General features: G+C 42.1%; 4 protein-coding genes across 12 annotated transcripts; all 4 read right to left on the bottom strand.

Moving 5' to 3' along the window:
- Positions 1–5,482: 5,482 nt before the first annotated feature.
- On the bottom strand, positions 5,483–53,535 carry LOC115777088 (homeobox protein Hox-B3a). Of its 9 annotated transcripts, XM_030724916.1 has the most exons (5): positions 53,421–53,535; positions 29,317–29,383; positions 21,769–22,478; positions 17,174–18,042; positions 6,910–6,970 (listed from the first exon to the last, which is right to left on the bottom strand). In XM_030724916.1, exons 3-4 carry the CDS (start codon positions 22,355–22,357, stop codon positions 17,177–17,179), a joined length of 1,455 nt encoding a protein of 484 aa, XP_030580776.1. In that variant the 5' UTR covers positions 22,358–22,478; positions 29,317–29,383; positions 53,421–53,535; the 3' UTR covers positions 6,910–6,970; positions 17,174–17,176. The 9 variants fall into 9 exon arrangements, with proteins under 9 accessions (XP_030580777.1, XP_030580776.1, XP_030580768.1 ...); XM_030724908.1 differs by lacking the exon at positions 6,910–6,970 and having other exon boundaries at positions 14,122–18,042; XM_030724913.1 differs by lacking the exons at positions 6,910–6,970; positions 53,421–53,535 and adding an exon at positions 44,388–44,449 and having other exon boundaries at positions 14,122–18,042.
- Positions 53,536–57,754: 4,219 nt separating this feature from the next.
- hoxb4a (homeobox B4a) lies at positions 57,755–60,659 on the bottom strand. Its single transcript, XM_030724920.1, has 2 exons — positions 59,818–60,659; positions 57,755–58,502 (listed from the first exon to the last, which is right to left on the bottom strand). Exons 1-2 carry the CDS (start codon positions 60,278–60,280, stop codon positions 58,198–58,200), a joined length of 768 nt encoding a protein of 255 aa, XP_030580780.1. The 5' UTR covers positions 60,281–60,659; the 3' UTR covers positions 57,755–58,197.
- Positions 60,660–78,963: 18,304 nt separating this feature from the next.
- hoxb5a (homeobox B5a) lies at positions 78,964–81,573 on the bottom strand. The gene is made up of 2 exons (XM_030724918.1): positions 80,735–81,573; positions 78,964–79,411 (listed from the first exon to the last, which is right to left on the bottom strand). The coding sequence occupies exons 1-2, from the start codon at positions 81,414–81,416 to the stop codon at positions 79,164–79,166; spliced, it is 930 nt and encodes a 309-aa protein (XP_030580778.1). The 5' UTR covers positions 81,417–81,573; the 3' UTR covers positions 78,964–79,163.
- Positions 81,574–85,019: 3,446 nt separating this feature from the next.
- On the bottom strand, positions 85,020–88,577 carry LOC115777092 (homeobox protein Hox-B6a-like). The gene is made up of 2 exons (XM_030724919.1): positions 88,007–88,577; positions 85,020–86,304 (listed from the first exon to the last, which is right to left on the bottom strand). Exons 1-2 carry the CDS (start codon positions 88,575–88,577, stop codon positions 86,021–86,023), a joined length of 855 nt encoding a protein of 284 aa, XP_030580779.1. The 3' UTR covers positions 85,020–86,020.
- Positions 88,578–102,854: the final 14,277 nt, after the last annotated feature.

Consider the following 102,854-nt stretch of genomic DNA (forward strand, 5'->3'; position numbering starts at 1 on the left):
CCTTATACACACATGCAGACACTCAGAAGGTAAGATATGTCTCCCAGCACAGAGATGTACTCTGCTGTAATCGCTTTGTCTACAAGACACACTTAGATGAATGGTTGTAGAAGAAAGAGAGATTGTGTGTAACAGTAACTGTACATCATACAGTCTCATGTTTAATACACTTCCTATATGTTAATTAATTTAGCCTTTCAGTTTGAATATTTTTAAACAACAGTTTGGATTTTCCTTGTTCTTAAAGCAACACTCACCTATAGAAAACTTATAGAGCACTTCTTGTAAAAGCAAATATGTTTGGTACAATAGTGCCTTCGGATTATCATTCCGATTGTGAAAGCTGCCAGGAGTAAACTGTAAAGTGATTCCTTCCTAATGAGACACTTTATACTGACTGTGCATCTCTGAAACTAGTGTGGAGTTAAACATTAGTGAATCTCCACAAACAGGAGAGACACACACGCAAGAGTTTCACACAAATCACTGATTATAAACTTTTCATGGTATCGGTACTGAATAATCAGATCCCTTACAATAAGAGAAGAGGAGAGAAGATGAGTCAGTGGAGACTCTTAAACAGGAGAATTCTGCAACAAAGACATCAGTAGAAATAGAACCTCAGTAGAAAAGATACATTTTTAAATCCCCATTTTTAAAATTGGATTTGACACAGTACTTGAAATAAAAGTTAATTTAGATAAATCTTCACAATAATTGCTCAAATAAGCGTCTGGAGGCGTTACCAAGATGCCTGACAAGTCTCATCTTTATAATAACAAACTCCCCCTAGGCAGTCTGCTAATACACTAGCATTAAAGTATCATTTTATGTTGAACGAACTCAACCATGTTCATTAAACACATCAGTTCAAGTTAAACTCCTCAAATTAGAACCACTGATTTGAATTAACCTAAAGTGGCCTTAAAATAATAACTAGAATTTAAGCTGAGTAACTTAAGTTCAGATCATTAAGAAAGATTAGTTGGTTCCAACATAACCTACGTTGTTGCCAGTTTGGCATCCCAGCAACAGTGGAAGGCAACAGCACAAGAAATGTTGCACCAAAATGGCTGTAACTTTACATATCATTCCATAGCACAATGACTGCCAAGTGTTATGTGCCCATTTACACCATTATTGACATATGTGTGTTTTCTGCATGGTCCACACATGGATATTCTGACAGATACTAAATGCTGAACATTAGCAAGCAGCTACTTAGCTAATCATAGCATAGTTTAATCAGACATCCATCCACACTGGAGGAAGGGTGCGAAAAACACGTCATAGCAACTACACCCATCAAAAGCTCTTAAAACTGCTCTTACAAAAAGCAAACCAACAAAAAGCAAAAAAACTCTGCGCGCCACATGCACACCAAGCTAGTACTTACTGTTGGGCCATTTTAACTGAGTGACTGTTATTTTCAAATGGCAAAGAATGGCTTGGTGTTCATGCCTCCCAAGTACTGTCTTTATGGCATAGTGTGATAGATTTTAATGGTAAAACAAGAAATTAACTCTTTTGTCCTCTGCCAAGAAAGGCATAACATCAGACCTGTGCCCAGTCTTTCTGCTAATGTCAGTGTCGCTTGAACACTTCTGGAAACACACATATAAAGAGCAAAGACAAGGATCTTCTTGGGAATATTCTTTTAACCCTCTGAGGTCTAAGTCATCACAGATGTTAACCCTAACCGCAACCTAACTATACTTTGGAGAAAGTCAAAACTGATTTTTTTTTTTTCTTTTGGAAACAGTGTCAATAGATTTCAATGTATTTTTAAATAATTAGTTTTCTTTGTTCACTGATTACCAAGACGAGGGAGAACAATTTAATAAAAAAATAATAATCATATACATAAAAAAATAATATTCTGATTGCCTAGGGTTTGATTTAGGGTCACGGTTAGGGATGCAGTCATCACAGATGACAATGCTTCAAGACTTCAGAGGTTTGAGTGATTGGTTAATCAACAGATTTTGACGTGAGCTATAAATTAAACAGTGTATATCCTGAGTATTCTTAGCAGTATATGCATTGGTAATAAATTGGTTTCTTTAAAAACACCCTTACTTTCCTTGCTAGGGAATTTATTTCATGGTGCCTTAAATCAGTAATGTTCCTCAAGGCTCTATTCTGGAGCCACAGGTGTTTCTCACTGTGTGCTGCTGCAGGGCATAGGTATAGAATAGTGTTTGGGTATTAGGAGTGACACCTGAAGCAGGAAGTGTAGACGTTCTGCTGTGGGAAATTTCTGGGCATCAAGAACATAATTTTACAACAGTCTAGTGACTTTTTATATGTCGATATATACCATTTCAGCATATCAACTTAATTTTATTTAATTTTATTTATATTAAGGAAAAAACAAAACAGACTGAGTGACAGATGAACATACACTAGGATAGAATGCAGTGAGGCTCTCAGGCATGCTTTATTTCTGATCAAATATTATTGGTGCAGAGTGCCACGTCAGATTATAGATTTGACTTTCTGTCCTGTACTGAGCTGTGGTGAAGCTTCACAACAACAAGGTTCCTGGTTCAAATGCACTTGAGTGTTCAGTACGATCAGATGAGCCCTACATGCTGTTAATGTCAGTCCATCAATTTGTCCTGGTTAAAAACATGAAAGCTGTTTACACCTCTGTGAGGCTCTAACACTGTCCTGATGATGCTAACAGAATATAATCTTTAATTCCTCAACTGACACTTTTTCTTTTAATTGAAAAATTACAAATTTTGATAATATATATATATTTTTCCTGTATTTCAGCATTAGTATTTTTCATGTGTTGAGCTTTAGCTAATATATCATTACTTCACTCTTGCACATCATATTTGCAAAATTATTTCAATATGTGACTTTGCTCTTTGGGGTAACTGACTAAAAGACTGTGAAGAGTAAAAACACATTTGCTGCTCAGCAGGATGCCATTCAACAGAGTTTCAAGACCAATCTGGATAACTGTTAACCAGTTTATAAATTTATATCCAACAGCAGAACATTTTAATGCCACTGTCAGTGTTTCCACCCAACATCATGCTGTTTGTGGTACCTGCTGGTTCCTGTGGGAATTACATCTATACAGTTCACAACTTGTGCTCACATGAATAGGCTTCAGTTGATTTTCTCCCTGTTTGTTTTAGCATTACTAAAACAGGTCGAGGCAATGTTTTCTGTTTGCTGACAGTTACACAGTTACAAGCCCAAAAAAGAAAAATTAACAGAGAAACACTGGCAGCATGGTTACGTAGATTTTACAATAGCCTTACAGTAATATTTATAATTATTTACTGTAAGTAGACAATACAGGAACATACTGTATTTTTAGTACACCGTTTATATGGTATTTTACAAGATCCATTTCTATTATTTCTATGGTGAATTACCTGATTGAATGATTTTTTAAAATTTATTATAGAATTGATGGAATAGAATTCAGCAGATCTTTGAATTATTAGACATTCACTTGTTGTATATTATGTGCAAAGTAATGTAATGTTTAAATAAACCACAACTGGAGAAGTGAATGTTATGTAATTAAATGTAAGTAAGTATTTTAAAAAAAACTTCCCCAAACAATTAAAAAAAACAAAAAAAAAACATCAGAGTTCACCAACAGGAGTTTAGCCGAGTGCTTAAACTACTGAAGTTTTAGTTGTCATGTTTCTCTTAAGATCAACATCTGGCTTCTTAAACTATTTTTACTTGAAACTCCTCTGAAAATGTCCTGGATTTTGTTCAGCTGCAGAGACTTTATTTCAACTAAGAGTCGAGACCCTTTTAAAGTGTCACACCTGTGTTTTCTGTTAATAAGCTAGTTCAGAATAGATGTGCATCATGTAATAAACCATAATATCATCAGTTATTACACAAATGCACAGAAATAATCATACATAATCTTGGTTATTGAGTGTAAACAGCATTTAGCCCTGTGTTGATCTGCTGTGTCCTGATATAATCTCACTCTTCTAACACACGATGCAGTGCAGTCTAAACTCACATACAAGCATTAACATGAGCAGCTTGGCCCAAACTGTTTATTGTTCTCAACAAATCAATAAACAGATACATAAATAAATGAAAAAAATAATGAACCAACTCAGTTTGGACTTGGTGTTGAACATAAGATAAATATAATTTAGACTTTTAAATTACTCAGGCAACTTATACACTTTAATTTTATCAATTATTTTTACTGTGCAGGAGAATGCGCATTTTTAAAAATATTTTTTCTTTATTTTTAGCTTGTGCAGATTATGACTTTAAGCCTATAACAATTTGAGAATGTATATACTGTTTGACTTAAACACTGATATACTGTTTCCTTGACTCACGTCATCATTAAGTGTTATTTTGTTTCTGTTATTATCCTGCACTGTATTTATTTTTGCCCTATAAGGTGGAGCATTCAGCCATAATCCTGTTATGACCTAAAACATAAAACATAAACTTTCTTGAGTCATTTTTGCTTGCTGTCCTCCTCACACACACACACACACACACACACACACACACACACACACACACACACACACACACACACACACACGCACACACACACACACACACACACACCCTGCCTGTCACACTGAGCTGATCATTCTGTAATGGCTGCCACTGCTCATTGTTCACATCCTGCTTTGTCTTCAGCGCCATTTTGACTCCGCGGGAGGAGGAGCAGCTTCACAATCACACACACTAATGGAAGAAAGCTAACTCATGGTTAGCTTCACAGACACATTTTAATAAAGGGACACCAAGCAGGGATTAACGTTCATGTTTACACACTACCAGCAGCAGGTGAGCCGTGCTACTCTTTCAGTCGCTGTCAGTAAAAAGGCTACATTGTCTTTAGCACTGCAGTTGTAGCTACACTGTAATAGCTGCTGCTGCTGCTGCTGGTGGAGGGCCACACTGTGCTATCCCTTAGCTTATACTGATCGGGCTAGCCCACTGAGCTAACAGGTGATGAAGGAAAGCAGCTCTGGAAAATGCCATTTTGCCCCATGTGTCAAGGTTATCTCTGTGTAAACACAGTAACTGGACTATACATATGTAGCCTTATAGGCGGGAAAACTAAACAAGCATTTTAGCAATTTTAACAGGTCAATTATTTATTATAGTCTAATAAAAAAAAACTATGGAAGCTGGAATTCATTTGAAAAGCGCGTTCAGTCCAACTGCTCTGAAGGTGCTTAGCATGTGTAAAGTTTGCCTGTAATAAACACAGCAAGTAGGCTGTATATAAAAAAAAATTTAAAAGAATGAGTTGTAATAAATAAAATCAAATTAAAATTCTCACTGTAAAATTTTTTTATAGGTTATTTGTATAAAAATGTTCTAGCCTGTTTAGTTATGTCAGATACATCTTTCATGCATGTTGTATGTATTACTTATACACACATAATTGTGCTAATTTATAAATTCACATGCTACGAAAAAACAAACAAACAAAAAACATGGGGCACAATGTAAATGTTTGTTTTTATTATTATTATTCCACTATGAAAATATATGTACAATAAATAATTTGGATTTTCACTATTAAAGAATCTCAATAAATAAAGTAGTGTTTAAACCTCCGGTCATCAGCAGGGCTTCGCTCTCTCTGCCTTGTGTCGCTCAAAGAGAGAATTCATTCATTTATTTTCCCATTTGGATTTTGTCACAGCAGTCAGATATCTGCGCCGACAGACTCCGCGAACAGTTCCTGAGAAGCTTTTAAGGATCCATGAAGCTGCACCAGAATGGAAGAGAGGGAACAATCCACACACTCACGAAGACTGATTAAAAAAAAAACTCCAAAATGAGAAAGTCAGTACGAAAAATAAATCCACATAATTTAAAATTAGGGGGAAAAAAATCCTTTCGGTGTTTCAAATAAAGTTGAAAATGAATTTCTTTTAAACTACAACCGCCTCAAAAACAGCAAGAAGAAAATTATATTTTAAAAAACGAACATAATTTTAATTGAGAAAATTTTCAGGAATGTTGCCGAAAAGCTTTTTTTATTTTAAATTTTAAACGAGTCCTTTCCGAGTGCTGGCTCTTCTGCTGGATTGTTTATCCACACAGGCCCGAACGTCCACTCCTCCACTCGCTTTAGTTTTGCCCTACTTTTAGTTTATTTTGTGGCCTCAGAAGTTGAGGTGCTGCAGGTCTATGGTGCACAGTGTGCTTGTGAACAGGTCGAAGTCCTCTTCTGAGAAATCCACGGGGCTTTCCAGGGTGCTCTGCAAGCTGGGTGACAAGCAGGCGTCCCCGGCGAAGAAGGTGAGGTCGGGTAGTGCGGACGATGATGAGTCGCCAGAAGGAGCGGATGAAGGTGTAATGGAGGAGTCCCGCTGCTCGGGCGCTACTGTTACTCCAGGCCCGGATTCTCGCAGCTGCATCAGGCCCGGGTTACCAGCAGAGTTGCTGGCCGCCAACGCCGGAGGGGAGTGACGAGCTGCAGCAGAGTCAGAGGACTCTGATGCCGCAGGCAGCAGTGGGCGCTCGGAGAGGCTCAAACGGCCTCCCTCCTCTGGTGTAGGCTGTGCATTGTCCCCGCTGTCATTAGTGTAGGCGGCCGAAGATGGATTGCCGCCACCTGGCTCTCCCTCCGAGGCAGCTTCCCCTGTGCTGGATGCTTCCAGCAGCTGACTTGAATACGGGGAGGCGGCATCGGCGCCTTCGAGCAGCTCAAAGCCTCCCGCGTCGCTGGATTCATGGCTTCCTCCGCTCCCGTCCCGATGGTGCGTGTTCTGGCGCTTGTGTTTCATCCGTCGGTTCTGGAACCATACTTTGACCTGTCGTTCTGTCAGATCCAACAGGGCGGCAATCTCTACCCTCCTGGGCCGGCACAGGTACTTGTTGAAGTGGAACTCTTTCTCCAGCTCCAGCAGCTGCGTGTTGGTGTAGGCGGTGCGCAGCCGGCGGGAGCCTGCTCCTCCAGCGTCTAGACCCGCCTGGCTCGGGTCTGGATGAGAACAAAGAAAGTGAAGGAAAACATAAAGTATTTGGATGATTTACTGGACACACACACACACACACACACACACACAGACACACACACACACACACACACACACACACACACACATATATATATATATATATGTATATATGAATGTATGTATAGATAGCAATAAGCTAGTACATGAGAATAAAACCCCTTCAGTTTTATGTTGTGCGAGAAACACTGCTTCAGCACTGAGCTCCCTTCGGCTCTGCGTCTGTAATAAAACAGAAATAAAAACCGAGAGTCTCGTAAAAAATACACCTTCCACTTACAGTATCAGGCGTTACTGGAAAGAGCAACCGATTTGGTGAATGAAAAAGAAAAGATAAAGAAAGATAATCATGATACCAATTCAAGCGTGCTCCTCTGTAAATCAGGGAGGGCTGTGAGAGCCTGCATTCTGTGATCAGAGAGGAACAGGAATAAATCACGGAGCTAGAAGGAAATGTGTATGGAAATGTGGGAATGTTTATTTGAAATGAATGCGGCGGTATCTGTCAGAAACACAAGTGAAAACTCGATTGGCTTTTTAAAAATCATAGTTCAGAAAAGAGGCAGGAAATTAGGTGAGAAAAGACACAATAAGAATTTCCATTAAAAATGACAGGAGGTGGAGTTCTGTGTGTGTGGGATACGAGTGGAAGAGAAGAATTCCCTTCTCTCCTTTTCTTATTTATTTATTCATTAATGAATGTATCTTTTAATTATTTATTTTGGAAAAATTCATTGGCCGTTAAGAAGGTCAGTGTGAGAGACAGAAATAGCCTAAACCCCCCCAAAATGCAGGGTTTTTCCTGTGTGGAAAAACTCCCCACCCCCACCACAACACACACACACACACACACACACACACACACACACACACACACACACACACACACACACACACACACACACACACAAACAAACCGTATTTTGTCCTCATCTCGCCATTTTTTCCTACCGCCATTCCCTCTCAGTTGTGTTATGAATATATAATAACAGGATCATGCTGCTGTTATTGCACATCAGCCAATAAAGGCTGATGACGATCCAAGCTGCAGCAGCACGCCCGCGCACACACACACACTCACACCTATATATATATATATATATATATATATATATATATATATATATATATATATATATATATATATATATATATATATATATATATATATATATATATATATAAACTCCTCATGCACGACAATCAATTTCACATGAGCTCAGTGCATTAATGCATTTTGGAAATTTAGGTTCTACAAGGTGTAGAAATAATTTTGTGCCCGTGTTGAATATCTGCCCTCAGTATGGCTGATATGCACGTATTGATCCATACTGACAGGGATTATCTGTAAGACGTTAATGGGCTCGTTGTTTAATGCATGATGAAAGAGTGTGCAAAGCACTGCAGCATAATGCAGTGGTCTAGATATGGCTTCCCTGTTGACACAGCGCTGCACAATACATACACAAACACACACGGAGGGGGGAAAGGGACAATGTCATTCAAGTATATCCACGCAGCGTGTAATAACTGTTGGAAATGTGATGCAAGTACAAAATCACAGAACATGCGGCACACTCTATTTCTCACTACTACACACATACATGCAGCTATACATGCTGTTACCCGGCATCCCAGCATACCGACCTGTGGGTGACTCGATGCCCGTCGAAGCGTACCCAGAGGCAGTAGACGACGGGGAAGATGAGGCGGGGGGGATGATGGATCCGGTACCGCTGGAGTTGCTCCCAGGTTTGGAGCACTTCTTGTATGATTTCTTCTCCTTCATCCAGGGGAACTCGTGGGCAATCGGGCCGGCGGGGTTGACCGTGGCCGGGGCGGGGGCCTGACCGGTCGTGTATGGCTGCTGGGCGGCTCGCTGATGCGTCTGGAGGCCATTAGTGGCGGAGGCTCTCCGGTTCTGCTGGTTTCTCGCAGCTGGTCTCGGCTGGCTGGCTGTGCAGGGGCTGAGGCTGGGGATGGAGTGCTCAAAGGGAGGCGGAATTACTGTCGACTCCTTGATTGATGAAGTTTGAAATGACTCCAGGACGGCGGGGAAGGACGTCAGGCACTCTGCTAGGGATGGCTGGCTGTTTATGAAACCGATCTCCCTCTCAAATTCAAAATTCATAGCTCCCTCAAACCGGTTCCACCCCGAAACGGCGAGACCCCCCGAACAGTCCCTTCCCAAAAAATAAATAAAGAAGAAACAACAACAAAACAAAAACACATACACGCACGCACCCTCGCACACGCACGCAACACAATATGGCTTCTCCAAAAAATTAAAGTAAAAAAAAAAAAACGCACGAATATGTAGGTTCCCGACCGCAATGGCGTAAACACCGTGGCTATATAATAATTGTGTATATTGGTGATATTACTAGCGTGTGGGGACCTGGGTAGACTAAACTGAAGAACTATGGGGCGAAAATGCAGCCAGTTCCTGGTCACGTGATTAAAAACAGCCAATCCCGGATCCAGGCCTGGCGGCTGTGATGGCTGTGGGAAGCAGCATTATTATTTTTTCCATCAAATGTTGTGGCAGGATACTACTTCACAGGGTAGCTGCTATTGTTGTGTCTTAACAGGGCGTGAATAAAAAAAAAAAAAAAAAAAAAAAAAAACAGAGGGTGGCCATTCGCCATGTGCACAGAGTGGGAGACGGGCCGGCGCATCCCGGCCCGGTGATGCTGCGCAAACAATGGAGCATCCTCTTCTTGAGCATTTTGTCCTCGTCTTCTGCGTGATGTGGTGACGGCTGGGTATATAGAGCCGGCCAGCACCGTTTACAATATGTCTCCTTTTTGCGGCACGCTGCTCATTAATCTTAGAAAGTGTGACAGAGGCTGAAAATGTCAGGCGTAGAACATTTGGAGAGGGTTTTAGATGGCGCAGCAGCTCAGGAGAAGAGGACGATGACGTTTTCTGCTCGGCGGTAGTACAGACGGAGCAGTTTACAGAGCAGAGCTTAGATTTGAGGACAGGCAGAGAGGGGAGCCCACTGATGTGTAAGTGTGCGATTTTTATATCTAATCGATTTCACGTTTAAATAACTGTGTGCGCGCCAGGGAAGGAAACTTGAAACAGTCTAAATATAATCTCACCCTTCACGCGCCTTCCTCTTCTTCTTGTTAGATACCACGGTTCCTCCCTCAGCCTCTCTCCATGGTGTTAAAATGTTCGTCGTGTTTACGCAGAGGGAGAGAGAGTTCACAGCGAGGTCGCTTCACCCAGCTGGAAAAAAAAGGAGAGAGCGCTGCGGGCCTCTTCTTCTTCCTTATGATAAAAAGAAAACGGCAGCAGCAGCAGTATGAATGCTAACTGTAAGTGAGAGTGGCCTTTAGACTCAACAGGACGCACATGTAGATTTTTAAAGAGAGATATATAGAAGTGGTCATTTGTTTAGCTAGGGATGTTTTTGGGAGTGCCCGAATAGCCCCGAGTGCGAAAAAAAAAAAACGAAGTGCGGTGATCAATCTTTCTCTGGCTGCAAAGAGTCTGACAGCAGCCCCTCTCTCTCCCTAAATAACAAGAAAAATCCAGCCTCACGCTTTTTCTCTCCCATTAGGAGCTCGATTCGACGTGTTATAGATATGACTGAAATAAAAGACTGAAAAGTTTTTAGCTCGCCCCCCTTGCCCCATTTCTTTCCAAGTCTTTCCCTCACCCCCGGGCTCCAAGAAAGAGAAAAAGGCAGCAAAAAAGGAGAAATGTGTGTGGGAGTCAGCGCCATTGAGCGCGGGCAGTGAGTAGGCCGAGGCTGCATGAACACACAGAAAACACGAGCCCACACAGCAGACACAAGCTGCGGAGCGAGCTCCAGCTTCAGCGCTCTTTCTTTCTTTCTTTGTGGGATATTTTTCAACAAAATAAATCTTTTTTTTTTTTTTTAAATAAATCCATCAGGAGTTTATTTGAAGATTTTGTGGAGAGCAGGAAGTGTTTTTCCCACATGTCAGTCCAAACATGAAGAGCGGGGAATGGTCGAAGATGGGAATTTGTAACTTTTTCTTTTCTTTTCTTTTCTTTTTTCTTTTCTTTTTTCTTTTCTTTTTTTTTCTTTTCTTTTCTTTTCTTTTCTTTTCTTAACAACGTACTCAATGGTAGGGCGCTATATATATATATATATATATATATATATATATATATATATATATATATATATATATATATATATATATATATACAAAACTGATTGCCCTACCATTATGATCACTAAGAAAACTTATTTTCAAAGATATTTCAAATTATTATTTGAGGTTTTAGTTGGTCCAAAGCCCATTTCTTGTTAAAAAATGTAAAGTGAGAAAAGAAATGCGTTTGATATTATATAATAGTTTATTAACAGTCCTGTTTTTATTAGTTCACTAATTTTAGTTCACATTTTTTGTACTATTCTTTCTTCTACTTCTAGCACTACTGCAATAAATATACTTTTAATTCAATCATAATAACTACAAATTCTATCATCACAGACTGCAGTGAAACAGTTCCATACTAGATGATAAAATCAGACATGATAACTGTTTTACCATATTTCTTAACTAATAATGCACCAAAAAAAATTTCCATTTAGAATTTTGGGAAGCCCACAGACCAGTGTGCGAGTTTACGTAGCTGTGAATGTGCCACAGTAATAGCTGTAAGGTTCTCAGCGGTGTCTGCGCTACTAAAGCGGAGCCGAGCTCTCCGTCTGTTTTTATGAGGCAATAAATTAGATCCAATCTCTGCTTATAGGTGTTTTTATTGTCTGTTAGTCCAACGGAGATGTAAAGGGAAGTGCGGCCATTATTTATGGGAGCCTGATTTATGTCCCAAGTTTTATGTGGCTCTCAGCCCTCCGAGCACGCGGGTGTAGAGAGGGAGAGCGAGAGAGGGAGAGAGTGCGGGGTTAGTGATCACGTGATAGAGCTAAGGCGCAGGCCTCGAGGCTTTTTTAGTCATAAACGCACAGCTGACACATAGCTAGCTGAGCTCCATGTAAGAGGAGAGATGCACAGATACAAACAAAAACTTGAAAGTGGAAAGAAGAAGAAGTTGCAGGAGCCTCAGTCTGTGGAACAATTAAGCATGACAACAGCCACAAATACTAATATTAAAGTGTCTAAGAGGGGATTTGTTGAACGTGCTCGATGGATTTCTGCATGGGAGCATTAAGACAAGAACATTTTCACAGAAATATGCACATAGCCTGCACACCTCCAAGCACCTGCTGGACAACATCATTATTCCCAAAGCTGCGGTTTGGGATCATAAATCGGCCACTCACTAGATTTCAGTATTTTTAGCAGAGATACACTGAGCCAGCATTTTCTCTGGACTCTTCAGCATCCTGGGATTTCAGTGGCTGATATTTGTCTGTTGGGTTGCACAAGTTTTACTGTAGCTAAATGTTCAGATTAGTTTGGATGAAATCACATCGGAAGATTTCTTCATCACCCCGGAAAAAGGGTGAGTAAACTAGAACAAAATTCAAAGGAATAAATATTAGTACTGGCATCAAGTTTTGATTCTTAATATTGATAAACGCTGATACATAAGAAGAAGAAGAGCTGCTGTAAAGCAAGAGAAATCAAATTGTTTAGGCCACAGAACACTTTTCAGTCAAGTGCCTGTTTGCAATAAAGTGATGCTGAGCACACTGAAACGTTTTCTTCAGCAGCAGTGACGGTGATCACTGCTGAATGTGTCAGAAGCCAAACTGCCAGAGGAGAGCTCATCCTGTCATTCAACTCTTTAGCTAAATAAAAAGGAACAATAAATCTGTATTATTGTAGGCTCTGTACCTTACAATATAAAGCGCCTCGAGCCAACTGTTGTTGTGATTTGGTGCTATACAAATAAAACTGAACTGAATTGAAATGAAATGAATGGCCCTGCAGCTGCAAAACCAAAGCAAACAAACAAAAACAGAGATTAGTGCAGTTTAACAGAGGACTGGCAGCAAATCAAGCTTAAACTCTGAAATCAGATACTACAGCTTATATTTCAGGTTTTGTAGAAATAGTTTTTCTATTTGATGATGCCGCCTGATAGCCGTGATTGATGCATTTTTCTATTCTAGCAGTGACTTCGGATAATAAAGCCCTTCATCTGTCTAGTTCGTACAGCACAGAGAAGCAGTCAGAAGGTTTCCTGAAATTTAAAGGTGTTCTCTTTTGATTTCTGACATGCTACATGTGGCTTTGGATTCAGATTGCATGGCTGGGAAAGGTTTCTGACAGTTACGCTTTAGCCTCAGGCATTGACCCAATATTCAATATTCAGCAGTCAGCTCATCTCTGACCCTGAGACAAGCTGTTTGAAAGAAGTCACAGCCACACCTAATCTGTGATTCCAGACCGTTCCCTTACCAGGTGACTTAGTACTTGTTTTTGAAATTTATATACTTGTATTAAGTTTTTGACTTGTTCTTTTTACTTACTGAGGAGTATAGTTTTGTATATTTGTTTAATTTAATAACTGGTACTTGATTTTTTGCAAGTATGGAACACTTTCAGAATGCAAGTCAAAGACCGATGGGATGTTATAGCTTCTAATTCTTACTGATTGGGATTATAAATAATCCCACAAAGCTCCATTTAGACTGTGTGAAGGTTCATCTATTAACAGGTCATCAGACACCTGATCAGTTACTGTTCCAGTGTTAATAAGAGCAACTAACTGTGCTGTGTATGGACAGAGGAATGCTCCACAGTCTGCTATCACTGTCCATTAACACATACAGTAGCATCTATGCACAAGTGCCATTAAAGAATCGGGGCCAGTCACAGTGACATTTCTGAGTTCATCTGTTATAAAAGCAGCTTAACAAAGGTTGCATGAATATGTTTCTTAGAGCTGATAATCAGTAATTTACATGATTATGTAACCTGTGAGTTTAGCTTCATTGCAAGCCTCCTGTACCATTATTTGTGCATTTTCATATTTTTTTCAACCAAAGCAGTTCTTTACCATGATAATCAGATTCTCAGCTGACACTAATACTGCCGTTTTAGTTGTTTGTTTTTGTTTTTTAAGTTTTGGGGTGATGACATTGTTTTTAAACTAAAACAGCATGAATCAAGCTTTACACTTCTGCCATTCTTAAAAAACTGAGGCTAGCTCTGAATAACATAACATTTTATTAAAGAATTGTTCGACAGACAACTCTCCCAACAGTGAAAGAAAAAGGAGCTACAAAGGACAAAAGAAGAACTTGTTTTATCTCCAAAAAGACTTGTTCTTTTTTCCAGCTAATAGTTAGTCTATATTTTCCCACTATGCATGGGTGGTTCACCAGTCCCCACACTTGCCTTTTTCCCCTGTACAAGCCAAGACATTTATGTACAAGGGTCAATATAGGAACATAAAAACTACTCATTTTTTTCTAAAATACAAGAACTAAAAAAATGTAACTTCAGTACAATGGACAAGAAGAAACAATGTTTTTTTTTCCTTTCATAACAGGTAAATACTAAAAAAGTACAGTATTTTTTCTCGATATAAATACATGAAGGATAAATAATAGTAATACAAAACAGAAAGTCTTTTTTTAAAACTGGCTATAACAAATAAATATTTATATATGAATGTTCACTTGAACACACATTGGCAAAAGACGCTTTGATTGGAGGCCTTTTGTCTTCAAAATAAGATTTTTTATTATTATTATTATTATTTACCTTTAACCATCAAAATGTAAACTCTAAGTGCAACAATGATGCCCAGATGTGACGAGCTTTTGTGTAAAAAAACTTTTAAAGACAAAATGAGGGCTTTACTTCCTGAACATCAGCGAGTTTAGAGAGGATCGAGCGCGCTGCTTGTGTGGGTTCCACACTGTAAAGGCTCAGCGTGTGCTGCCCCAAAATGAACTCACTGATGGTTCGAGCAAATAAACCCAGTGGTTTTAAAAATGTGTTTTACACAGCAGCTCTAATTCCTGGGACATGCATTTCTTGTTCAAATATATACCCTGTATCCATGTTAAAAGTCAAGATATGTGATAACAAAACAACACAGGAGAAAATGTGGATTTTTACGCATTGGTGTCCGCTATTGTAAGTGAACCACTCCAAAGTGATAAAGAGAGAGAGAGAAAGAGAGAGAGAGAGAGCAATGATATACCTCAACATAAATAAATAATATTCTCTGCTCTTTCGCATTTACCCTGTGTCAATAATGTGCTAAAATAAGGAGTTTAAAATGTCTCTTCCATGTCCTCTCATGTGTTTGTTTGAAGGTGTCAACAGCTGGCGTACCCTGGCTATGGAGGTGTGTTAATGAAACATTGCTAGCTTAGCATTGCTGTGTGTGCATGAAGGTATGATTAGATAAAGTAGCTTAGCACAGATGTGTGTCTATGGGAGCTACTTTAGCTTTTGAGCGCGTAGCTTCTTAAACCCTGTTTGAGTGATGGGTGGGCTGTCTGTGTAGTGATAGATGTGTGTGTGTGTATGTAGTTGGGAAGGGGCGGGGGGGTTAGTCTGTGGGGAATTGTGGGAAAGTTTGCCTCCTTCTTGAGAAGCCATGTGCTACTGCCACTGACAGGAGACAGTGGGCTAGTAAAGACCGGGTCTGAGATGGGTGTACAGCAGGAGGCAGAAAGAGACAGCAAAGGGACGACCGTCAAGTGGTTTTTGCAGAGGAAGATGAGTGCTGCCAGCTCCAGCTATATATTTCTGCTCTCTGCTCCTCTCTGTCTCTGTCTTTCTCTCTCCCAGCCTGATAGAGAGACAGAGCCCCCACATAGCTCAGCATAGCTGACAATAACATGTGTTGTCTGGAGGGGGAGAGAACTCAGCACCATAAATCTAGCCACCTTGTTAACTGGACATTAAAATCTCAACTATTTCATATACAAGGGGAAGAGCTGTGTGTATATGTGTGCTTTAGCAAGTATCAAAGTATAATTTTAGACTAAATACTAGCTCTAAAAGAGTCATTACAGGTGTTTTACTATGTGCTAGCTAAACTACTACTGCAATTCGCCTGCCCACACACGCACACACACACACACACACACACACACACACACACACACACACACACACACACACACACACACACACACACACACACGCACACTACCCCACTTTCTACTGGACAAAACTAAAATTGGAACCCCTACTATAGCGCTCCATGTCTTACAGAGTAGGAACTGTATGGGAAAGTCCAGCATTAGAAATAGGGCACAGCTTTCTCAGTATATTTATTTTCATAATGCTGTAGTTGTTTGCTAAGTGCCTTAAAGGCAACAATTTGTTTAGGTTTCTTTATGCTGTTTTGGACAAATATTCTTAATCTTCTCTGTGTGAACATGTTGGTTTGCACTTGAGTTTTCAGTCTAACAAGTAGTGGCTATACAAGGGTGCTTACAGTTGATCCTGTCGTATCATGCAGCTGCCAATGTGTCTCTGCACCAGTGCCACAAGACAAGTTTCCTGATATGCATTGTCTGTAGCAACAAGGGGTGGAGACTGACTGCACACCTGACCTCTCCGATGCCTACATGCATACAGTGCAACTCACTATTTGAGGGTTCATGTCCAAATTGTAAACATTTTGAAAATGACTAGAGCTCTAAAATGAAAGATCAATGTTTGATAAGATATGTAATGTAAGCTGAAGTCAGATTTCAGTTGGCAAATGGTTTAAACTTTGTGTTGTGCAATTTCTTGTATGTGCATGTAAAGTTAGAGCAGTAGAGACTAAGTTAGAGTTTAGTAAGTCTCAAAAATCCCCAGAAAATGAACATTTATAAGAGACCACTGTTGTTTCCAACACTTTTAAACTGCAGCTATGCCTTTTATCAAGTTATTTGACAACATGAAAGGTTTGGGTCCATTTCTGTTACTTGATACTGCTGCCTTTTTAAAATTAAATTACCTGCTCTTTCAAGGTAGCACTGAAAGGTCTAGTCCTAATCAGATTTAGTGGAGCTCTTTATGAAGGCAGTGAGAACAGGGCAGAGGCAGAATATTACCCATCACCGGCTGTTCCCCTTTGTGACTGCGGAGCACAGGATGAACCACTGGACGGTCCCTGTCTGTCTTGTTTTGCCTCTCGTGCTATCTCATGCTATCCTGTTGTAGCAGTAGTGCCCTATGTGTAAGTCTGTTAGTGAGTTGTGACTCGTTCTATGTGGTCTTCACTATTTCCGACGTTGTCATTTTGTTCCAAACCTGCTACAGGTGAGTGAGCTTGGGTGCTTCCTGGATTCTGCCCTGAGTCGAGGTGTGGTGCGCCGACAGTTCGGTGTATGTCGGGTGTGTAGGTGGGTCACAGGGACCCGAGGGGCCCCCTCCACCCACGTGGTGCTGGTTGGTGGCCGACATGGGCCCTGCGCCATTGTAGTCCATGGTTTGGTGGTGGGGTGGCGTGGGGCCAAGGTGGTTAAGCCCATACATGGAGGGCCCCGAGCCAGGCATGGGTTCCACATAGTTGGCACCCCCCACATAGACTGGACTGGCCTGCATGTTGGTGGGTGTCCCATAGCCAGCACTATTGGCTTGCACTAAGCTGTGGTGGGGATGGGGATCACCATAGTCTTGGTCTGGGGTGCCGTACTTCTGCTGTGGGGGGCAGCCCTTCATAGGGACATTCGAATAGGCAGTGGACATGGAGTAAGACACTCCCTGGTGGGGCTTTCCAAAGGATGGTGGGGATGGGGCGTCATAGCCTGTGCTGCCTCCTCCACCTCCCATTGGGTGCATCGAATTGAGAAAGCTGGCAGAAGACTGCAAGGGCAGAGGAGGAGAGCCCGTCGGTGACGGCCCTCCAGAGCTGGAGCTCAGGCCCTTGTTCTTCTGGTCCTTCTTGTACTTCATCCGTCGGTTCTGGAACCAGATCTTGATCTGACGTTCTGACAGGTTTAGCAGGTTGGCCATTTCCACACGTCGTGGCCGGCACAGGTACCGGTTGAAGTGGAACTCCTTTTCCAGCTCAACGAGTTGGGCACTGGTGTACGCCGTACGAGCCCTCTTAGATGATGCCGACGACCCACCGGTAGGGCTCTTCTCCCCGCTGCTACCGCTCTCAGCTCCTCCAGATGCTGACAAGAAAGGGAAAGTGAAAAAAACATGAAAGCACAGCCACACCCAGAAAATTAACAGGGTGAGAGCGGAAGAAATATACAGAAAAGGAGGAAAACCAAAGACATTAAAAAAGGATGAAATCATAAGAAAAAGTTAAAAGCTGATTCAATGAAAATGGAGAGATCAAGAAAGGTAGAGAGAATATAACATAATCAGGCTGCATACTGAAGGAAATTAAAAGCATTCAGGTTCTTAATAAAGCGGAGGGGGGTCTAGCAGGCCAACTGAATCCCTTGATATTAGTTGTCAACACTTCATAACAGTGCCAGTTATTAAGCTGTGGAGGCCCCAGTGCTGGCCGAGAGCAGCTAAATTGCATCTCGGCTGGAACGACAAACCCCCCACAGCAACACCAGCTGCAGCACAACGACTTGTGAGCAGGAACTGAGGTTGACCTGCACTCACTTCAATTTGCTTGCCAAGAAAAGTCAAACTTCTCATCTCATTTATGTCATCATAACACTGAATTCTAACAGAACTGGAAAGCTGTTTAGAGACACAGGAAGGAACGCATGAATTTGATGAAGATGATGCTGAGCGCTGAAAGAAGCTACCTTTCCACTTCAACATATCTTATGTGGATTCCACTGTTCAATGGAGAATCTCGTGACTGTTGGGCTTTGGTCGTCTCCTACCTACTGGATTGTTCTTAGTCATAAGTGAATGCTGGCAATACATGCAAACATATATAATTGCTCTAAAAAGACAACCACATTAGTCATTAGTCCAATGATACACAGAGAAGTTTTTGCAAACTGGAGGTTCTCCAAATTGGGGTGCACTTGCTGTTATTTATTTCTGTTATAGGTGATAGCTTTGAGATAAAAAAAAAAGGCCCAAAGCCCCTTCCACATAGGTAGGTACTTTACTAACAAAAGAGAAATTAAAAAAAAAAAAAAATCCAAAATAAGTTTCAAAAATCAAACTGAGATTATTTAAACATGGGTTTTATCTGTGTTGTTCCTGCCATTTGATTCCTTCTGTATTAACACCGTATGCAAACACATTAAAGTTTATTCAGACCACCTGTTTTAATCTGTCAGTCCAATGTGACAAAACTGCAGTTAATCTGGCAGGAAACAGGAAGTTGGTAATAATTTTACTGTTTACTTTCTTTGTCTTTCAAAATTTAAACAAATTTGGGAGCTTTTTTTTTAAATCCCAGGAGTTGCATTTGTCACTCCAGTGCCATGAGAGTGCTATAAAAGCCTTAGCTATTAAAATAAATTAGTCTCTTTTGAGCCTGAAGTTAGTTTTTTCTATGGCCTGTGAGTTTAAATGCAGCTCAGAAAGTTCCATACAGCAAAGAAACTCCTGCAGCTGCAGTACTCAGCAGCTAAAAAAAGGTAAATGAAAACAGTAACATGAGATAATTTGATCGCTCAGAGGTGGAATTTTTTTCTGTCTCGAGTTTTAGACAGTATCAAACAGCTGCTCTGAGCAACAGTCCCTCTCTCATCTCTGTGTGCACATGTAGAGCAGCAGCCTCTGATATAAATATGTGGGTATGTGCAGGTTTGCAGTGCTTTTGTATTAATAATAGCTGACGCAGTACAGTTCAGAGAAAGAACAGAGATCTTATCACTCAGTATATTTTCTTTGTTATATTATTTGTATAGGCAGAGATGAAAAGATGAGAGCAGTGAGTACTGTAGAGCAATGATGCTCTCTAAATGATTGTTTCAAATTCTCATTGATAAACAGTCTAATCTTTCAGCTCTTTGTCCGGTCAGCTGAAAGGATTTTGAATATGAATATCACACTCATATTCATTTTTTCTCAGTGATAACCACCAAATGAAATAACATATCTGTCTGCCTCAATGACTGTTCTTTGCCCGTTATCAGGCATGTTGATGATATTCAAATTTATCATCCACTTGCTAATATCTTCTATTTCAAATGTCTGTTCATCATTCTCTCACTCTCTCCCTGAAACTCTGTTAATCTGTTATCATACATGACATTTAAATTCTTCCTGTTTATAGCTTTCTACTTACAGTGGCTTTCCAATGGGCAGAAATGAGGAGAGGGGAGGAAGGAGAGAAGTTGGAGTGAAAGGAGATGGAAGTGCAGGATAGAGAGGAGGAGGTACAAGAATGAAGGGAGGTATAAGCTACTGGCTGCAGGTATGTGGCAGCTGGTTGGTTTTACTTTAGTGAACTCCTGCCTGTTTACTTATATTTGATAAGAAGATCATCTCAAGAGTCTGCCATGAAAGTTTACATAAGTAGCTCAGCTATTGTTACTTTCTACATCTTTGACACTAATTCCTGATATCACCAGTTCAACCTCTGCTGAAGTGTGGGTCTACCTATTTCTCCCTACACACTTTTTTCTTAGTTTCAGGTCACATTTGGTGACAGTTTGTTGTTCTTGTTATGGTATTGTTATGGTCAGAGTATCCATCAACCCTGTACAACATCACCACATGTAGTACATCAAGCAGTTCAGTACCCTTAGTAACCTACATGCCTGCTAAAAGGCTCTGTACACCATGGTAGTACACAGTCTGATAGCAGTTTGTCAAATACTCAAATACTTTTTTAAAGTTCCTTTTTCTTGGTTGCCTCTGATGAGCCTCAAGAACATATGTACCTCAGAGATAAAATATACCTCATACATATAGTTTCAAAGTCATGCTGACTATAACACAGTTGCTATACAAACAACAATCTGGCTGCTTTTTCATGACTGTTTCACATTTTGAGAGCAGATGAGACACGACTCCAGAAAATCACTGCATATCCCTCCCAACCAGCACAATGCTCTTTTTACGCTTCTCATTTTGCACTTTTTATGCAAAACAAAATTCAATTAATTTGTCTGATGATGTTTAAAGGTATTGTTTGGGGTATTTCTTTTCCACTTCAAACAGAACCAGGCCAGCTGTTTCCTCCTGCTTCCAGTGTTTATGCTAAACTAAGGGCCATGCTTCATCCTAACACTATAACATCCACACATTTCATTTTCACACACTGCAGTGCATGAATTCTCCTTTCCTAATAATAATTAATAATTAATACATTTAATGAACACTCCTCTTTTTTTTTAACATTACAGTTCTATTTTTACATTAGATGTTTAGCATCTTTTACTATCAGCAGCAAACCAAAGCTCAGGGTTTTACAGTCATCCTGCTGGTATGCTTTGATCACTGAAATCACAAGTGTCAGGGCAGAGCTTGTTTTCCATTTAGTTTAGCTATTACAGCTTTATGACATTGTACTTTCTCAGAGATGAGTATAAAGGCTTTAGTAAACTCAGCTCACCAGCTACAGTATTGACTAACAAAATCACGTAGGACCACAGCAAACTGACTCACCAGGTACAGAGAGAGAATACAGAGTCTGGCTAATAGCCCAGTGTTACGTTCCTGTCTCAGCTAGTGCCTGTGGGAACCTGTTTTGCCATAAGAGCCTAAGAAACCTTAGAAATCCTCCGGAGATCTGATGCTGGGAGGAGGATGTTGATAAGAGAGGTGAGGAAAGAGGGATGTGGGATAATAGGAACAAAGATGCTAATGAGGAAGGAAAATGAAGGAGGAAAGAAAGGACAGGGGGAGGCAGGGAAAGCAATAATGAGAGATACAAAGGGGGAGACTGTGTTGTTGCTGTGGTGCTCTGTGGGGGAAATCAAAGCAAAGACAGAAAGACCGACAGAAACAGGTGTAATCTAACACACCATTGCCAGAGTTGTTGCTGGGTGAACAGTTTTTCTGCTTGGTTGTCTGACGACACTCTTTCATCCAGGGAAAGATCTGCTTGGCCAGGGTTGGGTTGGGCGGCAGTGATGAGGAGGAGGACGATGTGGAGGATGATGTGGAGGAGGAAGAAGTAGATGACTTATTGGGGCCTGATTTAGAGAGTGAGGAGGCTCCAGCACTGCCACCCGGCTGCTGAGCCCCAGTATTACCGTTACTGGGGTTGGGGGGCAGTGGAGGGGACACCTGGGAGCCAGGGTGGTGCTCAGGTGGCAGGCTTGGCCGCATGCAGCTGCCATTCAGCTCCTTGGTCTTGGCTAGCTGCTGCTGCTGGTGGCCGCCATTACTGCCCAGTGACTGTAAAGAGCAGGCAGAGCGCTGGTATGAATCCACATCCAGATGGGTAGCTGACTGGAAGGCCGGCTGGTGGTGGGACACCGGGACCGGGGCATCATAGCCCCCAAAGCCGTTGGCGGCTGCTCCTGCTGCCACTGCCGACCCCTGCACTGGGTAGGATGAGTAGCCACCAAAAAGTGTTGAGGAGTTGTCGTAGTATGTTGTCTTCTGCATTTCTGTGAGAAGGGGCGGCGTCTTCTTGTGCTCCGGTCCTTATTGAGAGCCACTGCCGGAAGACCATTTGGTACCGGGGGTCACGTGACGGTGTCTCTCCAATGGTCCCCTGCAACCTGACCTAAAAGGTTAGGGAGAGACAGAAAAAAATAAATGAGAGAGATAAATCCATCTTCCTTGAATGAAAGGCGCCATGACGTGAATAGAAACCACTGCTTTTCTTTCCACAGCCCCCTTTACCCTCCCCCTCCCTCCTGAGCCCAGTGCACAGCCTGCAGATGCTCTTGTGAGCCCAGCGCACAGCCTCTCTTGTACCCATGCACACACACACACACACACACACACACACACACACACACACACACACACACACACACACACACACACACACACAAAACAAACTGTCAATTATTGATGTTAAATTTTCAGTTTAAATAGTAATTAACTCCAAGGATGATAACACACTTTTATAATAATAAAACACGTAAACAAACAGAATAGTTAAAATCCATCATCATAATATTGAAACATAATTTTATGTTGATTTTTTCTTCTTCCATACATTAATACATACACATTTATGACGTATTTATTATTTTTGATGTTTTCCTAATAAAGCATTACCCCAACGTGTGTGCTGTTATTCAGGCTGAACATGACATTTTGTTGTGCAGTGGACACGGCTCATATCTGTTTTCCTGTGTGACTGATGTAGGTAGTCTATTTCTGTCAACCTCTGCTTTCCGCCTGTGATTTACTGGGTTCTGTCTGCTGTTGCTTCACTCGTCTTCACTCACAGGAATCCAGCCAGAATCTTTGCTGCTGTAGCATATTTTTGTTTCACCATCGAGTTTTTCTTCCAGGAAATTTGTGGAAGTTATGAACTTCATGGTAATAAAAATGAATATATACGGAGCCTCAAAACAAAACAAGAAACAAACAAAAAACAAAAAAATCACACACACACAAAACAAAAAAACAAAAACAAAAAAAACAAAAAAAAAAACATCGGAGGCTACTTAGGTTACTAGTGTGAAGTCTCTAAAACAGGAAAGGTAGGATTTTCCTCAAATCTCCATGTAGAAGTTTACCCTTTGTTCATTTTATGTATTTACTTAGTATTGTTTTATTTAATTAATAATGTGGGCCAAACGGTAAATTTAAATATATTATAAATTGCAATTACTATAATTTATTTTACAAAAGAGACACGAAAAAAAGAGAAAGAATGAAAGATCCCGGGAGAAGCTTCACGAGTCAGTAATCCATTAGGGTTGAGCGGTCAGAGTGCTCTATGATGGCCCCTTTAGGGAAAAAGAGAGGAAGAAGAAAAAAACAGCAGGGTTAGCCTCCACAGACTATCACGCGCTCGCCACCGGTGTGGGCCCGTGGCCGCAAAAGGCCGGCTTGGCAGACGTGAGAGCACCTGGCATTCATTTCGTCTGTGGAGATAAACTGAGGAGGCGAAGCAGCTCTGCCATCACGCACAAACTGAGCAGTGCTCGCTCAAGCTGCGTCTTCAAGTTAACGTTACCAATATTTCAGCCTGTTTCCCGGATCAACATGGCAGCAACGGCCATCACTTTTGGTTTATGGTGTCATTATGCTGAAGCTGCTTGTGCATTTGGTACTCTTATCGCCGGCCTCGTTTTGAAGAAGTATAGAAAAAAAAAAAATCAAAACGAAAACAATTAGCTAAAGCGCGTGCAGAACGGCAGCTGCCAGGCCACGCTTCAAAAAGCTGCCCCGAAAATAAACTGGAGGGACTGAGAGTATCGAAGGTTACTTCATATATGCCTTTCACACATATGCACACATAAAAAGCACAGGCCTCAATCATATCTATTCACATAAATCGGAATTACTCGTTAAAAAGAATAAATTAGAGATGGTAACGCTATCAACGCCATAACAATGAAAGTCATAAAATGTGTTTGATTCGTGTACGTCTCGTCTACCAGTAAAACAAATAAATTCCACTTGTGTTACTAATAACTTTATAGACAGGTAAAACGAAAATAATGTAATCCACTTTTTAACATTTTTTTAATTATGCCCCCTTTTTTTTCTGGAGATTACACAGTCCAGCCTTTCTCCAGCTCTCAGCACGTCACACATGTCAGCCATTTATCTTTCTGGTAGACAAGCTGGAATCCTAATTATTTACTCTGAGGAATAGTCCCAACGAAAGGGAGAGAGAGGGAGGCCGTGGCAGTGAGTGTAGGAGGAATATGTTATTAAATCATATCGCTGTTTCGCCATTAAACGGGACACGTAATGTCTCTGCCCCTGGCTTGTAGTGCTGCAGCTTAATACAATCACCAACTTTACTAGACGCCTGCCTGAATAATCCACTTACAGTGACAGAGAAACAGCCACCCAAACAAAAACAACAGAGAGAGGGAGAGAGGATGGGGGGGTGGGGGGGGGGGGTGGTGGTGTGTGTGTGTGTGTGGGGGGGGGGGGGGGTCGGCCTTGGTGTCCAGTGTCTGTGTTTTATCCTGGGATATAAAATTACAAATGGCGTCTGCCATGAAGAGCTATGCAGGCAGGGAGACAGAGAGAATGCATTAACTTGGACAATCCACGTATTCTTTATCCCATTAACAGACACAGAGAGAGCGGCCAATTACATGCAGCCGAGACTAGAAACAATAAAGGATTGGCCTTATCTGAGCTATTGTTGCTATGTTCACGGTCCCAGTTAGGCTGAAATCACTAAAAGTGGGAAGCCTTCATGTGCGATTAAAATTACACGATCTAAATATTTTAGGATGAATTAAAATACATGTCACATACGCACAGGATAATAAAACAAGAGCCTGTGTGGAGGGAAAAAATAGAAACGAGGAAAGTGCATCATCCATAACGGAAAAAACAGCCGGCCATCGCTCCTAAATATAATTTAGGTGAGGAAGAGGCGTGGAAAGAGTAGGGGAAGAGATGAGGACGAAAAAAGCAGAACAGAAAAGGACAGAGATGGACGGTTGGAAGAAGAAGGGGGGCTGCTTGTGGCGGGTAGCTACAGCAGTTTAAAGCATTGTGAACTCTTCTTGAACCGGGATTGAAGTCATACAGGCCATAAATCACTGAGCGAGCCTCTCCGCGTCCACAAACTGCACAGCGAGCAAACACACCATGTATTTCTGGGTTGTTGTTTGAGCTCGCGCATTGCCGGCTGGCCTGCTTGCCCGCCGATGATGTTTCTTACCTGGCTTAGCACCGGTGATCCCAGTCCAGTCCGGCACGGACCCAGCAACACCGCATCATAGATTAGTCCTCGAGCACGTTCAATGGATAATCAATAATAATAACAGACAATTAAATAACGAATCCGCTCGTTTTGTCGCCTGTTTTGCTCTCCTCTTCCTCCTCCTCCTCCTCTCCTCTCTTCTCTCCGCAAACCCCGCTGCTTCTCCGGTGCTGTCTCGAGACTAGCACGGCAGCTCGCGACCACCACCACAACAACACCTCCTGGAGCCCCAGCAGCGGCAGACCGGGCTGCGCGAACAGGACACCTTGTGGCATGAACGGCTGGCGGATGAGAGAGTCGGAGGGATCCAAGACGATCGGCGGGGGCTCAGTGTGGGAGCAGAATTAACAGACGGGCTCGGTGTGGCTACAGGCAGGCTAGTTAGGGCACGAGCTTACCGGGGAGCCTGCCTGCCTGCGCCCCCCCCTCCCCCCAAATCCCCCACCCACCCTCCACCCCAGCACCAGCGCTGCCTGCACCGCTTCTGGCTGATAACAATGGCCTCAAATTTCTTTCTTTTTTAGCCACTGTCCTTCACGCGGCCGGTCGACCAACCTGCCGGCCAGTCGTTCCCACAACCACCGAGGAGTATGTCCGCCACAAAATGTCACTTCATGTCATTTTAGGTAGTTGTCTTTTTTATTTCCTCCTGGCTCTTCTTCGCTCAGTCGCCCGCTCTCCTGTTTCTCTTCCCCAGTATTCTCGCCCTCTGTCTTGGGTCTGTGCTCCCGCCTCGGGAGGCTATAGGTGAGCTTCTTCCACACGGCTAGCAGCAGCAGTTTACAGCCTATAGTGTTCAGTGTGGTTGTGGTAGCAGCCTAGATATTATCATTATGTTGTTGAAAACACGCCCTGGTATCAGCGACCCTCACAGGCCCTATAACGAACGAAATAACGTGATTGACTGTGGGACAGGAAGATTCCCTCATCAGAGTCAGCGTCACTCAAACATTATGCTAATTTCGCAGCTGTAAGTGAAACCAAGCAAGGAGGCAGCAATGTTGAACCAACAACCAGACATATAGATCATTTCCCCACGTATCACCATGACTTATTCTCTAATAAAGTATTTCAATTAAGACTTTTTTCAATTCATGTTATATGCGCATGCAACTTTATATTTTCATAAGTTGACCTAATTTTTAGGCAATATTCTACAAAACCCTAGAGTGTTTTTTTTTCATGTCTTTAAAATCCCAGTTTTAAACGGAAGCGTAGGCCACAACCTACTAGACCACGTGGACGTCCTCTAACATACGTCTGAGACTCAGACTAACTGATAACAGAGAAAACTGATCAACAGCGTTGATAAGAGTCTCAGTTATTATTAGCCAGAAGTTACATTTTATAGTCTGGCAAGTCTTGTTGGCTGACTTTACCTCATATTGCATTTAGCTGGGACCATTTGATTTTGAAATTATAGGCAATATCAGAGCAGAGGAAGCAACAAGCATACAATCTAACACATGCTGAGTTCAACATATAAGCAAGACAGCCAGTCACAATAGAAGGTGCATTAGAATTATTGACCTCATCTGAAAACACTGTTATGAACATATTATATACGGATACAAAGTTTGTGGGAAACTAAAAAGGCTGAAGCGCTGAGATTAATTTCAGAGTGCATTACTGTTTCACTTTGCCATGTGCACACCTTAGTTCACACCAGACTGACTCGTTCTAAGTTTAAATAAATTATTAATATTAAATTAAATCTAAATGTTAGTCTGCCTTTTCCCTTCTAGTCTGCAGTCAACACTTTGTCTCGTCCTGCTGAGACTTCTGCACAGACGCGAAAGCAAAGGAAGCCAAAGTGAGAGAGAGAAGATCGTCATGAAAGATCGCACTGAGCTAACAGTGTAGCCAAAAAAAAAAAAGATCCTGTGTGATCAGCTTGCGTGGAAGGTAAATTGGGCTTTTAGAAGCTTCACTTTCTTTGCGTTTTGACTTGAAAGCACAGGGTCAGAAGACGTGCAAAGAGCAACAACACTTGAGGAAAGAAAGCTGAAGTGGGCTTAAAAATAATAACCAGGAGAGAGAAGAAAACCCAGAGGGAAAGAGAGAGGTGAAAGAGAGAGACCAAAATGGAAATGAAAATATGAGCAGTGTCCTATGATGTTTTCATTCCCCCCCACCACCACCACACACACACACACACACACACACACACCACACACACACATTCTCGTCTCTAACTCTCTCCCGCTTCCCTCTATTTTTATTATTCAGGACGCTACTCCTGTCGTTTATGGCTACGCAAGATTTATGAGTTCTCTCGCACCCAGCAGCCTGTGTGTGTGTGTGTGTGTGTGTGTGTGTGTGTGTGTGTGTGTGTGTGTGTGTGTGTGTGTGTGTGTGTGTGTGTGTGTGTGTGTGTGTGTGTGTGTGTGTAAACAGCCCGACTTTAAAACAGATAGCATTCGCTGTGGGCTGCAGAAATGAGAGGATGAGCTCGGTGTAGGTGGAAGGTAGGAGCCTGAAATGTGTCCGTCTGCAACTTTTCCTTCAAACCAGCCTTTGTATGGATTGAAGGATCTGCTAACTGCTGCTGAAAAACCTCATTACACATTAACCAAACAGCTAATCAGCTACTTTTTTTTTTGTCACGGTTCCTTTTTTTTCCATGTGTGGGAGAGGCACGCATGTGGAGAAATAAGCAGAGCGGATTACACCTATGCACTGACTTGCAAAAAGCACGCCAGTGCTTGTGAAGGACGGCTGATTTTCTTTATTTTCTTGGATGGGAGACGCGCATCGGCTCTCCATGTTTCGGATTGAGTCACGGATATTGGGTTTCACAACTGAAACGCGGTGCCTTACAGAGCTATGGAAATCCTCTCTCCCCCCCCCTGGGACTTTAGATATGTAGGCCACTGAGGATGACACTGAGGAATTTCCCTTGATTCCGCCTTTGAAATCAGTTTTTAGGCAATCTCAGTATATTAAAACACTGTCATGCTGTAAATGCCAATGCTAAAATATTGCACACGAGTACAGAATGATTGTTTGTTCAGTACTCCAACTGTGACCTGTTTAATTCAGCCGCTGTCACTTTCATTGCTGTATTATGTAAATATACCAGTATTATTAGGCTATTAGCGGTGGTAGCATTAGTATCATTACTGCAGTTACAAAGTGCCGTTTTAATAACTGTCTATCAAATGATGTACTGACCCTCCATGTTTCTGCCTGTAACCCGCGGCCATCATACACTTCCCTTCACACCCCGGGATTATATTACAGAAGCACGTGTCATTACACGATATTACATCACTCACACATGTGCACGCGCATGCACCCGTAGAATTTTATCATCACAGTTCCTGACAATTTTCCATATTTATGTAGTCGTATTTATGTTTACATCAAATAGAAAATATCAATCGAAATATAGACTGCATGCATTGCATTGTATGAATAGTCAAACCAATCAGTGGAGAAATAGTAATAAAATGTACACATAAATACGATATGCATGTATTTTAAACACACGCAGCGTCTCAATAGCGTGAAAAAAGCACAAATAAAATAAAGGTACCCTTCATGCACTTCGAGGTTTCAAAATGGTCACATTCTCCTCAGCTTGTAATTGTAATAGCATGTACACAGCACCCACGCAGACCCTCGTTCTAATGTAGGCTGCACAGTCATCAGGAAATATAAGAAAAAAAAAAAAAAAGAAAAAGAAAAAAAAGTCAGAACTTACCGGAGTATTTCCTGTTTTTCCCTGATGTTTTAATGGAGGAAAACGGCTTCCAGAAAACTCCTAAGAACTGCAGCATATCGCAGGAAAGGGGAGATAAAGAGGGAAGGGGAAAGATAGGAAAGAGAAAGAAGACATATGCAATCAAACACATCTCGTCATGTTATTGATTCTGGGTATAACAATTACACATTTATCATATTTAACTTTTTTTTCTCTTAGAAAAGAGGAAAAAACGCCAACGATTCCCGTTATAACTTCATATTTAACAATGATTTTTTTATTTTCATTTTTATTTATTTATTTATTTTTTGCCGATCCTGTCATGCGTACGAAAATCGGAATGGAGGGACAAACAGAAAGCAGCGGGAATGGTTCATTTGTAGCAACGGCCTAAAACACGTTTGTTTTTGAAGAGTTGGTGCAAAATAAATAAATAAAAATAATCAAAAATTCATGCCTATACCTGCATAATAAATAACCGTAGAAAAATACTCTCATAGTGGCAGCTAGCACGTAAAGGAATACACTAATATATCACGTATCTACAAATAAAATATTAAATCAATATCTAAAAACAAAACAAAAACAAAAACAAATAATTTCAATCGAAAGACATGCCCGGAATGAATCAAAGCCTCGAATCATTCTAATGGAAAGGATCAGCAGAATATAGCGCAGTGCCTCATTTAAAAACCGTGAAGTTTAAATAAACGTCACAAATACTGAACACATCCGTAGCGTTCACAAAAACAACTTCAGAAAGTCATAAATTATGTTAAGCAGCAAACGGGAAAATAAAGAAAAAGGAAAGAAGAAAGAGAGGAGCAAAGGAAAGGGAGAACAGGCCCCATAAGGCGAACAGCTGTTTGATCCACGCGGCCCATAAATAACTTCAGCATCATTGAGTGAGAAAACACTCATCCCGGACAGCATTTAGTCTTACAGCCGCGCAAAGCACCCACAGCTACAGATCGCATCTAGCCCTGTCCACAAATAAACACATATCCATCTGCTACTGCGTGCGGCCGTAAACACTGCGTAAAGCTGAACTGTATAATTATATAAGATCATCACAGGATGAAAAGCGAATTCCATGTTGTTGGCTGTTATTATTAAAGTGCTGCAATAAAATCTGCGGCCCGTTCTGCTTCTGTTTCTGCTCCTGACAGCTTCACCCAAACACATAAATCAAAAGCAAAGGATCCCCCGACCTCCCCGTACGAGCCTACATCATCACCACTACTACCACCACCACCACTGCTCCTGCTGCTATAAAGTTATTTATTGTTTCCATCCAAGAACTCACGCACCGCTCTGGCTGCCGTGCATGCCCATCGCAGCTCCTTTAGTCGGGGTCTCCTCACTGTTGTTCCCCCCTCCCCCTCAGCCCCGCCGGTTACGGTCGGATACTTGCAGCCGCGGAGCAGGCAGGAGTGGACTAGTCTAAAGTTGCCCAGAAAGTGATGCAGGGGCCGACTAGCTTAGCCAGCTAGCATGTAGGCCGAGACAAAGAGAGGAGGCCGCCTCCAGAGCCCCCAGAGTCCCCAGAACAGCTGATGAGCCATTTTTTTTTTTGAGAGGAAGAGAAGGCTGGGGGGCGAGAGTGGGATTTTTAGCAGCAACCAGAACTCATAATAATACAATGAAGATGGAAGCTTTTCTTGGTAAAAGTTTGAAATGAGCGACGGAGAAACAGCAGCGATATGTGTGCAACAAAGGCTGCAGATTAAGTGTGTGAATAGCAGGTTTGGACTCCAGGGAGATGAGACATAGAGGGCAACATGAAACAAGTCTCTCTCTCTCTTTAATAAATAAATAATAACTGCTGCATATAACTGACTATAAACGTTAGCGCATTATGATAAAGAGGGCATTTGTTCTGCTGAGACACCATTGCATCGTTCAGCTAATAGGTGCGCCACTTTTTAACTAAGGGGTGTTTTTCTCCGGGGGTGAGAGGGTTTATGGGGCCGGATGCTGCTCACTGCTGCACGGGCTTCAAAGTCTCTTGATCTGAACAAACTTTATCGCGGCTTTCTCCTCTTATCTCTCTCGGGTCTGGTGGTGCCATCACCAGCCCAGTCTTGCACCCCTTGCATTCACACCGCCCTCTCTCCCTCCCTCCCTCCCTCCCTCACACACACACACACACACACACACACACACACACACACACACACACACACACACACACACACACACACACACACACACACACACACAGCTTTATTTTTTCAGAACACTTCTGCACACACTCTGCTGACTAAAGGTGAATGTTTTCAGATTATTTAGATATAGAAATATATTTTTCTGCTGCACCTTCCTTTGTCCTTGTTGTCTTCTGATCTCAGACATGATCCAAACACTGCTGAAATACAGAGGGCAACAGCAACTGCAACTGTCGCACCATGTTATATTATTTTAGTGTTGTGACTAAGAGGAAAAGCTGAAAGCCCTCACTACAGCACTCACACAGTGACATATTGGGGAACAGCTTTCTAAAAGTGACCTTTGACCCTGGAGCAGCAATGGATAAGCTCTGCAATGATCAACCAACTGGCTACAACCAGGATTCCAGTTGCTCCTTTAAATCCTCAACACTTTAAGACTTCAGCTTTCAGTTTCATTTTAAGTTACAACCATTTGCATTCCAGGCAGACTGAAGAAGTTCAAAGACTTCTAAACTTTTGTATCCCAGAAGAATAAGTGATGTGGGCTGAAACAGTACAGCCATACTGACATATTAAACTGTTAAATGTTTTTAGTAGAACATGACTGTTAACATGCCTGCATCCTGCCTGTTTCTATAATACACAAACTAGCTTCATATTCTTCTGTTTGGCCATGTTGCAACATTTGATTTTATGTCAGTGTTTGCAGCCAGCTGTCAGGGTTTAAAAAGTCTTTGCCCATAATATCAGATGAATATAGCTGGCTGCTCACATGGAGACCACATCATTTGAATAGGAGCTTAGTAGATTTTTGCATGCAAATGCTGCCAGAGGCGTGCTGGTCATTCTTCAGCACAGTTTTCCATGAAGAGGTAACTAAGAACTTTAAAACGATCTGTCTTTACCTTAAATAAGCTATCTGCTCAGCACGTCACCCATGTGTATCCAGTTTCTGGATTTGACGTCACGTAGTGCAACATCAGCGGCCTTCCAGCCGCTTGCATTCTTTTCAAATGATCACAGTGGTGAGCATTTGATTTAGATAACAAAAGGAGCAACAGAAGAGAAGCTGTTAGTTTATGCATTGCAAAGATGCAAATATTATTCTGATGTCACACGATGCTTAGACATATATGCACTATCTGTTGGAATTTATTTACATTTGATTTTCGCCTATGAGTGCACATTTTACTGTAAAAGCTTCAAAGTTTGAAGCATTATTTACACATTTAAGCAAAAAAGTGTTTAAACTTCATATTACTCATAAATGTTTTTCAGTGCATAAAAATTAATCAATTTTATAAAAAAAACAACAAAAAAGATAAACCAAAACAATGAACAAGCAAAAAAAAAAAGTTAAGACAATAATACCCCCTCCCCCCAAAAAAAATAAAATAAAAAAAAACATGCAATACCTATCACTCTGACACCTTTGGATACTTGAATGTCTTTTGGTCCACAGGGACACTCACTGCCATCACCACCACCTTCCTCAGAGATCAGTCAATGTCTGTACGCTTTTTGTCCAAAAAAAGACTTTCATCAAGTCTATTTGCAGTTTCTTCAAGTGTAATGAGCTCGAACAGCCATGCAGCACTGACACCGGCATCAGACACAACAAACCCAGCACTGCAACATCTCCTCCCCTCTTGCAGATGACATGCCACTTTCAACACCATTTTTCAGAGAGCAGATATGCACCAGGGAAAGAAATAGAAGAGAGAGAGAGAGGCGCCTTACATGTTCATCTGCTTCCAGTTTGTTTAACCAAGGAGTGGGTCTCGGGGGTGGGGTGGGGGGGTTGGGGCTTTTGGTTTGTTTCTCAAATTCCATTTTTAATTTAGTACAAGAACAAAATGTCTGAAAGTTTAAATGAAGCAAATTCAAACAATTTAAGTGGACTAAAAATTACTATTTTTGTGTTCTTTTATTTTGTAAACAGCTCTGCAAGGCTGCCATGAGAAAAAAAAAATCAAATTCATGTTTTTAGTGTTAAGTTTAACTTCATGAGGCACTTTTCTCTGTGAGAAAAGGCTGGTCATTTTTCGAGGAGAGTCTAAACCTCCATGTGCACAGCCATGTTTGTAAAAAGTGATTTATATGTGTTGCACACCACGTACGAACTAAAAAATATTAGTTCACATCTTTGGCTGGTATGCCACGCACCTAGTGAATACATTCTTTTCATTCAGGGTTGTGAACTCTGAATAAAACTACTTAGTGTCTGCTTCTGTAGACACATAACTGAGGCATTACACTCTTCCTGTGTACAAAAGAGCTGTCTGAACTCTATTTAGACCGTGTCCTTCTACTGAAGCTGCTTTCTAGTTCGTGCCCCTGAAACTGCTGGAAGGTTTGCAGGGATCGTGCACAAATTTATCCAACAATAAGAGTTGAGCCTAACCATTTCTTAAATCCCTTCTACCCTATGTTGTATGATTTTGCCTTTTCTGCACTTATCTCACTGTCCATCATTTCAGTCCAGTGTTACCTTCCTCTGCTGCTCCAGGCAGGGTTGCACAACTTCTCAAAGAGCTAACCCCATGTCACCAACAGTCCTGAAACAGAAACTCATACCATCAATCCCTTTCTTTGACAAAGAGTTAATCTTTATCAGAGATGCTAATCTTTGACCTCAAACTAAAAGAAAGCCCTGACAGGAGAAGGAAAGAGAGAGGGAGAGAGAGGGGGAGAAAGGGAGGGATGAGCAGGTCTTGGGGTTTACAAGGAGGGGTTGAATTGTTCTTTCTGCTCCCGGGCCATGAAAAGTGCCAAGCTCACCAAGACTGTCAGGCATAGGTTGAGCAGGGATGGATGTGACTGCGTATGTGTGTGTGTGTGTGTGTGTGTGTGTGTGTGTGTGTGTGTGTGTGTGTGTGTGTGTGTGTGTGTGTGTGTGTGTGTGTGTGTGTGTGTCAGGAGGGATAGCAAGTATTCACAGACTAGGCTGCAGGTTACATTTCTGCCTGAATGTATAATATTAAACAGTAGCTCTTCATAACAGGAAAAACTGGCGCTTGATGTTACAGAGAACAATATCTCATAAATTTACAACATTTACCATGTAATTCTTCTAAATTTAGGATGTCATTTCCAATACCTATAAATATCAAATGGCACTTAATGGTACTTAAAATGTAGGCACAAAGGAATAAGAGCTGGCACTTTTGGAGGAACACAGAAAGAAATGATATTTAAGCGTTACTCATGGTTCAGGAAATGACAAACATTAGCGGTGCAGGCGCTCACAGAGGATCCTAAACTCCATTTCGTGCATTATAATTATGCATTACTTTTGGGGATGCAGAGTTCCAAACCTTTATGTCAGCTCATACAACACCATACACCACACATGCTGCATATCAAAATGAAGTTGTTAAGCAGTACATCTGACATTCAAATCTAAATAGTAAATATATTTCAAAATTGACCTAAAGTTTGAGTGCATGTGTAATTTTGGAGGTTTTCATTTTCATTTATAAATATTTCAATGTAAAATGTAAAAGGGGGAACCTGAATGTTTATTATTTATTTTTTGTTATTGACATTATTATTTTTAATTTAAATCTAAGATGGGTGTATTGATGGTGATTATATTGGTCAATACTGTGCGGCACTAAAACATTTTATAGGCAGTGATTTGCAGAGTGCTGCCAGGCTTCCCTCTGAGGACTTACAGTCAGAACAAATGTAAAAAAAAAAAAAAAACATAAACGAGGCTCTCCAGTTAAATACTGATGGATGGGTGGGGGAGGGTGGAAAGGTGGTGGTGGGATTGTGCAGTCCACTCTTTGTAGGATCAAATGTCAAAGGCCTAAAATATTGAGCATTTTGTACTGCATCAATATTTAACGTACATGGATGCACATGGATCATTTATTTATGCTGGATACAATGCTGCCACTTGTAGAATTCCACTAGCCTCGTGTATTTTTAAGGATTACAGCAGAATAAACATGGGTTTGGCTGTCCTGTTTGACCATGTTTTTCAAAAGAGTCTGTTATTGTTCATCTAATCAGAAGGGTATGTTGATTTTCTAGACATGCAGCCATTGTGGGTGCCTGTTGGTCAAAAACAATCATTTCCTACATTTGAGCGTAACTTCATCCAAGGACAAGAGCAGTCAGTGATCTGTAGTAATTTGTGGTTTGGCGGAGCCTTAAAAATGGATTTTCCTAAGTTGTTATTATGTAGCTTTGAGACCTCATTACACTGAGTGTTGAACAACCTGCGACACTATAACAGACCTGCATCCATTTCCTGACAACATGGTCCTCTTATGACACATGTTTCAAAAAAAAGAAGCCAGTGATTGTAATATAATCAGGCTGCTTGACCTAGCAGCAGACAGCAGTGTGTTATGGAAGGAGCGGCTCCATGGATCCCAGCCAGACCTGTCAGCCTTTATACACTGAAACACTGTTAGGTGTGCTTGCCCCTACTATTTTACTCTGATTGGTGTTTTGCCCATAGCTTGTCAGTGATACATGAAAAAATCAATTAAATCACAGCTGTGTTGGCCTTGCTGTGGGGTTTTCATAACTTTAAGCTCTCAATGCCCAGAAGAAAGCAGCAAAAAACCCCAAGGTCAATCCAGAGGAGCCTGCCAGTATTACTTGAGATGGCATAAAGTACATATCAGGGACATGTTCCCAACCTGTTTCGGCTCATGACCTTCTGAAATTACAATATGTCTTCTTGCAATATGGCTGCTGAGCTGTGATTTTATCCTCTCAGAATCCCTTATTTGTGTGATTGTAAATCTAATAAATAAGCTGCTATTTCACAAGGACAAAAAGTATTGAAAAAAGTCTATCTTTAATTGTTTTTGAACAATTCAGATTCACTCTGAGAAGTACGGGGGGGGGGGGGGGGGGGGGGGGGGGGCTGATGTTTTCAGTATTTTGGAATATGGAAATTTTGAAACATGATTAAATTCATATTTTAACGAGAAAGAACAAACAAGGATTTTTAGACAGCACTTTCCTCTTTTTCTTTCTTTACTGGTAGAAAGTAAGCAATTCCTCTTCTTATGTCTGATCTTTAAGTGCTTCTCTTTAATAATAATAATAATAATAATAATAATAATAATAATAATAATAATAATAATAATAATAATAATAATGCCCTTTGAGATCTCATCCCCTTTTATCATATTGGCAGTCTTTTTTTCTGGTTGTGTGGTTGCAGTTATGTGTGTTGAGACCATTCTAAAAGTTATTATATCTGCAGTTCATAAACAATATAGAGACTACATAAATGAATAAAGCTACAGTTTTAACTCTGAAATCTTATTCTTTCACATAAATATGTTGAGTGGTTTGAGATCTGGTTGCTGCATGGCAAATCTATATTTAATGCACTTTTTTATGGACCTTAATTCCTCACCTCAGCCAATGCATAATTTGATTGTAATCCTGTTTTGCTTATGGTGTTTTCATATCCTTGTGATCTCCCAATAAATGGACGTAGTGCTACATCTTCGTGTAAAGAGGAGAAACGCAACACATTAGCTGGCGTGAAGGCGCATGCATTTATGTTTGCAGTCATTTTAGAATATCTTATAATTCGACGTCTATTTCTAACCACTTAGTTTAGATCTGGTTGGAGGTAAACCTGTTTTTAGGACGGTAGGGTGGGGGTGGATTCTTGAGTCAGTAATCTTCACACTATCCCAAATCACGGCGTGGCTAGCATCCATCTTCCTTCTTTATACCTTGCAGTCATGTCCCTTTTCTCGAGGACTCGTTCTCTGTGTCACGCGCGCGCGCACATACTAACGCCTCACTTAGTGTGGCAGGTAAACTTCTTTTCAAACGAGGAGCAAGGGGGACGGGGAGGTGTAGAAAGAGAGAGACAGAGCTCGGTATGGCGCCGTTTTTGCCTTATTTTCTGTTACCAATTCAGAAGCATCTGTCTTCAGCTGCCTTCACAAACACGCGCGCGCGCGGTCACAGAAAAAAAAAAAAGAAGCTTTGGCCAGCAATGGAGCTTGCACGCGGTTTCACCCCATGGATGCCTGTGCGAGTTTGAGAAAGACCGCGGTCACACAACAGATAATTAATGACATGTCGAGCGGTGGAGTGTGTGGAATGGGGACGCCTCGGGAACAAGCACCGGGACAGTGAGCAAGAAGCAGCCCGACAGACCTTACCTGCTCTCTTGGCGTGTCTTTCCAGATGGATATCCTCCTGGTGTTCGTTTTTTTCCTGGTTGCAGTCTGTTTTGGACACGGACGGACACACTAGCTGCAGTTAGGATGACCACCGAATCCTCTTGGAAAGCCCTGGGCGGGATTTTTTTTTTAATTAATTGTGCCTAAATACACGCAGTCGCTCCTAGAGGTTGGAGTCCGAAATGGCATTAAAACATAATTTATACCAATTAAACCCGACGTTTAAACTGCACCGTTGCCTGTTATTATAGCACTAGTGAGCTCATTATAGCGCTTCTGTGACACGGCGTAAAGGAGACGCCAAGCGTTTGCACGGCCGGTTTGGGAAAAGACATAAATCTGGAGCGGCTCTGCTATAAATCTCCAGCAGTCAAGACTACCTACAGCAAACGGGCTGACGGAGACTGCTTGGTCTAGGGCTCGCGGTGCTATTTTACCCTAAAAAATACACCTCGTGCACGCGCTCACCCCCTCCGCCTGTGCTGCAAAACTGCCCTTGTAGCGGACTGGTGCGTGCCTGGCCAGCGACACATCCAGGGCTCACGCTTTTCCCTTCTTTCGTCTGAACTGACGCTGTCCACCCGACTACGGTTTGGGAGAGTCGGCGAGCTCCGGTGGGCCTGTGTTCTGAGCGAGACTTCCGAACAAAAGCGGCCAGATCTTTCCTGGATTTAGGGTGACGCTGTATTCCCTGAGCTGCCCTTTGGCGTCTCTTCCCCCTTTCTTTCCTTCTCTCTCCGTTCACTAAAAAGAGAGGAGCGCAGTCCTCTTTTGTCCTTCTCTAACTAATTCTTCCCTCACTCTCTTTTGGTCAAAGCTAGCCAAATCCACCAGGACTCTGGGTTTTTTTATATATTCTTTTTTTGCTGCGCTAACTAGTTACATTGAGCAACCTTGGTGACCTGTAACCTCTGCAGACCAAAGCAATCTACGGTTTGGTCGTAAACCGTTATCTTGATGCGCATTATAACTGCTTCTAGTTACCGGTGGAACATTGCTCTGTTCTCTCGCTGGCCCCAGCTTTTCTGGACAGGCGGTTTGACACTGTGAACTGTTCCTGAAGCAGGCTGCGGGCTGACAAGCTAGACAACCTGGGGTGTCTGGGAGGGAGAAAAGAGAGTTCTGGTTTTGTTCCTGTCCAATAGGGGAGTGTGGTTAAGGTGCGCCAGAGGGGTTAGTGAGGTTCACCGTGACCTGCCTGTTCATCCTGCCTGCACGCAGGCCAGATGTTGGTTATTACATGGCGTCAAACTGAGTGCGATCAGAGGAGAGGAAGAGGGAGAAGGAGGTCGAGAGAGCAGAAATTCCGCTGTGATTTGACCTGCGCGTTCACACAGGGAAACATTTCCACCTCGCTTGACTTTCCACACTTAGTGTATTCATTATTCATATTAGGAAATAACGCTAAAAAAATGACATACAACCACACAACCAACGGACAAATTTATGTGTTCAAATCGATGATGTTGGTGTGACATACTGGCGGTGACTAGAAATTATACGTCATATCAACTGTTCTCTAATTTGAACCGTACAAATACCCAAGAAGCACAGTTTGTTTTTTACCGGAACGATGACAGACAGAGGAAAGCTCTGGGGACATTTGGGACATCATTACTCGTGGGGATTTTCAGTCCCGTTAATCGTTACTCGCCCAGATGCAAACAGATGCACTTGGCTTTGATTTCATTCTGACCCCCGTATGTGCAGTTCTATCATCTGCCCACGCATATAGACTTGCCCTCTGCACACACACAATGAGAGATAAAGAGAGAGAGAAGTTCAATTACACGAAAGCAAAGCCGGTTTTCTTTAGTTTGCAGCCGCTCTGATGAAAGAAAGGGAACCGAGAAAGGAAATAGGCTCGCGCCCTGCACTCCTCGTGGAAACATTTCCGGCTGCAGCGCGGGCTCTCTCATCGCGCCGGTGCTGGCTCTCTGGTCCGGTTTAAATGGGTGAGGGAGGGAGAAAAAAAATGGAGCTCGCGGGCTCTGGATGCGGTTTCAGCATCTGTCTTTTTTGTTTTTTTCACAAGCTCTGAGTCGCTGCCCTCACGCAGACGATTATGAATTAGCACGAGGCTTCTTATTGATTTATTTTCGAACGGGTAAAATCATCTCCACGCAGGAAACAGCTCTGCAAGTACGCGCGCAGCACGAGACTGGATAACTCCGGCCAGTAAGAAATATGGCTTTTCAGGCTGAATTAAAAATAATAATAATAATAATAATAATGTTATATTAGCTAATCATGTGTTTTTGTTGTAATAAATCAGTGCGTTTCTAAACTTGTGTTGTTGCTTTAAAGGAATATTGCAGTTTTTTGCAAATATGATTTTTTTCCCACGCTAAATCTCTTGCTCGTTAACGTCCAGCGGCAGCAGATTTATGAGGCCGAGTGGTCCTTGGATTTATGCTTTGACTGTTTTCAAGGAATCCCTACGCCAATGAACCGCTCTCATTTTTGCTCTTTCTTTCCTTTTTTTTTTTTTTTTTCTTTTTGCTTTAGTCGCTTGCAGACCATTCCGGGATTATTTGCAAATGACTATTCGGCACTATGTATTTAATAATTGAGACTGAGATTGAGAGAAAAAAAGAAAACATGAATTGAAACCACTCCGCGTCAAATTAAACTCTACAGACCAGTCTTCTGCTGGAAATGGAACACATTTTCAGCACTTTTCAACCGAATAATCCTGCTCTTTTATTTGGATTTATAAACTATTTTACATATCATACTTTATTCATTTTACGACAGCACACTGCCTCCACACTGATGTATGTCACATAAACTTTTTTAGTTTTACAGTTTTCTGCTCTGAATATGCTTCAGAAGGAAGGTTAAGTATTGCTTTATTATGCTACTATAAGACTACTATACTATATGTCTGTTACATGTAATTAATGTAATTCTGTTAACACGGAAATAAATATTTGAATACACTTTTTAAAAGGATGGTTCACTCTTTTACCAGAATGATGCTCCGAAGACTGAATTTTTTTTTCCAGCCAGGGGAAAGAACAGTGAAGCAGTCAACATGGCTGCCAGTCTCAGCACTGAGTGGGAGGATGCGCCTTGTGTGAGGTCGTTTCTTGTGCCTGCTTGCTTCTGCGTGTCTTTAAGATGAGTAGGACTACACTTTGTCTCTGACCAGATGCAATAAAAGGTTGCTTCAGTCACAGTGGGTGTTAACAGAAACGTGGGACGGAAAAGCAACACAAGAAACACGCTTTTCACATTCACAACAAAAACCACACTTGCCTCTTAAACATGCAGTGGACGAACAGCAAGGTACTTGGAAAAGTTGCTCTCAATGAAAACAATGTTGCAGCCTACGTGAGATCGGGCTCACACGGGGTGCTATTGACTCCAAATCATCTACTAATCGGAAGGTTGGTGGTTCAAACCCTGGCTGCTCCAGCCTGCATGCCCAAAGTATCCTTGGGCAAGATACTGATCCTGCTTCCGATGCATTCATCGGAGTGTGAATGGTAGAAACACTTAGCTGTAACAAAATGTGCTTGAATGTGTAATTGAAGACACGCTGTATAAAGTGCTTTGAGTGCTCGAGTAGAGTAGAAAAGTGCTATCCAAGAACCAGTATCACAATACTCATGATATTTAAACATGTTGTGTAAAATGCTCTATTTCAGTGTCTCTGTTTGTTTTTCTGACCATGGCAATCACAAAGTGGAAAACCAAACCGTACACTTATTTATATGCCAATAACATTTTAGCTGCCTCTTTTATTTACTGCAAAATTGGTTGCCAGTGTTACCACTGCCCTGCAGCAGGTTTTGGTGTAAACATTAATTTCAGCGTCAGTTGTTTGTGGTCTTTCAGTAGAAGGCTTCTCTCAGTAACACATTATTGCTTAATCTTAATTTCTTTCCACATTTGTATGATAAAACATAAGGTTGTATAAATACACCAAAAGGTGAAGGTCTCACAGCATTTAAACCTGGATAGCAGCATCAGCAGCAGCTATAATGGATGTCAGATAGGGAGTGATAGCTCAACACCATTTCAAATACTTGAACTATTTCAGATGAGTTTGTGCTGGAACTATCTTGCCAGACCAAACATATTTAACTGTGGACACGTGGCTGGGATAAAACAAGATAAACCAAGCGCTACTGTAACGCAGCAGTCTGCGAGAGCTGAGATTTCACTCATTTTTAACATCAAGTGTGTTTCCCTAAGCACGAAATTCTATCTATTCTATATATATATATATATATATATATATATATATATATATATATATATATATAGCAAATGCAGCAATGAGCCCCTTTTCTGTCCACAGAAATGAGAGGCGATATTGGTTTTGACGGGGCAGCGGAGAGCAGGAATACACATCTTGAAAAGCGCCGCCTCTTGCTGCTGCTGCCGTTATTATGTGATGGGAGGCCGGAGGAGAGGCTCTAATTTGGTTAAGCTAAGGTTTACACTGATGCTGATGGCCAAGCAGGGAGCGAGACAACCGAGACGCGGTGTGTGTGTGTGTGTGTGTGTGTGTGTGTGTGTGTGTGTGTGTGTGTGTGTGTGTGTGTGTGTGTGTGTGTGTGTGTGTGGGTGTTAGACCAGGATGCAAAAGAGCCCCGGCCTTAATTGTTAAACAATTCCGGGAGCACATCCATCTATTCAAATGATATCCAACCCTGCTATTTTTAAAATTTGTAATATAAATATTGAGACTAGTATTAATAACATTAAAAATCTATAAAATAGTCTCTCAGTTCATTGTTTGCATGCAGCAATGTATCACACAAAACAACAGAGCAAGCTCACACACTGTAGTGCTATTGTGAGTTATGAGGTTAGCAGATGAAATTCCATTTACCTACCCCCTCCCCTCCCCTCCACACACACACACATACACACACACACACACACACACACACACACACACACACACACACACACACACACACACACACACACACACACACACACACACACACACACACACACACACTTCTACTGGCAATGGCAAAGACTAAAAATGGAACAACTATAGCTCTTAACGTCTTGCAGACTGTCTGACTTTCCATTACAGCAGGGCACACGAATATGCATCCTAACTTAATATCAGTCATGTATGAATATGAATATGGAAGGGAAAAATAGAAAAGAAGGTGAAGGGTGTCCTCCCATGTCTGCATCTTATTTTCCTCACCCACAGAAGAATGTCTGATTCACAGTGAAGGTTTTGAGCCAAGGCAGAGACAAGAGCTCTGACATGTATAATGGCGACCAGCTCCATTCTGACGGGCATCCAGAGAAAAGGGTAAAAAAGAGGAAATAATAATTTTAAAAAAAACTTATTTTTTTTTGTATAAAGTTAAAGTGGATGCCACAAAAGGGACTCTATATTACTAACAGCAGAGAATTAAGATGCAGTTAGTTTTGTTGGTATATAAGAATCCCAAAGCCGAGCTGATCTTCACTGAATAGCCTCATTCAGTGCAGAAAGCAACTTAATCATTACATTTCACTCTAAATCAGGGCCCTAATGGCGTTTGAAAAGGCAACCAGCGTCGTTCACATCTTCAGCCCGGCTTCCCTGGTTGAGTTACTTGGATTCATTCACGCCTCCCGGCTACATAGATGAGCTTTTCCTGGCCGATAGGTCTTTTTTTAATTTTTTTTTTTTATGAGATTTCATGCTGAGCCGTGCCCCGGTGTGCCAAATTTAAACAAATCTCCCGTTAATTGGTCGTTGCAGTAATTCAAGACCCGAGAGCTACAGCCAGATAGTCAGAGGTACAGCCAGATACTGTTATATCTTGGCCGAAAAAAAGAAAACGGCCTGAGTAACAATCAAATGTAAAAACAAAACAAAAACAAAATAAAAAAAAAACAAACAAAACAGAAAGGAAAAAGAGAAAGGAAAAGAATGCAGAGGGGTGTGAGTCAGGGCAGAGAAGGCGGAGAAAGAGGCAGAGAAAACGGAGCAGAGACAGGAGGAAGGGGAAAGAGCAGCCAGTGGCTCAGCCGTGGCATGAACTCTTCCTCCCCTACTTCCTCGTTCCCGTGTATCATCGGTCCATCGACCGTCATTTTTCCCCTACAACGGAGGAAAACATGATTTATCGCGGGCAGCGCCGTAAACAACAGCGCTCCCTCACAAACACACAACGGCAGCCCCGGCCGCACGCTGACACCATGCCGCACTATAAATCAAGAGAAGTAGCTAGCTGGGAGAGAGAGGGGGACGAGAGAGAGGGGGAGAGAGAGAGAGAGAGAGAGAGAGAGAGGGAGGGAGGGAGGGATGGACAGAGAGTCAGGCAGATAGAGAGAGATGTAGAAGCAGACATGAAGTGATGGGAGAAAGATGGAGAAGAATATCCAAGTGTTTCTTAAAATATAAACAGCCATCGGCTAGCATTGCACCGCTCTCTCTCTCTCTCTCTCTCTCTCCCTGGGTTACAGGCTGCTCGACTTCACGCTACAACCCATAAACAATGGCTGATGGTGATGATGATAGGTGGGGGGTGATGTGTAAACAACACGACCGAAACATGCACGACATTAAAAAAAAAAAAAAAAAAAAACATGGCGAAAGACGAGTATTTTGGGGGCAATATTTACCACGATGTTAAAGTAGCCTATGATTCACAGAGAGGGATGCGGGAGAAGGCGGTGCATCGGCGTAGAAGATGAGGAAGAAGGAGTGTGGTTTCCCCCCATGCAGTTCCCTTCCTTCCGCAATACTCACGGTGTCCACAACGACCCGCAAGATACACGCCCGTCCAAATTTGTTTTATTGCAGCCTCCTTCTCTCTTTTCTCTTTCTCTCTCTCTCTCTCTCCCCCTCTCTCTCTCTCTCTGTTGGCGTTTCTTGGTGTCTCCGCTTCTCCCCCCTCTCTCTATTTTCTCTCTCTCTCCCCACTATGGGGCGGGGGGGTAGGTGGGGAGGGGGTGAAAGGACAGTTGAATTTTCCACGTCAGGACCAGCAGCACGTCTTGCCGTTATATTCCTGACGAATACATATCCATTCTACAACCTCTGCATTAATTATTTAATAAATCACGTGACATGCTGTTCGGGCTGGAGGTGTTTGTCGGTGGCGGCAGCGTGATGGTGGGGGCGCTTTCCGTTTGTGGGCTCGTGCATGCATGCAGGAGTCCAAATGAAGTTTCAAAAGAAAAGGAAAACACTTGTTTTGACTTCTGAGTGTTTCCCTTTGGAGCAGGTTGGTGTGTACGGTAAAGCAGGGGAGGCCTGGGACAGACACACAGAGAGGCCGATAAAAGATGATTGTCACCGACTGTGTTCGTTTTTTAAAAATGACTGCACGCCTCACACTCTTTCTTCGTTATTCCTCACTGTCATCTCTTTCTCAGCTCTCCGTCAGCCGACAAAAGGAGGGGAATTACTTCCGTTGCGCTGTCTTACATTTCAGCCTGCGCTATATTTCAGTGTTTCCAGCAATAGGAAATGTACGATGATGGCGGCGTAAAGCACGGGAATAATTTATCAGATATATAGCGCTCCGCGGAGGAGTTGATTTCTCTTGTTTCGGTGTCATATTCACGCCAGTCCTGAAGCTAAACTAAGTATTTAACAGTCGCAATGACTGCCTGCCAACTGCGTCAGTGGGAACAAATCACGCCAGATTTGTTTCTTTGATAATTAGACATCCTGTTAGGCGTCTAGAAACCCAACACTAAATATAGGACAGGGTTTTCTCCCACCTCTAAAGGATAATAAAAATCAGAATTAAATATTTTACTTGGACTCAATTACCCAAACGTGCACCTTCTTTTTATCCCATTAAGAAGATTTTGGTGCTGTAGCGACGTGTAATTGGATTAGAAGGAGATTTATATTAATTATTTAGGAGACAGTTTAGGATCCTGTAATGTAGTAAAGAAGAGAGCGCTCACAGAAAGAAAACAAAAAGAAATACATGTTTTTAAAAAGGGGGAACGATGCGGATGAGGCAGTGAGAACAGAAGGAGAGAGAAACAGCGAACTGACACAAACCCCCGCCGCGAGGCCGACTGGGCTGCAACAATAGAATCCTTCTAGTGCTACCAATGCTGAGCCGACTGCAGCCGAACAATAGAGACTTGAAGTAGAAAAAAATGCTGAGGCAGTGACGGCTAACCTAGCTGTTGAGTAGCAAAGAAGAAGCACGTCAAGGTCAAAGAATGGGCCGCGGAATCCTCAAGAAAGCGCTGTTTTCCCCTCACAGGGACGAGAGGGGTTTTAAGGGGCATTTGGAAAATCCCTTTCATCCTTTAAAATATGCTGGCTCCTCTTTTAGGAAGCTACCAGGACTGTTAGTCAGGAGTAAGTGCATATAGATTTATATGTAACACACAGAGGGACCCAGAAACAGGAAAGAGCCACAGTGGTAAATAAAGAACACTGGGAAAATCAGAAGAGAATGCGATTATAGAAATATAATCTACCAACGAAAAAATGCCTGAAAATAATTAGCAAGAAGGGAATCTATGTACTTGTAAACAATATCAATGAAACACTTGGTTGGAGGTTTATTTAGTTCTTCTTTTTGAGGCACTAAAACCTACATATAGTCCTTTACTTGCGTTGCCAGCAACCGCGGAGATTTTTACCCACAACAAGATTGAAATCAAACATTTGCCGTGGTGATGATGGCGTCTTTAATGACGGCCATAAATTATAGCAATCACAGTGTGAAACAACAGCTAAGATAAGCAGCAGCGGAGACCTGGGCCGGCCTGACAACAGCCATACGAATCAGCTCTGTAAACTTGGCACAGCCGCATGCAAAGCCATTACCCCAACACACCAAAGCGTTTCCAAACATCCCAATAATGACGGGCAGAGGGATTTTTCACTCAGCTACACTTTTATTCATTCATATCATGAAAACAAAATGGCCCATGTACTATTTTACATCCACAGTCTTCTAATAATTCACTGATACTCAGCATTACGCAACAGCGTGCGATCCACGTCAGCTTCCAATGGTTAGTTTAACATTTATCAGCTAAACGTTCCGGATTAATGCTAAAAGCCGGCAGCTGGAAAGCCGGTAAAGGAGTTCTTTGAGATCCTGGGGGTTCCTGGGTCAGTGATGGATTAAGACAGGTAGATTCTTCCTCATCGTTAATGATTAACTAAGTTTTGAATAAAAAGGGAGAAAGTGAAAATGTCTTTTTGTTAAGATGGATAATGGGCTTAAAATTAAAGTGTCCGAGATGTGATTAAGCGCTTACACATTCGAGCCGGGAAAAAATTATTATTATTATTATTATTATTATTATTATTATTATTATTATTATTATTATTATTATTATTATCAGTAGTAGTAGTAATAGTAGTATTACTGGGTGATGTGCGTGAAAGCAGCAGAGGAGAGAAGGAGAGAGAGATTGATTCAGCATGCCTCGACACGTCGCCTTTTACTGCGCCTCGTAAATCTGTCTTGAGACAGCAGTACCCGTACACAACCTTTTTTTTTTTCCCCCTAATATTCTTATCCACGCGCGAGACGTGAGGTCTTCCCTCCGCGCTGGGATTAGACCGGTGACGTCTCCAGGTCGGTTTCATGAGTCTGAGTTTGAACCTTCTTCACATCTTCTTCGCTACTTTATAAAATCAATACTTTGTTACATTATTATTTATGCCTACTTAAGCATGAAGGCGCTGACTGTTATTATTATTATTATTATTATTATTATTATTATTATTATTATTATTATTATTATTATTATTATTATTATTATTATTATTATTCACAATTGACCCGCTTGTGTGGAAACACAAAACACAGCTGTGACTGTTTTGTGGTCAGATATGACGGGCACAGTGAAGCTCACACTGCCTCACTTTTCATAATTTGAAAGGTGAAAAGTGTGGCAGACAGCGCGGTTACAGTGTGCGCCGTTGTTCTCTATCTGGTCTTTGCATTCATTTCCATCGTTTAGTTTAGGATATTATTAAACAGAGATATTAGCTGTGGTCATGCATAGTTTATCCACATGGTTTTGTGTCGTAATACCAATGTTATAGCGTGAGGTAAATTGTGAGTGTAACTGAAATGGGGCAGGGCTGTCAAAGCAGGCTGTCAGATTTTCAGTCCACAGGTATCGTGAGAAAAAAATATAGGGAAAAAAATTATTCTGATAGCTACAGAAAACATAGCGATAATCAAATTCATGTCTAACGTTGCTTATTGTGTGTTGCGCTTATAAGGAAAACGACATAAAGGTGGTGAAAGAGTTTGCGGGCAGAACTGTCTAAAAATATGCAAAAACAACAACCAGACAATTATTTATGGCATCATTTTTCACTAATGATAATGTTATCGACAATAGACGGTTATGGTGAAACCCTCGTTGTGTGGTATTTAATGCAGCATTTTCCTGCACAAGCAACGACGGACGCACCCTAAAATAAATATATCTGTAACAATATTACAATGCCCATTTATGTTTTATCTAGAGAGAAATATGCATATTGTCAGATGGATAGAACGGATAATAAGTGTAGTTTGTTGTCCTGGTGTCGTTTTTGCTGTATTAAACTTATATTATTCCTTGAAATCATCATTGTGGAAATGAAGGTATATCAGTGTCCAAATTAATGACGTCCTTGGAACAGGAGACTTAAATGTCTTTTCTTTTTTTTCTTTTCTTTTCTCTAAAATAGTTGAAGGCACGAGCTATGCTAAAGTAATTTCCAGTAAACGTAAACAAACGACTGATTTGACCAAATCCTATTTCTAATCTTACGTGTCTCCGATTTGCTCTTCTCAGCACGTTATTCCAGCTACACGTTATTAGAACAGACAGTGAGTCGTTGTCATTAGAATATTGAAGTAAAAAGTAAAGCGAGGCTGGTTAATCCTGCAGTATCAATAGGCTTGTACAGGCCTAATGCTCCGCCATTAGTCATACAGGCCACAGAACCCTATTTATCACTCACATGTAAGCGATATGAGCGCTGCATGCTGTATCGTACAGTGGTGACTTCATCAGAGTGCAGGCCTGCTTCTCTCCAAGTTTCACTGGAGGTCTGACAAACTGACATGCGCGTGACTTCTTCATTATACATTTATTATCAGGGACAAGAACACCGGAGTTGAATATGAGCCAGCTGCAGAGCTGAAACAACAAACAAGCAAACAAATGATTATGAAAGTTTGAACTCCATTAAAATCATCATTTCATCCTTCGTCTTGTCCTGCAGTGAAGTCCTCTGGAAAGCTCTTCAGACTTCCTTGCTGCTAATGAAATTATTAGTGCTGACAAAAGCAAGACACTAACAATTTCTGTTAGGCAACAGAAACAAATTCTTCGTTGCCTGGACTAATGACATAATAATACTTGAGCTCGTGACATTATTTGAAAAAAAAATCTTTAATTATTTAGAATACCCTTTGACTAACCAGGCACGGCCATGCCGTCGCGGGCTGGCTTTTAAAAAGAAAGTGTATTCGCGTGCAGCTACTTGGCAGCAGCTATTTGGCTCTCTTTTGAATACTTTATACGTGTCTGCTTTTAAATGGCTTTCCCGCACACGCTCGTGAACGCGCTCAGCCCGTGCAGCAGTAAATGCCTGGCAGCCATATATCTCTCGTGACGACCTCCTCCTGCAGCCCGCGCGCCTGCACTGTGACCTCTCCGGCTCCTCGAGCTCTCCAGAATAATAAATTTCTCGGGCAACGCGGATGCAGCTACAGAGGGAGAGAGAAGGAAGACGGGGGGAAAGGAGCGGCCGATTTGTCTGGCAATTAGCAAACCCTGGCCAGAGAGAGCGGGGGGGAGGGAGGGAGGGAGAGAGAGAAGTTTGTGTATGTTTTTTTTTTTCTTTGGAGGGGGAGGGGGGGGGGGGTGCGCGCTCCAGTCTGTGACGATTGCCGAACACATGCGCAAATATTCGGTGCCTGGCACTTCAAAACTGATGTTGCACTGCATGTGCGTGTGTTCTGCTTCCTGTGTAAAGCTGCTGTTGAAACATCAGCTCCATCGGTTTGTTCAGACCTTCCAAAAACCGTGGAAAGCAAAGAGCGGCTTCTCTGTAAATTGCAGGTCGCATCTCCCTGTGTGACCGCCCCGCTGTTTCACGGTTTATTTTACCGTTATTTAACCGCTAATCCTACTGACAGCACAACAACAACAAAAAAAATCTCCTTTCGGATGAAGAAGAGCATAGTAAGTAGTAAAGCTGCAGTGAAAACAACGCTTCACGTCAGCGCACAGGAGCAGAAATCTCCCCAAAAAAGAGAAAAAAAAAGTGACGTATCTTTCAGTAAACAGAAGCTCAGCAGAGCTTTACGGTGCAGGAGAAAAGTTTTCATTCTGCGAGCTTCAAGCGCGCAAAGCAAAAATGACATTAAGTCTACTCAAGAATTGGAACTTTACAAATCACTGCATAGCAATTTTTTATGAATCAGTACAGGTAACATTAACATGGGGTGAGGAGCCAAGTCTGAATTTCCATGAGTGTATAGCATAATTGTAACATTATATTAGCGATTTAGTCACCTGACTGCAGCGTTTCTCTCCAGAATCTTCCAAATAATACACACAGTTTTCTGCCACTGCAGCCATTAATTCTCACTGCAGTTAACAGAAATGTGGCCGAGCCTGAGCTAAATAATCATTTTCAGTTCCCACCGTAGTTTACAGAAAACCTGATTCTTTTGATCTGTTTTTTATGAGTAGCTTTTATATATTGACCACACCTGTCTGTATACTGTGCTGCTGACCCATCTATGAAATCCTTACCAAACCCCGCACTGACTCCAACATCATTTCAAGAACCAGACCATTTTTAACAGTTTGTTTGCTTGTTCATTTATTCAGTGAAAGAGTGTGTGCTTTACTTTGAATATTTTGATAGCTAACTGTAGCTAGACAAACCTATTTCTGTAATAACTAGAAAACACTGATGCAGTTCATAGATAGGGGCTATATTTTGCTAAATATCAGAAAGGTTACAGGAAAAAAAAAAAAAAAAAGATTGTGGAAAATGTAATGACACTAGTCTCTAAAGATGAGTATTAGAGTGCTATAACCTTTAAGTTTTCCTCTGCTGAACCATATGGAAAATATGGCATTGAAGCACTTTGGCATCACAATTGCTGTAAGTGGAAGAGCTGTCATATAACTACCATCTCATCTAAATGCAAAAAAGCCTGGCACTGAACATGTGGGGATGTGTGTGGACACATCTTTTTCAAAGTTATTCTTTGGCATATGACTGACCCATGATGCAGTGCTCCTGTGTAATATGTACACACTGGAATCGTTTGTCTGCTCTGTATTTGGATCCATGGTGGCAAAAAAAAAAAAAAGGATAATTTCAAAGACGGTCATGTGACATGGTGATTACAAGGCAGACTGAAGAGACCTTGAGAGGCTCTCTTCATAATAAAACATTTAGATGCCACCATCAGTGAATACACTGCATCTGATGCATAGATATCTGACGTCTGCTTAATTGGTAATTTAGAAAAAGATATTGATTCTGTAAATGGATATTCAGCCTGGCGTTTTTGGATGCTACAAAAATTGAAATAACAGGCACTGAAACAGAGCCTGGGCATAAACTAGGATACACCAACAGATCACAAACGACCATTAAATGTCTCATTAATTCACTTGGGAAACAGAATCAAAGGATATGCGAATGTTGTTATGATACCAAAAGGAAAAGAAGTGCCAAACTGATCCACTGCATTTGGTCCCTGCTGTCGTTGTTTTGATTAGACAGTACTGCTCAACATGCAGAGCCCTGTTCAGTTTAGCAGAATCACTGGGTTAAGTGACAGTCTTTTTTTAACGAACATAAATGAGCATGTGATATAAATCTATTTTTTAGTAACACTGCGGAGCAAGTCTACAAGTTAAAACGCTAAGAGCAACTTTGCAGCCATGCAAAGCTGTGTTTACATTGAGATCCAGGTCTGCGCAGCATCAGGCCGAACAGATCTGCAACACAGTTTTGCAACTACAGCACTCTGAACCTTTGACTGACACAGAGGACTGTGGTCCTAAATGATGGCTTCTCTAAATGAGACACTGTTCAACAGCGAAAACACATTTATTTCCAGCAGTTTCAAATGTGAGTGATTTTTTTTCCGACTTCAGCTTGCCTCTTCAACACAAGTTATTTGAAATGCCAGTCAGCAGTGGCCTCTAAGTGACCCCTGTAGAGGTGGATGGGTTGTCTGCTGTCTGTCTGTTTGGGTGTGGGAGCGGAGATATCGCTGCTGTGCCCCTGGGTTACAGTGCCCTGAACTCAGTCTGTTATGACTAAGCGGCCCAGGGGCTCCGGAGGTCTGGGAATGTCCGAGGGAGCACAACCTTGTGAGGTCAAGGGGGACCAGGAATAGAGGGGGTAGGTGTGGTGTGGAAGACGGAGAGGGGAGCCACAGGTCAGCCTCTGGTTTCAGAGCCACTGGACCTCATCGGTCAGAAAAACGTGTCCCCTGGTTGAACCCTGTGTGGCCTTTGCTTGGCCATTCTGCTGTCCCAGTATGCCCATCGATTTTTCTTTTACTTTACGTCTCTTTTTTCTATCTTTTTTCTCGTTCCTTTCCACGCATCGAGCCACGCCACAACCCACGTCCCACTGAGAGACTGAGGCTCCATCTACCAGAACGCTAGCCCTTTATTTTAAAAACCTGGCATATTGATTTCTAAAGGGGTCAAGCAGAAGTGAATGCGCTTCTTGAGGCCGCTGCTGTTCGGCTCAGCAGATAGCGGAGGTCTGAGCTCGCACGGCGACCGGCGATCATTGGCAGTTCATTTGAAAAGCCTCGCGAATCGTTTGTTTTCGAGGTAAATTGTTTGGAAGCGCAACCGAGAGAGTATCCATTAACCAGCGCGCCCCCTCAGTTCTCTTAATTTTTCTTTTTCACCCTCCCTCCTCCCCCTTCATGCCCCTGTCCAACTGAACGCTGTATTATTCATATTCCCAGTGCAGTCTCTGTAGCCTGCACCTGGCGAATAAAACACACACACACACACACACACACACACACACACACACACACACACACACACACACACACACACACACACACACACACACACACACACACACACACACACACACACAGACAATATCTCATTAAAAGGTATGGGCCTAAACCACAGAAACACTTTATAACTGCAGAAACGCAGCCAAGACAAGATGCATAATAAGTTCCGGGAACTAAGAATTATTCACGTGGGCCTTTCTGTCACACATTAACAAGAACATTTTATCATTTTGCTTGAGTAATACGAGCCTGCATAGGCAGCCTTCTTAAGTTAGCAGCTCAATAATATTATATAACCCATATTAATTTAAAGATCACCCTCCTGATTCACAAAGCACAAAAAAGCACACAACTAGACTCTCTCTCACAAGTGCCATGCGTAAAAGACGCACCGCAGTGAGTTCCACGCACAACAACAGCTAGAGGCGGCAGGCCTCATGGGTGACAAACACAGAGATCACACCATCGCTTGCACAAACTGAGGAACAAAAAAGAAAACAACAAAAAACAGCTCAACAGAAGCCCGTCATCTGTGGCTCTATAGGCTGGATGCAAACACACACACAGAGGCTCATTCCAACACAAACACTCCCCAAAGTCCCTGCGCTAAAAGTCAAAGACCCCACGGCCATAAATGCCCCCAGAACACTGACCTCGCCAAACGCGCAGGGGGCAATAAAACCATAAAACGCTACAAGGCATCAGACACGGAGGAGCAGGAAAGGGAGAGAAGAGCCAAAATTCAATCACAGGCCTCTTACCTTTCTTACTTCCAGCGACCTCTGGGCCATCTTCCTCTGCGCCGTGACGCTCTCTGACTGGTTTGTTGGAGTTTCTCTGGAGAGATTTTCTTCTTTCCAACGAGGAAGAAAAAAGTTTTTCTTCGTCTTCTTATGAAAGCAAATTTATGTCGAGTAAAGATAGCTTGGGTGGGAAGGGGAGGCGTATGTATGTGTGTGTGTAAAGGAGGGGGCTAGAGTGACGGGCTTGTGTGTGTTTGTGTGTGTGTGTGTGTGTGTGGGGGGGGGGGGGGGGGGGGGTGTCTTCCTAGTGTCTTCCAAGACGTCTTTTCCCCCCCTCAGTGTGTCTCTGCCACCCGCCCCCCTTTCCCCACCATACACACACACACACCCCCACGGCAGAAGTGGTCTTGTGTGTGGCTGCCGGATGACAATAGAAAAGAAAAAGAAGTGTTTAAAGAACAAGTGATTAATGATTGTTTCTTGTATAATTCTCGCATTTTTCTTAAGGGGCCGTCCCCTCTGTCCTGTCCAGAAAATAATGGCGGTGAACTATTTTTTTTCTTCACAGAGGTTTGGATGTGTGTGCGGTGGGGGTTGGGCATCCTAACAAAAATCTGCTCGCTTTCACAGAAGCAGCAGAAGGCCCCGGCTGATAAAGGAAGCTAAAAAAAGAATAAGGATTCTTTGGTGGATTTTATTATGCGCAGTCTTCAGCCTGTACGCAAATTCATTTATTTCAGTAGAGACTGCTCAGTGCTCTGGGGCTTTGGGGGGGTTATTGTTGAGGCACATGTGTGTCTGCAAATACGGACATTTGTGAATGTGTTTGGATTTCTAATATGGGACAATTTGGTGTGTAGCAGAAATTACAGCATTCGGACACAAATATCTTGTGTGGAGAGGCAGACCGCCTGAGGGTGTGTAGGTAGGGGAGGGGGTATTAAAGTCTATAATTCTCACAATATAAGAGGAAAATGCATGCTCGTTTTTAACAACTAGGCATATCTAATGTCTTTGGACTGGATCAGATTCTTTAATGTAAAAAAGAGAGCAGAGAAATTAATTATTGCATTAATGACAAACCGAAATGTACAGAGCCATATGCAAGATTTTACCTTGTTGACGGCCCGTGCGTGCCCGAGCACATTTTGGGGTACAGTTTAATAGGAGGTCGGTTTTTGCACTGGAGAAGCCTTTCGTGGGAAGAAAACAGATAAATGGGCAGAGGGAGGCTGTGTGGCAAGAGGCCCAGAGAGAAATCAACCAACAAGTAATAGGGAATCTTCTCTGGGCCGAGGAATACGAGCGAACCAATTTGGGGGGCACACTTTTTTTTGTTTAAAGTTCATCGAGAAGAATGCTTTTTTCTCGTTCCCCCCCTCCTCTTTCTCTATATTTTTCGATACCTGCTCTAACAAAAGAAAATGAAAATTAATACGGGAGCCGCGCCTTACAAAAGAAGCCATTCGTCTTGTTGATTATCTATTTGGTTGTCAGGGTTTGAGCTATGGCACCGGCCCATTCCCTTTGTGTGTGTGTGTATATATATATATATATATATATATATATATATATATATATATATATATATATATATATATATATATATATATATATATATACACACACATGCGCGCTTTTCAGCGGTCCAGAGAACACCGATAAAAAAAAAAAAAAAAACGTCTGGTGCAAAAATTACACTCATTAGGGTATTAAGAGAGCACGAACCGAGAAACTATTTAATTCTGTTCTTCAGAACTGCACACAGAACGGAAGGGAGGAGGTGCTGTCACCTACGCTGTATCAGTCCGGTGGAAGCGCATCTGAGCAGCCGTTAAATTAACGGGAGGACGGGAGCGAAACGGAGGGACGGTTTGTGATTTAAAACGAGATTACAGGATGTAATGTACCAAGATCACTCACGACCGGGACATATTAATCATCGGAGGCTCTTGATTTCGAAAGACAGGTCGCTGTGGCTTTGTAGGCAAAACCAACAGTGAAATTACATGAAATGAATTATTGTGTGCTGAAGCGGCTGCACCTTCCCTCTACTGATCCAACCTGAGGAGAGCAGATGAGCAGAGACAATAGATATGGAAAAACACAGCTACTATTCTACCACAAAATTTGATAGAAAATATGAAAAACGACAGCAGCAACAAAACATTGTGTATCTAAAATTGTTGAAAGCAGCCGTAACTCCAAACTGTTAGAAACCCATTTCACATTCCCAAAAGAAAAGAATAAGTAAAGATAGGAAGGATACGTTTTCAGTCATTTATTTAAATTTCTATGAACTATTTACAAATAAGAAGAGGACGGAGCAACATACATGTCGGGGGATGTAACACATGTTCACCAGCACCATTTCATCAATAACGATCGAAACGGATCTTTGGAATGTAAAGAAAATAGCATTAACGCCAACAAAACAAAACAAAACAAAAACAACAACAACAACAACAAAAATCTCTTTTAGAATCAAATATCTTAAAAGTGACATAATGTAAAAAAAATAAAATAAAGGAGGAAGGGGCAAAGAGAAAACGAAGAGCGCGCGCATTTAATGTGCGGAGAGAGAACAAAGGAGAACCTGCAGAGAAAAAGAAAAAGAAATCAGCACCGTTCATGTAGAAGCTCTTTGCTTTCTGAAAGTCTCTTTGCTGAACAGTTGTGGAAAATTATTATTATTTAAAATAGTTTGTATTGCAGATAATAATAATAATAATAATAATAATAATAATAATAATAATAATAATAATAATAATAATAATAATAATAATAATAATAATAATAATAAAAAATCCATCCATTCATTTTCTTCCGCTTAACCAGGGGCAGCAGCCTAAGCAGAGAAACACAGACCTCCCTCTCCCCAGCCACCTCCTCCAGCTTATCCGGGGGAACACCGAGGCGTTCCCAGACCAGCCGAGAGATATAATCTCTCCAGCGTGTCCCGGGTCTGCCCGGAGCACCTCACCCAGGAGGCATCCCAGTTAGATGCCTGAACCACCTCAACTGGTTCCTTTCGATATGGAGGAGCAGCGGCTCTACTCTGAGCCCCTCTCTAAAGGAGAGGCCAGCCACCCTACAAGATACAAGCGGCAGAAGCGGAGAAAATAATAATAATAATAATAATAATAATAATAATAATAATAATAATAATAATAATAATAATAATAATAATAATAATAATAATAATAAATCAAACAATTTAAAAAATATGAACTATCACTTCATTAAACAAGCAATAAAATAATAAAATCAATATATCTATAAATCCATATCTCTATTTGTCGATAGATAGATAGATAGATAGATAGATAGATAGATAGATAGATAGATAGATAGATAGATAGATAGATAGATAGATAGATAGATAGATAGATAGATAGATAGATAGATAGAAAAAGAAAGAAAGAAACACACACACACATACGCACACACATACACACAACTGAGGTAATAGATAGTACATGGTATAGTGCTGTGTTTCCGCCATTATTAAAGTATCTGTACCGGGATTTTGGTGTGATTATTAGTGTCTTTTGTAAGTAGCTGAAATTTGCTTAATTTCACTTTCATAACCCTGTTACACTGTTTTCTTGTATACAACATCACAACACGAATACTCAACGGACCATAAAACGCTCCTGGTCTCTCAGCAACAACATTTTACAATCAACACTGAATTCAAAAAGAACTAGAACTAAAAATGCAAAGCTATAGTTCTTCATTAAACAAAACAAATGCACCAGAAGTTTGAACAGCAAGACAACAAACTGCCTGGTGTTACTTTGGATCATACCGTGGGTTACATGTTATCTTAAAGTACTATAAGGACACAGGTATGTGAGCATATGTGGCTATTCCATGAGTGTGTATGGAGTGCAAGAATACTTCTCTTGACGAAAGTTCAATTTATTACACGTGCGTGTGTAAATAGGGGAGAGGGCTGGGAATGGGAGGGGTGGTGGTGGTGATTGGGAGGAGGGGGGTTGTGGCTTGGGGATGGTTGCAGGGAGGGGTGTAATGGGCAGAGCCGCGGTTCACCCCTTTGCTGTATACCCGCAGAGTAAACATGACAAATGGGCCCAGAATTTGGCATGATTAAAGATGAAAACGAGGATCCATCTTTAAAGTTTTTTTTTTTTAAAGTCTTGTATAGAAAAAGAGCAGGAAAAGAACCACACACGCACCGGGAACATTATCTTCAGCCGAACCGTCTACTGCTCTGCTCTGCTCTGCCAAACGGAGGGAGAGAAGGAAAGCGATAGATAGATAGATAGATAGATAGATAGATAGATAGATAGATAGATAGATAGATAGATAGATAGATAGATAGATAGATAGATAGATAGATAGATAGATAGATAGATAGATAGATAGATAGATAGATAGATAGATAGATAGATAGATAGATAGAGCTCAGAGAGAGAGAGAGAGAGAGAGAGAGAGGGTTATAAAAAGAAAAGCTCAGAGAGGAAGGCAGAGAAGGAAACCGGGTGAAAGCATCTCCTTCGGCTACTTTTGATCATTTTCATATAGAAAGGAAATTTACCCCTTTCACCCCTTTTTACATTATAACGTAATATTATGGTGAGTAATATCAGCGCAGGTCAGTGCCAGAAAGGCGGCTATGACAGCTCTCCCTACTCCAAAGCAAAGATTATTCCGGTCCAAAGTGCAGGTTCCGGTGGTTACAAGCGTGGGTGCCCCTTCTCTTCAGTGTGGGATTCAGGGCGCAAAAGGGGAAGGACAAATATATCACACAAACAGCCAAAGAACTGGGCTATAGCAGTCCGGAAGAACGGCTCTGAGATCCGGTTAGAGCCTGGGAGTTTGTGTTGTTGCTGCCGGTCCCAGAGCGGACCTTGGTGTTGGGCAGCTTGTGGTCCTTTTTCCATTTCATCCTCCGGTTCTGGAACCAGATTTTTATTTGCCGCTCCGACAGGCACAGCGTGTGCGCGATCTCCACCCTGCGCCTGCGAGTCAAGTACCGGTTGTAGTGAAACTCCTTCTCGAGCTCCAGAACCTGCTGGCGCGTGTAGGCCGTCCGCGAGCGCTTCGGCTCACCCCCCGTGTAGTTTGAACTCACTGTAGGGAAACAAAAACAGCAAACGTTATAGCATAACAACAACAACAACAACAACAACAATAATAATAATAATAAAAAAATAATAACGGCCCGCTGTTGGACCTGTCATGATAGGATGTAATAGCAGGAACCTACTGACACTCTTTAATGACTGCAGCTCTCTTTCATCCTTTGCTGCCAAATGCCGTGCTCACAGCTGGACTGGCTTATTTTACACTATGTTTTCTTTCAGAGAGACATTGTACTTTGAAAACGTGTTGTCAGGTGTCATTCTGGGCCCTGCGGCGGCGTGAATCCTGGCAACACAACCAGCCTGCCATTAGTGTCCAAATGTTGTGATGTAAGCTTGAAAAGCGGCGCTGTACTGACACGTTTGCGCAACGCGCGACCGGGATTGCAATATGGGATCATGTGAGAAGGCGAGCAGCAGCGTCCCGTTCAGAGATGTTATGTACTGAAAAAATCGTAGCATTATTTGTTTTACGTAGTAGTAGAGAATAAAGGTGGTGGTGGGTGGGGGTGGGGGAGTAGTCGCACGACAGTGACTGGTCGACTGGTTAATGATTCAACAACTCCCCAAAACTGCGAAAGGACAGCAGCGAGCAGGCAGAGACCGGCTCCTGTTAACGGAGGAGGAAGAGCGAAACGGTTCAGAGAAAATCAAACAAAATTTTATTTCTCTTTGTTTTGTTTTAACCAAATAAACAGCCAGGTCGCGTGAATGCATTACAGTGCAAAAGTCGCACCGGTTATCCCAGTATGCAGCAAGTATGTTAGAACATCACAGATAAGCCATAATAGACTGCAGCTATTCGCTCTTGCATTAGTGTTTTACGGCCGGATCCATAAACATGAATATTTCAGCTGCTATAAAACTTTCCATCCCATGGAACAACGAGTGGAGAAGGAAGGCTAGACAGAGTAAAGTACACCGTTTATACAACCAGGCCACTTAAAATCAAATTATCACAGCATAAAAACTAACTTATGGGCTCGGTCTGAGTTGTCATAAGGCGACGAATTAGAGCAGACGAGCGAGAGATCGGACTTCAAAAGGCACCTCAGCGGAGAGGTGTAATAAAAATTTATGGAGGGTGTAATTATATTGGCCCCGCAAACACATGATCGTAAATCTCGACCCAAGGGCTACTCTCCTACTACTCATAAGGAAAAAAAAAAAAAAAAAGCAGGGAGAGGAACCGTAGATTTTGGCGGTCGACACCGAGCTGACTATATGGGTTTCAGCTGCGGTCTGCAGGCACAAAGAAAAAGAGAGGGGGGAGAGAGAGAAACAAGTTTGCATGCTGCTCTTACCAATGTTTACATGAACTTTCTTCATCCACGGGTACACTACAGGGTCCTTACGAGTGCTTGCTGGGGAAGAACTACTTTGGCTGTGGGGTGTTTGACCGCAAGACGGAGGTGGAGGCGGGCTTGGTGTTACGGAGTCGCAGCGGTGGCTCTGTTCCGGGAGTGGTGTGGTCTGCAGTCCGGTCGGGGCGACAACATGACCCCGCGGGGACATCACCACTGAAGCGGTCTGCGACGCACGCTGGCACTGTGTGTATGGCGGCTCGGCTCGCTGCTGCTGGTGGTGGTTCTGGTGCTGATGGTGGTGATAGAGAGAGTCCGGCTGAAAGGCAGCAGGCTCCTCTCTCTGGGAGCTATAATAATCCGGAGAGTGACTGGGCAGATAGTCGCTCTGTGAGTATTCCTCGCAGGGTGGAAACTTGGGGTCCACATAGTTGGAGTTGATCAAATAGGAGCTCATGGCCATTAATTTCAGTCTTTTTGTGGAACTACACCTACTCGGAAAATATATAACTAAAATTTATATCTCATCCCTTTACTCTTCGGTTATTGCTGTTCCGTTGAACCCTCCTACTTTTCTGTCAAGTGAACAAAGTTAAGACGCCACGTGACTACAGTCGACCAATGGCGCGCATCCAGGAGGAACCCCGGATAAGGAAATGGGATTAAGGATAAACACTGCCCCAGCACGCGCACTATTATATCCCCTCAGTTCGTGGGCGCTCAATACTTTTCCCATCTCTCTCCATATATCCTCTCTATATCTCTCCACCTAAACAGACAATTGCAACATTAACAAAGCGCGTCTGTCCCGGTAAACGTCCATTCTGCTTTGACTGCTTTGTCCGCGCAGCGTGACACACTCGAGCAACGGAGTACAGCACCGATGAAGACCCCCCCCCCCCCCACCCCCACCCCCCATTTGCAACTGACCCGTCTGGCTGGAACTTTAAGTAGAAAAATAAAGGGAAAAGAAGCATCAGAAAGAAAGTGCTTGGGGGGATTTAAAGTGAAATATTCTCCTGTGTATATATTTGTGTGTGTGTGTGTGTGTGTGTGTGTGGTGTGGACGTGCTTGCCAAAGACCCCCTTTTTTTCTTGCTCTTTGTAAATCGCTAATAAGGGGGAATTGGAGAGCGGCCCGACCCTTCTTCTGCGCCGCCACCCAACAGCAGCACCGTGTCAGAGATAAATTTGGCTTGTTTAGGATCGATAGAAAATTCATCAACTAATTCAGGTTGCATACCTCCTATATCACCGGCAGACCTTGCATTAGAAACAAGACCCCCCCCCCCCCCCCCCCCCCCCCCCCCCCCTGTTCTTTTTAAAAAAAAGAACACGTTGCTCCTACAGGCTCCATTCAACATTTAACTGGCCTTGCATTGTGATTCTGCCACGAGCGGGGTCGCATCTCTGGCTGCATGAATAAACAGGATTTATTTTCCGCACTTTTGATATCAACTTCAGTGCCGTATTGAATCCACATACTCCATGCGTTTGCCCTTGAGCTGTGCGTTTCTGAACAGAGGTACGACGCGCTTTGTTTTTCCTTCCTCAAGGGAATCCATCTCGCCAATCTTGACCATCTCCCACAAGCTGCTGCAGCCTTTAAGAGTTCTGTTTCCACATGTCAGATATTAACACTGCCATGCAACACACGGTTTCGCTCTCTGCTTATTGTCTCTTTTTCACTGTCACAAAAACAGCAGCGAACAAAGATTTTCGCCTGCAGACAAGACACACGTTGCAGTATAAACCACTGATAATTTTAAGCGTTCTGTATAGCAGCCTTTTTCAGAGAATTGCCTTCATGGCGGCAGATCTGTTCAGTCCAATTTCTGTGTGCGTTCAGCATCATCAAAACACAACAAAAACACATCAAACGTACAACAAACACTGCGGTCGGTAGATTGGAGCAAATGTTGTACTTTTTAAATGATTCAGTCCGAGTTCCCTGGTGTTTTCATACGATAAAAGGTTCATGTTCAGACACACACACACTCACAGGCAAGATGATGGAGATATCAAAGTCCTTTGTTTCCAGAAAATTGACCGTCTCTAAATCGAACCCCCCCCCCCCCCCCCCCCCCCCCATCTTGCGTTCTCGAATGAACAGTAAAGCAGACAGCATCATTTTTCAAAAGACAAATAATAAATAAAAAAGGAGTCCAATTCAACCTGGAGTTGGTATTTAAGAGAGTAAAAATATTTGATGATCGAAAAAGAACAACAACAAAAAAAACTCCAATAAAAACAGAAACAAACAAACAAATAAAGAAAAATAATTAAAATAGTTTTCAGCACTGAACAGACAGCAGTGTGTGTTTCTAGGTAACATCACAGTTGTACAAATAATCTGCACGTCCATCTTTATGAGTGCGAAGAAAATGACAATAACCCCCTTCAGCATGAATTTCTCTGTCTTTTTCAAACGAATTCTTTACGAATCTAAATGAAGAGAAGCCCTAAATGCCGGGGACAGCATCTGCAGGCCTCTCCTCTGTGTTCTTCGACGCCGTTGCGTATAAATCCACTATATACTCCCCTAGAAGCGAATTTGTGATTGTGTTAATGATTTTTACACAAATCCGGATCTACAGGGTAGATATAGAAGACATTGACTCTCTGGAGGCGCAGATTTACACCGTCCACAGGATTTTATTGCTTAGAGAAACTCCCGGGAGTTGCCACACGAGGATAGTTCCATCCGTCAGTACCGTGTCTGACCCGTGACCCGCTCACCGCTGGTGGGGATCCGGGAGATGAAGTTATAATACTTTAACACTTCCTGTAACTCGGTGGTGTCCATAAAAAACAAGCAAGCAAAAAAAAAAAAAAAAAAAAAAAAAAAGAACCAACCAAAAAAAGAAAGCAAAAAAGAAAAAGAAAGAAAGAAAAATTAAAGTGAAATAAGGTAAATGTGTTGGTAGCAAAAGTGGAGGAAATGCGAACCAAAGGGAGAGCAGGTGCTCCAAGCTGCAGTCGTGTAATAATGTTTCATTGTGCAGCTTCAAACATAAATGTGGCCTACAAAAACAAGGGCCTTACTTTGTTTGGAAACGACGTGTTTTGAATAACTGTGAGAATAATTGTGTTATATTATTTTTGTGATTTATGAAAAAAAAAATATTTTAATGAATAAATTCTACTTTAAAGTGTAACGGTTCAGCCTTTATCAGTGACAGGTTTTTATATAGCCTTTCTTTTTTCTGTCTTCTTCTTTTTAACTTTTGAGATTAAAAGAAATTGATTGAATATCAAAGTATACAGAAACTTTCTAAAAAAAAGTACTTTAGACTAAATTTAATTAGAACCACAGTTCTAATTAGTCAAAAAGGGGCAAAGTAAAAAAGAAAGAAAGACAGAAAGATCCTGGCATCTCCAACTGTGGCGCGTTCCAGCAGAATGAACACAATTTAATGAAAGAAGAGACAAATCACTTGGCACAGGGAAACACTGTTCTATCAGAAAGGATTCTGAATCATCTGACTGAAGAATGGATGGAGTGGTGAATAAATGGATGAATGTCCGTTTGCTGTGCTAAATGAATTGCAGTCTGTCTTCAAAAGTCTGATTCAAGTGAATTAAAAAATTATCTGACCAACCAACGTACAGAGGACTGCATTATATAAGCTTCGAATGTATAAGAGAGAAAAACGTGTGTGTGTGTGTGTGTGTGTGTGTGTGTGTGTGTGTGTGTGTGTGTGTGTGTGTGTGTGTGTGTGTGTGTGTGTGTGTGTGTCTTTCCCAGAAAGAAAGAGGTGGATAAATAATCTGGGAGAGAAAAAAAAAAATCTACCTGCATGAGCACGTGATCATGTTTGGCTCGGGACCAGAAATTAAACTGCGTTATTCTGAAGTATTTCCGGTTTTCACTAAAGCTTTCTGACACGTTCGGAATTATTACACCACAAATATATTTATGTATGTATAAATTATAAATTGCAGTAATTGTGATATATGTAAAATTTCACAAATAAAAGAATATTTATAGGTATTTGGTCATAAACCACTGTTCATCACATCACTCTGGTCAGCGGTGAACATAGATCACCTAAGTGCAATTCTTAAAAAAATAAATAAAAATGCAATAGTTTTATTTTTATGTTTCTGTAGCTATATTTGTATTTGTTGTCGCACTGCTCCCACGTTGCTCTGGTGACACTAACGCTCTGCTGGAAGCAACATTGCTGTTTCCTCTAAAAGTTGCTCATACATCAAAAGAACAGACACCAGCAACAGCAGAGCGCGGGAGGGAAGGGCAATATAATAATCTAAATGAACAAAGGCTTCATTTTTTAAAATAATTTGCTATTATTTTTATTTATTTATTTATTATTCGACTCAGTCGTACACACGTCGGCATTTATTTTTTCTTTGTCACCTTGACCTCTCTCTGTGCTGCGGGTCATCTCAGGTATCGATCAAGGTGTGTTAAATCTGACTGCGGCACTTCCCTTCCCTCTGTCAAGTTTGTCACCTGCACCTATTCAGTCTAACGGGAGCCCATTGTTCGTGGCTACAGGTAGAGTTCAATGTGTGAAGCAGAGATCCAGACACACTCACAGATATTAAGATACAAGGAAAAGAAACAAGCCGCTCTTCTTCACAGATAACATTCCCATCATCCAGACATCATGTTACAGCAACAAAATATGATATGGATCTTTGTCTTGCCTATTTTACAAGTAGTAAAATACGCTGATTCTATCTTCGAGTTTATGTAAACAGTATAAATCCAAACCTGTCGGAGGCTAAGGGCCACTTCACTAACTGGGACACTCCCATGTAAAAACCAGACCGTCCTGTTTTTAGCCCACACGTGAATACACCGCAGGCACACTTAAATAAGCTGCTACTCGGCAAAGAGGGAAAAAGGTTCCACACGAAGCTGTAACATTTAAACGTAATATCAGAGTATATTTCAGGAGGGAGAGTGGAGCTAGAGCAGGGTGGCGTACGGACTGAAGAGAGTGGAAAAGGTCAGCGGATTTGCATTTAAACCTTTGAGTTTTATTGCGGGTCAATTCCTTTTACTACTCAAACACCACGTAGGTTCAAGTGGCAGCTTCCGTAGGTTAGAGGTAAAATAAAACGCAATAAAATATTCAGGGAGCAGAAGAGAGCAGGACTGAATAAATACATTTAAAGGACCCCCGCCCCTTCCTTTACAATTTACAACTTTCTAACAAGTTTGTCTCAGAGGACGCACACAATCCCAGCTGCTGAAAAAAAAAAAAAAAAAACACTTGTCGCGCGCTGCTTGTAGTTAACAGTAAACTGGGATTAAACTCTTCTTTGACATGGATTTATCTAAACGAACATTAAGGTAAGAGTTCACATAATAACGGGGTCAATACTGAGACTCCAGTAAAGACAGATGAAAAGCTCTCGTTGACTATACTTGTCTTAGAAACATAAAATACTATCCTAACAGAATGACTCTATAATTTTAGTTTTGTGTTTTTATTATTATTTTTTTTATACAAGAAACCCTTAAGCGTTGTTTTCCGCCAACACGGGCCTTATAAGGTAAAAGTCTGCAAAGAGAAAACTAAAGCGAACATACTGAAGGGTTAAACGGCCCTATTATCTGCAGCCACCGGACTTGTCAATGTTCTGAAATATTACCAAGGCGAAAAAGCTACAGAGACAACGACGAAGAAGAGAAATGTGCTTTACTTCTTTGTGCAGTTTGAAAAATAAATCGAGCTCCATTCCCCTGGTTATTGTCATGCAAATTAACGGACAGAGAGGAAAAAATGAAGTGCTTCATCGCGTCCCTCCCTGTGGCAAGTATTCATCTGATTTTTTTTTTCTCTAAGATATCTACTCTGCAGAGGTTACACACTCGGCTCCGAGAGGAAAAAGTAATTTCACAACGCGGCCCACAGCCAGGCAGGTACAATGTGATATCACTAACAGATGAAGACCAAGAAGAACCAGGGCCGAACCGCGGCGGTGCAGTGGGTTGAGCTAAAGCAAATATAAATTTACAAAACATCGTATCTTCATGGTGAAATCAGGAGGAAGAAAAATCAACAAAAACTCCACACAACGCTGACTAATACTTCGATTATTGTTGATGCTATTAACCTTGGTAACACCCCCTCTGTATCAACTAGCAGCATATTAACCGAAAGAGCACAAAATGAAAGGAACCAACGCTCTCTGGACAATCGGAGCATTTTATCACACTGCCAGCTCACAATCAGAGAAAGAGACAATCGGCAATCAACAACTGAAAGACTCGCATTTATTCGGCCTGAGCTTTATTTGCCTCAGTCGTGAGGCCGGAGCTATATGACTGCTGGCTCTATCTGGATTGAGCTAAAGCACACAAGATGAACTGAGAGAGAGCGGGAGAGAAAGTTGTTAATCTTCTACTGACCTCGACCTCGCCTTCACCCGATGATGATCTATCTATCTATCTATCTATCTATCTATCTATCTATCTATCTATCTATCTATCTATCTATCTATCTATCTATCTATCTATCTATCTATCTATCTATCTATCTATCTATCTATCTATCTATCTATCTATCTATCTATCTATCTATCTATCTATCTATCTATCTATCTAATGTTGTCAGGCTGAGAAGAGTAAAATCTGGGTAAATAGAAAAATGGAATAGAAAAACCTCAATCACGCTAAAATGTCTAAAATGCACTTTAAAGTCACGCAGCTCCAATCGGCTTAATTAGGCTAACAAATTAATAGCCTGGGGTAGGGGAAGGAAATGGAGCTCGCAAAGAGGAAACACACAGTTCAGACCCCCGCGGCGTGACGTGCACAGCCTCCAATAGATCAAAAATATGAATTGATAAAGTCAGTGTACCCTAAACTGCCTTGGGAAGGGGATTCGGGAGTGGGTGGGGTGGGGGGTGACTGATAGAAGGTAAGGAGGGGGTTCTGCAGCAACTCTTACACGTGGTCTTCCCCTTTTCCCTCCCAGCGTGGGCGAAGCACCTGCCACACAAATACACGGTACGAGCAAAAAGCGGGCATACACTTATGCAAATGAGGCAGCTTGTTCTTCTACAGGGCGATTTGTACTCACTCTTCTGGAGCGCGCAGATCCTCCTCTCCTTTCTCGCGTCGTCACGTCGAGCTTAACCATTTTCTGATGTTACCACTGTCACATTTTCTTCTTCTTTGCATCTGCAATAATTCGGCAGCTGTGTTGCACGTTTTTTCCTCCGTACTGCGAAGTCTCCCTCCTAATTCAGCTTTCACACCTCAGCACCTCAGTTCCCCTTTCCTCTCTCTGTCGCTCCCTCTCCTCTTTCGACGGCACAGATATCTTTGACCTCTTCGGGATTCTTCGTCTAATCTCAGAAAGAAAAAAAAAAGAAAGAAAGAAAAAAGTCGTTGTCATTTCCGGACACCCCGCTCACAAGCACGCCGGCACAAGGGCAGAGATGCAGAGCCTCTGGTAAGAGTAAATATGACTCTGTCAGAGCAGCACTGCTCACAATCCGCGCCTAAATGCGATGATTCTGTTAGAGCTGTGGCCGGTATAATGGCGACAATCCAGCGAAAACAGCGGCAAAGCTTCACCCTGCGACATCACAACCAGGCGTTAAAAATGATAAGTGATAAAGGACCCTTCTTTCCCCACATCACCGGTGGCCGGTCCCCGTGTTTTCCGGTTCTACAGGGAGCTGTTTAGGGTGAGAGAGCGCGATAGCAGGGTTGCTGTGAAGACTGTGGGCTCTTTAAGGCATTAAGTGTTGTGTGCGTGTGCATGAACTCAAGTTTTCAAATTAATCTGCCAGTTTGGCACACTCTTTGTTTAACGGGCGAGGCGTGTCACCCCGCGTCCCCGGTACACATTTTAATATTGGTGAGACGCGCTGACCTTCCGTTCACCCCAAGCAAAGCCAAGCCCCTCTCTCTCTTTTTCACTCTCCCACCCCCTCCCCTTTCCCCACCCTTTCTTTCTGCCATTTCCACCTCTCTTTCACTCCCTTCTGTGCTTCATCCCCTCTTTCTGTCTTTCCTCTCTCTATCTGTCATACTAAATTGAGTTGGAGTCATTAATTTGAAGAAAAATGGCCAGTAGATGTGGAGGAAGGAGGGGGCTTCTCTCTCGCGCGCGCTCTCTCTGCCTCTCTCTCGCGCGCGCACGCACGCACACACACACACAAACACACACACACACACACATGCGCGCGCATTCTTCTTTTCTTCCAGGATCATTTCTCCTTTTCCTTTTGTTGTATAAATATAAATGGTGCACGGTGACATGTGGACCCGGATCGTATGACCGCACCACCTCTTCAGAGAGTTGTAAAAGAATATTTTGTACAAACAAATGCGTTGCATTTCAGCTGAGTTCGTATAAACAGAAGCGTTTATCGTGTTTAGCGGGCTCGGAACACGCGCGTAGGTATCAGGTGGATTTATATTGATATTATTTCTCTCTGAAAATGGATTCGTATCGAGTTAACCGCAGCCATATGTCTACAATTTATCGTACCCATTCCACTACTGCACTCCTTATAGTTTCACATTTTATTAGAAGGTTGGAGGAAAAAAAAACAAAAAAACAAAGTTGTATTATTCTGTTGAGTTCTGTTTCATTTGACAACTGCTTTCGCACGTACCTAGAAAGATAAAGACCCGAGCAAAGAAACTGGTATTTTTGAAGGGCTGCGCCGTTTGCACGCGCACGTGCAAATGGCGCAGCTTTACTATAAAACTCCGGTGCGATGCGCCAGCAGGCGCCCGCTGACCTAAACTGAATTAATTTGGTGAACTCATGATGAACCCTGGAGAAACCCAAAATTTTGTAACGGTGTTATTCCACCATTACCTTTGGAGGACGTGCGTGTGTGTGTTGGTGGGAAAGGCGAAGTGGTGGCAGCCCGTAAAGGCGTTTAATGTCAGTGATTTGTTTTATTTACTGAATCATTTCGCTCCTGCACGAGTCATTTCTTCCTCCTCTTTACATCTTTACTGTGTTTTAATCATAAACACAGGTTCAACACAGCCCGTGTGGGAAAAGCTGCTGTTCATGTTCAAGCTGAAGTTGAATGATTTTAAGTCCAAATTTATTACACTATTATCAGATTTTTTTTCGAGCAGCACCGCTGAGTTGAATGAATATTTAAACATAACGGTAAAACAATTATTCCACTTCCTTAGATTCTCTGTGAAAATTACATTATTTATTATTATTACCATTATTATTAGTGGTAGTAGTAGCAGTAGTACTAGTAGTAGAAGAAAGAAAGAAAGAAAGAAAGAAAGAAAGAAAGAAAGAAAGAAAGAAAGAAAGAAAGAATAAGAGAGTTTGTTGGAGGTACAAGTAAGCGGGCCAGGACATTAATCTTGCAGTGGAAAAATCAGATAAGGAGAGTAATATTTCTTGGATGGAGCGGAGATAAGAGTTTCTTTCTGACAGGGCTGCGCTGATAAGACTCTGCTCTGCTAAACTTCCATTTTCAAAACTATAGAAACACGTTAGTTTCATACTGAAAACCACAACTTGAAGGCCACTGTTCTCTGGTTATGAAAGTATGAACACACACACATAGTTACTATTATTTTTTCCCCGCCGTGTTCATTATTAACGGCTTATTTTATGGTTCTTATGGCTCTTATTTGCCAGACTAAGCAAAAGGTCAATTAACAGAGTTGAGTGATGAACACACACACACACACACACACACACACACACACACACACACACACACACACACACACACACACACACACACACACACACACACACACACAAACAAACCAAACAAATAAAAATTTGGTACAATGCAGTAAATTATGCTGAACTGAATGAATTAGGAACGGGTTATTATTTCATTAGCCATCTATTACTTTCTGTATAAATAGCGCAGAGGTTACTTTGCTAACCTTCAATCTCACGCTGGTATTTTTGCTCGTGTCCAAAAGCAAAAAAAAAAATGTGACTATTTGAAACAAATGCTAGCTGGTGAGAACAAAATGTGTAGCCAAACACCTGAACACCCCCCCCCCCCCCCCCCCGACATCCACCCACCTCCATGTTACCGAATACCTTCTGCCCTTCCACCACCACCTTGAGTCTCCTCCATTGTCCCTGTTTCCCCCTCTCTCGCCCTCCCTCGCGCCCTCTGTACATTATTGTTGCAGGAGGAGCTTTGCTGTTGTTACCGGGGAAGAGAAGGCAAGGTCAGGCCTTCGCCTCTCCTTTACCTCCTGCTATCATTTCTCTGATCTGTACCCCTCCCAACCTCTGCTCCTCTGACTCCTTTCCTCCCCCGTTTTTTTGCCTTTGACATACAGCAATTGGTCTAGAGAGGAGTGAGTGAGTAGAGGCGAGGGCGGAACTCACGCAAGACGGTGAACTTTTGACCCTTCAACTCAGTGAACCTGTCTCTGTACGCTGGCTAGTAGCTCGGACATCCAGCTATGTTGTTCTTTTGATAACAGGCCTCCTCCTCTTTGGCTTGGACACGGAGGAAAGCGGAATAAGACAGAGAAAACAATGACAGTATTATAATTTACTTGCTAAAAAGTGAGTGAGTTTTGCGTTTGTGACTAAGTCTGTTGCGGCTCAGCTATCCTTAAAGCAAGCAGACACCAAGTCCTTGAATGACTTTTTTTTTTTTATCTTTCTTTCTGAACCTTACGCTTAAAGGCATGGGCTACTTACGTGTTTTATGCTCTCACCATCAATCAGCTTCAGGGAAGCGCGACCGTTGTGACAGCTGTGTATTTTAACAGAGAGAGAGATAGACGGGTGCTTGTTGCAGGTTATCGCCGGTTAGGATTCAAAGGGACGGGGACACGTGCTGGGAGGGACGGAGGTGCAGGCGGAGCAGGGCTCGTGGGGGTCTCTTAAGCTCATTCTCGTCTTCCTAGTGGTCTAAAGCGGGCTCTGGTGGCGGCGCGAGAGAGTTGCATTCTTCGGGAAAAATACGCCCCTCTTAGACACGCTGAAGCCACAGAATGGAGGTAAAGAGAAGAATTTCACCTCCACACCAAAGCCCTCGACAACTATTAATTAGGACAGGAAGAACACTGGGATTTCCCCGAGTGGGAAAAAGAATGAGACACTGAAGTGAAACAAGTTAATGTGTTATTACAGTAACTCCTATAAGTATGCTTCAACACCCGATTATTAGGCCTGTCATTAGGGAATATTATAGTTAGTCATTTTATTTTCTTCTTTTTCGTTGTTATTTTTTACTGGTAGTAGTAATAGTAGTCGCATATTTGCTCATTGCTGGAATGTTGTATGTAACAATAAGCAGCATAGACTGGTTCTTATATAGAACTTTTCTACTCTACCTGAGCGAAGCGCTTTATACAACATGCGTCATTCACCCATTCACACCCATTAATACAAGCGCTTCTTTCTGCGCCTGAGTGCTTTCTATCTAACATTCACACACAGTGATCATGCATCGGGGAGCAACCTGGGATACTTTGGCATGCAGAGTGGTGCAGCCAACCTTCCAATCAGTAGATGAGCTGCTCTACCTCCTGAGCTACGGCCATTTACTAGCTACTATTATATTAAAGGTCAATACCACAAAATTTATGTACTTCTCCATTATAATATCTATTATTTGATGCAATTATTTAAAAAGACCACAGCACAGCCTGCAGTTAAAGATGTTTCTATACATTTGTTTTCACAAAAGCACCATACCAAAGCTGCCGTGCCGTATAACTTTATAAATAATGATTTATTCATTTGGAAAATATGAAACCAGCATCTAATAGTGCTGAACAGAAGAACAAAGAACGATGATTCAGTGAATACTGAAATAACCTGACCTGGGATTTTTCTTTTTTTCTTGCCATGACCCATTGCCAAGTCAAACAAAGCCTGTTCTGGTGTTATCCCGCGTTTATTCCAGGCCTCACAAAGCGGCACTAATAAAAGACTTTTTTATTGAGTGCAAACACTTTGGAAAATAACAAGCCAGTGAAAACGTCTTTCCGTTTATTCCCAGCGTTCAGTGTTGATTATAGGAGCCGTTTAGTGATATAGACACACCAATTTCAATCAACAACTTTTAAAGCAAAATAAGCGTATTATGGCAATTTTATTATAAGTGGTGTGCTTAATAACCCCTCCTTTTGGTGGCGGGGTTAATTGAACGCTCTATTTGCCCAGTGGTCCGTCTGATTGAAATCGTGGAAGTTTTTCGTTTGTCAGAGGCAAACTTCCCTCCTTTCCCTTCCAAAATGGAGAACCACCTGTTAACACCCCCACCCCCCATGTTGGTGAGGTAAACATACATACACTTGAATTCTAGGTGGTGGTGGTGGTGGTGGGGAGCCTATCTTCCTCCACCCGCGCCTGCGCGGGAGACTCCGAGTGCACTGCGTGGCTGGAGTCTGTCTGCTGACCTTGCGGTGACTTCTTGTCGTGCATTATTCATGAGGCTTGGCCGCGTGGTTCACCCCTATCAGTATGCAGAACATATTAAGGCCGCAAATGCCAATTTAAATGTAAAGCAATCACACGAGATGATGCGACGGAAGAAAAGACGCAGGGGAGTGTGCGATTGTGGAGAACATAGTAAAGCTTGGCAGCTTTTTTTCAATAGCCCAGCTCTCACAATATTCCAATTTGCAACTCCAGTCCACAGAATGGGGCAAATAAATGTCCTCAAATTATGAAATTGGAACGTTGTGTCACAAGCCAGTGATTTCTTCACAAACAGACGATCTTCCCATGCTCGTGCAACTCACATGTGCTCTCTCTCTCTCTCTCTCTGTCTCTCTCACTCACACACACACACAGACACACACACACACGCCACACAGCTCTCTCATGCCCTTCTAATAAATCTACTTAACACAGCAAAACACAAAACACTGCGACTCTCTCTCACACAGACTTACACACACAAACACACACCTTTGCAGTGCAATGGGGAGAAGAGAAAAAAGGGCCATTCGCATTATTTACTCACCCCACTCATCATCACCAACACACAGGCCGCAAAGCCACACTCAGCGCCTTCTGACAATTTGGACAGGTTCAAAGGAGCAGCAAGCCCGTACACATAATACAGATATTGTTGAAGAGAAGCGGCTCTGTATGCTGGAGCTGCCCTATGTACATAAACGGGAAACAGATCACACACACACACACGCGCACACACACACACACACACACACACACACACACACACACACACACACACACACACACACACACACACACACACACACACACACACACACACATACAGCAAAAACAAAGGAACCCATACAGAGCCACTGCTGCGCCTTCCCATGTCATAGCCTCTCTCGCTTACCCCGACAAGAAAAGGAACTACTTTTTGTCACGCGTGTCATGTCCTGTCCCCGCGTGTGTACAGGCTGGAGTTAGAGGGAGAGTGTAGGCTCTTGCTAGAGGGAGGTGTTCCTGCATCATCTTTAAAGGAGGAAACTGATGAAAAATTAAATGGGGAGTTTTTTGCTTTCCTGTTTACGCAATTGAAACTTCCTTAAGGACCCAGGCCGCTCCCGAGACGCTAGTGCCTACGTATTTATAAAGCGTTACCTCACACTGCAAAGAGGAAAAGGAAACTTTAAAAAAGAATATTATTATAGAACAATGTAACATAACGTTGAGCAAACCAAAGATAAAACAAATAAATGATTCAATAAAAATAATTAAATTAGGCTGACATGAAATTGCATTACATTAAACACAGTTTCTCATCCTATATTATTAGTAAAATACATACTTGAAAGCCTAAAAAGCTAGTTCGTGGATTTTATATTGTTTTTTTTAATATTTTCTCGTTTCTCTGTATTTGAAATAACCTTTGACTGAGATTAGTTGCCATATAAATTAAAAATGTCTAGGAAAAACGGATATGATACTGCTCTTTTAGGCTCTTTTATTTTCACTGTTTTTTTTTATTTGAAAAGTATTCCACGATTTTTTTAAAAATTATTTTTATTTTTTTTATCAGAGAAAACTTTTATGGTGAGGGAAAGCGCATTCTTGCTTCACTCCCTCCCCCTACTGGTGCCTCAATAATTTATGGTATCTCAAACACGACTTTAAATAACATTCTTGTGAAGCTCATGAAAAATCATTGCGATGGCGGAGGGCAGCGCCTGGAATCCCCAGACTGAAAATACATCGGAGCCAGCCAGCCAGCCAGCCGGACTTACTTCACATGTAAAGAGAACATAATAAATGAGAGTTTGAGCGCATAGAGGAACTTCCGAAAAGTAGAATCCTCCTCTCTTATTAAAGCAGCACAGAGGACACTGGATTAACTCTGCGGTGGTGGCGATTCGGAGAAGTACGCTCGTACTTGAAGTAGCCTAGTATGTATAAATATTGTAAGAATAGATTTAGTTCAGGTTTACTTCCGCTGTGAAACACTCTGTAAAACAGATTGTGTCTGTGTGTGTGTGTGTGTTGGGGGGGGGGGGGGGGGGGGGGGGGGGGGGGGGTACTTCCTTTGAGAGGTTTGATTAGATAAAATAAAAGCAAACAAAAGTAACTGCAGAAAAAATGAGGGAAACTAATTATAAAACAAAACATTGTTAAATACGTAAGAAAATAGCAGGAAAGAAGCAGAAGAAATCATTCCATAACCAGAACAAATTTTTGTCAGAATAAAAAAAAAACAACTTCTCATCGCTTTGTAGTTACAATTTCTTATATGAAATGTTTCCGTAAGCTTAATAATGACTCTGAACCCAGTGTATTCTGTTGGGTCTGGGAATCATCCATCTCTGCATACTTTGTGTTTGTCGGCCTGCTCGTGTTGCCGTCGTCTTCAGCGCGGAGATCTGATCATTTTATGGCGTTATTGTGGCGTCGCTAATTTGATTGGCGACATTTAGTAACCTATCAGTGGGCACTGACCCGTCAAAACAGAAAAAATAGAATACAATAAAATAAAAATATAAAAACAACCTTGGATCTTAACGTCCTGACATGATACATGAAATAATTGACATTATGTATTACAGCGATAAGGAGAGCGAACGCCGTGAGAGGAGGATGGGATGCGTGACTGGAAACTATTGGGAAGCTTCAGTCCACTCCTGAAATCACTGTGGAGCGCTAGTGAGATATACATATATATATATATATATATATATATATATATATATATATATATATATATATATATATATATATATATATATATATATATATATATATATATATATATATATATACACGTGCACCAACTTACTAAACCGTTAACAAATTAAACTATGATTCTCAGCCCTTATTGTTTTAAAATGTGCAATTATGTTCATTTTAGAGAATAAACTGGATCTATTTTTTTTAGGTCTGTATGAGAACGTAAAACCATTTCATTACTTTTATTTGGAATTTGAAGTCACTCAGAAGAAATAAGTTTTAGTCACCTTCCCTCTTTAACATTGCTTTAAAATATGGATTAATATTTTATCCTATTCCGCCAAAGCCGCGCGTCTGAACTGATTTCTTTACGAGGACTTATTTGGGAACTACATCTGACCTGAAAGAGTTCCGTTAGCTTTAAAGACCTACATCTTGTGGTATGACTGAATCTAAACAAGTTATATTTTCACGCAAAATTCTTTCCTGTCATGCGTTTAAGTCTTAAGCTATATTAGAATGTGTGACTGGTATTTTATATTACAAAACCGTCTGTATTTGTGTCAATAATTGCATCAATATTCGGTAAATTACTTACACCTGCAAGCTAGCGCTGCTCAGATCAGCATAGAATATTTCGTTTGGGGTCTAGTAGGTTTGGTTTAATTTACAAGCACTTCCTTGTGTGTTTGTTGAGAGTCACACAACAAGCCCAAGGTTAGGCGTGAAACTAAAACCGCTAAAGATTTGGATGGTGAACCTTGTTTTCATCCACGAAGCCGTTTCACGCACACACATTCAGCACGGAAAAGAGAAAGGCGTGGGGGCAAGCAAAGATTTTCTTGTACTCAGGAACGCTTATCGGCACATGTGTGTACGCGCCTGCGTGTGTCCTTGTCCATCAATGTAATGGTTGATTTTTCCAACTCTCAATCCTTTCCAAAAGCCATTTTACGCACGTGTTAGCTGTGGGTAAAGAAGCTATTTGATCGCAGAGTGAACATGGGAGTCACATTAGTTTCACCCCTTCGAAAATCAAATAAATGGAAACCAGCAACATTTGCTGTTCTGTGTGAGCTCATTAGCCTTTCAGCGAACGCATTACCCAAATAGTTCAAGTCCACTCTGAAATGCAAGGAGACCAAAGTGGTCAAATGAAGTCTTTACGCACAGGTTTAGCATCTCACGCACATACAGACACAAATTTAGCACCACTGTATGAACTTAGACCCTTTCTGTTTATTACAGTCACCTCTCCACGCGGAGAAACAAACAGCAAATGCCATTCTTGCTTGTTCGTCATCAAAATAGGGCGCGTATATTTGAGGCTATGCAAAAATCCGCGCCCACAAACACAGTCCTAATCTAAGATCTGAGAGGCCACAAGTGTCGCGCGGCCCGAACAGCGACAATCAGGACTTTCCGGTATCTCAAATTCACCGGAGCTTGGCTGCACTCCGCCAGCGCATTAATACTAGAGAACTACATAGTGAGTGACAAGGTAATTATACCCCCACCCCACCCCACCCATCTCCGCCGCCCTCCCCTCTCTCTCTCTCTCTCTCTCTCTCTCACTCACACACACACACACACACACACACACACACACACACACACACACACACACACACACCGACCCCTCTCTCTATTTAGCCCCCACTTTCAGGCAGCCTTCACTACTTACTGTGTGTCCTGGCTGTTCCTCTCCACCAGCGTCCACAGAGCGGCGGAGAACGGGGATCGACAGTCTTCGAGTGTGAACCGGAGCTGGAGTAGCGACCGGTAGTGGCCTGCTCTCGCTCTAACATACACACTCCCTCCCTCTCCTTCTCCGTCTCTACTTTACTGACCCCTTTAGGATCCCCGCGAAGCCGTTAAACCGTCACTTGCTTTCGAGAATGCGAAATATATAGTACTTTGTCAACTCCCCAAAACCATAAAACTAAGCTTATGGACCCCACGTGACTAGAAGCTAGCCAGTGAGAGGTATCAGTCTGAGGCCAGGCTTGACCTTTACGATCCAACGTGGAGATAAAAACCCTAATTTGTTTGACATGTAAATGTCAAAACCCCCTTCTTCTTCTTCTTCTTCTTCTTCTTCTTCTTTTTTTACAGTTTGGCCCAAAGGGGGGGGGGGGGGGGGGGGGGGGGGGGGGGGGTAGCTTAAAAATATATCTCAACACACACAGAGAAGAGGCAGGAGATGGGGATGTGTCCAGCCCCCCCATCTCAACAGCACAGAAAGAAAGCCTTGTAGGAGTAGGGAAACTGCAGCACCATCAGCCGGTGAGTTTAAAAGTTCAGTTGCTTGTTTACAGGAGAAGGAAACTTAATTTGCCCGGGAGTAGCCTCCGTTCGGGCGGAAAGGAGAGAAAAGTGACCAATTTGTCCACCGCCGATAGTTTGTTGTCTTGTCAGCAGAGACGAGAACTGGTCTGTGAGTGTGTATCTGCTTGTATTTGTAACTCTCTGTGTGTGTGTGTGTGTGTGTGTGTGTGTGTGTGTGTGTGTGTGTGTGTGTGTGTGTGTGTGTGTGTGTGTGTGTGTGTGTGTGTGTGTGTCCATGTGGCCTCCTTAGTGATCGGTGAGCTTGAGGCTACGATGCTTTTGGAAAGTTGTGTTTAAGGTTGAAAAGAGGAAAATTGAAGACAGGTCTCTGACTGGATGTTTGGTGTGATGCGTACTGTTGTGAATTATGTCTCATAAAGTGCGAACAAAAGTGTAGAAAGAGGCAAAGGCCGAAAATAGATCATTATACGTGGATTGAAGAGTTAGCCCAGACCTACATCATGTTAAATCCAGATCAAACTATTTGATTTTCAGGCTCTATTTGAGGTCAGTTACATTTTAAACATAACATGAACAGTAAATGGTTTGTTATTAGTGTCATTATAAAAGCTGTTCTAGTAAATAACCACTCAAGCCGCTATTAACTATTCACGCACATTCGTAGGACGCCATCCAAAGCCCCAGATTTGCACAGAGGTATAGGACATAGAAATGACATAGATATGGTAATATGGAATAACGAAATATGTCTGATTTGGTGCCTGAGTCTTCTCGAGCACATCATAACGCCTTCTAAAATATTTGACCAGTTTCTTTTATGAGTAGCTGCTTAAGTCCGTCTGTTTGATGAGTATGAGGGACTTTATTTTATTTTATTTATTTATTCATTTTTTTCATTTTTTTACTCCAAGCTACAAACATATACAAAAAGCTCACTGGCAGAAAGTTTACAGGCCTTTAAGCACGGTGGCCATTAGGCACACACACACACACACACACACACACACACACACACACACGCACACACCCTCATATAAACACGCACTCGCACACTGCAACTACAAATAGCCAACTGGACACATTTAAAAATGTCAATATATATATCTATATACATCATTTGAGAAACATTGAAACGATAATTACAATAATAACAACAATATAATACAGTTACGCCATTTTGAATAGTAGAAGCTGTACACAACTTTATGGATGGATAAGGAGGATTTGTTTTCTTTCTCTCTCTCTCTCACACACACACACACACACACACACACACACACACACACACACACACACACACACACACACACACACACACACACACACACACACACCTTCTCTGCTTCATCATTTTAAAAAGTTGCAGATTTCAATGGCAAGACAGCGACTATGGTGGGTTGGGGCAGCCGAGGATATACGTGCCTTTTGGATGTAAATAACTTACAATAAGCGCTCACATGCTAACTTTTCTAGAAAGCACTTGGTCAGTTACAAAAATTCACGCCTGACACATAAAACGATACTTAGACATTAAAGAATAGGTAGGTAGCAATGTTGTAAGTAGGACATAAGGTAGGTAGCATATTTATCCGTGACTTCTCTCCTTTTTTAAAAGACAACATACAGAAACACGTCCTTTTTTTTTTTTTTTAACAAGAGCAAGTACCCCAGTCATTATTCTTTACGTTGCCCTAAAACACAAAAGACCAAAATAGCAAACAAATGAAAAGTGCTGCGCTGCTGTACAGTACTCTTTAGTGTTTCTGAATAGATTTGGAATTTTTTTTTTTTTTTTTGTCATAGGCAGATTTCTCCTTCATCGTCTTCTTCTTTTGCTGGCCACTTTTTGTTGTTTTCTTCAAGTTTTCTCTATATTTCTCGTTTGTTTCTCCCTCTTCAGGGAAGCGTGTAACTGGTAGTAACATTTCCAAAGAAATGGACGAAGACGGATTCAGAACAATTACATTTCTAAGGTTGGAATGCGCTGCCAGCGGTGGCAAGACTCATGCTTTTCAGTTTGTTGTCCTTCTTCCACTTCATCCTCCGGTTCTGGAACCAGATTTTAATCTGCCGCTCCGTGAGGCACAGCGCGTGCGCGATCTCGATCCGCCGCCGCCGCGTGAGGTACCGGTTGAAGTGAAACTCCTTCTCCAGCTCGAGAGTCTGATAGCGGGTGTACGCCGTCCGCGCCCGTTTCCCGTCGGGGCCCGTCATATCTGAGGGTAATGAGAGGACAAAGGACTTTTAAAGATGCGCCAACATGTGAGAGAAACGGGCTGTTACTGAGGAGAGTGTGAAATCTAAATCAGTATTTTAGAGCACCTTAAAATGAAATCAATATAAAATCGAGACCTCCTCTCTGAGTATCCTGTTTTTCGTGGATTTGAGGGTTCTCCCGGACTGCAGCTACAGGTGTTTGTTTTATTGTACCCCCCCCCCCCCCCCCCCCCAGCAATACACACCGAATTACATGTATTGTTTTATCAGAATCGCGAGCGTGAAGGCGAGCCTACAATGAGTAAAACCGTCCATCATCCTAACCGCAACCTTTTTTTTGACACATTTTATTTCTGCTATTTCCACTCCACAGCTTGCGTTAAAACATTTGTTTTTATAGGTCACATTACTATTTTCGTTTTTGACCACCCGTCTTCACCATCACCTCTCTATATTCCCCCATTTTTTCACACCCTTCAGGGTTTTATTGCCTCGTCCTCTATCTCACCTCTCTAATAAAGTTCCCACCCGTAATAAAGCTTCACTTTTCAAAGGAGCAAGCAGCTTCCAAAGCCTCCCTGGCCTCTTTCTCCTTTTTTTCTCCCTTTCTTCGCCCGGCTCTGTCTGCAGCTCCCCAGCTCTGTTGAGTTTTTCTTCCCCTTGCCCCTTCCTTGACAGATTTATGACGCTTTTGTGGAATTTGCTAAAATAAAAAAAGAGGAGCCAGAAGGGGCAACTGTCCGGCGTCCCTGACTTCTACAACAGGAAAATATAATAGGAATGATGCAGTGAGGAATTGCGCTAATATATAACTCCTTGAGTGAGCAGCTGTCCTTCTTCGCTATTTTCTGATTTTCAAATCAGTAATAAATGAATAAATACATACATACATACACAAATAAATAAATGAAGTAAAGCATGCAATACGCAAAATTAATTTTAGCTTTTCTTTGAAGTGCAGAAGCTTGCCAACTGGTTTCTGACACTCATATGAAAATATTAAATCGACGCAGTAGCAAAAAGGCTTGGTGGGGTGCAGACAAAAACGAATACCCGTGGCTAATCGGGTGTCTTTCAATTGTTCTCGAGCATGCAAGTTTACTCAAATCAAAGCGTCAATGATTCTGCACAAGCTTTAATGTGTATTTTACGAAGGGCAGAGCGCTGTGCACTCCCCATGTAGCTACAACAAGCATTAAACTGTCACCAATCCCATGTGTCCATACAGAGGCTATCCTATTGAGCCAGCGAAAATAATATTATCGCACTGGAACTTCTAGGATACAAGGCTAATAAGTTGTAAACACAAGAGCAGCGTGTACCATGGCTAATGTGTAGCTTTCTCATCCAGGGGAATATCTGTGGAGTCTGAGCCTCGCTGCCGGTGTTGCCAGCGGCTGATCCCGCCGGGCCACCCTCCTGCTTCTGCCCGGTCCTGGTTGGCGGATTGCTGTCGTGACTGGTGTCCCGTTTATGCTGCAGGTCCTCGGTTTCTGGTGACCCGTCATCCAGCTCGGTGAAGTGCTGTGCCGTGCCGCCACCGCCGGAGGAGGAGGCGGAGGACAGGTTTGGCGAGCTGAGATTACCGTTTCCTGGTTGATCCGAGCGGGGAGACGAACTCTGGGTGACCAGCTTGGTGCTTTCACTGCCGTGTGACAGAAGGGAATCCGCCGCGGAGGCGAGGGAGCAGCTGGATGGTTGTCTGAAGCCTCTCTCCTGGGCCGGGGAGCCGAAACCCCGCGAGTCCCCTCCGACCGAGCCGCCTCCGAAGTGTCCTCCGGCGGTGGCGGCACTGCTGTTCCCCCCTCCCCGGTTAGTGACGGTCAGGTCCATGCCATTGTAGCTGTAGCCGTAAGAGCCCGTTGCATGGTGCATGGCGGCGGAGGAAGAGTCCCTGTACGTCCCGCCGTTCATTGCGCCGCTGCTGGCTCCATAATTTAACAGTTGATATTCGGGGCCATTTGGGTAGCGCCCCGAGAACGAGTTTACAAAGTAAGAGCTCATTTAGGTTGTTTTAGAGAGTTGCAGGCTTACAGTTGAGTACTAAGGGGCGCTTGATTTGTTAGATTTCTCTGGGTCGTTATAACGCGGGTACTTTCAACGATTTATGATGTATTAGTGAATTATGGCGTTGCACTGTACTTCGTTTTTAGCTGTGTATGCGCCGTCCAAATATGGGGGTGGGGTGGTGTGTGTGTTGGATGGAGGGGTGTGTGTGTGTGGTGGGGGAGGTGAAGGGTGAGGTGAGGGAGGAGAGAGAGAGAGACACGGAGAGGGAGGAGGAGGGCGGCGGTCACGTGCTTTTGTTGACCAGTCGTAAATTCTCGCCGATGACTTTGGAGAGGTAATTCATGCTCTGAGGTTTCAAATGATAAAGGTTGGGCGGGGGAAGCTCTCTCTCTCTCTCTCTCTCTCTCTCTCCTCTCTCTCTCTCTCTCTCCTCTCTCTCTCTCTCTCTCTCTCTGCTGCTAGAGGTGTCGGGGGTGAGCTCAGAGCGCCACCTACTGCAGACATAATTTATTGCACACGGCAGAAAGAGGCGTTGAGGGAGAAAGGAGCCAGTTCAAGAGTGTAAGAGGACTGCTATAAAGTAGTGTGTGTGTGTGTTTGTGTGTGTGTGTGTTCATCACTCAACTCTGTTAATTGACCTTTTGCTTAGTCTGGCAATTAAGAGCCATAAGAACCATAAAATAAGCCGTTAATAATGAACACGGCGGGGAAAAAATAATAGTAACTAGCCTCCACCTTCATCTGAGAGCTGTTGATATTTATCCGAAACATCCATCAGAAAGGGGCCAACAAAATACACGTTTGTTTGTGTTTCCTCTTTCTGCACTAACGCGATGTGCATCACCTTCCAGCACACGTACAAAACGGTAGTACGAAATTTAGTACAGAATGTCGTTTAAATGATGGGAAAAATGAATACATTCATTAATGAAAAAAAAATTAAATAAAAAAACTCACTGAATAAACTAAACTGTCAGCGCTGGATAGAACGCTTAGGTTGTGGAAGTCAGACTGGCCTGTGACTATACATTCTTTCTTTCTTACTGCAGCCTCCCGTGCAGCTGCGGAGGAGGAATGTTAAACCTGATCTGTGAGTCCACACTGGATGGAAATCTGCTGATTTATGATTTGTTGATTCCTCAGTTTGGATGCATTTCAGCCGCCAGAGTGCTTGCGTGTGTGTCTAAGCGCGCGTGTGTGCGTTTGAAGTAGGCCTCAGTGTGCACTCGGGTGTACATGCTTTGTTGTAACTCTGACACAGCAGCTAGAATAGGGGACAGATGAAGAATTCCAGAGTTTCATGTATGTGTGAAATGATACAAATGGATGTACTCAGTGGGGAAATGTGTGCAGTTTGCAGGCCACGTTTCAGAGTCGGCTAAAGAAACCAGCAGTTGGAATGGAATTCATCTTGAATATTACAAAGTAAAAGGCACATTTAAGCACACACAACAGCAAAAGGGGGTTTAAAGCCACAAAAGATGCAGCGTATTTGTCATTCGACACTCTGGTGTTTTATCTCAACATTAAAGCGCGCTGTAAAACGACCCAGCGCAAACTGGCCTGGAAGACACAAGTCCAGGAGGAGGCACTGACCCAGCTGACACACTCCTCTCAACACGCTCGCATTGGTATATGTACAGATTTTCATCATCACACTGAAGTTGGTGACGGACAATTTTGGTCCAAACACATTCCGAATATTTTGATAAGGCCAGCTTGATGACAGTTATCTTTCAATGTTAACACAGCATATAAAATTCAATATCCATCCATCCATCCATCCATCCATCCATCCATCCATCCATCCATCCATCCATCCATCCATCCATCCATCCATCCATCCATCCATCCAGTCTTCCTTTTCCGCTCATCCAATCATCGCTTGAGTTGTATATGTTGTACATTTACTTTGTGTTATTTTACTTTTGTCCCATTTTTGTGTGTGTGTGTGTGTGTGTGTGTGTGTGTAATTATAACGTTCTTTAAAGGGATGATCAGAATTCAGACTTTGAATCTGTATTAGAGCAAGGTGCTTCGATAGCAGTGACACATTTTACAACCACGGCATGTGCACAGACTGTTTATGGATGAAATTATCTTATAAATTAAAGAAGCTATTCTTATATGTACCCTGCAGTCCCTTATATTCTAATAAGTGGCTTCCGAGCGCTGCACTGATTTCAAGAGGCCACAATTCAGGAGATTTTTTAGATTTTAAGCTATTCTAGTTTATGGACTAAAAAAAAAATCAAACATACTCAGCTCAGAGAATGTGGTGTAAACAACAACAAAACATTTTCTTCTTCAAAACTGAGATTTAGAACATACAAAATGAAAACCAGTAACTTCTGTTGTCCCCCCTAAAACACCAACACGCGTGAGCGATATGCAAAAACGAGCCCCCTGGGTCACAGTGAAACCATTTCGACTGTTTAACATAGAACATCTGCCAGCAGGCAGTCACACAACTGACTCAGTATGGGAATCAAACCGCCAACCCAGGCAAAGCCAAAGCAGAAGCCAAACTCGACAGAATCTGCATGTGCTGCAGAGTACATTTGTGAGGTCATAATTTTGCGAGTCTTAGTATATTCTCAATTTGAGACTAAATATTAAATTGTGTCTCATTGCTAAACATTATCTAAAAGTATGCTTAATTAATTCATATTTAATTTAAAGTTCCTCTCTCACACAGATTGTTTGGTTTTTCTAGATTTGCTATTAATTATTTACAAGCAGCTCATATCATCTTTGTGTAGCAGGATTTCTCCTTCAGTCCCGTCTAGTCAGCAGCATGTGTTAGATCCAAGTTACAACAATGATACTTGGTTCGTATTACTAAAGAAAGGAAAAATTAAAACCTAAATAAAATTACATAAAATTAAATTAATTACCGTAGCCTTATTTTGTTTATATTATGTGTGTTATTATACATTCAACAACCTCAACATTTGGAAACTTTAGAATAATAGAATGAAAAAATGAAATCATTCCAAAGTGACGATGCGGATTTTGAGCGTGTTTGCCTGCAGTCCTGATGGCTTTCATGACATAAGCTTAAGGTACAAAATGGCTTTTGTGTGCCTGTGTGTGTGTGTGTGCGAGTATGTGTGTGTGTGTGTGTGTGTGCGTGTCCTTGCACGCGCATCAGTGAAACTTCTAAGATGGAAGCCGCGCGCCGGTTACTCAGGGGACAAGTAGAGTTAAAAGGTCACGAGGACATTGTCCACTTTGTCTGCGTGAAGTGTGTGTCTATGTGTGACGTGTCTGGCTGCAGGGCTCGAGGAGAGGTCAACTTTCTCTCCCTCGCTCTGGTCATCAGTTAGTTGGAGCCCGCCATCAGCAGCAGCGACAGCAGCTCGCGCCCCTTGTCTTTTCCCCCTCCAGACCGTCGCGTGCAGCTCGCTCACGCGCTGTAAATATGTGCAAAATATGCGTGTTTAACACGAGTAAGAGGCAAAGAGGCTTAAGAGTGTTAAAGCAGGCCTCTAAATCATAAAGTCAAATCCAGTAATGCTGAGTTTGATTGACTGTCGTTGCTCATTAATTAATGTTAGAATAAATTCAAATTCATTTGTCGATCCTCGATCGTCGTTTATTGAACATTTTTCATAGGCAGTATAGGTAATTACTTGACAATAACACTAACATAAACAAAACATGTCAAAAATCCATAAAATATACACTTTCCTGAATGTTTTTAGGTAGTTTGGCGAATAACATCAGTAGGTTAAAAACCTCAAACCCCACCCCGACCTTCAACCACTCTCTCTATACTGGAAATTTCCCCACAACCTTAGTTACATTATTTTCACGTACAAGGTGTTTTTTCCTCGCTTATTTCTATACAGTTTAAATATGAACACCATATGACTTACATACCTCCAATAGATTTTCCTCCCTGTTTGTGTGTATGCAGAGCATAGTTGCACGTGTAATTAAAGGTATTATAGGCTACACACATTTACAAAATTAAAAAAAAAAAAAAAAAATCGGGAAGGAAACAGCCTGAAGTCAAGTCCTAAAGCCCGAAAAGAAGTGCGTGACAGGAAGGCTTTGACAGAATAAAAAAATAAATTAAATATGCATAGCCATAAAAAAGTACAGTAAGAAGTAAGTGGAATGCAGCAATAAATTGTGTTTCAAAACAGCTTTTTGCTGTTGGGTGCTTTTCTTTCGTTCTATCTTTCTTTCTTTTTTTTCTTTTTTTTTAAAGTTATCTACTGTATTCTTTAATGCCATGTTGCTTGTCCACCCCATTTTTTTAATCGCATTTGCTCTTTTCCACAATTACATGGTTCTTGCTGTAGAGTGTTTTACAAATTATTTCCAACTATCAGACCACACAGAGCGGTAAATATAGCTTACAGAAAGAGTTGATATTAGAGGGCTAAAAAAAGAATCCTCTTTTCCCATTTCTTTGTTTCGCCACTGCTCAGGTAAAAAAAAAAAAAAAAAAACAGAGAGAGGGAGGGAGACAGACAATAGCCTGGAAACCTTGGGGGCATGGCGGGACGAGATTAACCAGCATGTCTTTTCTTCTTTCTTCTATCCTCCCCTTCCTCGTTTACATCAGTTTATTTTTTCCTCCTCTTTTACTCAGTCCGTTTCTCCTCTTCATCTGCACCGTTCACCGTGGAAGAAGACGAAGAAGATGATGTAGAAGAGGAGTTTATCAGCTTGTTCTCCTTCTTCCACTTCATCCTCCGGTTCTGGAACCAAATTTTAATCTGCCGCTCCGTGAGGCACAGCGCGTGCGCGATCTCGATCCGACGTCGCCGCGTGAGGTACCGGTTGAAGTGAAACTCCTTCTCGAGCTCGAGCGTCTGGTAGCGAGTGTACGTCTGCCGACCGCGTCTCCCGGGGCTACTGAAGGTCCCTGAGAGTTAAGGAAAGAAAGGGACAGAAATTTTAAGCAAAGTAATAACACGCAGGTATTAATTATTCTGGTGACACAAGAAAGTTTATCACATACATATATTTCTATTCTATTCTATTCTATTCCCGCCACACTGCCTGTTTATTATAATCTAGGTTATTCTCTCTCCTGCTTCTAAATAGAGAGTCAGTACTGTTCACATTAATGAACAGTGTCAAGCAGTGGCTTCCTCCTAACAATGTGCGTCCTCTTTGAGCCTTCAAGGACCTGGTTCTAATGTGAGTTTAACATTATTTCAGTAAAATTTTTGCTTCATCTAGTCTGACTGCAAAAAAGGAGGATATTTTTTTCTTTGTGAAGAGTTAAAACTTAGATTCTTTTTCTAATTTCTTAAAAGATCTCAACAATTCCATTTGAAAATTGGACTTCATGTCTTATAAAACATACAGAACAGCTATGGCATATGATGTTACTGGTGGTAAGTAGCAGTAAAGTGAGAAGAAAAATATGACAGTACATACTATACTACTTCTAAAAATAATAAGAAATTATTATTATTATTATTATTATTATTATTATTATTATTATTATTATTATTATTATTATTATTATTATTATTATTACATAACACTTGGCAGTCTTGTTTCACTCTCCCCTCTGTCCAGCTACAATTTGCACCTGTAACTGTCATTTATAGCCTGCTCTTTGTTTTCTTCCTTATATATTTCTTTGCGGCGAAGTCTGTTACCACCTCATCTGTCATAACTCGGGGTGTCCTGCAGGGCTTTATACAACACTAGCCCTGCATTATCTACCATTACTCATTCAACAGGCCGTTTTTCTCTGTTAAACAAAGATGGTTTGCAGCGCAGGATAGTGTTTAGTACTGTGGGTTAATCCAAGCAACAGTATAACAGGACAAACTTGCGATTATTTAGGAGACTCAGATAAATCAAACTATTCCAAATGATTGCCACCACTGCTTGTCTCACTTTCACTTTAAACTTGGTAGCCTTTAGGCTATCTCGCTGCTTTTGAATCAGCAGTGAATAAGACTGTCTGCGCAGCAAAGTAACTCTACAGGCTCAATGAAAGATAACGGAAAACAGGTCAAAACCAGTAATGGAAACAGGAGATGTGATGTTATTTCTTTATCAGTACCGGAAAAATAAAAGTTTGCAAAAAGAAAATAGTTTTTATCTTTTCCTTGTTGGTCATGTCTCAAAGCGTAGTGTGGCTAAGAGGGATAACATAAAAGATGAAAGAGAACCATTCGGATAGATTCAAATAAATGGCTGACTAATAGAGGGAGCGTGTTTTTAGTTACTTCTGAGTTTCCTCTCTATCTATATCATTACTTTTTATCTGTTCCTTGTTTTGACCCACAGCGCTGGCTGATAGGCTTTCCTTTAACTTTACTTCCCTTTGCTCGGTAGCAGCGTCGGTTTGCAGGTCACACAGGCTACAGTAATAGGAGCCACAATGCAAACAAACCCGCTTTATGACGGACAATAAAATACAGAGCACATGACTGACTGACAGGTCAACAAACGGGGATCATAAAGCAGCTTCTGTGGCAGGAGGAGGGAACAGAGGAAAGGAAATATAACAGAGAGGCTGACAGAGGAAACAAATGTCAGTTTTATGACGGGGATCATAAAATATGCAAGAAAGGGAGGAAGAGGAAGAAGAAGACACTCACCATTGCAGGCGTTCATCCGCTGCATCCATGGATAAATGGGCACTGACGCCGACTGTTTGTCGTCCATCGTTTCTCCGAATAGCCCCTTTCCACTGAGTCCCACGCACTCTGTTTTACGCTGCATACCGTCCTGGCTGAGCGCGAGCTGATGCTCATCCAGACTGCATGGGAGCTCCTTATCCCTGTAGAAACTTGTGGCTGCAGCTGCAGCCGCCGCTGCTGCCGCCGCCGTGGCATAGTCGCAGGCGCCGGTTCCGGTCGCGCCCCCAACACCGACTCCTGCCGCTGCTGCTGTCGCCCGGTGTCCGGTGTACGCTCCATTGGCCGCCTGCTGGTAGTAATTGGACGCTGAGTACGGTTTTTCCTGGTGCGTGCCGGGTCCGCTGGCGCTGTATGCTACGGCTGCGGTAACGGCCCCGGGGTAGTGCCTAAGCGGGTGGTCGGCGGCGTATCCCGATGAGTACAGAGGGATCTGACCCAGGAACGACTCTGCTGCCGCCCCCGCCTGCCCGCTTCCACCCGTTCCCGGTAGCGTCACCGGGAATGAAGAGTTGACAAAATAGGAATTCATCAGGAGAAAGCAGAAGAAGAGGAGAAGGAGAAAAGAGGAGAAGAGGAGAGGAGAGGAGAGGAGAGGGGAGGACAGGAGGGCACGAAACAAACACAACAACGTTCACTCGATGAAGAAGGAGGAGTAGACAGAGGCTAACGGCTAACAGCTAACGGTTCTCCCTCCTGTCCTCCTTCCTCTGCCTTCCCCTGCCTGCACTTTATGATTTGTTGTGTTTTATAGCCGACAGTCCGACGGGCTGCTGCTATCACTTAGTGTATCGCAGATTGGGAGGAGGGGGAGGTGTGTGTGTGTGTGTGTTTGTGCGTGTGTGTGTGTGCGCGCGCGCGCGCGCGCGCTGGGGGTGGGTGGGGGGTATTAGGGTGGCTGAGTGCCAGTGTGGGACAGAGGGGGAGTGGGGGGGGGGGGGGTACAACAGAGAGAAACTCTCTGTGTGTGTGTATATGTGAGCGGAGAAGACGGGATGGGGTGAGAAGGGGTATGGGGGGGGGGGGGGGGGGGGGGGGCAGACACCAGCTGACCTCGAACTGACCAATGGGACGCTTCCGTGTTTGACATGCGTTCGCCCTTTTTCCTTTCGTTGAAGAGGAAGAAGAAGAGGAAGAGGAGGAAGAGGAGGGGGTCTGGGAACTACCGAATACAGCCCCCTCCGCCTCAACACACACACACACACACACACACACACACACACACAGAGAGACCACCTCCACTCCTATTTCCCTTCTTCAATCCCCCACCACTGCTCTCGCGTTTTTTTTTTTTAAATTCTCATCTAATCTCTCTTTCTAATCTTCCTTCTGTTCCCGGTGACATTGCGCAACCACACCGGAATCCTCGGCGCGTTAAATTGATTCTTTTCTCTCCCTGTGTGTCTTCCTCCGTCTGTTGTTGGACCCATAAAAACCAGCAGCTCTCACACGTACGCGCGTTCTCCCCGAGGGGTTGGGAGAGAAGGCAACCGAATAATAAAATATGTTTCCCGGCGGTTTGCAGATAATACCGACCGCATTAAAATGAATTTGTGGAGCGTAAATCACAGCCGGGAACGCGCGCGCGTCTTGTGTGTGGTTCCGCGTGTGTGAAGCGGGTATGCGATTTAGTCTACTATATAATATGGGCCACGCACTCCTGTAATTGGGGTGTTGTATATTTGCACTTGGTATATTTGGTCGTTTAGCAGTTTATGTGCTCTCCGTGGTCAAATGTGTGTGTCCTGCTCTTATCGCAGGTGTTATTTTCTCAAGTAAAAGCGCTCTCAGTAATCTGGAAGGGATTTTCGGAACATAATCTGATAGCTATAAATGTTATATTACTGAAAGATAACCCGGGAAGCCCTGGCCTGCCCCGTGTTCGGCTGTATGAAGTGCATAAGGCTGTTCAGTCAGGAAACTTTAACTCATGCTCTGTACATGAGTGTGGTGGGTTTGATCAGTGTGTGCAGTGAATTATTCTTCTCTCTTCTCCTGTGACACTGATTAGGCTGAAATGTGAAACAGGAAAAAGAAAAGAAACAATCCCGAAGTTTTTTTTTCTTTTTTCTTTCCATTTTCTTGACACACATCAGACCTTCGCGCCTGAAACTTTTTCCATGATGGCCATATGTACCATATATATATATATATGCCAAATTTATTTGATTGTTTAAAGAACAAAATAATTGAACGAACAGCAAAAAAATCAATAAGTAAAAACTCAGTGATTGTAAGAAAAATTATTTAAGCAGTTATTCTGGAGCATTGACTCTGAGAGAAAACACATGATATAACTATTGAAAAGTTTGAATTATATTTTTGTATGTCTATAGTACACCACACGGTAATTATAGATGTAAAGAAAGCGCTTTAGCTAATGGCTAAGTTGTTGTCATGAATTATTATGATATTGCAAATTCATTTTCGTATCTTAGTCTCATAAAACAAAACGTACACACACCTACTAAATTTTTCACTTCACCACAATTTGGAAAGACCTATTACTGACCCTCTCCTTCAAAAATAAGACAGAAAGAGAATGTGTGTGTGTGTGTGTGTGTGTGTGTGTGTGTGTGTGTGGAAGGGGGGGGGGGGGGGGGGGGGGGGGGGGGGGTTCGGCGTGCTTTTCATTCGCACTCACAAACGAATATGTGTCGCTGAGGTCGTAAAATAACCGCAGCCATAAATAAGTCCCCCTTTCTGTGTCTTTCTGTGCTTCCTCTGCAGGCTCTGACTTGTCTGAATGGCCGAACTGTAGACAGTTTGACTACTGACAGAGACAAAGACTATTTTTACTTTTGCTTCACCGTCCCACTCCATCCATCCCACCATGTGTCTTCACTTCTTTTTAAAGTCACACTGTTCAGTGAAGGACAGTTATGAAGTTTAATCCTCGACCCGCGCTTTCTGTACAGGATTACACAGAATGACGGAGAATCGATTTTCTGAACTTTTATTTTGATCTCTCCCTCTCTCTCCCTCTCTCTCCCCCTCTCTCTCCCCCTCTCTCCCTCTCTCTCTCTGTCGCGTCTCTCGCTCTCTTTTGCTGGCAGGACGCTACGTTTCCTCCCCGCTTTGTGGGAACGGGAAGCAGCAGCATTGTCTTGGAGCTGACTGTGGTGTAATCATTAATGAGCACTAACTGTCGGGACAGGACAGGCATGGCCTACAGCCTGGGACACACACAGGACGGTAATACTATTATTATATATACAGCCCATTTGCATTAGCACGGTATTAACGTGATTGTGGCTTTGGCACAATATCTGTGGTAGGCCTATACCTGCAGCAACCCAGAGAGTAAATATGACATCCTAACAGAAGAGGGATATATTCTGATTCATCAAATGTAGCAGTTACAGCAGAGATGACCGGGCAAAGTCTGCGTAAAACAAATAGAGTGACTTGATATGTTTAAAACGTGCTCGCCATGTTTGGTGTTATACAGCGTAAATTAATTAGAGACCCCAGAAGGCAAAAAAGGAGGAAAATTTCATGAAATACACCCATAATAAGATAAAAAGCAGAGTAACAGATCATCTCGATACTAGGTAGATTGAAAGTTCAAGTAAAACTGGTGTCAAGCCAATTTGAAGTGTTATAGTACACATATGGAAGGTTTTGTTAAGAAATTTTATTTTATGACAATTTAGCAATAATTACAGGTATAATTTATAGCGCTACTGGTAGCCCACGGGCTTGTAGCCTGGCTCTATTGCTGGAAAACCAACATAAAACAGAACATCTCAATATTATCTTAAATATAAACCCTGCTAGGGTCTGTTAACCCTAACCCTGTAGGAGTAGGAGTTTTTAATTCCTACATTTGGCACAAATTGTAGGCACTAATAATTATTAATAATAGTATTGTCTACAATTATTATTATTATTATTATCATTATTATTATTATTATTATTATTATTATTATTATTATTATTATTATTATTATTATTATTATTATTATTATTATTATTATTATTATTATTATTATTATTATTATTATTATTATTATTATTATTATTATTACCATTAATAATAATAATAATAATAGTTATTATTATTATTATAATTACTAGAATTATTATTATTATGTAACTTTATTTGTATAGCACACACACACAGAGCTGAATGGGTTGAATAAAAATCACAGATTAAATACAAACACATAATCAGAATTTCAATTATAAATCTTTATTCTAACACGCGCGCTTCCATACACGCATTAAATGTAGGTTATTGCCAACATTAATGGGAGAAAAATTAAGGAAACACGATCCTATAACAATCAGTTTCCCGCAGTCGTGTCAAACAAACCACACATTCAGCGGACCGTACACGCTGATGAACGTTGTTCCGAAGTTTAGACACCACAGCCTCATAAGCGTGATCGCCTCTGGATTTTAAATAAGAGCGTAAAACAGTTAAGGAGCCTGATCAGAAGATCAGAGGGGCCGACTGCTACTATAAGGTGTCTGTAGCTGCGCTATAAAAGCGGGGCCCTGGCCATGTAGAGCTTTAACTGTCAATAGTTTCGCCTCATTTTTCTTATATCATGTGACTACGTGGAAATACTCATAAGCAGCCCTACAAGATAGCATTTTCCTCCTTGTTGCTAATGAACGTATTTTTATGTGTCACTGCAAATATTTACTGCAGTTTGGGAGTGAGCGGCAACCGACACCGAAAAGCAGCGGGAAAAAGACCACAAACCAGACTGGAAACTTCTACCTACTTAAGAACTGGAGAGTCCGTCCGTTTAGAAGCAACTGGTGGCTGGTCCCCGTGTGTGTGTGTGTGTGTGTGTGTGTGTGTGTGTGTGTGTGTGTGTGAGTGAGGGAGAGAGATAGAGAGAGGAGGGTGGGGGGTGGACATAAAGGGATAACAGAAGGACACATTCTGCCTTCAAGCTAGTAAAGAAATCGCATCTTATGTCACGGGATCTTTCGCTTTGCTGTGTTTTTCTGCATGTTCGCAATTTCTTCGCGTTCGTGAGAATAATGAAGTTTACCAAACTTTAACGTTGACCGATTTTGAAGAACGAGCACGGTGCAGTGCCGTTTATCTCTGTTTTCAAAGCATTTCTATTAACTAACATATTTCTAATGGCCTGCAAACTACTGAAACCAGCCAAAACATCAGTAACAACCTTATAACGTCATTAGCACTATATTTATTACTACCATTAGGCTAATACTATTAATAACATAGTAATGACAAGAATAACTGCTAATGTTATAATTTATAATGTAATTGCATGAATTATGATGAGTCTCTCTCTCTCTCTCTCTCTCTCTCTCTATATATATATAATATATATATATATATATCTCCCACGTTGAAAATTAGCAGGATAACAATTACAAGTCTCATCTTTTTCTAAACGGATATGCGTTTTAAGCCCGCTATATTCCTGTGCAGTAAATCTCAGTGGTGCAGCCGCGAATGAGCCTCAGAGTAAACACCCGATAGGCGCTGAAGGAACTCCAGGAATCCGGGAAACTTCAGAGATTATCGACAATTAAAGCTGAAGGAGTCAGGCGGCTGCTTTATAGCTTTATGGGTCCCTTCACCTCTCTCTCTGTCGTGCGCGCGCGCGCGCGTGTGTGAGAACTCAGGACTTTTATGGTTTTATGACTCTTTATGACTCCTTATAAAGTCCAAGGAATGGCCACGAACAGAAAAACAGGCCCGCAGCAAACAGCAGATGAACAAATGTGCTGTTCTGCACACAAGTAACGTGCGTGTGAATCGCGCACGCGAGCACTGTACACCTCATCCGCGGTTTATTTCAGCCGTGGCAGCGATGGAATCGCCTGCATTTCATTGTTATCATTAACAAGCTCTGTGAAATAATTAACTGACTATGAAAATAAAACTTTACTACTTATCCTACTGAATTACTCTTTTAGGCAGAAATTTATTTCAAGAATTATTCACAAAAAATAGTCGAAAACTGTTCGCGTCTCAAGCCGGCCTTTTTCTGGCAGAGGAGACAGGATTTATTTTGTAACCAGTATTACTAAAACCACCTTTAATTCCAACTATCTCCATCGCTGATCACTATAATAAAAATAATAATAACTCGGAGTAAAGAGGAAATGAAAATATATTATTAAACTTTCTCTGTAACATCCTAAGAACGAGGTCTGTTTTAATTATTATTTATTTAGAGATTTTAAAGAACCACATGTTTATGATGATCCAAGTCAGGAAAAGAGGAAGATTTTGACTTAGGTACTTATTCCCTTATGATCCAGCAGTGTTGACGCTGATATGCTTAGAGCTATAAAGTTCATGTGTTTATACATAGAAACCTGATACACACAACACTGTGTGTGTGTGTGTGTGTGTGTGTGTGTGTGTGTGTGTGTGTGTGTGTGTGTGTGGTGACCAACCTCCTCTCCTGCACGAGTTAATGACAAACTCCAAAAATCTGCCTGACTAGTGTTTTTTCTTGTTTAATACATTAATCGTTTCCAGGCAGCGCGAGTCGGCTCGCCGCGTCCTTCAGGGTCCTATGAGCACCAGGTCAGTTCACCGGACTATTACCGGTGGACGCGAGCTCTCGGCCGCAAAAAGGCCTCGGGACCAGTTAAAAATTAACGGGCCAATGAATGCAGTATCAGAAAGAGCCGCGTGTTTTTCTCAAAGTTTCTGGTAAATAAGAAGAATCGTGCGGAGTCGAGCGGAGCATAATTGTTCCAGTAGTCTTATAGACATTATGTGTAAAGAATAATTAAATGTTCATTATTATTATTATTATTATTATTAATATTATTATTATTATTATTATGTGTGAAGCAGAGAGAGCGAGGGAGACGACAAATATAATGATAATAAAGTTCAATTCACTTCTGATACTTGATCTTGGTAATCACTGTGTAACTGCTGTTGGACGCTGAGGGACACAGAAGGTGGGAAAACACAGACTTTCATTCTGATCTTAAAACAGTGAAGCTGATTTTGAAAGCTGAATTAAAATGAGATGATGAATCATAAACTAAAAACACAACGCCACAGCTTCCCCTCCAAAGAGGTCTTTCAAATGATAGGGTTGCAAAACAGATTTACAGATAAGTGCAAGTGATAAAACCACAAAGCAAGAACGAATTAATATGCTTACACACACGAACACATTAAAGCAGACGCACTCACAGTGCAGTCCCTGCTTGCCTCTGTATTCCGAAACAGCGCTCCTGACCAATCAGCACAAATTTTGCATCCAGAACTACTTTTTCCTTGAGCACACACACACACACACACACACACACACACACACACACACACACACACACACACACACACACACACACACACACACACACACACACACACACACACACACACACACAGAACCCATTTAGTGTTCTTCTGTGTTTTTCTGCGCACAAGGTTTTCTCCACGCTTCATTCAGCACAGTGTAGCAGCAGCCAGGCCTAACCTTGGAGAGAAAGCAGGAGGGAGAGAGACAGCAGCCCCTCTTTCTCTGCCTCAGCGCCACAAATCGATCTTTTCAGCCGTTTACATCAAAGACAAGGAAAGAAATCAAAAGAGAAACAAACAATTGCTTCGGAATACACTTGTCTGGTAGCACAGGGATGTTTTGCGCTGGTCTGGTCTTATTTTTCCAAAGAGGATAAATAAGTAAAATTGCGGACATTTAATTTAGTCCACAGCCGGAGAGCCCGCTCACATCCATACACTTTTTAACGTATTAACATTGACGCCAGAACATGTAGTGTGTGCTTCCGAGAGTCTTGAGGAAGAAGAATGTATGTACGTTTATGTGTGAAGTGCTGTTTCGGTGTTGTTGTTAACGGGACACTAGATGGCACCAGAGTGTCTTGTTAGGGGCGTCCTCGGGACTGCTCTGAAGGACCGCCGCCGAGCACCAACAATCTCCGGATTGTAATTATGTGTAACCAGATCAGCTTTAGAGGGAACCTGACTGTTGACATAACGACAAAGACATTAGTAACATTATTTGTGCCTGATACAAATGTTACTGTCTTCATTTATTAATTAACTTGTTACTAATAATTATTTTTTTGTTAAATTTTCAGTGTTTGTTTAAACATTTTAAGACATAATTTGTATATGTTTCCGTTTAAGATGTTCATGTGTAATATGTGAAAAAATGTGTAGCTGAAAACTGCATTTCTATAAAAATAAGACTGTAAATTTCTCTGGAGTCCGTGGTTTTTAATTCACACACTCACACACACACACACACACACACACACACACACTGCTCCCATCAAGCACTACTCTGTGACAACAAGAACAACAATAATATTAATATGATGGTATCTAATAATAATAATCTTATAATTCAGACAGCAGCAAGACTGAATCGCTGATCTGAGGCTGCTTTTCTGCGCCAAATATGTACAATAACCCATGCGCTACTATTAATGCGGGTCAAAAAAGCATGCTAAATAGTTTTAAAACAACAGCTGCACTGGAGGATAAAAACAGAAGAAAAAGCTTCTACATTCCAAGAAGACAAAAAACAATAATGAAATAATAATAAAAATAAAAATTAAGCCTAATTATGACTTAATACACACTAGCATTGCTGCGTATTGCATATTATTTACAATATATCTCTAATATTAGGGAGTCGTTACATTTTAAAGCCCTGGTTCTTATTTAGGCTAAATTATTTCTCAAACAGGACGACGATAGGGCATACTGCCTGAGGTTCTCAGCCATCCAGGTCATAGTAGTCTCTGGAGCTGGAAAAAAAGAGCGACTGGACTTCTTTTTGATTCTTGAACAGTTTCAAAATTGAGGTTAAACTAGCTTTTTTCAAGCTCCACAGATAGGGCAGATTCATGTGTCGACATGTGCCGTGAACTATTCCACCACTGGTCCACGTATGAAGTTGTTAGTTGTTCGTCTACAGAGCGGAACGCCAATGGAAGACATCCGAACTGTGGTTATAACGTAATAAACTTTTTTATAGATTTCTATGAGTACTTTGTGAATAATTTGACAGCAACAACACAATTTACAGAATCCAATTTAATTAAGTGAATATATATATATATATATATATATATATATATATATATATATATATATATATATATATATATATATATATATATATATATATATATATATACACACACAAACAAACGCACGGATAAATTCAGCTCTGCATAAGAGCACATATGAGTACTAAATACTGGTCAGTATATTTCAAACTCTTAGTAAATAAAAAAATGTTTTACAAGAGTAAAAACCATATTAGCCTGAGTGGGTCATAGTCAATTGTTCTCAGGCCAGGGTTAAAAAAAAAAACAAAAACCTTAGTATTCATGTGTGTGAAGAAGCAGAGGGATATGTGTGTGTGTGTGTGTGTGTGTGTGTGTGTGTGTGTGTGTGTGTGTGTGTGTGTGTGTGTGTGTGTGTGTGTGCTCTGAGATGAGGAGACTGGCTGTGGTAGAGTTGTTTGATATTTGAGAAGCAACAAATTGGAGACCAAAGAGATGACACCGGCAGATGTGTTTGTGAGTGCGGGGTTGTGATTGTAGGAAAAAAAAAACAAAAACAAAGAAGCGTCTGCCCCAGGGAGGAAATGAGATGGGAAACAAAGTCATAAAAGTGAGCTGGACAGACAGAGAAACATTCCTGTGCCTGTAAACACACACACACACACACACACACACACACACACACACACACACACACACACACACACACTGGCTGTCAATCATCTGAGAGACTCTGGATGCCCATCCACAGATGAAACAAAGTGAAACACCGATCTAAAAACGCAGAACCAGATTTCCATTTCACCTGCAGCCAGCTGCAACCCCCAAACCAGAAAACCATCAGTTTGGGCAAACTAATAAATCTTGACTTTAAAAATTATATTAAATAAGCGAGTTTAAATTCGGTGAAACCCACCAGGTCAAAGCGAGTCATTCTCATGAACGCACGTACCCCTCCCTCCGTACACTATGCGCGGCATCTGGCAAAAAAAAAAAAAAAAAAAAAAGAGAAAAAAAGCTGCAAGCTAATCTTTCAGATCTCACAGTCGAGTTTCAGCCGATGGATGGCTCCTCAGCACCTAATCCCACCACTTTAAAGAGCCAGCCTGTCTGTATAGTTCATCATGAGGCCTAATCCAGCTAGGAAACCCTTTAATCTGAGATGGAAAAGTAACGCTTCATTTATAAAAACCCAAATAAATCAAGCAGAAGCAGCGGAATCAAGCAAAGCTGAGCTCTGACTCCTGTTCTCTGCTCCTTTAACAATGCGCATGCAGGGTTGGGTTAAACGTGCGTGAATGGCTCTTACCGTTTGTTGATAATCCGTCACGAGCCCAACACACCTGCCGGTCACTTCCTCGTCCAGCGTGCAAACAAGTAAGGCACCCTGGAATGGCACGAGACAGGTCTAGACCGGATTGTAATGGGATGGATGTGATGTTGAGAAAGCGGAGGAATTGTGTGGTGGAGGTGGTGGTGGGGCTGTCTCCCTGTTGTTTCTCAGTCGTCAAACCGCTACCGAGATCTTCATCATCCTTGCGGTGACAAGTGACAAATTAAATAAAATGTCAAATTGAACTTAAAAATATAAATAATAAGGGCATCTCGGGGATGCTTTCTCCGGGTTGGGTCCGGCGGCTCGCCCCTTCTTTGTCTCATCACAGCGGAACTGTCCCCATCTAGATCCGCCAATTTAGAGTAGACAGTAGCAGCACGAGACCAGACGGAGCAAGAAGCCATATCGAAGCAGGAAGAGAAGGAGCAGGAGTAGAAGGAGGGGGGAGGGGCGGGCTGTTGTCAGCTCCTCGTGCCGGTTTCCACAGTCACAACAAGTATTCTCATTAACTCCGTCCTTTTAATTACAGCCGGACCGTTCATTTCCTCGCGGCCGCTGAGCTCTGAGTGGAGCCTCGCAAGCTCCGGGCAGAGCTGGGAAGGACAAGGCGGCAGCTCGGGCCGGAGCGGAGTGCTGCAGCAATATAGCCACTTGGGAAATCATAAAAAGTTCATGTTCACGTTAAGCGCGTCCACATGACCCGCCCGTCGGCCAATCCCCGCGCGCGGTCACTCATAAACTTGTATCACAAAGTTGTAAATTTTCATAAAACAACAAAGAATTTATTGCATTTCTTCATGGAGTGTTGTTAGAAGGGAGCTGGCCCTTTTCTTCTTTCATTCTCCCCGCCGCCATTTTCTTCTTCGTCCGCTTCTTAAGCAGCAAAGTAAAATCCTTCAAAACACACAAAAGAATGAAGAATTTTGCAGCGCTTTCCCGGGCTTTTGATTTATTTATTTATATTTTGCTATTTTAAGATAGTTTGATAGAACCATTCTACTATTTTCATTTTCTAATCTTTTTAACATGGGGCATGGTAATATTCAGACCCAAAAGGTTACAGAAGTCAGATACAGCTTCATAATCACAAAGTAGGAGGGCTAACGTGGAACAAACAAGGTTCTTTTTTCATGCTGCCCCGTGGATAAATGCATACCTTTGTGATTTATTTTTATTTTATTTTTTTGCAGGACACACCAATATTCCACGCTCTGTTGTCAGAGGAGAGGCTCTGGAGTGATTAAACCCAAGCTGCGTGCCAAAATACAACCAAGGTTTCTTATGTGAAAGCAGATCCGAAGTGAAGCCTGCCACATGGGCTTAAATGTGAATCAGGTTGAAACAGAAACCTCTCATCTTTTGAAGCCGCATATAACACTTATCTTTTATATTAATTTACTATTTTACCGTCATTATTTGCGTCTAACGGGCTGTGACAGAGGGGATGGAGCTCTACACATTGTACTGTAGAAAAGTAAAATGAAACCGAGTTAAATGACCTATCTCTGGACTTATACACACGCAACAAACGCCAGCATCACCCGAGTGCCTGTGCCGGCTTGAAGCGCTGTGCGTAAAAGCGGTTTCGCAATGCGGCAAGGCGTCACCATTTAAAGCCTGCAAGCCCGCAGCCGAGGAATGCTCAGAAAGTCCAACATTATACTAACTGTAAAATTGTACTGATACAGTTAGAAGTCGGGAATGTTAAAGTGCACAAGAGCTTGATTTAAATGACTAGTGTTTGAAGAGAGAGTAGCTTGAAGTAAAGTCTTTGAACGCATCATTTTATTTGGTAATGCAGGTCCTGCTCTCCCACACAGAACTCCAAATCCAACGCCTCCTGAATTTTAAACAAGTTGCAGTCTGATTTGCTGCAGTATGACAAACCATTCCCTGCGTCTGCTTCAATAAGACCTCTAAAAAGTGGGAACTAACCCTCTTCCCATTAAGCATGCTTAATGGGAAGAGGCTTGGGGATATTAAAACCCAACTAACAGACAATTTTGATTTGAGTGTAGGACCCTCGCAATTCCACATATGACCAACATCACCAAATACAGCAGAATTTGTGTTATTGGTGTCGTTGCTTAACTCATTATGCATTAGTCTTCTGCATGATGCGTTCATTTTACAGTCGTGACGTTTGGTATTCAGATTTTTCCTTATTTAAATCAAGAAAACTTGATTTTTAAACCCTCACTGACCCATGTGTGACCTTTCCAAACCAGCCCACTGTCTGGTTAGCAGGAGAAGCGGATTCGACGCTTCCTATGTGCAAATGGCTCGAGTTAAATTTTAACAGAAACCAAAACAATAGCACAGAGCAGGAGGAGGAAATAGGCGATCCTCCTGTCTGTTGTATCCTTTCCGTCTGTTGCTTTTATTGGGGTTTCTGGCCTTTTCATGGATGCAATAAAGACGTTCTATCATTTCCCCCCACACAGCACGGCCGTCCGAGTCCTTTTGAGGCGAACAGTTGCCCTGAATTGCCTTGTGAAACTAAACGCAGCTTGGAAGACGCACATCTGGATGTTTTTGGCTCAAAAACAATCGAGATAACAATCACATAAAATTTCCACATCCCTTTTTTTTTATCTTAAGAAATAAAAAGGATGCTGACGCTGTGACGCTTATTTGTATTATCGAAGTCAGTCTTTGTAAATGCCACCCTTTTCTTTTAACAACAAATATCTGTTCACCCTTTCAGGCATGTTGATCATGAGATCATTTCTCACTTGAAATATATTTTTAATACATTGAACCAGTGATGAAGGAGAATGTCCCAGCTTTCGCCTTTATTTATGGCACAGATAGACGTATAGTAAAGTTGTTAAGCCATGGTTAAAAAAAAAAGAAAAGAAAAACAAACTTACTGTGTAATTATACGCAGATACTAGACACCAAATAATCTATTTTGTTGCAACATTATTTCAACTTTTTAATGAGTTTTACAATACTAGAAAACTCAAATTTTTTTTTTTTTGCTTGTTTTGTTGTTTCTCTTGGAATTTCCAGATATTGGTGGCGTATTTTATCACTTTTAAAAATATAATCAGCTTCTCTAATAATGCAGATATCAAAAATATAAAAATGCCAGTGGAACCAGACAATGCTTGAATGCAGCGCTCGGTGATGTAATTTTTAATTTCTGGCTCTCTTCCACAGTCTCTGTTTTGTCCTGTCTCTCTCCCCTCAGCCCCCCCTCACAGCAGATGACCCCCCCTCCCTGAGCCTGGTTCTGATGGAGGTTTCTTCCTGTTAAAAGGAAGTTTTTCCTTCCCGCTGTCACCAAGTGCTGCTCATAGGGGGTCGTTTTGATTGTTGTGTCTCTACCTTACACCATGATGCGTCTTGTTTTATAATGACTGTGTGATGGTATATATATATATATATATATATATATATATATATATATATATATATATATATATATATATATATATGTATACCATCACAGAGCCCATTGACATTTTTTTCCCCATCCTCATCTTTTCTGACTGTTCTGTCACTAGGTTTGCATTTTCGTAGGGTCATTGACGGTACTGGTAGCAGGAGGTGACACCTGGACCCTACAGAGGCTGCACAGGTAGTCCAACTTCTCCACGATGGCACATCAATACACACCATTTCTAGAAGGTTTGCTGTGTCTCCCAGCACAGTCTCAGAGCATGGAGGAGATTCCAAGAGACAGGTATTTACTCTAGGAGAGCTGTCGGGACTGTAGAAGGTCCTTAACCCATCAGCAGGACCGGGATCTGCTCCTCTGTGCAAGCAGGAAGAGGATGAGCTCTGCAGAGCTACAAAATGACCTCCAGCAGCCACTGGTATGAAATGTCTCTGACTAAAAACAGCAACAGACTTCATGAGGGTGTCCTGAGTGCCCGACATCCTCCAGTGGGCCCTGTGCTCACTGCCCGGCACTGTGGAGCCCTGATTGATATTTGCTATAGAATACCAGAATTAGCAGGTCCACCATGTGGCAGATGTGAAAGGGTCTGGAGAAGTTGTGCCTGTAGCTTTGTTCTCCATGGCTGATGGTGGCTCAGTGATGAGCTGTGTCCATGGAGGGATACACAGACCTCTACAGGGTATAGGTACCCTGACTGCCATTAGGTATTAAAATCCTTGGACCCAATGTCAGACCCTACATTGGTGCAGTGGTTTCTCGGTTCCTTGTGGTGAGCAACAATGCCTGGCCTATGTGGCAAGAGTATGCTGGTAGTTCCTGGATGAAAAAAAAAATGATCTCAGTGACTGGTCCTCATGCTTGCGTAAATCTAATAAAATATATCTGGGAAATTATGTTTCAGTCCATCTGACACTGGCAGGTTGCACCTCAGACTGTCCAAGAGTTCAGTGATGCACTGGTTCAGATCTACAAGAGGATCCTCCTGGACACCATAAGTCATATCATTAGGAACATGCCCTAATATTGTCATGGGCATGCATACAAGTATGAAGGGGGCC

Source organism: Archocentrus centrarchus, unplaced genomic scaffold (assembly GCF_007364275.1).
Source record: "Archocentrus centrarchus isolate MPI-CPG fArcCen1 unplaced genomic scaffold, fArcCen1 scaffold_43_ctg1, whole genome shotgun sequence".
Lineage (NCBI taxonomy): Eukaryota > Metazoa > Chordata > Actinopteri > Cichliformes > Cichlidae > Archocentrus > Archocentrus centrarchus.

What these genes read in the sequence shown, in the direction of transcription:
- LOC115777088 (XM_030724916.1), bottom strand. Translation starts at nt 22,357, where the DNA reads ATGCAGAAGACAACATACTACGACAACTCCTCAACACTTTTTGGTGGC. An exon ending in CAGCAACAACTCTGGCAATG is followed by an intron (nt 18,043 to 21,768) that starts GTGTGTTAGATT and finishes CTTTCTTGTCAG; the next exon opens with CATCTGGAGGAGCTGAGAGC.
- hoxb4a (XM_030724920.1), bottom strand. Translation starts at nt 60,280, where the DNA reads ATGGCCATGAGCTCCTATTTGATCAACTCCAACTATGTGGACCCCAAG. An exon ending in GAAAGTTCATGTAAACATTG is followed by an intron (nt 58,503 to 59,817) that starts GTAAGAGCAGCA and finishes GTTTCCCTACAG; the next exon opens with TGAGTTCAAACTACACGGGG.
- hoxb5a (XM_030724918.1), bottom strand. Translation starts at nt 81,416, where the DNA reads ATGAGCTCTTACTTTGTAAACTCGTTCTCGGGGCGCTACCCAAATGGC. An exon ending in AAAGCTACACATTAGCCATG is followed by an intron (nt 79,412 to 80,734) that starts GTACACGCTGCT and finishes CATTACCCTCAG; the next exon opens with ATATGACGGGCCCCGACGGG.
- LOC115777092 (XM_030724919.1), bottom strand. Translation starts at nt 88,577, where the DNA reads ATGAATTCCTATTTTGTCAACTCTTCATTCCCGGTGACGCTACCGGGA. An exon ending in GCGGATGAACGCCTGCAATG is followed by an intron (nt 86,305 to 88,006) that starts GTGAGTGTCTTC and finishes CTTAACTCTCAG; the next exon opens with GGACCTTCAGTAGCCCCGGG.